This window comes from Camelus dromedarius, unplaced genomic scaffold (genome assembly GCF_036321535.1).
Source record: "Camelus dromedarius isolate mCamDro1 unplaced genomic scaffold, mCamDro1.pat HAP1_SCAFFOLD_12, whole genome shotgun sequence".
Lineage (NCBI taxonomy): Eukaryota > Metazoa > Chordata > Mammalia > Artiodactyla > Camelidae > Camelus > Camelus dromedarius.
Window position 1 is genome coordinate 1,018 of NW_026989845.1, and position 144,179 is coordinate 145,196.

General features: G+C 42.5%; 1 protein-coding gene and 1 long non-coding RNA gene across 3 annotated transcripts; both read left to right on the forward strand.

Moving 5' to 3' along the window:
* The first annotated feature begins 5,760 nt into the window (after positions 1–5,760).
* On the forward strand, positions 5,761–96,970 carry LOC135320921 (uncharacterized). Of its 2 annotated transcripts, XM_064484154.1 has the most exons (9): positions 5,761–6,417; positions 8,806–9,534; positions 42,289–42,412; positions 64,529–65,100; positions 73,351–73,471; positions 86,902–87,087; positions 88,970–89,029; positions 89,560–89,780; positions 95,843–96,970. In XM_064484154.1, the coding sequence occupies exons 1-3, from the start codon at positions 6,111–6,113 to the stop codon at positions 42,291–42,293; spliced, it is 1,041 nt and encodes a 346-aa protein (XP_064340224.1). In that variant the 5' UTR covers positions 5,761–6,110; the 3' UTR covers positions 42,294–42,412; positions 64,529–65,100; positions 73,351–73,471; positions 86,902–87,087; positions 88,970–89,029; positions 89,560–89,780; positions 95,843–96,970. The 2 variants fall into 2 exon arrangements, with proteins under 2 accessions (XP_064340224.1, XP_064340222.1); XM_064484152.1 differs by lacking the exons at positions 42,289–42,412; positions 64,529–65,100; positions 73,351–73,471 and having other exon boundaries at positions 95,843–96,969.
* On the forward strand, positions 52,015–55,870 carry LOC135320922 (uncharacterized). The gene is made up of 2 exons (XR_010380292.1): positions 52,015–53,142; positions 54,358–55,870. It is a non-coding gene; the product is annotated as an uncharacterized LOC135320922 (long non-coding RNA).
* Positions 96,971–144,179: the final 47,209 nt, after the last annotated feature.

Genomic DNA, 144,179 nt, shown 5'->3' on the forward strand with positions numbered 1-144,179 from the left:
AAGCAATACACATTCATCATCTCACTGTTCTTTTGTGCAGAAGTGCAAAGTCATTGTCAGTGGGCTTAAACCAACGTGTGGCCAAGGCTACGTTCCACACCGAGGCTCTAGGGAGGGATTCGTCTTCCTACCTTTCCCAGCTTGCAGAGGTGTTCACACTCCTTGGCCCAGGGCCCTGTGTCACTGTGACCTCTGCTGCCACTTTACATCTCTGTCTCTGACTATATAGATATAAAGGAAGAGTCTTCGACATCTGGTATGGACCCTTTTTCCTAAATGGACATTGTATCTCTATTTATGTGCAGATTAAAACCCCTTCCCTCCAGGGTGTGGTGGCATCAGCTCACAAGATTACCACTCTGGGCTTTAAGTGTCCTCTTTGTATTGACACCTGGGAACTTCTCTTTCCATAGTTAGCTCTGTGTTACATTTGTTGTTGTATTTTACCCGGCATTACTGAAAGTTTTACTTAAAATGGATCCTAATTAGCTCTGTTTACCTGTTTCCAGAGCTGAAGGCTTCAGTTCTAGATTATCTGTTTGATTTCTCTTAAAAATACATTCCAGTATATTTCTCTGGTGAAAGTCTTTACCCTGTTGTCTATTCTCCCATAATTTCCTTATTTTCTTGAATATATTAAAAGTATTTTATAGCCTTTATTGGTAACTCTGATGCCTACATCACCTGGGGGTTTGCATCCTTTGTCTAATGTTTCTTATTCTCATATTATCCGTTATATAGTCTTGACATGTTGCATGTCTTGAAATTCTTTATTACATGGCAGACATTGCAAATGAAAAATCCATATGTTATTTTCCGTGAGAGGTTTTCTACCTTCCTGTTAGGCAAACAGGGTGAGGGACTGATCATGTCGCTCCAATCAGGCGCTGAGGTGGATCAGGACTGAAGTGCCTTTTTTCTTAAAACAGCTTTGAGGTATACTTGGCAAAGTAATTTTCACACGTATAAAGTGTACAGCTAATACGTTTTGACATAAGTATATCCCCAAGAAACCATGACCACATTCAAGAGAGTGAACATACCCATCACCCACAAAGCTTCTCTCCTGCCATTTGTTGTCCCTCCCTCCCTCCCCATCTCTTCCCCTGGAAACCATTGATCTGCTTTCCATCACAACATATTGGTCTGCATTTTCAAGATCCTTGTATGAATGGATTAATGCAGTATCTACTCTATGTTGTCTGACTTCTTTCATTCAGTGTAATTATTTTGAGAGTCATCTGTGTTGCTGTATTAATAGCTTATTTTTCTTATAGCAGAGTATTGTTTAGTGCTGAGTTTTTACTGAAGAGTTTGTTGTGAGCAGTGTTTGGATAGACCATCATTTGTTTCTCCATTTACTTCTTGATGGATGCATGGGTTATTTACAACTTGAGCTATTATAAATAAAATTGCAGTGAATATTTGGTTACAAGTCTTTATATGGACATATGCTTTTCTTTTCTAAAGCACCACATGAGGAATATCTGGGTTATATGGTAGATAGGTATTTACCTTTTTTAAAGAAACTGTTAAAGACTTTTCCAAAATGGTTGTACTATTGTAAATTCCTTGTGGTGTGTATCAGCTCTGGTTGCTCTACTTCCTTACCAGCACTTGGTAAGGTCGGTCTTTCTAATCGTATTCATTCTTGTATGTATGTGTACTAGTATCTCACTGTGGTTTTTGAAAGCATTTCTCTAATGACTAATGGCATCTTTAATCAGCATCTTTTCATATGCTTATTATCCATCTGGATATCTTTACTGAAGTGTGTTTTCTGGCCTCATTCATTCATTCAGGTGTTTGCATTATTATTGAGTTTTGAGACCTCTTTATTCTGGATCAGATACAAAGAGAGACCTTTATCAGATATATGATCTGCAAATAGCTTCTGTCTAAGGCTTGTCTTTTCATTTGCTTAGCAGTGTTTAGAACAGCTTTGAAGAGTCTTCATTTTGATAAAGTTCACTCTATCAGTTTCTTTTTAAAATAGATTATACTTTTGGTGTCATAGCAAAGAAATATTTGCCAAACCCAAGGTCATAAAGCTTAAGCCTATGCTTTTTCTCCTAGCTGTTTTATAGTTTTAGATTTCCTATTAAGATCTATGATCCATTGTGACTTAATTTTTGTATATTTTGTGAGGTGTGGATCAAAGTTCATTTTTTTTTTTTTTTGCATATCACTATCTAATTCTTCCAGCACTACTTGTTGAAAAGATCCTTTCTCCACTGCATCCTTTTTGAGAATCAATTGTCTATATAAGTGTTGGTTTAGTTCTGAACATTCTATTCTGCTCCATTATTCTATTTTCCTGTTTTACACCAACACCATACTTTCTGATTACTGTAGTTTAAAAAAAAAAAAAAAAAGGCTGAAAATCAGATAGTGCAAGTCTTCCAACTTTGTTTTTCTTGTTCAAAATTGTTTTGGATATTTGGGATCCTTTGAATTTTTATATGAATTTTAGAATCAGTTTTAAAATTCCTTACATCCTGTTCTGCCAAATTTCCACCCATGTCTTTGGCCATCTCCAAAGCCACATTTTCTGAAGAAGTCTCTCTAGATCCCAGGTGAAAGGAATTTCTGTTTCATCTGTGCTCCAATCACATTTGATAATATTTGATTACATTTATTCATATTTGGCTGGATGTACTTGTGTGATCTTTCCTGCCATATAGTAAATCTCTCAAGATTTGGAATCTTGACTTGGTTCCCTCTGTCTGCTGAGAAAACTAGTTCTATGCTTTGCAGGAGTGAGCCCTGCAGTAAGAGGTATCTGCAGCACACATCTAGCTCATTGCTTGCATATCGTCAAGGAATCCTGCCGATTTAGAATTGTTTATTGATTGTTGTCTCCAAGACGGCTCAGCCTTTTTTATTTCTATTGCTACTGCTGCAGTTTCAAAGGAAAATGGGCTAATTATTTTCCAAATATCTAAACATACTGTAATTGAGCTGTGACGCAAATTATGTGCTGCTGTTTCTTAACAACCTGCTTAGTGTTCACAGGTACCTTCACTCATGGAACTTTTGGGAGAATGTCATATCCTCAGAGATAGCAATGCTGTCTTTGGCAACCTGAGCGGTAGTATCTGAACTCACTCCTGCTGTTTTTCCAGTGCCCCCTCTAGCACTCCTCCAGCCCTCCATGGGGGGCCTGCAGTTCTTCCCTCGAAAATCCTGTTGTTTCTCAGGAAGAATTCCCTATGAAACATATTCATGTCCTTCTTGTGGGGACATTCAGTCCAGAGACCTGACAGCAGGGGAAAATGTTTAGACTGCTTTTGGTAGAACGTAAATTCTTCCATACTTGTTAGAAGCAAATCCAATGAGGAAACTGTGTTGGCATCTAACAAATCAGGATAAATGTCTGATGAGGAAGATCAGCTTCCCCATCCCACTCAGGCGTCATGTTGATGTGACGCTCACCTTGGCTAACATTTTCTCCTGTGAGCAACGTGAAGTTCAAGACGTTATGAATGGCTTTTTGTTTTTCTTCCTTAGTCTTTCCACATTCACTGTGTCTGGTGAGATTATATGAATCCTGCTTATTTTCAGCCCAGCACTAAGCTTTTTAAAAGGATCACGTGTTTAAAAGGCTAGTGGACAATTTGTTAGAAGATTGAAATCCTTAGACTTTGGTCCTAGAGTTGAATCTTGGTTACTGGTGAATGAGAATTCCCGTTAAAATTTTAAATTCAGTGATATAAAGTTTTAAAAATAGTTAAATATTAGTCAATTTCATTAAACACTACAGCAGTTATTTACTTTTAAGCCTGTCTCTGGGGCAATTTTGCAATGATTCCCTCCCTTTATTAATTCCCTCTTTATCAGAATCCTTGAGAGGTCCCTGTCATCATTGTCAGTATCATCATCATCATCACCATCATCATGGAACTGATTCCTCTGGGAGATTCTAGGAAAATAAAGAGCTGGACGGGGTTATGTGCAGGTCAGTGTGTGCATATACAGTAAGAACAGTTGTCAGACATTAGATTCAAGATACCCATTCCATTTAGAGAAGAATGTGGTCATGAAATCCTGATGTGCTGAATGAAGGAAGCGATGGGAACAGGGTAGTCAATGGAAAGGAGGAGGAAGTGAGCGAAGCGGGGAGCATAGGTCCTTGGTTAGGTGATCAGCACATTGGTGAGAATGAGGGGAGTGTTATGGCAGAATCATGTCCCTCCCCGGCCACAGGGTAGCCACCTGTGACATGTTACTGTACATGGCAAAATGCATGACAGATATTTTAGGACAAAAATCTTAGAGGATTTCTGTCTTCTAAATTGTCTATCAGTTAGCATTTTAAACCCATGATACATTATTAAAGATTAGTGCAGGGGGACAAATAAAAAGGATTCATATAATCTCACCAGACATACTGAATGTAGAAAGGCTAAGGAAGAAAAACAAAAAGTCATTCATATGTGCCTTGAACCATAAAATGCCCATGAGAGGAAATGTTACACAAGGTGAGTGTCACAGCCACATTCATAATGCCTGAATGGGATGGGACAAGGGGATCCTGAGATGAGACAATAGGGCGAGTAGCCTGGATTGTCCAGGTGGGCTGAATGTAATCACAGGGGTCCTTGAAATGGAGGACATTTCCCAGCTGAGTTTAAAATCAGAGGGAGGTGTAGCCATAGAGCAATGTTCAGAAAGGCTGCTGACCATGAAAATGGAGGAAGTCGTGGGGCACAAGCTAAGGAAGGTGGGTGACCTCTGGAAACTGGAAAAAAACAACAACAACAAGGAAACATTCTCTTCTAGACCCTCTAGAAGGAAGGAACCCTGCTGCTACCTTGAATTTAGCCCAATGAGAACTGTGTTGGATCTCTGACCTCCACAGCCATAAGCTGATAAATCTGTGCTGGTTTAAGCTCTTAAGCTTATGGAAATTTCTTACATTGGTAAGAGGAAAATAACATAGTGAGCCGTAGTGTAACGGATTAAAGGTATAGGATGGGGTGTGGAGAGGATTCTGACATTTACAACTAAAAAACAACCAGGTGAAGTGGAAGGTGTTTTAAGGAAGACCTACCTGGCAGGGCTATTAAGCAGACTGGAGCGAGGGGAGCATTGGAGTTAGAGGAATCAATTAAATCTCTACCAGAAAAATAAGGAATAAAATGTAACAGGGCTTCAGTGATAGTGGATGTAGGAATGGAAATGGGCAGAGAGACATAAATATTACTTTGAAATTAGCTACAGGTTTGATGACTGCATGTTGGGGAGACTTAGCCGATGTGTGGACTGAATGTTTGCATCCCCTCAAAATCCATATGTCGAAACCCCATCTCCCAGGGTGATGGTATTGGGAGGTGGGGCCTTTGGGACGTGATTAGTAGGATAAAATGAGGTCATGAGAGTAGAGCCCTCATGAATGGGATTAGTGTTCTTATACAAGCCCCCAGAGTGCTTGCTTCTCTCTGCTCTCTGGGATATGAAGATATTGGGAAGACAGCCATCTTCGAGCTGGCAATCCTCTCAAGGATACATTGACCTTGAAAGTCTCAGCCTCCAAACCATAAGGAATATGCTGGTTGTTTAAGCCACCCGACCCACGGTAATTTGTTACAGCACCCCAGACTGACGAAGACAGTGGAGAATGCCTCTGAGTTTGGCACTGATTGCCTGGAGAATGCTGAAACCCAGGGAAGTGGGCAGCACAGACGTTTACTCATTTAATCCTGCCAACACAGTAGGAGATAGAGTCTACATATTCCTCGCTACTTAAAAGGTAAGGAAAAAGAGGCACAAATAATAACAACGACAACAAAAACAACAATAATTTGTCCAAGATTCACACAGAACCCCCTGGAGGCAGAGTGAGAATTTATACTCAGGCAGGCTGGCCCCAGAGCCCCTGCTCATAACTAATAAGTCAGATCACCTTGCTTATGTGGATCAGTTTTTTTCAACTGTGATATGAGGGTACTGTGTCCAGTAACTTATAATTTCAAAATACTTCACTGTAACGGAATCATTAGTCACAGGCCTTACAAACCACAGAAACCTACACATACAAAAATATCTCGTTAGGTCAAGATAACCAATAACGTTTTTAAATATTATACCTGCTGGGCCTTTGCAATAAAATGTCTTTTTATAATTCTGTCTGGCTACAGAATAACTTCATAATCCTGCATGTTGCTGGTAGCTCCCATGTTGGACAGCACGGGCCTAGAGATTTTAAATTACTTGCCCAGACTCGCCCAGGAAGCTCGTGGTGGGATCCGAGCTATAGTCTGGGACTTTTCCTTCCTATCCAACAAGTCCCTCATGGAAGTTTAGAAGCTTCTCCTTTGGTGCCCAGCTGTCTATCCGTACTTATAACATCTTGTCAGGTGTTCCAGCCTGCTCCTGAACATCAGCCAGAACCCACTTCTGCTCTATTTTGTCCAGGTAATACCTTCTAGCAACTTCCATTGCCTTCTTGGCATCAGTTCTTACCTGGAAGGGTAGTGGCTAGAGGTGGAAATGTGTCCACATGACAGGTTTTTCATAAACATAGCAGGAGTGGTCAAGAGAATAAAACGTCAGGAAGATGAGTAGAAGCAGGTCATTTAATATACCAAATGGGTACTTTCAATGTGTGTGTTTCCGAGTCCAGGCTTGTTCTGCTCGTGCATTACAGGCCAATAAATCAGGAGACCTGGTTTTGGGGGCAAGAAATAGCGACTTTAATTTGGAAAGCCAGCTGAGAAATGGTAGAATAATGTCCTGGGGAACCATCACCCCAAGTCAGATTTCAGGCTCTTCTTATATTAAAAATGGGAAGTGGGAATGCTTGGTTGTTGCAAACTTGGTGTATGAATTCTTTGTTGTTAGAATCCTTTGTTCTTGCAGCTCTTCACCTGGGTCACATCCGTGTAAACCTCCAACAAACAAATGTTGTTTTCTATTCTGTAACTTGTTATCTTTATGTGAATAGAAAAGTGTTAATATCCTTCAAAGTCAGAGCCTTGAGAATAGGGTCTCCTGTATATTTCAGGCTCTAGGCAACATTGTTTTACAAAAGGTGCAGAACCAACAAGACTAAGCCTAGGAAACAGGGCACAGGGTTAAAGTCAAAGGAACAGATCTAATATGGAGTCAGATTTTTTCTTTCCTATTTCAGTAGTGCCATGGAGAAGGCAGTTTGGGCAGCTTTTTGTAGGGTCCTGGAGGCTTTCTCTCTCAGCCTCTGTGTGCCTCTGTTGAAAACCCTTCATAGCTATCTGGCCTGCTGGAAAACCACTCCGCCTGTTTTGCCCTGAAGATGTGTTCTGTTTATAACTGATCTCTACTTCTTGGAAAACAACTCAATAAAAACTCAGTTGGTTTTCCACCAGCCATGGGCAGGGGTGAGGAATAGCACTTTATTATTTTATGAAAAAAAATAAAAGAAGTCTTAAAACAGCACTGGGCACATAGGAGAGAGTCAATAAATGCTTCCTGGCTGAAATCAAAAGTGATGGCTCAGTGATTCCATGGCTGCTTTATTTGCTGAGCTTGCTACTCCTTTGCTCCATTACACATTTTTTTTAACTGAAAAAGAAATACATGCATGTGGTTAAAAAATTTCAAACAGAGCACAAAAATACACAAGTGAAAGAAGTTTTCCCTCATCCTCTCTTCTTTCAGCCCTCCCTGGAGATGCCACTGTTTACAAACCTTTGTGTGTTTTCCAGATATGCTATGCACATTCCGACCTATGTATGTAAATTCCTTTAAAATATTACTTATTTTTAACTTAAAGGGATTTAAATCCTCATGTGTCTTCTGCCCTGGTAATAGAAAAGAACAAATCTGACTCCATATTAGATCTGTTCCTTTGACTAAACCCTGTGCTCTGTCTCCTAGGCTTCATCTTGCTTGTAAAACAATGTTGCCTAGAGCCTAAAATATACAGGAGAGCCTATTTTGAATGCTCTGACCTTTAAGGATATTTAACACTTTTCCATTCATATAAAGATAACAAGTTACCTAATAGAAAATAACGTTTGTTTTGTTGGAGGTTTACAGGGATCTGACCCAGGTAGATAGCTACAAGAACAAAGGATTCTAACAACAAAGAATTACTACATCAAGAAGATTGCAAAAACCAAGCTCGTAGGAAAGGAGCCTGAATTCTGACTTGGGGAGATGGTTTTCCAGGACATTAGTTTGCCATCTAGGTCTACAGAAAGTTGCTATTTCATGCCCCAACACCTGGTCTCCCAACTTACTGGCCTGTCCTGCATTAAGGAGAATGAATTTGGACTCAGTAACACTCCTATCTTCCTAGCAAGATGGGCACTGGAATTGAGGGCAGCTATCCCACACCCAGGGACATACTGTGTGCCCTTGATGGTTCCCCGAGTGTGGGGAGTGGTTTACCCAGGAAGGATGGGGACTATGCACCAAAACTCAGGCAGTATGCTCCTTTTGGGATCTGACCTTGTACCTCCCGCTCCCCGCCAGCACAACACCTGGGACAGTGGAGGTAAGGCAGATATATTGCCTGCCTGTGTCCCAGCGTGTAAAAGGGGAATATGTACTCTTTCCAAGGTAGTTCTGAGCGACAACACCTGCGGGTGCTTGGTTCCCAGAGCAAAAGGAAACCCAGCTCCGCTTGGGGGCAACGGGTGTGATCCCCGTAGGGGTCCTGCAGAGCCCTTGGGTGGAGGGCTGTGCCAGGGAGTTAAAATATGAGCTGCGGGCCTTGAAGGGTTAGAGAAGTGTGCAGAGGCAGGACTGCTGCCTCCTTCAGGATGCCCCCAGAGTTAAAACTATTTCTCTCCATCTCTGCTACTCTCCTCCACACTCCAGATCCCTGCCTTCTCTCTGCTCCTCCTGTCCATGTCTCTCCCTCCACTTTTCCCCTTCTCCCCTCCTCCTCCCATCTTCTCCGTCCCTCCCTTCCCCAACTTCTCTTGCAGAACACAGAGAGGATAGCTGGCCCTCCTGCGCATGCGCAGTCTGTGCCAGCTGGACCGAGGGTTGGAAGCTGCAACTCCGAGCCGGGGATCGGCCCCAAAGGCTTCTCAGCTCTTTCGCCCGGTAGGACTTTGGCTCCTGCCCCGGCGCCCCGGCCACAGCTGTCCAGGGCCAAGTGTGCACTTGCCGCGTCTCGCCCCAGCCGGGCTCCCCTCAGTCCGCGGCTGGCGTCCCCTTCCCCTCTCCCGCCCGCGAGTTCTCTCCTCCCGGGCTGCCTCTCCTCGGCCGCCGGCCCGTCCCCGCCCCTGGGCGGGCTGTGTCCCGGGCGGGCGGGGTCTGCGGACCCGGACGGGGGCGGGCGGCTGGGGCTGGGGCTGGGGCTGGCCTCCGAGCGGGGCTACAGCCCGCGTCCCCCCCCCCCCCCGCTTTCCCTGACCCGCGACCCCGGGGCTGCCCTCCTCTCCCTTTCCCGCTACCTGGGGACCAGCTCAGTGGTGTGGGCGCTGCTCCCCGGGCTGAGAGCCTCCGGCTGTGAACCCCAGCTTCTCCTGTTGGAGTCGGGAAAAGGGAGCGTCAGTGCTGAGCGAGCTTCCGTCTCCTCCCTCAGTGTTTCTGCCCCAGGTAAGTACCTTGAACACTTTCACGTGTTTTGATGGCGGTGCTTGATGATGTCACTGTTTTTATAGTGAGAGGGATTACAGTGTTGAAAGCAAGGCTTGGTTCAGTTAAAAATGAGCTGAAGGCATGAGGCTGTGACATCCTCCGTCCTTCCCTCTCCCAGGGTGAAACGTGTGGCCGTCTTTCTTAAAAAGATAGTTACAGTCCCTAACTAGCCCAGCCCAGCTAGGGTGTGTTAACAGGAACAGCACCACCAGAGGAGTTGGAGACTCAGGGACTTTGCAGTCCTAAAGAGCTCCTGGCAAAATTTGGTTTGTTTTGGTTTTTTTGTTCTTCTTAAATTGTGGGGCAGACTAGTAGTATAGAGGGAAAAATAATTGTCAAGAAATATTTTTTCATTTAACATCTTTATTGTGATATTGTTCACACACCATGAAGTCCACCCACTTAAATGCTACAATTCAGCAGCTTTAGCATATTCACAGTGGTGCAACCATTAATATTCCAGAACGTTTTCATCACTTCAGAAAGACCAGTGGAAATGAATGACCTATCCACCCCTTCCCAGTGCTGGTTCTAAAGAAGTTTCTTGGTTGTTCCTGACCATAAATTATCTTGTTACCCATAAAAACTCTGGTAGGAAATCTAAACAGAATTGTATTGAATCTGTCTATCAAAGCAAGAAGAATTAATGTCTTTATGGCATAAATTTCTTCTACCCATGAATATATCTCGGACCCTATATTTTCATATTTCCAGAGCCTGGCCCATGGGAAGTCCTCATTAATTGTTGGGTTTGTGAATGATGAGATTCTATACATCGTTAGTTGCAACTGAAGCCTTTCACAGAAGAGAAAATAAACTCACTGAAGCCAAGTGACTCTCTGATGGTCAGAAAGAGTGACAGCCAGTGCTGGAGTGACCCAGTGGACTTGGTGTTTGTAACCAGATTTCTCTAGCACCTACAGCTAAGGGGATCAGAGAATTCTTTTATTTTTTCTAAATGGCGTTGCTTTTATTTTTACTTATTTTTTAAAATTACTTTTTATTGAAGTGTAGTCAATTTAGAATGTTAGTTTCAGATGTACAGCAGAGATTCAGTTATAAACATATGCATATGTATCTACATATGTTTTAGATTGTTTTTAGTACAACTCATTACAAGAAATTGAATATAGTTCCCTGTGCTATATAGTAGGTCCTTGTCATTTATTTTATATTTATTAATGTGTATCTGTTAATCCCCCTTTTCCTGCCTGCTAACCACAGTTTGCTTTCTATGTCCATGAGTCTATTTCTAGCAGCACCGTATTTGCTAGTAATATATGCTGGTTGGCTGCTTTCAGTTTCAGTAATTCCACCTTATCTGTGGGCATTTTCCTTCTGGTGGGCCTGTGTGTGGTTTGCACACGTGATATAAGAGTTGTGTATTTGGGAGAACTCCAGGCCTCATGTAGTGCCTGGTACAGAGTGCCCACTGAGCTGATGCTTGAACTGGGAAAAAAAACATAGTAAACGTTGGAATTTCCACTATGGTTGAGAGTTCCAGGTTTCCATAACCTGTTTAGCCCACCTTAATGTTGGCTGCACCCATACTGGGTAATTTGGTGGAACTTCATGGTATGGTGGTGTAGAGACGGGGCCTCGTATGCTTCTTCTCTTTCCGTTTTCTAAGACTCATTCTCCTGGGCCTTCCAGATCCTCCCCCAGAAGTGCCCAAGGCTGGCTTGGTGCTGCGCTGAGGCAATATTTGTTAATAAGACCCTTTCCTCATCTCTTCTGAGCCTCCGTTTCCTTCTCTGCACAATGAAGACTTAGACTAGAAAAGTGCTTTTCAGTTTCTTTTAAGCCATGTTTCCTTTGAGAAACCGAATATACAAATCTCTCCTCCCATTCAACATACAGATTTTGACACATCCTCCAAGGAATGACATAGCTCTTTGTGGAAAATTGAAGTGATTGTGATTCCAGGTGGCACAGAAAAGACTCTTCAGACATTTATTGCAGGGAGAGGGCAGGAAAGGGGCAGTGTATCCCACTTTCTAGTGTGAGCACTGGAACAGGGGCTTGGGTTTAAATACAGTGTCTGACGTGGCCTCAGTCTAATCTTTTTTTTTTTTTTTGGCCTCTCTCTAATCTTGCACAATGTGATAAACCTCTCTCCCTCAGTTTCTTAATGCGTCAAGTTGGGGTGATAATAGTTTAAGTCTTTTGTGAAACATTATACACATAAGACATTTGTTTCTCGGTAGAAACAAAACCTGCGAGAGAATCAGGGATTTTTAAAAAAAAAAAAATCTTGTCCACAGCACTCTGTCTGTGTCTATTTTGAAGTTCCTTGAGGGTGAGTGTTGGGTCTAAAGTCCATCGTGGGACAGGTGGCCCATGGGTCTGTGTGCAGCAGATTGCCCCCTCCTCCCCAGTCCTCTTCCTCTCAGTCCAGGATGAAGTTCCCTAGTAGATTTACACAGAGATCTTGTGGAAATGGCTTTTCATTTTATTGTTTCATGAAGAAGGGCTGCCATCATGATCTCTGTAGTCTGCTTTTGGTGACCTGAAGGCTATGCAATTACGTTTTTCTATTTAATAAATAGAAAAAAATTACAAGTACAAAATTAGACCTACGGTGGTGGCAGGGGCTCTTGAAAGTGGGGACCATTAGCTTTGTTAGTTTCAGGTGCAGGGGCCTCTGGCCATGAGGACACATCATCGTGCTCTGAAGTTTGAGGGACCAGTGGGCTCAGTGGGAATGTTTACTGAGTGTATCTCATGGGCTGGGCATTGACCTATTTGTACTGTGTGTTCCTTATTTGAGACAGTGAGCTCATTTAACCTCAATAGCCTCTTTAATAAATTAGACTTTTTATTTTGAGATATAATGTAGATTCCCATGTAGTTGTAAGAGATAATATGGAGAGGGCCTACGGACTTTTTGCCCAAGTTTCTTTAAAGGTTCCATCTTGCAAAGTTGGGATACAATTCAGTAATGACTCACTAACCCTTTGAGGTTTGTGTTATTGCCCTCATTTCTATTCATGATTAAACTGGGGTTAAGAGGAGCACACAGGCCTGCCCAGGTCACACATGGTTAGTGTAGAGTCGGGTGAAACGTGGGCTTGGGATTTCCAGGCAGTACCATCATGATGCTCTGTGGCAGGGAGCAGCATTCACTTTGCTTGTTCATTCATTCAACAAGCATTTATTGAGTAAACTCTGTGGGTCAGATGCTATCATAGGTTTATCTGATTCTTCAGCAGTATGGAGAATCCGGTAATGTTTCCTTCTTTTTTTTTAATCTGAGAAAATTAGCTCTGAGATGTTATAAACCGCCCAAAGGAAATATAGCTCATAAATGAGGGATAGTAAATTTGTACAGTTCCTTCTTCTTATGCAGGTGGTACCCTAGGCATTTTACACTTGTAAACTTCCATAATCCAGATATATTCTTGTAAGGCAAGGATTTTTTTTTTAATTGAAGTATACTCATGTTTACAATGTTGTGTCAATTGCAAGGTGTTTTTTTTTTTCTTGAATTTGGAATTCAAAAAATATTTTTTGAGGGGGGTAAATAGGTTTATTTATTTGTTTCATTTTTTTTTTAAATGAGGTACTGAGGATTCAACCCAGGACCTCATACATGCTAAGCATTTGCTCTACCACTGAACTGTACCCTCCGCCCCAAAGCAAGTTTTCTTATCAAGTATTCTGCAGCTTAGGAGTTCAAATAAATTGGAGTTGAAATCCAGGACTTTTGATCCTACTGTGTTTCTTTGCATTATATCCTGCTGAGGGGTGTGGAAGCAGTTCCTTTATTCATTCCTTTATTCAGCAGTTTTGAGCACTGACTTTGCATCAGGGCCTGGCTAGGTGCTTGGAAACAGAAAACAAGAAATGACCCTTTTCTGCAGAGGGCGGAGGCCTAGACCAAAAGCTGCGTAATGTGATCTGAGCTGCGGTAGCCATGTGCAGACGCTGAGGACAAACTGTACCCCCGGCTTTGCTTGGGCTTCCCCTGCCTTCTGACTGGTACACACCAGGTCACCGCAACCCAGTGAGGCCCGCAGCCCGCAGCACAGTATGTACCTCGGTCTCCTCTTCCCTCTCGTCAGGGCCTGCAACATGAACATCCCTGACTACGTGCAGTGTGCTGAGGACCACCAGACTCTCCCCGTGGTGGTCCAACTCGTGGGGATCATCTCAGAGCAGAATTTGTTATGCATCTATAAGCGAATCTCCTTGGTGAGGCAGATCAGCCCGTGCGGCTCGCAGTGGGCACTCTGTATCCACTAAAGTCACCACTATGCGCCTGAGAATGGGTGGAGCGACTTCCAGACACACCACAAGGTCGTGGGCCTTGTCACCATTACCGACTGCCTCTTGGCCAAGACCTTCGAGAAGCTCCACGTGCAGAGGAGCTGTATGGCACCACGCTCTATGACTCTCGGCTCTTTGTCTTTGTGCTGCATGGGGAGGTGGCCGAGCAGCCGCGCATGAACGTGGCCGTCAATTTACGAGGACTGCAGGGTGGTGGAGAAGAGGATCGAGGACTTCACTGAGTCTCTCTTCATCATGCTCAAGTCCAAGTGGCTGGACGTTGCATCCGACAAGTCTGGGGACAAGATCCTCCTGCTCTACATCCTGTTTGAGAATGAGGACTTCGTGGGACTGGACACAGAGAACAGGAAAGTCTACCTGGATGCCCGGCCACCCTGGCTATGTGAAGGGTTGCTTCCCTACATCCAGAAAGGGATCAGCAAGGAGGAGGGCTGTCTTGTAGCCAAGGCGTGAGGGAGGAGCAACCCGCCGGTTTTCAGACGTTTAAAAGTGAATCCGCCTTTGTTTCGGAGAGATTCTTTTAGGGTTATTATGGACACTTACTCCCGCTTTTCAGCCAATTACCCTGGTGTGACCCCTGGAGTTGCTGTCCAATAGATTAGCCAAAGCCACTGATGCTAGGAGAGCTGGGGAGGAGGCTGCTCGGAGCTGAGATGTGCTCTAGGTCAAATGCACATCAGACGCTGAGACTTGTCTAGTAAATAGAATGTAAACTATCTTGTTACTTTCTTTATTGATTACATGTCAAAATGATAGTATTTTACATACAGTAGAATAAGTAAGATATGTTCTTAAAATCAGTTTCTAGGGGTTTTTTTGGGGGGGTTACCTCTTTAAATGTGGCAACTGGGAAACTTTCTTTACATGGCTCACATTTCATTCCTGTTGGACAGCCTCTCCTGGGACAGTCTCATCCCTGTGCTTATAGATGTCATGCTGAATCCTGAGATGCAGAATGAGGCGCTGGTTGAGCTGGGGGTGGAGCCAGTGTCTCCTGCTTCCCAGGTCCAGCACCTGCACGGCTCAGGCCCTCTCTCCCTGCCTGACAACCACCATGCCAATTGAGGACAACGGAAACACTGCCAGGGGCTTCCAAATGAACTCCTTACGCAGGGAAAGGCATGTCACGGAGTATGGGGCACAGCAGGGAAAGATTCGTCCTCACTTTGTCCCTGTGATTAGGTCAACGGACCCACTTTGTCTTGGAAGTGCAGACGAGTTCTTCTGGGCTGCCTACCCCCCCACCTTCTGCTCTGTTTCCCTGTGTATCTATTGAGATATCCCTCGAGAAGAAGAGGGTGAGATGCCTTTGCCGAGAGGTGGTCCCCATTTGCTGGGGAGATTGTGGGAATCTGTGTCCCCCCGGCCTACGGCCTCGGGCCTTGACTCTGGAGAGGGCTTATGGCGGTCCCACAGGTGACGGTCGGAGGACCTGGCACGTGCTGCCGGGCCCGAAGTGGAGGAGGTGTTCTGCGATTCTCTGTGAGTCTAAAATCAGATTCTACTTTCTGGTTGTTGGTAAGTTGGAGGAGAAGATGCCAGAGAATTGATAAAAAGATAGTCCAGACCAGTCCTGTGAGTGACAGGCACAGGGGACCCGAGTCCCACCTGCTTGTGGTGCCTGGCGGGCTCTGGATGAATTTTCACTTCCTCCCCGGACATACCTCTATGGCTTAAGGAAGGGGCGAGGCATATCGTGGCCATGACCTGTACTTGTCCTCGCAGGGCCCTGTGATCTACATGGCTTTCTCCCCTTCTGCTTCTTGTAGATGAGCTGGCAGATGTAGTGGTCTGGGCAAAGCCGAGGGCACAGATGCCAGCACCGTGCCACTCCCAGGCTGGCTCCATTCCCGTCACCTGTCACCTCCTGCTCAGTCCCCAGGCGTCAGTGAATGTAGGTGCATCGGTGCAACGTAAGCAGGGACCACATTATCCCCCTGGACAGAATGGTGGGTGAGCAGTGGAAGCCTGGAGCCCTGCCCCAGCCCCCTGGCCAGTGCCTCCTCTTTTGTCACAGGAATCACTTGTGATATGTTTGCTCAGCAACTGCTTGGCTCTGAGTCTGCAGACCCACCAGAGAATGCCAGCTTGTTTTTGCTTTTTGAAGTGTGTCCTTGGGATTTGGCGGAGTAGCTGGTTGTGTGCTTAGCCCATAGTGGTTGACACTGTCACCATTGTTTACCCAGAACCTCGTTTACCAGGCATGGCTCTCGGCATCAAAATACAGCAGCGCATTAAACCTCCCTCCTGGTGGGTCTGTCTGTTTTGGTACCGTAAGGGCTCAGCCAGCATCTGAACGTCAGTGAGATAACGCGGCCAGTGAGCTCGGGTCAAGTACGCTCTCCTCCAGTCACTTTTACTCCATTGTTGCTTTTACTATTCCTCAGTCGTTACTTTTTTTAAACAATGCTTTCGTGCAGGAACAGAGCCTAATTCTCTCCTGTTACTCTTGGTGGGAGTGAGTAAAATTGTCCAGCTTGAAATGCGACCACATTTTGTAGCTCAAAAGCTGTCTACACGCATCTAGGTGAAGTTTAGGTTTGGGGCGCTGACCACGTTGGGGTCCCCAGGCAGCGCCGCTCGCCTCAGGCCCCTGCCTTCCCTGGAACAATAGGTGAGGGTGGGTCTCACCGTCCCCTCGTCCCTGTCCTCACCAAACTCACCTAAATTCTTGTAATTGCTGTCAGTTATTTTTGTTCTCATGTGTTTCTAATTTTCGCTGTTCCTCTTTTCCTTTTTCTATTTCCCTTTCTATCTTGTACCGCCCTGTGAGCATGTTGTTGCGTCTGAAAAGTGGACTGTGCACACCCTGCATTGGAAATAGCCAGATTGTCCTCCGTGCTGTCCCCATCGCTTTAAAAAGCAAAAACCTTAACAGTTGCCTTGATCCATATATTATCCTAGTCATCTTTTTATTTTCTAGTTTTTTGGAATGTTTGCTTTGTTAGCACATCACCCACTGGTGTTTGATACCTGTTAAAATCCTTGCTTTGAGGAACCAGTTTGGTCCTCCTTATGTTTGGTGACAAATGCGCCCTTATTAAATTTGTTTGATTGTTTTGAAGAAGTGAGATGTGAATTGATTTAGGCGGCTGCTGAGGGATTTTTTTTCAAGGAGTATTTAAACTTGGAATGTCAAAATCTGCAGCATCTTCCTTGATTCTGGCTTTTAGACAAACGTGCTTGGCACGCGGTTCAGGGCTGTCGTTGTGTGACGTGCCTGACGGAGCTTCCTGGCCGGCGGTCACTGGTGAGAAAGTGGCAGTCTCGGGGGTGAGCAGCTGCAGGGGATGCTGTTGGAAGAAGCAGTCACCGGTTTTTTGTTTTTTGTTTTTTCATTCACCTTCCCGGTGCCATTTAATTTACTTTGCCTTCATAGAGAGGCAGGAGCGGGTCTAAACTCCATGCCACTCTTATTTTCCCTTTACGAGGCTGGTTTTTCTGAGTATCAGAACAACATGGCCTTCTCCTAAGTAGCTGGCTCACTTGGATCTGGTGGACACAGGGACCGCTAAAGGGGACTGTAGCTTCCTCTCTGCTCCAGCCGGTGGGCATTCAGAGCCGGGTCTGTGGTTTGCCTCAGCAGCCATGCAGTCCTCCCTGCACCAGCCTTTACTATTAACCCATTATGGCAGTAAATAGCTGACTCCGTGTCTGTTGCAGCTGACGTCCACCACTGACGGCCGTGTCGTTAGTTTGCGGTAGTGAGTCTCCAACACCCTAGTCAGCTGTGAAGTGACCTTGCATTCTCACCCACACCCTGGTTCATCTCACCCGGGGGAAGGGTTTGGCCACCACTGTCATGCTGGCCATGAGACCTTGTTTTACCTTTCATGCCCTGGTCCAATTGTGGACACTTCATCCTTCACTGACTTGGTCTCGCTTGAGACAGACCAGACATTCTGAAAGAGCCCATCACATTCTGGGGGGGAACAGAACACAAGAATCGCAAGTAGGAGTCTAGGCTCTCTGGGTTGGCAAATGCAGGCTGGGATCTGTGAAGGCTGGGCTGTGCCCTTCACAGGCCTTTCCCGTGGCTCCCGAGAGCCCAGGGGTCGGAGTGAGAACAGCCTTGCCTGGGTTCCCCCATCCTCATCTGCTCACTGGCAGGTGTGTCTGCTAACTAGGAACTCCCCCAAACCTCGGGCCCTTCAAAGTTCAGACCACAGGAGAACCTTGAGTCCCTTCTCCTGGGCCTCCTTTGTGAGAATCCAGTGCCTTCTGAGGTGACCAGAGGCAGGAGATGCCTCCCACTCCAGGGAGCTCTCTTCGGAGGACTGTGACGCACTGCACCTTGCTGTCAGCTTGTGGGGTTCCATCCGTGGTCCTTGCAGAACCAGACTTGAGATTGGCTTAGCAATAGAAATGACAAGACTGATTCCAGGGCAGGGCCGGGGGGAGGAACAGGGGAAATTGAATGTGACCTCAAACACCTAGGTGGGTTCTGGGTCTGTTACTAAAATCGGGAGCCTGGGAGGTACCTGCCAGGAATCGAAATCTAGAGTAAATGGTGGACATGAGGCATTTTTAAGATTCCATTTGTCATCCAAGTTAGGACTTCAAAGAGGCACTTGGGTCTATGGCCCCGGGGCTCAGGTGAAGGAGCCGGACTAGAGATACACGTTGGGAGTCGTCATTCTTAGCTGGTGTTCACAGCCGTGCAGGTGGATGAGTTCATCTCGAGAGGTGCAGACTGAGGCTGAGGCGGGTCAGGGCTGTGCCTGGGTTGGAGGAAAGCCCAGACCATGCAGCTTTGGCGTGTCACTCAGTGGCGTTTGGGATTTTCAGAGCAATGGCATTTATCCTTAAGGGTCTTGGGGGTGGGCAGGGCCACCCAGGAAGAAATCTGAATGGAGGGTTGTGGCCACGCGTGCGCATCTGGGGATGAAGCAGAGGCTGCATGTTCCAGGAGGGGAACCTCCTCGGAAGATGGAGTCGGAGTGGGGAGTGTTGAGAATGTAGTCACACTCACCTGTGAGGGAGGGACAGAGGCCTAATGAGTCTCCACCCTAGCGGACTCTCTTTCCCATGAACAAAAGGCCAGCAGACAGAAGATTTGAGGTGAGAAAGAGCCAAAGTGGAGAATGGTGGTTGGACAGTTCTGGAATTGTCTCCCTGCAAAATAGAGTTAAAAAAACCCAGACTCTTAAGAACATTGATAGTGACGTTGGAGGAGATAGTTCTTTTTCTGGCCTCCTAAGGGTAAGACATGTATCCGGGGATACACAGAAGAATCGGGCAGTCTGGTCCGGGGCTTGACCCTTACCAGGGGGAACAGGGCAAGTTTAAAGGGGGAGAAGGGCAGCGGAGGGAAACTAGCCAGGTCTCGTGTCAGGTAGCAGTCGGCCTCACTACTTGCGTGTTGCATTCACATCCGTGCCTCCCAGGTGGGCGGTGGCAGCCCCCTTTTGCAGATTGGGAAGCCTTCTCAGAGGGGTTAAGGAATTGGTCCATTTCGCGGCTAGTAAATGCTGTAGCAGGATTCAAGCAGGGCCTTGTCAGACTTCAAGGGCATGTTCTCTCTACTAATTCCGGTACCTCCATGTTGTACCTGGATTGGTGAATTGGGTCAGTATTGGAGCCTTTCACAAAAAGTACGATTTAAGTGCCTCAGGACTCTTTCCCAAATCTCAGTGTTCTTTAATTGTTCAGAAGCACCGCAGTGCTTTTCGCCCCACAGAGGTAAGGTCTTACTCTTTTGACGATGACGTGGTTGCAAATGACGTACAGGTGCAAAACCAGACTTAGCAGCTTCTGAAGGGAAACTCTCCAGTTCTCCCTTGATAGGCTTTCTTCCACGGGATGTAACCTGCTGCACCGTAGGTCTGAGCTTTCTGTATGGAGTGAGGGTTTGATATCCAAAGTTAGCAAATAAGGGTCAGATGGAGAAAATCGACGTTAACTATTTATTTTGGGGTTTCATTAGACAAGATGCACTATCGCTTAATGGCCCATATAACGTAAGTAATTGAGTACAGAACATTGCATTCCTTACTTTCTAATGAGAGGTGTCTTGCATCGTAATGTTGTCTGCTTTGGAACTTCAGCTCAGCCAGTAGGGCACCTGTCAGTGTGTTGGTGTGATTGCATTTACACAGTGCATGTAATCTGGGCTTCCTCTGCCCCAAACACTCCAGTGCAGAATCATAGGCTGTAGCCATCACTTAATTATACAAATACTTCTACAACTATATGATACAAAAAAAAAAAAAAAACAAAGAGAGAGAGAGCGAGAGAGATTGCCTTATCAAATTTCCTTTGATTTTAACTGCAAACTGTTGTTGAGCAGCTCTGGTTTCCTTTGGATATGAATATGTACATTTCTTTGCATGTAACTTGGATCTTAGACTAGAACACCAACCTCTTGCTTTCCATGAGCCACAAAAATCATAACCAAATGACATACGTATTAAACATTTTATTCTTTTCTTCTGAGACAGAATCCTTGAATCTGGGACTTGGGCTGTGATTTTGCTTTTTGCTCTTCCCACCCCTCTTATCGTCTCACTCCTTTTTCCCACGTGGCCTCCAAGAGTTCATGGTCTCAGAGGAGCAGGTGGACAAACACCAGTTGGTCGCCAAGCAGTCCTGCTGTAGAGGGAGCCCAGCCAAGAGCTAAAGGACTTCATCAGAGAGGGCTTCCTTGAAGAAATGGGCTCTACATTCAGTTATGAGGACAGAGTAAGAGTCAGCCAGGAGAAGGAATCAAGAGGGTGACTCAGGTTGCAGGAGCAGCCCGGGTAGAGGCCTGGAGGCTTGTGGGGTGGGGACTCGGGGAGAGTGCACTGTGTGGTCCAGGGTGGAGGGTGCCCCTGCTTGGGAGGACACTGGAGTGGGCCTAGGGATGGAGGGCTTAGGAGGAGCTTGGTTTTTTACTAGAATTGACACAGAAGAGGCAGTGAAGGGTGTCAGCAGAAAGTGACCCTCAGGAGAGGTACTCCTGGTTTTGATTCTGATGTTCTACAGAAAGAAGGGGTCGGGGTGGGCGAGAGCAGCTCTGCCCGTCCCTTTGAGACCCACCCCTTCATTCATTTATTCATAACACATGCAATTCTGAGTGTCCAGGGGAGAGAGGGTGGACTCACAGTAGTAAGCAAAATGTATTGCTTCTTGAGAGTTTAGCATTGTCAGAAGTTGTCTTAGCGTAGAATGTTCTGGGAACACAGCAGGGGCACCTAACCCAAAGTGTAGAGGTTCGAGGGAAGGAAGGCTCCCTTGACAAACCGTCAAAATGCGCCTGGAGGCAAGTGGGGAGTAGCAGCAGTTCAGGGGGCGCCTGAGGTCATTGTGGACCTGGGTACTGTGGTGAAGGTGGGCGAGCAGCGTCGGGGGTGGGGCTAGAACTCTACCAGGGAGCCTCTGAAGGGTTTGAAGTGGGGGTGATGTAATCAAATTTGTGCTTTGGGAAGGCTGTCCTGGCTCCGTGTGTGTGTGTGTGTGTGTGTGTGTGTGTGTGTGTGTGTGTGTGTTTGTGTGTGTGTGTGTGAAGCAGGGAAGAGGGGGAGAGTGCCACCAACTGGGAGGGTCATTAGAAGACCATTGACAGGCTGGGCGGCCACCAGTGGGAGAGGGGCGTCGGGGCTGCTTGGGGACGGCAGGGGCAGTGTGAATGCCGGATTTCCTCATGAGGAGAGCTTATTAACGTGGACCCCCTAGCGGCACCTTGTGGCTGGAAGAAAACGGATGCAACCAGGTGGACTTTTCTCTTCTTCCCTGCATTGTGTGATGATCTTAGCTCAGCCAACATTTGGAAGAGAATAGCTAAGTTTCAGGGTAGCACAGGATATTTTTGAGCTCGTTCGAGAGAGATCTGATAGGATTTAGTCTTGTGTTGAGATCTGCATGTTCACTTAGCTAGAAACGTCCCGTCTTTTGGATTTCCATAGGGGTATTTTTTCTTGATAAAGATTGCTTTCTTGGTGAGAGGAAATTTAATACAGCTGCTGTGTTTCTCAAAAAAAATCTTATCTTTTAAGAAATTTAATATTCAAAAGAATAGCAAAATTTTAAATTGATAAAGTAAGGCTTTGGTGTAGTTTCTTTGGTTTCTGAGTTAATGTAGAGTTAGAGCCTTTGCATTACTTAAATAGCACATCCTTGTCAGTATTTAAAGAGCTGTTAGTGAGCGCCCCAGGCCCCACTTCTCAAAGCATCATTAAATCTTGCTCTGAAATAGTGAAGTCATAAAGGTCTTGTTGGCAGAAGCCAAATAGTTGGTTTATAATTTGCAGCATAGCACCCTTTATAAAATAATAATAGGTTCAAAATTAAGAAAGTGGAAAATAATTGATTTTTTTAAAGCTGAAACATAATCTTTCTTGTGTTAATGTTGCAACTGGAAATTTCGAAAAGAAAAATCCTACTGTAATATCATCTACGTGGAATACATATATGTCTATCACGTTTGCAATGTAACTGCGCAGTGGTTTTTGAAGTCAGGACAATTCCAGCTGAGTTACTGGCAGTGATGGTGGCTGGTTTTCAATGGAAGACCCTAAATTTGCCTTCTGAGCTTTATTCTTTTCTGTTCTCTCTCTCTCTTTTTTTTTTTTTTTTTGTAGTGAGAGGGCTCAGTAGTGCTTTGCCAGCATGATTTTGGGGCAATTTGGGGGCAGATATCGTGCACAAGCAGTGAGATATTTCCATGCATTTTACTTTCCGGACATCACCATGGAACATGTGGGGGTTTGTGCCTGCAGGCCGGGATGCTGCAAGACTCCCTGGTCCATCACCTTTATGTCTTGGAGCTGCTCCAGTCAGTGAATGACTTTCTGTGTCTTAGAGGTAAGGTGATCTGATGCAGATGATCAGATGTGTAACTAAGTACTGTTACTTGAAATAGAAAACCTATCAAAAATGGCTCTAAAATACAGGATGAGGGAGGAGAATTGTCTGAGCTGCTTGCATGGGGAATATTCTCAGGTGACTCCCTCATTGTGTCTCCTGTCACTCCTCCCCCAGCCCTGCACGGCAGTCATCGTGAAGCAAGCATGCACTTTCTCAGAAACGCGCTGAATTTCCTTGTGCCTCTGTTTGTTGGCTTTCTTTTTTTGAAAGCACATCTTGCCCTTTGCTTAAATGCCATCCCTGCCTAGTCACCTCTTACACTCATTCGTCTGGAGCTCGTCCATACATAGCTGCTGAATGGATGAACAGAATGTAGTATCTCCATGTAGTGGAACATTATTCAGACGTAAAAGTGAATAAAAAAGAAAAAATAAATAAAGGGGAATATGAAAAAGGCCACCTGCTCTGGGAAGTCCACACTGACTGCTCAACCAGCCCTTTTCCCTTTGAAACCCAATCACTTATGCTCCTCTCTACTCTTTTTGATAGTACTTACCACCTTCTAATAAACTTTAACACTTTCAAAAAAAAAAAGAGAGATGCTGATACCACTTCAACCTGGACGAGCCTTGATAACAGCACGTTTAGTGAAAGGAACCAGACACAAACGGCCACATATTGTTGAATTCAGTGATCTGAAATGCCCAGAATAGGCACATGCAGAGGCAGAGGGCAGGTGATGGTTGCAAGGGGTTGGGTGGAGGGGGGTTGGGGAGTGATTGCTAGTGGCAGGGGTGTTCTTATGGGATGATGAAGTGTTCTGGAAATAGATGGTGGTGAGGGCTGCACAACCTTGAGTGTGCAGAAGACTGCTGAGCGCTGTCTCTGGGAGTGCCTGTGGTTGGGGGCGGGTTTATTTTGTTCTCATCCGTGAAGAGTCATCTTGTGCTGAGGCCATTCTACTCCTGTGAGTGGTGAGGGTCAGAGACTTTGCAGAGTCATGTGTTATTTTCCCACTTGCTGAGTGTAGGCAAAAAAGGTTTAAGCCTGAGAAAGTGCTCCATCTGCAGAAACGTCTTTTAGTTTTGCATGGTGTAAAATTCTTGAGAGCTTTTTAATAGTTGAGGACAGCCTGTGGGGGGGAAACAGCCCATGAATCCTGGGTGAGTCCCGGAAGAACTGCGCTTCCCTCCCTGACACGGGTGGGGATTTCACCCCCGTTCAGGCAGTGAAGGGCCCAGACCCGAGAGCGGAGTTGACAGTCGTGAATATTTACATGTATCCACTGCTTCATCTTGGATATTAATTTCAAGCTGAGTCAGTATGTGGCGGCAGCCTCATCCTACGTCAGGAATCTATAGTATCTGCTCTTTGAGGTGAAGACCTGACAGACTTGATTATTTAACAGTCTCCCTTGAATTGATATGTCAGATTCCTTTCTCAATAATAGAACAGCAGAATTATAGACGTCCTTTATTGCCGATGTGACCTGGAGCAGGTTTAGTCTCTGTGCCTCAGTGGCCTTATCTTCGGTTGGGGAAGATGATAACAGTGCTTCCCTCAGAGGGTCTGGTGAGGGGGGAGTGAGAAGTAGAAAGGGAGGACTTACACGTGATGCTCATGAATGACCGAATTTAGTGCTCCCAGCCTGGTGAGGCCTCAGGGGCAGAGATGGCAGAACAGACCATTCGTAGCCGGAGCTCGATCTGTGTTGGCAGCTGTTATGATCAGGATCACCCCTGTGGGTTATCAGGCAGTTTTAAGACTTGGTAATATGAATTCATGAATAATGTTAAAAGATTAGACAACTCAGATCCGGTTTACATAGTTCTCAAGATTTCCTGTGAGAAATGGATATTTTTTTCCCCATCTTAAATCTGAGTTGATTCTCTAAAAAAAATTCTGCATTCCTCCACCTTTTTGAGTTAATTCTCCATTTCTCAAAAAAAAAGTTTTTAAATGGAGTTACTGGTGTCTGAACTGAGGGCCGCATGCATGCTGAGCACATACTCTCTCAAGTGAGGTATAATCTCCCCCCTGATTTTTTTTAAACTTTACTTTCTTTGTATGCAGAGGTTAGTGACCTCTAATTCTTTTTCTGGAGACTTGTCCATGAACCTGTAAATCTATAATTAGTGGACAAAATTTGATTTATTAAAAAAATCAATGGAACATTCTGCAATCCATTCAAAAGGAAATGCTCATTGACATAAAATGTTTCTCCTTTATGGTGATTTCTAATTTTTGGTCTGCCTTAACTTATTAAAAGTAATCCTCATCATCATAATGACCAAGCTTGCTCTGAGTGGACACTTACCTAAGGCTAAAATGCTTTCCTCATGTTTTAATTCATAGCAGGTGTTTAAGGGTAGGTATCAGTGTCTCCTTTTCTGCAGCTGAGCGGTTGAGAGATGGGGCAGCTTGTCCCAAATCTCACGCAGCTGGCGCTGGCAGGCTCAGTGCTGGAACCCAGGCTGCACAGGATGCATTCTCAATGGCTCCTCTGATCAGCCCCAAGTTGAGTGGTTTCCCGAACTCCTGTGAGTCCATAAATGAACGATTTTAGCGATCTCAGCTTCATGAAGCCTTCAAAGGAGAGACACCAGTGAGAATGTTAGACAGAGTGGCATAAATTAAAATTGTACATTTTCACAAATGTTGCTTTCTCAGGCAATGAGTTAAAAACTTTATATTTTTTTATTTTAGTGCTCTGTAAACACTAAAATCAAAACATTAAAAATGATTATAGTGCAAAATTGGAGTGGGCTTTGAAAGTCCAACCATTTCTAATGATGTTGCTTGTTTTTCTCTAGTGGTGCTTATTGACAGAAAAATTTACAAAGACTGAATTGGTTCTATGTAGTCTTAGTATGGAGGAAAGTTTTGTCAGTGAATATTGTAAGTAAAATCTTTACTCTTTTCTTTCCTGATGATGAATATGTAAGTTGTTTTCATGGCTTAAGTACATTTCCTCATTTGTGAAATTTGAGTGATGCCCTTTACCTTGTTTGACTGTGAGAGGTGGACGCCTTGTATATGAAGCACCCAAGAGCTGCTTATAAAAATATGCTGTCACAAGGACAGATAGTTTAGAAGGATCAACTCTGAATACTAAAGAGGGTGGCTTGTTTCTGATGCATATTCAATATGCATATTTATGAATATATGAATATGGCTTAAAGTAACAAGGATTCAGGGTTTTGTGTGTGTGTGTGCAGTATGAAGTTTTAATGAAATCTTTATCATTCTAGTGAGACAGGGACTAGTTAAATCACCTTAAGCAGACGGCCTTGAATATTATTTACACAGAATGTGTGTTGTTACAACTCAGAATTCATGTTGCCGTGTAACCATCCACTCAGACATTTAAATTCGTAGGAATCTGACCAGAACCATTAAGTTTAGAAAAATCTACATTGATCATTTTCAGGGAATAAGCTTCTCTCTTTTGTGATTAAAGAAAATTTTGATTTATTTTTCTGCACTCTTAATAGGTTTTAAAATATCAAAACATTGATTTGACATGTCACTTTTTTTAATAGAATAAAGCTCATGCTGTTTTAATGTGCAAATAAATGTTTTTGAATTTCAATACACTTGTATGCTTTCCTGGCACTTTGAGAAGTATTTTGCAAGATACCTAGATTAATTACTGTTGGAAAAATACAGACGTGACTTTTATGAATATAGCCCTAGTACAGATCTGTTGGTTTTTGCTACAGTGCAAGACATGAGGCCTAGGAGAGATTTGCTGCTGATTGCCAGGAGGACAGATCCCAGATCTCAGTCTCCCCTCCTGTAAAATGAAGTGGCTGGACTGGATTCTTTCCTCTACTAAGAAGTTTCCATGAGCCTGTGTCTTTTGTTTATATTCAGGAGTATTAGCAATGTCAGATTAAATACTGAATACACCTCCCTTCCCCGAAGCAAAGTGCACTATGTGCTACATAAGATTTAATTATCTGATTCTTCTTTCTGATCCAACAGGCAATTTTTGTGTTGCATCTTTCCCAGCAACCTGGAAGGTGTTTTTAGCCATAGGTGGTGCTGTTGCACCTTCTAACAGTCTTAATATTCCTTTTGCAAAAGAAGGTTTAACAAATGTTATTTTGTTTTGATTCCGTTGCTTAGTGCTTCAGAATAGCACAATGTCCATTATGTCTGTCTACCTGGAAAAATTATTCTGCTTATGTCTTAGACTTATTCTGTCATCTCGCTGTGAACATTTCAGACTTGCTGTGCAAACAATGGCAAAATCGGTCTTTTCTTCCAGTGTTAGCAACCAGTGAGCCGGAATTTTATAAAGCAGCTAAGAGCGGCCTCTGGAGCACCTTAAAGCTGAAAAGTGTACTGAGTTCCCTGAGTATTGACCCAGCAGCTGTGTATCAATTGTTGGGAGGTGATTTTGTACATATAAGAAGGGGTGTAGTTTTTTGTCTTGGGTTTGCGTGCACGTGCTGCCACTGAGCCACGTGAGCCTGAGTCAGTTTGCTCTGAGTTATTCCCTCGTCTGTGAGATGGGGACGCTCGTATCTGCTTTGCAGAATTGTGAGAATTAGAAATTATGTAAAGTGTTTAGCACAGTGGGAATGTCAAAGGGCTCATAAAGTTTAGCTCCTGTTTTGTATGAAGCCATCATTTTACAGTCTTTGGCAGTTACTAAGAAACAGGAAAATAAGAAAAGCTGGTTTTATGCTGAAAGATATTTGAGGAGGTTCCATAGTTCCTATACCCATAATTTAGCATCAGCAGGGTCAGGACAGTTACACAGTCGCCTTGAACCAATGTTAAGCCACAGAATTTTTTGTTACTTCATATATATTGGGGCTTAAGGGGACCCAATACCTATACACATGTTTTCTCCAGCAGCCAACTGAGAGATGACACAGAAGAACAGGCAGGCGATAAATGTCTCCTGTATTACTGATGAAGCCACGTTCTCCATGAACTTCAGGGCTGTGGGAAAATGCGTGTCATGATACTGTGCCCCAGAACTAGAGACTCATGCAGTCCCAGTTAGCTCTGGGCCACAGTGAGCCTTCCCTTAAGAGGATCTGCCCCATCATGCACAGGGCTGCCCTGCCATGGAGCTGAGCATCCCGGGTGCTTCCCAATGGTGGCCAACACTGGAGGGAAAGGAAAGGTTTCATATGCCCTGCTTGTCGATCCGGACTCACACCTCAATCTGTTAGTGTGAGGAGGGCTAGCCGTTGTCCAGAGGTCAGGGGTGTGAAGGGAAAAACACTCTCCATGGACCAGATTGTGGAGGAGGCATCCCTTCCCTCAGTTTAAACAAGTGGTGGGATGCAACAGAAGGGTGCTCCCCAAGAGTTTATAAGAGGGGAAATAAGGATTTCCTTTGGGACTCAGACTAGCCATGAAACACAGAAGATGATTAGAAGGGAGATTTGTAAATCACTTTCTTATTAAATTCACATTTGTTGAGCACCAGAAATGTGCTACATTCTTTTCTGAGCGTTTTACAGAAATGAATCCTTCAATCTTCACAACAAGTGAGTAAGGAAGGTTTGATAGTTATCCCAGGTTTACAATGTGGAAATTGAGGCACGGAGAGAGTAAGTAAGTTGGCCAAAGTCACAGAGCTAGTAAGTGACAGAGCTGGTATTTAAACCCTGGCTGTCTGGTTTCCAGGCTCCCAGGGATGGGCTTTGGGTGTTTAGAGGTATCTGCATCCCTGGATCTCTGTACCTCTGTGCATCACTTAGCCCAGAAAGGACAGGGAAAGGAGAGATACACAGGTGCTCACAGTCGTGTCTCAGCCACAGTCCACGGACAGTGCACTGTGATTGGCGTTAAATGTCTTCTGGGCAGCAGATCTTTTCGTATAACAGAAATTTAGTCCATTGAGTTAATCTAGAAACCCTTCCTGCTCTGCTTCTGTCCACTCTTGTCATGTGACTGCCTGCCTGTGATTGGGCTGTTGAGGAGAATCTGTACTCATGGTTGAACTCTGATATTTCAGTCTGGTTTGTAGTTTCACATCTCCTGTTACATTAATAAATTAAATTTCTGGTTTTCTTGCATCGGTCTCTCATGAGTTTGGTTAATTTGAAACCAGTCCATGGGAGCCCAGGGGTGATGACGGTATAATTTCTGAGCACGTTGTGGCACTTCTACCTGTGCGGACCTGCGTGGAAGATTTCTGCACAGCAATGACCCAGGCACTCAGCTATAAACGCTGGGCGTGCTTGCTGTTAGATAGTACATTATTCCCAAAACAGGGACCTGGCTGATCTGGTGGTCTGCTTTGTAATGAAGATATCTAAAGAATTTATCTTGTTCCCCTCTCCCCATGTCTCCCCTAAAGGTAAACTAAGCCTTTTTACTCATTGCGGATTCTACAATCTCTGCCTCATCCCATCTTTCACGAAGTTCCTCCTTACTATCACACAACTGTTAAAGACTATTTCCTTTGATTATACACAATAAATATGGGAGCATTTGAGAGGTTCTTGGAGTTGGCTCCCTAATCCCTCTCGCTTTCTTTCCTTTTTCCACAGTCTTGAGTAATTCATTCCATGTTGGTAAGACTTTTGCCAGCCAGAATCCACAGTTCCAGGTGAGAAGGATGCAGACTTTATCTCTCCTACCCGAGGGAGAGAGAGGAAAGAATTGAGGTCTGCTCCCCCGTGGTCCCTTTCTGCCCCAGGGCCACTCATGTTCACCTGCAGCCTTCTGGCCTCTGCTCAGAAGGCCTCTGTCCCAGGACTGACTGCAGCCTTTTCTTCCCTTGTCTATATTTCCTGTGCCTTTCAGAAGTTGGTCTCTTCTCTGCAATTCAACCCTGGCAGATGTGATGGTGGTCAGCGAGCTGGTGGGCAGTCATTTGGTGACTCCCAGGAGCCATGATGATTCTCCTGAGTCTCTCATTCGGGGTTACAAATCTGTCGAGCACCGGAGGAAGCCCATTCACGTGAGGTCAACACAACATCACATCACTTTAATTTTGTTTTTGAATTTTCAGTGGAGAAAGTATTTGTAGGAAACTGTTCCAGATTTTCGGCCGCCTGCTTTCCTCACCATTATTTCCTTTTTGGCTCTGGCGCTTGTTTAAAGAACCAGGTTACTTCTCTGGTCATTTGTAGCAGGTGGGCTTGCCGAATCCTTGATCTGCATTTGAAGCAGAATGCTTCTTCGTGATGTCAAACTGATTTTCCTTGTCATGTCTTAATAATTTGTGTACACTCATCAACTGTTTCAAGTTAAATGCTCTTTTCCAATTTCTGTTAACTCACATTTGCTGAACTCCTGCTTTCATGCTGAGGGCAGTTTCTTCTTCCTGTAATAAAATTTAGCAATTTGCATTTACTATGGGAAGGTAACTGGCTGGAGGTGCTTTTTTTCTTACCAGTTTTAATAACAATTCACCCATTAAAATGTACGGCAGTTTTTACTCTATGCCCAGAATTGTTCATCCCAGTCAATCTTAGAAAATTTTCATACCCCCAACAGGAAGCCCCTTACGCATATGCAGACATCCCCATCTTCCCCATCCTCCCACAGCCTCAGAAAGCCACTTTTCTCTCTCTGTGGATTTGCCTGTGCTGGAAATTTCATGTAAATCTAGTTACTTCATGTAAGTGGAACCATCTATTGTGACTGACTTCTTTCACACTGAGTAACGTTTTCGATATTTGTCCAAGTTGTGGCCTGGGTCAGTACTCTATGCCTTGCTATTGCTGAATAATATTCCACTGTATGTCTGGGCCCCTCTGTTTACCCATTCATCACGTGATAGACATTTGTGTTGTTTCTGCTTTTTGGCTGTGATGAGTAATGGAGCCGTGAATATTCCTGTAGGAGTTTTTATATGAACATTTGTTTTCAGTTCTCTTACGTGTGTGCTCAGGAAGCAAAATTGCCTGGTCATTCAGAAACCAAATGTTCAACTCTCTAAGGACCTGCCAGGCGTTTTTCCAAAGTGGCCAGTCTGTGTTACATCCTCACCAGCAACGGCTGCGACCTCTGCATCTTCTGTGTCCTCATTAGTGCTTGTTACTCTTTTATTGATTATAATCTATTGTAGTGAGTGTGAAGCGGTTTCTCCTAGTGGTTTTGACTTGATTTCCCTTACAGCTAATGATATTGAACATCGTTTCTTTGTGCTTATTGGCCATTTGTATATTTTCCTTGAAAAATATTTTTCAGATCCTCTATTCATTTTTTAATTGAGTTGCCTTTTTATTGTTGAGTTGTAGGAGGTCCTTTTTTTTTTTTATACATACAAATTCCTTATCAGATAAATGATTTGAAAAAATTTTCTCCTGTGTGTTGTTTTTTCACTTTCTGTATGGTGTCATTTGAAGCAAAGTTTTTAATTTTGATGAACTCCAATTTATCTCTGTTTTCTTTGTTCCTTGTGCTTTTGTGGTAATATTTAATATCTGAGGTATTTTATTTAACCTTTTATATATAAAATAACTTAATTATTAGGACCGTTCTAGGAGACGGGTGCTGTTGTCCCCAGTCTATGGATAGGAGACTGAGATTCAGAAAATTTCACTGACTTATCAGTGTCAAAGCTACACAGTGCTGTTGGAATTCAGACCCTCATGTTTGTCCCAAGTATCTGTGATCCTCACCACCATGCTCCACTCCTTCCTGGAACCGTTAATGAAAAAGCCTTTACTTTTTTGATTTCTTGTTAGTTTTTGTTTTTCTCATTGGGGCCTCATCTCCTCATTTCCTTAAAGAGATCAGTGTAGGTTTATTTTAGGTCTCTTGTAGGCAGAAGCATTGCTATCAGTTAACTTCTTTATTACTCACTCCCCAGTGATTGCTGTTGCTAGTTGACCTAATGAAGTCTTGCTTTAGTCTTTCCTTCTCATGACACTAACAACAGTCATGACTTACAGAATGCTTAAAGAAGAATGTACTTGATTGATTTTATTTTGCTAACCAATCAAACCAATCAAATAAATACCTGGTGTTGAAACATACGGTAAGCCCTCCAGAATAGGGTCACTGTCTTCCTTGTGTTTCATTTGTTTGGTCACAGTGTCTGGATAGTGCCTTGCTGTCCAGCAGTTTTGTTAGGATATGGTGCTTGTGAATCATTCTAAGGACAGAATTTTGACAACAGACTGTGTTGTTCATTTCACGGGGGAAAAGTTAATATAGAAATACTGCTCAGATCTATTTTAAAATTAAGTTTAGAAATTTGAGAAGAGTTCAAGAAACCATACAAAGATCTTTTTCACTAATTTTAGATCTATCTTAGACAAATTATGGTTACATAGCAGAGTAACTTATCAAGTAGATTTGACAAGAGGAGTGTATTATTGATTATTTGTTTTAGTTGAAATATTCTAGCTGGGATAAAATATTCAGTGCCCATAAATGAACAAATATGTTTGTGTTTCTATGCAACATGGGAGTAGACTTCATATGTTTCTATATAATATATATGACTGTGTGTTTTAATCTGTCTGTCAGTGTTTTTATAGTTTTTCAGCAATGTTGTAACTTTGCAATTCTTCTAAGAAAATCACCTCAGATTCTAGTGCAGTTTGTACTGTGTATGCTGTCTTATGCATGGGATTCCACTGTCCCCTTAGTGAGGAATTTCCTCTTCTATTGTGTTAGTATCAGAGTTAAAGGAACTGTGATTTCTAGGCCTTTGCTTTCCATGTGTTTGCACTTGGATGTCAATCACAATTTTCCCTTTCTTGAGTTTTCATTGTTCAATTAGAATTTTTGAAAATAACTTAATTTGTTGCATCGGTCTCCCTAGAAACTTGATGTGTTTGTGCTTTTCAGTTTTCAATTAATGAAAAATGTAAATACACTCTTGTTTTTAAGTAGTCCTTTTTCACTAGATATTTGTTTACCTCTTTATAGTTAAAATATTTTTTCCCAATGAGTGAATCGGTGTGTATATTTTAAAAGAAACCTTACTTTTTATTCTTTTTATTGTAACACTTATATTCATTGTAGAGAATTTAGAAAATAAGGATAAACACAGTAATAACTTCACAATGGCCTCTAATCTCACCTGGAGATACAGTTGTAAGGATTGAAATTGAGAATTACAAGTCCTCTTAAATTGTTCTTCTTTTTCAAGTACGATTTGGTTACTGAGACCCTTGAATTCCCATATGAATTGTAGCAGCAGCTCGTCAGTTTCTGCAGAGGAGCCCGCTGGGATTGTGATCGAGACCATGTTGAATATACGGATCGCTTTGAGGAGCACTGCCATTCCAAGAGCTCTGACTTCTGATCCAGGAATATGCGTGGTGTGTCTGTCCAGTTATTTAGGTCTTCTTTAATTTTTTTTTCAAAAATGCTTTGAGTTTACAGAGTTTTATTTTACTTTTTGTTTTTTGCCTTTATACTGAGGACAAGTGTGCAAGGTACCAGAATCAGAAGTGTATCTGAGCCCCGCCACTTGCTGCCACAATGGTCGCTGCGCTCTTGCTTCACCCGCTCTACAATCTTGCACAAAATAGGACCTCAGTAACTCTCTCTCTCTCTTGAATGATTGTATGATTGTTGGATGATGCTTGAGAGTCCTTGTGATGATTTTATTTCCCCAGCCTTTCCCCAATTCTTTACTATGCCCTTTCTCTTCCTTTCCTCCAGCCTGGGTTTCAGTCTACCTGTGGCATTGATTTTTCTTGTCTGTAGACACTACCTTTCACTGGTTCACGATCATTTTACATGTGGGCTGTGGAAAATTGCTAGATGTCAAGAAAGAGCCAATCGATTGCATGCTAGTATTTTTAGAGTGTGTTACTGTTTTATCGATTGAAATTAAATCAGGTTGACCCCCTGAGCCCTCCCGTGAGCTGTTTTCGCCTTCCTACAGGTGATACTGCTCTGGTTGCTGAATGTGCCCTTTCCCCAGACTTGGTTTTGGAGTTAAGTCACCATCAGTGGAGCCCTCTCTTTAAAAGATGAAGAGAACATTTGCTCCTTCTCCCTGGTTGGGGACTTGGATGAGATGAGGTACCAGATAAAGAATGGAGCCCCACCTCATTCTAACACCCGCTCGTTCCATTCCTTTCTCCAGGGAAAAAGAGTACAATTCAACACTATAAACATTGATTGTGAGCTAATGAGATAGACAGGACAACCGATCATTTATTAAATATCCTTTCATGCCAGAAACAAATGTATTATACACACAAAAAGCACACAAAGAACGGTAGTAACGTGATTACACACGTGGGTCCGAGTTCGAGTCCTGCTCTGGAGTGACCAGTCCTGAGAGATGGAGAAATGTTAGGTCAGCTTAACTTCTCCCGGACTTGTTTGCTGTCCTGCAAAGACGGGCTTGCTAGGCGTCCCTCCCCCTTAGAGGTGCTGTGGGGTGTAAATGGCGCGTGGGCAGCCCGAGCACAGCTGCTCATTCCTCGTAAGGGCAGGATAGCACCGCTTTTGCGGTGACAGCTTTATGACCGTCCCGTGTAGACTCTTAGTGCTCCGAAGGGATGCCTTGTGGTTTGGAGATGGGATTCTCACTTCTGTAAATACCCAAGGATTGTGTTATTGGGCCGTGCTGATTTGAATCTATTCTTTAGAAAGTACATAATGTAGATATATTTTTCAAGCATGCATGCTTTTTTCTTTTATTATTTATAGTTCTACCCTCTCTCTTGGTGTGACTTTTCATGGAATCCAGGAAACAGTCCTAAGCCACCTGCCTCTTCACACTTCTCCGTGGTGGTTTTCTTCCCTGACTAGAAGAGGGTTCTGCATAGGAAATTTTCTTTGTTCCCCTTTTCTTGGAGTCACTCTGTCTGTCTGCCCATCTCTCACCTGTCCATCTGTCCATTTATCTACCCACTGAATCTTCTGACATGTTCCAAAAAGCATTTCAGGCAGCTTACAGAAGAACAGATACCAAATAAACAGGTGAGAAATTGGGGCCAAGTTCAGACAGTGAGGCTAGGAGGCAAGCCTGTGTTAGGGTTGCAGGCATGAGAGACACGCGTCTGCCCTGTGACTTATAAGATTGACAGCAACAGTGTGCCTGAGGCTCCCAGCAGACACAGGGAAACAGGGTTTGTGGGAGATGCTCACTGGCTGCGAAATAAATAAGTGGCTTAGGAGATGCCCAGCCTTTCCAGCTACTAAGGCTTAGGAGAATATTTTGAGTTTCTTCCAAAATCAGAATATTGCATCTTTTCTTTTTTCAGAGATCTATGTATAGTTTGTTACATTCTATACCTGGAAATTTCTCCAAAACTGCTTCCCACATGAGTCCCATGGCTCGGGAATGGGGTGGTTCTGCTCATTGACGGGGGTTGGCCAGAAACAGAAAATGACAGCCTCAAAGGAGCCTGGGATTTGTCAGTTATGTTTTGTCAGTACTGTAGAGTTCAAACTCTTTCACAGTATCTCTCCATCTGAGGAGGCAGCGTGCTCTCTTACCAGCATCAGGAGCTCAGGACCACAGGATGGTGCGGGCTGAATGCACTGCCGTCAAGACAGCTGTGCTAGTCACTGCAGGTGTGGTTCTTTTTCATACGGCATTTCATGTTCTTTACTAGAATGTTTCAACAGGGAGTTAATTAACTGAGTCAATTCACATTTAATAAATATGATGCTTTGTTGAAAAGACAGTTATAGGCAGAATATAAGCTGTGAAGAATTTAAAAACGGTTTCATTACTGAAATTTCTGTAGGGAAGATACACAGTTTATCTTATTTATTCCTCTCTTTTAAAGTAACAAAGAAACAAGACAGAAAAGGCAGAGGATGGTTTCTGTTCTTCCTCTCCGCTTGCAGGTGCCCTCACCTCCAGTAGCATCCATCCAGACACCAGCACTGACACTGGCCGTGCTCAGAACTGCCTCAGCCCTGAAGACACAACTGACAAATAGAAGGGGGCTACACCCTATGACAGCAGGTGCTCTCACTTTGTGGGTCCTTATGTAACTGCACGATGTTAATCAGGATCGCCCGTTCTACATTGTGTAGCGCTGCTGCGGTGTCTCCTAGTTACTTGTTTCTGTAAGTATTCATGTATTATTCCCCAATGCGTGTTACTACACGCCTAAAAATGCTTTTTTCAGATGAAAAATAATTTGCATTTAATATAATAAGTCTGAAAAAAGGGGCAAAATAGTCTATCCTGGTCCCGCTACTCAGAGATAATAATTAACAATTTAACATTTATTTTCTGTTCTTTTCGTCAGTGTGTATCAGCTCTGTCATAAAAACCAGTGAGCACTCTGTCCCTGTTTACTGTGCGGAGATCTCCATTTTCCATTCGTCTTATTACATGTTTTTCTACAATATTCTATCTCCCCTGGCATGATTTTTAATGACCAGTGTAGCATTCTGTCTTAAGGAATGCATCGTCCATTTTACTTCGGACTTAAATAAACTTTTAAATTCCAAGTATACTTAACTGAAATACTGAAAAGAGAACTGTGGTGGTACAGGAAGGCCCCTAACTCCCTTCTCATTATTTCCTGAGAGTAAAAGCTGTGGAAAATTTGGTATATATATTTCATGACCTTTATGCCTATGAGATACATATATATACACATATGAGAAATCAATGTATAGGTGTGTGTATATATGATTTATTTAAAAATGAGACCATACTATATGTTTTTCTGCAGCTCGCTTTATTCACTCAGGGGTATATCATAGACGTCCTCCCACTCCAGACTCACCCGGTCCTTTCAGATAGATTGGAGGGGTCTCCTGATGTGCGGGTGTCGTCTCTTGTCCACGGACACATTTGGTGGGAGAGTGCTGTGGACAAGGCCCTGGACCACGGCGAAACGCCGGCTCCCTCAGCGCCCACAGCTCGCCTTGAATTACCGTAACATTGTCTTGATGGTGGACAGTTAAGTTTTCTCCACTTTCCACTGTCAGAAAGAATGTTTGACTTGCATCCTTCTTGTACAGACATTCCTGTGATCTTGTATGGATATTCCTTTAGTTAAGGCTTCTGGAAATTTAGTCCCTGGATGTGACACTTACATTCATCACAGACTCCTTTCAAGTGACTCTAGAAATTCCTTCTCCATTGGGGAATGAAAAAATGCGCAATTACTTATGTAACCAATTCTCTATCGCTGGATATGATTTCACTTCAGTTTTTCTTCCCACCTTTGTAAACAGTGCTGTGTAAATGCCCTGATGGATACATCTGTTTGGACTGATTGTTTTTTTTCTAAAGGAAACGATTCCTAGAAGTGGAGTTGAGTCAGTGTGTATGTACGTTTTTCAGAGTTTACATATCCATTGATATGTCATCCTCTGAAAAAGTCGCTTATGATTTGTTCTCACACAGATGGACACTAACTAGAATATCTTAAAAATATTCGCCAATATGATAAGCAAAAGTGCTTTTTCATTGTTTTTGTTTGCATTTGATGACCAGTGAAGTTTTGAGCTTTTTTCACTCATTAGCCTTTTGAATTTTTTAAAATGAATGATTCATTTTGTCCTTTGCAAACATTTAAGTGAGGGAGCTTCTTGTTGCTTTGTGACAGCTCTTTGTATGTTATGAAAATTTACTTCGTGACTTCATCAACATGTATCACAGAGGTTTTTCTTGTCATTTCTTTCCTTTCATTTTGTTCAGAAAGTTTTTTATTCTTGTTGTGGCTCAAACTACTCTTAAGATAGTAAATGTCTTCCTTATGGGTTTTATCTTTGACATTCTTAGAAATACTTCCTTATAATGGAATAAATCTCTTCTGTAGGATTTTTTAATCTCTAAGGTGGTGATTGTAATAGTACTTGTTATAGTGAGGAGAAGTTGAGTTAATAAGAGCAAAGGGTTGTATTTGCTGTTATTAGTACTTTTTAATATTTACATCACTATGTGCAATTTATCTTGTGGTCATTATGACAGGAATAGAATTTATTCTTTCTAGGTGATTCTGATTGTCCCAGGACAATTATTGAATTCATACTTTTCTCTTTGATTTGAAATCCCACCTGTACAAAATATTTACATACACTAGAGTCTCTTTTTGAACTCATGGTTCCTTTCTGTCAATCTCCATTCCTTACTCCAGCACCATATCTTACATATTGTAAAAATTTATTTAATCACTGGCAGTCTGATTTTTTTTGATTCTTTTCTTCCATCCCAAATTTTCTTGTCTAGTATTATGACTTTATTATTCCTGAAGAGTTCCAAAATATTTTGTTCAAGTTAAAAAACATCAGATTGGAATTTTCATGGGAGTTTTTAGTAAGTTTTGAATTATTCTTAGGAGAACTTACATCTTTACAAAACTGCTTTCCTCCATGCAATATGTTTATGTCTCTACATTCATACCTCTTACTTTAACACTCAGTATAGTCCTGAAGTTTCTCCATTTAGAACATGGGCATTATTTTTGAATTTATTCCAGTTTATTGTTTATGTTTTTGTTAATTTTGTGAGAATTTTTTGCTATTATATATTTAAATGCTTAAAACTGACATTTAGAAAGGAAGATTCGGTTTGTCAATACTCAATTTGTAACTTGTCATTTAAAATTGTAAGTATTAAGCACTTGTTCCAGAATCCTTTCTTTTCTGTTTTTAAAAATTTGTTTCCAAGATTCTCAAAATGGTCATAGCTAAGTAGTAGTATAGGTGGGGAGACAGATGGAGAGAGGTAGTGTGGCTCATGTACAGACTGTGAGCAGTTTCATGGCTGCCTTTAGGCTGGAGAAGCCGCAGAAGAGCCCAGGTTAGACCGGGGGTGGCTTTGTATGCACTTGAAAGCCAGCTTTCCTGTCTGTATGGTGAAGCCTGGTGGGCGTGGCAGGTAGATGATCAAGGTCCGATGGAGGTCATTGGCTGCACAGAACGCTGTGTCTGTGAGAACTGGCTAACATTACCATGGGAAATGCTTGGCGCCAGGAACACTGCAGGGGAGCTGGGGAGCCTGTGTGTTAAGGATTTTCCAGTCCTGGGAGTGGGAAGAGCAGACTCTGCATTCAGATCTGAGTTTGAATTCATCCTCTTTAGTTTACTGGTCCTCTGACTTTTGTCAAGTTATACATCCTCTTTGAACTCCTGTTTTCTTGTCTCTCAAAACAGGAGAATTACGGCCTGCTGCTAGAGTGTTTGATCAGTGTAAATGATTTGTGTCTATAAGATGCCACGTACAGCCACAATCTCAGTGAGAAATGGGTTGTCGCCTCTTCTTCTGCAACTCAGTGCTCGATAAGACATCGGGGGAAAGCCAGTCCCTAATTTGTTGTGATGCAATGAGGAACAAAATTAACGTTTGCCTTTCCCTAGCAGTATTCTTAATTCTTTGTTTCATTTACCTCTTTCCTCCTTTACTCTCCCCTTTCACCTCCTCCACCAAAAGAGACTGAGACTGTCTGAGAACACTAGATTCAAATTACTTTAAATGTTGGCTCATCCCCATGAAATTACAGTGACATTAAAAAAAATCTGTACACATCCCAGACGATTATATTTGATTTATACACACACACACACACACACACAATCAGGATGCCTCCCGTTTGCTGAAGGAGAAGGACCACTTTTTCTGAGTTTTCATTCACTGAGCGTGAGAGGAAAGTCTCTTAAGCAGAAATTCACCTGGCTTCGTGCATGGTTTTTTAAATTGGATTTCTGCTTTGTGTCCATAGAAATATTCTCCTATTAGAAGAGGGGAAGTGGAGACATAGATATTCTGCTGAGATATTGGTGCCATCATATTTGAGTTGGAAAGGATTTATGACAGCATAGAGTTGTAACTTTTTATGGGTGAGAATCCATGATAGTGTAACTTGGACAAGAACCCGGGTCTTCTGTCTTCGTGTCCACGTGGATGAAGAGGCAACTGGGTGGGGGATGGCAGGGATCCTTCTTGCTTGAGTTCCAGGGTCTTGCTAGTTTTCATTGTTCAGCTGCCTTTAGTTTATGTCCATGTGGCCTCTCATGGGAAGGTCACTATGTCCTGATAGATTGAGTTTCTAATCAGCAAAAAGGTCTGGACCCACTAATGGTTCCCAGAGATTTTCTGCTGACCTGCTGACACTTTATATACATGAGACTTAAGAAATTGCTGGATATAAAATCCTTAATGTTATCGTTTGCCCTCGAGTTCCATAGGAATGGAGTGCTGTCTCAGGCTGTCTAAGGCTAGATCTGAACAAATATAGGGTGATAGGCTGCCCAGCTGGACCCTCCCCAATCTAATGGGATTTCCACCTTAGTTTTTAGAATCAGGCAGATTAGTTCAAATCTTGCCTTTACCATTTATTAGCTTTGTGACCTTGAGGAAGTAACTTTACTTTGTGAGGGACCAATTTTCTTTGTCTGTAAATAAGTTCAGTATTTATTTTAGGGTTTTTGTTTTAGAATTGAATGAATCAATTCCTTCATTTATTCCTAAAATACAGATCACATGGTTCTATGCTGGTGCCTTATTAGTTGATTACTAAGGGACTCAGCAGTGAGAATGTGGGTGAGGACCCCTGGATAATAGAGCTTATATTCCAGGATATGCTTGTAAAAGACTGGATTGCAGTGGATTTTTAGTAAATGTCCACTCCATTCCTAATCCCCATTGATTGTGTATATATCTTTATACTAATATATGAACAATTTTTTATTGCAATTTAAGTCTCTGTAGTATTTAAAGTATGTAGCTATAACAAAAATACGTGAAATAAAATTATCTGACTTTTATTTTCTTTTCAATAAGCAAAACAAAATAAAATAGAAAAGAAAAGAAAAAGTTTTGAAGGAGTAGAAATAATTTTATTTCCGTGGAATCAACTCCCTATGTTAGGTTTTTCGGTTGTGTTCTTAAACAGCATATAAAATTGACAGGTTTTGTGTTCAGTGTTGATAGCTGGGTGAGTAGTTTCTTTTTGTGGTTGTCTTTGATGAATTATTTGCACTAGATCATAAGTAATGTGCATGTTACATATTGGAAACGAGGAAACAGTGGAGACATACTACCTCCAATGCAGTCATTTTGTTACCGAGTCCAAACTCATTCTGCTCACCAAATGACAGGCCAATAAACCGGGAGATGAGGTGTTGGAGCAAGGAATAGTGACTTTATTTGCAAAGCTGGCAGATCCAGAAGATGGCAGACTGATGTCCTGGAGAATCATCTTCCACAAGTCAGAATTGAGTCTTATTTTATACTAAAAAGGGGCGGGGTTTTGATTGGTTGTTGGAAACTTCTTGCTGTATGAATTGCTTGTCCTTTGAATCCGCTGTTCTTGCAGCTGTCCATGCGGATCAAATCATGTTGCCCCTGTGAAAACTCCAAAAAAAAAAACAAAGGTTATTCTCTATTTTGCAACTTGCCATCTCTACATAAGTGCAGATGAATTAGCATCCTTCAAGATCACGGCCAGGAGAATAGGCTGTCCTGGATATTTCAGTCTAAAGGCAACTTTCTTTTACAAATGGTGCAGAGCTAGGAAGTCTGAGCCTAGAAAACAGGGCACAGGTTTAAAGCCAAAGGAACAGACCTAACATGGGGTCAAAATTGTTCTTTTCTATTACAATTCCCTTTTCTGCTTCATAGATAATTTTAGTAAGAAACATGAGCAATTTTGTATTTTTGCTTCTTAATAACCGATAAGTGGGCCAACTATATTTTTGTGAGCAGAGATGCTGTGCGGGCATATGGGTCACAGCACACTCTTGTTGGGGGTGGCCGACCCTGAAACATGTCTGATGCCACGTGAGTGTTGGTGAGGGTCCCCCTAGCCAGCGGCACTCTTCAGGAAGTAGCATATGTGCTTTGACTTCTTGAGACCTCATTTTCGGCTGCAGGAAATTTTTTCAGATACTGCGATTGAAAAATCACTCCAGCTGGGGATAATTAGGGAAAAAAGGAAAAGGAAAAGGGTTTGGAGTAGAGTAGAAGAGAAGGACATAAGATCACGGAGCCTGAGTGCTTGGCAGCGGGGCCTCGGGAGAGAGGGGAGCAGAGGTGGGGAGGGGCCTGACCTTGGAACCAGCTCCTGCACCTGTCCCCGTGCCCAACCACATAGCTTCCAATGGGCCTGGGCCACCTCTCTGGGCTGGATGTCACCCTGTGCAGAACCTTGAAAATCGAATGTAAGGGGTGGGCAGCACTCACCTAGGGGGTCACTGTGGATTTCAGTCAAGTCCACAGTGCCTTTTCTGGTCATGTGCCTTCACTTGTCCTTTATCTCAGGATCTGAGGAGGAGGAGAAAGGAACTCAGGTAGAGATCCAGGAAGATATCCGACTGTGTTAAGAGAGGACAGACACAGTTAAAAGGGGACCGAGGACACTTGCAGCAAAGTAAAATGACTTCACAACTATTGCTTCAGAGCTGCAGGTGTGAGAGAGCCTAAGCCTGTTTCAGAGTGCAGGGGACAAGCGGAAAGGAATGGCAAAATTTCCACTGAAATTTGAAATTTTGTTAAATAGCCTGCTACTGTTGCTTGTATCACTTGAATGAATGCAGGCATATTTCTGTGGGCATTTATATGTTCACTCAACCCCACCAGCCACTCTTGCCCCCATCGGGGATGGGCTTTCTCAAGCACAGTGCACCTCCTGCTTCGGTGGGCCACGCTTCGGGTCCTCGCCTGGGGCCGGGCTGCTGCAGGGCACTGAGTCCCTGAGGCACGGCCTGTGATACACGACAGGAACATCTCTGCTATCGACTGAGGGCCTCCTTTTCCCCCTGCAGTGTAAGAATTCCGGTGACTGAGTTAGAAGCATGCTTCCAAGCTGTGCGTGTCCTCGGCATCCAGAAGCGGAGCCTGGAAGCTTCCGAATTTCTCCAGAATGCAGTCTACATTCACCTTCGGCAAGTGAGTGTATGTCCTTACACAAGTGGAGGAATTACTGCAGTTTTCCTGGAACTTACTCACCACTAGTCCATCTGATTTTTCTGTGCTAGGATTCAGTACGGCCTGCTAAAAAATCTGGAGTCAGATCTTGAAACCCTGATGAAGAGGATTATTTATTTTATTTCACTATATGATAATCTTTTACTTTCAAAATTCAGAATTTTTGGTTCTTTCAGGCATTTTTGGGGGGGTTGGCAAAACAAATTTGCTCTTACCGTCTTTGCGACCTGTTGCTTTGTGCCTCTCACCTGTCTTCTGTCACTTGTGAGGCAGTTCCATTTGTGACCCTGTCCGGGTTGTTCATGTTATACAACATAAAGTCTGTAAAAGTACAGTCCCTTTTACTCCGAAGACATTCCACAAATAACTCCTTAAATCTGGGTGTGGTTTTAAGAAGACAGAATCATTAGAACATGTAATTGCAGGTTGCTAGTGCAAAATCCCCAAATCAATAGTCTAGCTCAACATCTAAAATCTTTCTAATCTACCTTGGATTTGTATGGATAAGTGAAGCAATTTGCTAAGAATTGAACACCAAGGTTAGAATACAGGCTGGTGTAGCTCAGCAGGTCCTCCTGAGCCAGCGCTGTGCCAGAGGGCGGGGCCGAGGGAGAGGGCGGGGCTTAGGGAAAGAGGAGGGCCAAGGAGGAGGGGGGTCCTGCCCTCCCTGAGCTGACAGTTTCATGGCAAACACCTTCACCATGTGAAGAACTTGGAGTTTCTTCTAAGAACACTAGGTTTGAAAAGAGTCATAAAAGAACGGGAGTGACAAAATCTAATTTGTCTCAAGTAGGGGAGAACAGCTGGAAGGCCACTTGGGAGACTCGTGAGTCCAGGTGGGCAGTGTTGGTGGCTTCTACCTGAGCGGTGGGACAGTCAGTGGGACAGTCACCGGGAAAAAACGAACAGATTTTAGGCATGTTTAGATGGTAAAAAGGAAAGGATGAATGATGTCTGTGAAGGTAGGATGGAGTAAGGCCCAGGTTTCTGGGTGGATTAATGAGGTAAATGATGGTCCTGCTGTGCTCTGAGCAGGGAAAGCTGCAGAGGGAGCTTTGGGGGAACCCTGATGAGTTCAGCTGTGGATAAAGTGAAAGGCTGTTAAATGTGTGGTCTGGGAGCTCAGGTGAGAGCCAGTAGCGAGTAGGGGGAGGGGAGAGAGACGTTCAAGTCATTTTGTCTTGTGAGCATACAAATACTTATGAGTAATGATACACTTACGCCTCTATATTCTGGATTTAACACCCATTAACATTTTGTTATATTGACTGCAGAGGTTCCTAATATTTTTTAATAGAAATAAAATAAATAGAAACAAAATAGTGGAGTTAATAAACATCTTAGAGTTGATGTGTGTCCTTCTATGTATTTTGATACCTCATCTGTTTATAACCATAATCTATAAAAAGTTAACTAGTTTAGCATAAGTGTTAAACAGAGGGACGTGACACACAGTTTTGGGGCTTGAAGCTGATCTTCTCGGGCAAATTATGTAGCCTCTCTGTACCTTTGTTCCATCTTCTGTTACTGCCCCCGGGCCCCTCATCACAGATGATTTCCTAGACTAGATGATGGGAGGGAGGCTGCTGAAGGGAGTAAGAAGTGGCAACTGCTAGGGACACTTAAGAGAGAGACAAAAAGAGATTAAAGTCAATAAACTCAGTACAAACAAATACTCTCAAAAGAGAAAGAATCCTGCAGTGTTTTGAGCCACTTAGCATAAGGGAAACAAAATCACGTGGACCCAAAGCTCTTGAGCATGTGAGTATTGTGGGTGGGAATGTGTCATCAGAAAAGGGTTGAGAAAAGGTCTTTTGGTTTCCATTGACGTTTCCATTAAGGATGGGGAGCAGAAGTGAAAACCCTCAGCTTCAGTGGAAGCTGCTGTTTTGTGTGAAACTGACCAAACTTTGGAGACCAGTCATCAGCGGTGCTGGCAAATGAAGAGGTTTCGGGATTGGGTGGGGCACTTGCTGTGACTTCCAGGTGACCTACTGGCTGGGGGCTGTGAGGCGGGCAGTAGGTTTGCAGGGAGACCCGGGCATAATCCCTCGCTCTGAGGCTGCTGGTCTGACTAGCCGACCTGGGCACAGGCAGTCCTAATTGGGCAGCTCGGGATGTGGCCTGGGACACCTGCCGTGCTGAGGGGGAGAAGAGCGCTTCCCTGAGGGGGTGTCCCTGCGGAGAGTGGAAACATCCTCTTGCAGGGGAGGAAGAGCCTCTGAGCAGGGTGCTGGTTGCACAGGCAAGACCACCCTGAGCACTGAGGGTTTGGGGAGCCGGAAGTCACACAGTGGCCAGAGCAGCCTTGTTCCTGAGAAACTAGAGGGAGAAGAGGCTGAAAAGTCAGGCTAGGGTCAGACACTGTGGTGGGTTATGAGTGACAGTAAAGGACTGGTCAGGCAGGCACGAGAGAACCCTGTGGGTGTCCCAGCTGGAGCGTCACGCCAGAGGGTGGAGCTGAGTTATAGACTTTGCCACTTATTAGCTGTGTGACTTTGAGCAAGATTACCCCACCTCTCTATATATACCTTCATCTGTAAAATGACACAGTGACAAGCTCGTGTCATCAGAAGGCTTAGTTTAGCTCTTATCCTCTGTGTCCAGTCCTGTCAGTGCTGCCCTGCAAGTTTCTGCAGTGGCTGCTCTTACCCTGAGATGGGAGGGCATAGAGGGACTTTGTAGCGCCCGAGGGCAGGAAGGGGTTGCTTTAAAAACAGACATGTAGCCGCCTGCAGCTGCAGGCCTGCAGGCAGTTTGGTTGATGGTCCTGGAGAGGACTTTGGACGCCTTAGCATCGTCATAAGACTTGTTTTCCCTTGGGGGCCAGAATTGCCTATGCAGATTAATGTGGAAAATTTGGGCTTCTGGCAAAGCTGTTTTCAGAGATGGTAATATATATAACATATCGTAGAAAATATAATGCTTTTATTTAATCTGTGGGACTTTGCAGCTGTTGGGAACACCTCTGTTGGCCTGGTCTCCACGGAGGACACTAGGGGTCGGCAGAGCGTGCGGGAGGGCAGGTAGCCTGCAGTGCTGCTGCGGGGTGTTCTCCCGAGTAGAGCACTCTGCTGAGTTGACTCTTCTCTGAGTTTGGTTGCCAGATGAGCAGACAGCAAATTAATGAGTTCTGGTGGGATTGTATAATGACAGAAAGAAAGAGGGACCCGTAGTTTTTCTGGACTAGAACACGCTTTTGGTTCCTGATCCAGTGTGTTCCATTACAGAATTGATGAGTTGTGTCTATTCTGGGACTTGTAGACTGAGAGAAATGTGTAGCCTGAAAGTTTAGAGTTACACTTTATTAGGCGGGAGGACTCGAGGCGGGATGACAGCCTTCAAATCTGTCTGAGGGACTGCTCCCAAGAAGTAGGGGAGGAACTAGGATTATATAGGAGCTTTACAACAAAGACCAGGGAGTTGGAACAATAAAAGATTGCTTGTTATCTAAAGAAATCCAGGCATCTCAAGTTAAAGAATTTAGTGCCTTTGTATGTATCATTTGACCTCACTGGATTCATTCTTTAGACAAGCACCTAGCTATCTAGGGCAATTATCCTGTCTTCTTATTCTCAGTCTGTTCAGAGGGCAGCATTGTGAGTGGCTGTAGAGGCTGGGCTTCAGGTCTGTCCGCACTGGGGGGTGGCGGCAGCCTTGATGACTTGGTTTCAGCATTCTTTGTTTACTGACATGGTTGTAGTATTTTAATTCACATTGTAGTATTTTCATTCACAGACTGATTGTGGATAATCTGGAAACTTGCAAAGGAAACGAGATGGAATTACTGCAGGTACCTTCTACTTTAATAAGCCGTGTGCAAACATAAACATGGAGGAAGCATACATTTGAATTTGGTGGTGTAGGGAAGGGTTTCTGCACATTACAGGAGAACGCAAGGCAGAATATCTCTTCTTTGTTGGCAGGGATGTGGGTCAACCTGTCTTTTCTGTAGCGGTTTCTGAGAGCACTTTATGGTAATTAACAAACATTGACAAACGGTGGCACACTTTGCATTTAAGAGCTGACCTGTGCAAACGTGTATTGGACAGGTGGATTTCATAGGCAAGTGGTGAGGTGGATTGGAGAGAGGTGTAGCCCAGGCCTGGGCTCAGATTCAGGTTTAAATCGCCATTTCCTCACCAAAGGACCTTGGACTAGAGTGTAACCTCCATTAAACTGTTGGTGAATCTGTGAAATATGCATTATAATATTCGTTTCTTCCTGGGTTTGTTGTAAGTTTAAACAGTATTATAACACACATGAAACACTTAACAGGCACTTAGCAGTGTTCACTGTGTCCTTCCGCCCCGCTTAGCGTGTGTTACAGCCGTAAAGGTAGCATGTGCCTGTTGAGGACGTACTGGTAGCCCCTTGAATAGGTTGTGAATTTGGTGATTTCCTTTAATCCTTGAAACTCTACGTGCCATGGGCAGTTATTTTCATGAACAGATGAGGAATCTTAGGGTAAAGAAGACGGTGTAATTTGCCCAAAGTCAGACCATAATTTTGGGTGCAGGGGCCTCTTTTCAGCATGGGCCCCTGGGCTTTCTGCCCTCTCCGTTCAGCACCAGAGCCAGACGTGGAGTCGCCTGTCTCCCAGCCCAGAATATCCGGCAGGCAGCAACACAAACCTGGACCTGTTCTGCTTAAGCAAAAACTCCGGAGGGGAGGCAGGTACTAAAGGGATAAATGTAAAAACAGACGACTGTAAACTGTTATCAGCTCAGAGAAGGAAAGGAACACGCCTCGCCGTGCAGAGCTGGGAGCTTTCCCTTCCGGGCTGCTCTGGGGGCGTTCATTTCAGCTAAACAAACTCCGCTCCTGCACCAAGGCATGAAGGCAGGGTGCATGTAACCAGGCTGACTGTGCCTCGTTGATCATATTCATTCTTAATCCAGTGTCAGCTGTCACGGGCACTTACCTAGTAAACAGATGTCGGCCATAATCATCACGCACTTTGCTTGGTAGTTTTATTGGCCCCACTTTTGAGATGAGGTAATTGAAGCTGGGGAGTTTGCTGCATGCCCGTGATTACCTTGGAAATACCCCCACTGGTCTTTCAACCTAGACTGGTGTGGCTGTTACATCCCAGCCCTGTGAATGGCATCGTGTAGCTTCTACCAAGTGGCCCAAATGACTGACATTGATTTTCTTAATCCGTAGGAAATGGTATGTAACAATAAGAGAAAAGGTGGTAAGAAATTCTTTGGAAAACTAGAACAAAATCCAATACTTCCCCAGCTGGGGTAGCGTACCCAGTGTCACTCATCCCACTCACAGCCTGGCACCTCCTCCCTCCCGACTCCGTGTTCAGAAGCCACTCTGAGCCTTCGAAGAACATTTTGCCTCGTGACACTTTTGACTAAGACCTATGACCTCTCTGTCCCTGGTTAACTCTCTCTTCAAGGCCATTTAAATTTTATGCAGGCTCCTCCACTCCGATGTAAGAAAAGACTCTTTAAACTTCTTGATGAAGCTCCTAAATGAAGATCTTGTGAAGGAAACCTAGTCAAAACCTGGGAGGTTTGCACACAGTGACTGCATGCAACCTCAGCACTTTGTGAAGTTCAGAATCAGAGGGGTGGGAGACACAGGAAAGGCTTTTTAAGGTAGAAAGGGGAAAGTGAAAGGATGCAGGCTGTGTGAGACTGAAACATCTCGGTCCCAGCCAGCAAGGCACCTGCGTTCAGGATGGTGTATGGGGAGTACAGAGTTCTCACAAAAAAGAAGTGGTGGGATGGGAGGGAGGACAGATAGATTCTTTACTAGGGAAGGAAAAAGTGGGCTGAAAATTTCCTGGTTGAATAAGAGGACTGTGAAATGATGTGCTTGCATTTTGGAGAAAAGGGTTTTGTGGGGACAGGCCTAGGAGAACGCTCTCTGGCTGGGGAGTCAGCACAACAGAGAACCACAGAGAACCGGGCTGACCTCAGGGCCCCTGCTGGGGGAGGGGCTGCCCGCCATTTTGGTCCTGGGGGCTACTTCTGTCCCTTAGCTGGGGCCTCAGAACTCCCTTCACATCCCAGTCCTGTTGATACAAGAAAACATAAGTGGGGCATGGGAAGGGCTGTGTCCCAGTCTTTGGTTGAGCCCCTGGAATGTGCCCCACCAGACGTGGGTCCTTGGCTTCATGCAGGAAAGATTTCAAGAGCAAGCCACTGTTGAGTAAAGGTAGATTTATTCACAGAGACACATTGGAAGGCAGGAGAAATGCCACGAGGTGTGGGGGTTGGGTGCTCATATTAAAAGTAGTTACACACTCCACAGACAAAGTGTGGGCCTTCTCCGAAGAGGGAGAGAGAGTGATGACCGCGAGGTGGCGCTGTGTTGCTGGTTTTCATGGGCTTGGTTGTTTTATATGCTAATAATTAGAAGGAGCAGCCTAAGGGCAAGGGGCTGGGATTCCCAGGGAGTTGGCCATTTCCCACACTGTGACCTTTTGTGGCTAGCCTTGGGATGGCCATGGTGCCTTGGGGCGTGTTATTCACCATGTTACTATTACAACGGGTGTATAATGAAGCTCAAGATCTGCTAGAAGTAAAATCTCTTCATCCTGAGCCTCAAGGCCTACTGGGGGTTGAATCCTTCACCATTTTGATGTTAATTGCTGTGGCCTGCATTGAATGGCTGTGCTCTGGCCCCTTCCATCCTGTCTCACTGTGTTGACACAGAGAGAGCAAAGGCCGGGCCCTGCCTGTGCTCCTGCATTTAACAGGGAGAGGGGTGGGGTGGGCTGAGGATGACTCTGAGTGGTGAGAAGGATGTTTCAGATTTTCCCACGTGGGACATGGGGACGTGCCAGCAGCCACCGCAGATTTATCTCACGGGCATTATCGCTTGTGTCACTCATCTTTTTCTATTTTTCTTTCTTTTTTTTTTCAAGTATTTAATCTAAATTTAACATCAGGTTTTCTTAGGAAAGAAATATCTCTTTTTCTTTTCATTGGGGCTCTTTTGGGGGGGTAGGTAATTAGGTGTATTTATCTGTTAGAGGAGGCCCTGGCGGTTGAACCCGGGACCCCGTGCACGCTAAGAACACGCTCTACCACTGAGCTCTACCACCCGCCCCATCATCTTTTACTTTTTGCTTTAGCTGCCAAGAATCTTACGGCTGAATTTCTAGTCGGCCTTTAACACTTACCCTGACTTCATGGCATTCGTTTTTATGAGTTTACTTCCCCCTGGTTTCATTTAAGTATTGAATCTCCATTTTCTTTTCACTCTAACTTTTGTCTTTTTGTTGTTATGGTTGTTAAGCTGTGTTAAAAATTGTTTAATTTCTCTTTTAGCAGGAGGCTGAAAGTAAATAAATATGTAAACAAACTTATCACACTTAAATGTTTTATACATTCTAAGCTGTTTATTAGTTACTTAAAAACCGAATTGAATACTGAAGTGATAACATTTTAAAATTATTTTTTAACATTTTATAAAAGTATAGCTGATTTACAATATGATATAAGTTTCAGGTGTACAATAGTTGCACAATTTTTATTGTTATGCTCCATTTATAGTTATTGTAAAACATTGGCTATATTCCCTGTGTCGTAAGATACATCCCTGTAGCGTGTTTATGTTACATGGAGCAGTTTGTATAAGAAAGTTGGGTAATACAAAGTCTGGGGCGTGGCTCTGTCTAACCCATGTTCCCGGTCACCCTTCCTGTCAGAGCCCAGGCCCTCACTCCTGTCTGCAGGGGAGCAATTGGAGGCAGCCCTCATCAGCACTGGCACCACCCTCTGAGTGGCAGTGACAGCAGTGACTGTGTGTGGACGTGCAAAGTGTTGTTCCAGGAGCTTTACATGCATTTCTGCATTTAATAATTAAAGCCCTCCTGTGAGGAATCATTTTAGGTTTTTAATGAATAATACATTTTATTTTGATTTTGAGAGTTCAAACTTCCAGAAAATTTACTGGAATAGTACAATAAAGGCTTAGATACAGTTCACCTAAAAGGGCACTGTTTGCCCTTTTGTGTCTGGCTTATTTTCGTATAAACTTTCAAGGTTCATCCATGTTGTAGCCTCAGTCAGTACTTTATTGTTTTGGTTTTATAATATCCTTTTTCTTTTTTTTTTCGTTTTTTCTCTATTTAAAAATATTTTCATTGAATTCTAGTCAGTTTATAATGTTGCGTCAGTTTATAATTTTGCATCAGTTTCTTGTGTACAGCACAACATTTCATTTATATAGGAACATACATGTATTCATTTTCATATTCTTTTTCAACATAAGTTACTATAAGTTATTAAATATATTCTCCTGTGCTATACAGTATAAACTTGCTGTTTACTCTATACATACTCAGTATCTGCAAATCTTGAACTACCAATTTATTTCTTCCCACACCCTCTCCCCTCTGGTAACCATAGTTTGGTTTCTATGTCTGTGTGTCTGTTTCTGTTCTGTAGATAAGTTTATCTTTTTGTTTGTTTGTTTTTTTAGATTCCACATGTGAGCGATCTCATATGGTATTTTTCTTTCTCTTTCTGGCTTACTTCACTTAGAATGACATTCTCCACGTCCATTCATGTTTCTACAAATGGCATTATTTTATTATTTTTTTATGGCTGAATAGTAGTCTATTGTACAAATATACTACAACCTCTTTATCCAGTCATCTGTCAGTGGACATTTAGGTTGTTTCCATGTCTTGCTATTGTAAATAGTGCTGCTCTGAATATTGGGGTGTAGGTATCTTTTTGAATTACGGTTCCTTCTGGATATATGCCCAGGAGTGGGATTGCTGGGTCATATGGGAGGTCAATGTTTTGTCTTTTGAGGAACCTCTGTACTGTTTTCCACAATGGCTCCACCAAACTGCAACCACAGTGTAGGAGGGTTCCCTATTCTCCACAGCCTCTCCAGCATTTATTGTTTGTGAACTTCTGAATGATGGCTATTCTGACTGGTGAGATGTGATATTTGATTGCAGTTTTGATTTGCATTTCTCTGATAATGATATTGAGCATTTTTTCATGTGCCTATTGGCCATTTGTATGTCTTCATTGGAGAAAAGCTTCTTTAGGCCTTCTGCCCATTTTTGGATTGAATTGTTTGTTTTTCTTTCTTATCAAGTGTAAAAGGTGTTATATATTCTGGGAATTAAGCCCTTGTCAGTCTCATTTATTGCAACTATTTTCTCCCATTCCATAGGTTGTCTTTTAGTTTTGCTTACTGTTTCCTTTGCTGTGCAAAACCTTGTAAGTTTAATTACATCCCACTTGTATATTTTTGCTTGTATTTCTATTGCTTGAGTAGACTGCTCTAGGAGAACATTGCTGAGATGTATGTCAGATATTTTGCCTATGTTTTCTTCTAAGAGGTTTATAGTGTCTTGTCTACATGTTTAAGTCTTTAAGCCATTTTGAATTTATTTTTGTGTATGCTGTGAGGGAGTAGTCTAACTTCATTCATTTACATGCAGCTGTCCAGTTATCCCTACACCATTTGCTGAAGAGGCTGTCTTTACTCCATTGTATGTTCTCACCTCCTTTGTCAAAGATTCAATGACCAAAAGTTTGTGGGCCTATTCTTGGTAATTTTGTTTATCCATTCATTGATGGATGGATATTGTTTGTAACCTTTGTCTACTCTGAATGATACTGCCATGAATATTGATGTGCAAGTTTTTGTGAGAATATGTTTTCATTCTGTTGGCTGTACAGTTGGCCCGCCATATCTGTAGTTTCCACTTCATGGATCCAGATGGCTGATTGTAAAGGGACTCAAACATCCTTGGATTATGGTATCCAGTGTGGGGGGTTCCTGAAACCAACCCCCCGAGGATACTGAGGGATGACTTTACATGTAGGAGTGGAATTGCTGACCCATATAACTCTAACCTTTTGAGGAAACACCAGACTTCTCCAAAGAAACTGCACCATTGTCCCTTTCCACTGGCCGCAAATGAGGTATCTCTGCCTCCTCAACGACACTTGTTATTGTCCATGTTTTGATTAAAACCGTCCTAGTGGGTGTAAAATGAGAACTCATTTTGATTTTGATTTGGCTAGTGATGCTGAGCTTCTTTTCATGTGCTTATCGGCCATTTGTGTATTTATTTAAATCCTTGGCAAATTTAAACATTGGGTCGATTTTCTTTGTATTGTTCAGTTGTAAGCATTTTTTATATATCCTGAATACTAGTCTCTTCTTAGATACATGCTTGGCAAAATTTTTCTCCTATTCTGCAGATTGTCCTTTCACTTTATTTTTTTAAGCATTAAAACAATTTCTTTACAGGGGAGGTAATTAGATGTATTGATTTATTTTATTTTTCTTGCTAAGCATGCACTCTGTCACTTGATATACCCCCTTCCCCTGTCATTTCACTTTCTTGATGATGTAATTTGTAACAAAAAGGTTTTAACTTTGATGAAGTCCAGTTTATCTGCTTTTATCTTCTATCACTTGTGCTTTTCGTATTGTATCTAGGAAACCAAAGCCTATCCTAGGACCACAAAGATTTATACTGTGTCTTCTTTTAGAAAGTTTATAGGTTTAGTTTTTACGTTTCTGTCTGTGATCAATTTTGAATTAATTTTTATTTATTTAAAATATGGGGGTCCAGATTCCAGATTCATTCTTTTGCCTGCAGATACTCAGCACTCCCTGCACCATTTGTTGAATAGACTATTCTTTCAATGGAGTGTTGTTGACACCCTTGTGGAAAACTGACTGTAAATGTAAGTTTTTCCCCCTGGGTTTTTATTATGTCTCATAGATTTATTTATCCAAACTTATGCCAGTACCATTCTGACTTAGTACTATAGCTTTTTAGTACCCTTTAAAGTGAGTCCTCCAACTTTGCTCTGCTTTTTCAAGATTGTTTTGGCTGACCTGGGCCCCTTGCACTTCCATATGAATTTTGGGATCACTTTTTCAATTTTTGCAAAGAAGTCAGCTGGAATATTGATAAGGATTCCACTGAATTTGTAACTCACTTTGGGGAGTCTTAACATTTTTAACAATATTGTCTACCATTCCATGAACATGGGATGTGTTCCATATATGTAGATCTTTTAAGTATTATTTCGGTGATACATCAAAATATTCAATGTACAAATCTTGTAAATTTTTGTTAAATTTATCTCTCATTTTATTTTTAATGCTGTTGTAAATGGAAAGGCTGAGCTTCTTGAGGGTAGGACTATATATTAATTTGTTTATTTCTAGGATTTCTACACAGCAAATACTCTAGGTTTATATTTGCTACATAAATCTATCCACAACTCTTCCCACCCCCGTGTTATAAGAAACCAAGACCCAGGTTAAGCTACCTGAACACCTATGTGGAAGTGAGAAATGAGACCCTTGGGTGGGGCTTTGTGAAGATGATACTGAGAGCTTATTTAGGATGGCTTCATCTTAAATTCCTTTAAACAACACTTCTGGTGTAGTCAGATACATTAAGATCATGCCCTTTTGATGTGCATAGGAGCTAAGACTATCATTTTCAAATAATTTCTAGTGAGAGTGTTGTACTTGAAATCAAATTTGCATCAATCTTTGAAGATATATGTTTCAGGAATTTTGACTAAAGAACACCTGTCTTTATTCATTAATGACAACTAAATTCTCAAGCAACATGTAAGAGTTTGAGCAAACTGCCCCAGCCCCGTAGTGCTGGTTGGCTGCAGCTGTAACTGGAGTCAGTGCTTACCTCTCCCAGCACGCTTGGGCTGATCTGCTCAAAGGTGTTCGTCCAAATGTTTGTCTGTAGTCTGTTGGACAAAGCCATAAAACATTGAGTTAATTTTGCTGGAATGCAATATATTCCTATTAATATTAAGTAAGCACATATTGAGTGCTTACTGTATGTTGGGAATTGTCCCTCAGCCTCACATGTATATTATTTCACTTAAAACTTCATATATTTCCTTGTTATTCTCACTTTACAGATAAGGAGACTGAGAATTAGGTCTTCTGTATTTTGGATGGAGCTCATTATCAATGACAGGAAGTTGTAAGGAAAAAGATATTGATTCATCCTGAGAAAATATTTTTCTGACCGTCAGCAGTGAAGAGGGTGAACACTGAAGAAGGTGATCATTGTTTGAGTGAGACGAGCCCCGGGTTGTACGGAGTCAGCATCCCTGTCCTGGACACGGCACGTGTAGATCTGTGTGGTGGGTGAGGCGGCGAGGCCGCGCAGGGAATGCGGATGCCGGGCCATTGGGCTGTGCTCAGGCCCGGTGGGGCTTTCTCCTAAGGGCAGTGGACCGTCATTGACAGATTTTTAGTAGGGGAGTGGGGTGCTCTCGTAGATCACTTTTGTCTTGTAGAATGCTTAGAAACATTTAGAAGGCTCTGCAGGAGGTGATGTGATGAGTCAGATTAGGGTGGCTGCCAGGTGTAGGAGTGTAGAATTTTCAAGTGGTTTTCAGTCCCAGTTTTGTGGCTGAGTAGCTGTGTCACTTTGGATGATGCACTCAAGGAAGTAAACAATTTATCTAATCAATTGAAGAAGTGATGTACCGACCTCCCAGGACTGCTGTGGTGATCCAGTGAGATAACGTGTTCACAGTGTGCAGCGTGGTCCCCAGCACACAGTCAGTGCTGAGTGAGTGCCAGTGAGTACCTGGTAGTTCAGGTGTGGGTGGTGGGACTCGGTGACTGAGGAAATCTGGGCCCTGAAGGTGGGGTCCAGTCACATCTGTGAGTGATGGGCCTGAGCTGGGAGAGGAAGGGAGACCTTGCCCCCCGACCAGGGGCCCTGGGTAGGACGGCTATGGGAGGAGCACCGTGAAGTCAGCTCTTTGCAGGTGGAGCTCGAGTTGCCTTTGAGATATCTAAGTGCATTGTCATGAGCTCAAAGAGGAGGTCTGGGCCCGGGCTGTGAATTTTCCTATAATCTTAATCCCTGAGGACGCTGAGGTATTGATCACTGAACGTGAAGACATACTTTACAGGACAAGTGAATAGTAGTATCATCTCTGTCATCAAAGCTCACATCTCTTTATTCATCACAAGTTTGCTATTGGGTACTTACAGAGCTCACTTCACCGCCATCCCCTGGGCTCAGGCTCCACAGTAAAGAGCTGGTGAGCCTCCCTCTTTTCCAGAAGAAGACACATTTAGCTGGTAGAATTCTGTACCTCGCCAGACTTAGAATTTTAGTTTGTTGTTTTAATTCTATTTTCTGTTAGCCATCTCCTGACAGGAGAGACGTTTTACCTCATGGACATATTTCAATTAGCTGTTACTGAGAATTGCTGATCTGATCCATAGTGTAAGTATTATATTAACCTTGTAGAGTATTTATCATTTTTCTGTCTTTGCCCTTTAATTTTGTATGCCCCTTCAAGTCTCTATCCTATTTGGGGCCTTATTTTTTTTAATTAAAAAATGTCTATTTGCAGTTAAGAAAACAAAAGAAAAGAAAAAATACACATGATAGCTAAACTTAGAAAATATCTAGTGTGTTTTCTGTCTCGGCAACGGAGGGTTCTAGAAACTCGTGAAAACCTTCATTACACAAGTTTCTTAAAATGCTGATTAAGAAATAAAACCTTCCTTCTTCATCTTTCAAGCTGCACAGCTAATTGTGAAGAAAGTGAGGGGAAATCCTCAGAAGCCAAGACAAACCAGAAAGCAGGGATTCTGGGTGATACGTGAGCCTTAGAAGCCCTGGGGTGCCTGTTGGCTCCTGTACTGAGTTTCAGTTGCCTTGACTGGAGGGTAGGAGGTGAGCCCGAGTCCTCTCACAATGGGAGTTGGATGACTGATCATATGTAAGGCCAAGCCCATCCCGAGAAGCATGGTTTACTAAAGGGTTAACTATGAAAAAAAATTCCTCAAGGTAAGACATTAAGGAAAGTCAATTTTTTTGGAAGAGGGGAAAAATAACAAATCCAAAGTAAGGATATAGTTTAAAGCTCTTCTGGCATGAGAGTAACCACAAACTCCTGGCAGAGAATCACAGCTACTCCTGGAATGAGAAGCTGTGGTTTGAATGAATCAGTGAGCAGCCATTCCGAAAAAGGCCTCCAGAGTCTTGAGGATCAAGATACTTGAATGCAAACACCTGTCTTCCAAGGTCTCAATCAAATAACCAGAAAGGTTTTAAAGGAAAGAAGCCATAATCATAGTTCTATTTCTTAACATTACTTTATGCTAGGAATTCAGACGTGACTATGGAGTTGTCTCCTCTTTTATGGACCTTACCTTCTCTTTGGGGAGACAAACTGACATAGTTGGGGAGCTTGGTGGAGGGAGGTGATAGTCTGTTGCAATTAGCCAGGAGAGGAGATTAAGAAAGCAGTGAAGGGTGGGTGAACTTTTTAGCTAAGGACATTCTTGTTCTGCTGGCTCTTAATTGCAGGCTCAATGAGCAGTCACTGGAGGGAATAGATCTTACGGAGGATGGACTTAGCTCAGGTCTCTTTAGAATGGACAAGTGAACCTGGAGAAAGACAGTCAAATCTGTGCAGACATTAAAGTTCACTTGAACGTGCTCCATCCCTGAGCCAAAGATAGGACAAATATGCAGCACTTCTTAAGGACAGAGGAGTGGTTTTTAAGGTTCTCCAAGAATGAAGCCCAGGGAACCGAGATGGCCAGTTGTCAAACTGTGACTTTGCTCTTTGGACGGTGTACCCACCAAGGGTATTGGCCTTTTATACATTTCCATTTCTCTTTAATACATGTCAGGTGATGAGGACGTGGGCACAAGTGTTTGACACCTTGTCGAGGCGACTTTGGGTACCTGCCTAGAAACGCGGGCACGGCTACAACTGCGTCACACATGTTGCCGCCCATCCCGCTCCCCGGCTCCGTGATCACGGCAGAGTGGTTCCTTGTTGACCTGTCCATCTCCTCTGTGACATCATAACCCATGAAAAGACCGGAGAGTATTAACTTGGCTTTTTTAAAGTCAAAGGAACAGATCTAATATGGAGTCAGATTTGTTCTTTCCTATTTCAGTATTGCCATGGAGAAGACAGTTTGGGCAGCTTTTTGTAGGGTCCTCGAGGCTTTCTCTCTCAGCCTCTGGGGGCCTCTATTGAAAACCCTTCATAGCTGTCTGGCCTGCTGGAAAACCACTCCGACTGTTTTGCCTTAAGATGTGTTCAGTTTATAACTCATCTCTACTCCTTGGAAAACAACTCAATAAAAACTCAGTTGGTTTTCCAACAGCCATGGGCAGGGGTGAGGGATACCTTGTTATTAATTCATAAAATAATAATAATAATAAAAATAGTAATAATAAAAATAGTAATAATAATAATAATATTAATAATAATAATAATAATAATAATAATAATAATAATAATAATAATAATAATAATAAAAGAAGTCTTAAAACAGCACTGGGCACATAGGTGAGTCAATAAATGCTTCCTGGCTTAAATCAAAAGTGATGACTCAGTGATTCCATGGCTGCTGTATTTGCTGAGCTAGTTACTCCTTTGCTCCATTACACATTTTTTAACTGAAAAAGAAATACATGCAAATGGTTAAAAAAATTCAAACAGAGCACAAAAATACACAATTGAAAGAAGTTTTCCCTCATCCTCTCTTCTTTCAGCCCTCCCTGGAGATGCCACTGTTTACTATCCTTTGGGTGCTTTTCCAGATATGCTATGCACATTCCCACATATGTATGTAAATTCCTTTAAAGTTTTAGTTATTTTTAACTTAAAGGGATTTAAATCCTCAAGTGGCTTCTGCCTGGGTAATAGAACAGAACAAATCTGACTCCATATTAGATCTTTTCCTTTGACTTTAACCCATGCTCTGTCTCCTAGGCTTCATCTTGCTTGTAAAACAATGTTGCTTAGAGCCTGAAATATACAGGAGAACCTATTCTGAAGGCTCTGATCTTTAAGTATATTTAACACATTTTCATTCATAAAAAGATAAGAAATTGCAGAATAGAAAATAACGTTTGTTTTGTTAGAGGTTTACAGAGATTTGACCCAGGCAGATAGCTGCAAGAACAAAGGATTCTAACAAGAAGGAATTCCTACACCAAGAAGATTGCAACAACCAAGCACGTAGGAAAGGAGCCTGAATTCTGACTTGGGGAGATGGTTTTCCAGGACATTAGTTTGCCATCTAGGTCTACAGAAACTTGCTATTCCATGCCCCAACACCTGGTCTCCCAACTTATTGGCCTGTCCTGCACTGAAGAGAATGAATTTGGATTTGGTAGCACTCCAATATACCTAGCAAGCTGGGCACTGGAACTGAGTGTTATGGAAACAACAGGCCAGCCAAGGAACAATCACCACTCGGAGTGTTGGCGTACTCAGATTTATTATGCCGGCGGGCTCAGAGGGGCTTCTGCTCCGAAGTTCTGAGCACCCACCTCCAAGACATACACATGAAGTTTTAAAGGGTTAATTACAAGTAAGGGTGTATTAGCCAATAAGGCTCAAGCAACAAAAAGGAAGGAATCAGCACACTGGTGCTTGTCAACTTGTAATAGACACTTGTTGAGCTTCGATTTACGACTTAGCTTGTTAGCCCAGTAAACTGACACTAAACTTCAGATTTACGAGTTAGCCCAGCAGAATTTAGATCAGTAAACCGACACTTATCACACTTAGATTTGTGACTTAGCTTGTTAGCCCAGCTGGGCTTTTCCTTCACATGAGGACAGCTCTCCCACACCCAGGGAACTACTGTGAGCCCTTGATGGTTCCACTAGGGTGGAGTGTGGTTTACCCAGGACGGATGGGGACTATGCACCAACACTCAGGCAGTCTGCTCTGTCTGGGGCTCTGATCTTGAACCACCCCGCTCCCTGCCAGCCCAACACCTGGGACAGTGGAGCTAAGGCAAAGATCGTGCCTGCCTGTTTCCCAGCGTGTAAAAGGGGAATATGTATTCTTCCCAAGGTAGTTCTGAGCGACAACACCTGCGGGTGCTTGGTTCCCAGACCAAAAGAAAACCCTGCTCTGCTTGGGGGCAACAGGTGTGATACCCGTAGGGGTTCTGCAGCAGCATCGGATGGAGGGCTGGATCAGGGAGGTAAAACTTGAGCTGCGGGCCTTGAAGTGTTACAGAAGGGTGCAGAGGCAGGACTGCCGCCTTCTTCAGGGTGCCACCAGAGGTAAAGCTTTTTCTCTCCATCCCCGCTAGGACCTTACCCTTTCCAGATCCCTCCCTTCTCTCTGCTCTTCCGGTCCATCTGTCTCCCTCCACTTTTTCCCTCCTCTCCTCCCCCTCCCATCTTTTCCCTCCCTCACTGCCCCACCTTCTCTCGCAGAACCCAGAGCGGATTGCTGGCCCTCCTGCGCATGGGCGGTCGGTGTCAGCTGGACCGCGGGTTGGAAGCTCCATCTCCGAGCCGGGGATTAGCCCCAAAGGCTTCTCAGCTCTGTCGCTCGGCAGGCCTTTAGCTCCTGCCAGGGGCCGGTGCCTCTGGCTGTGGAAGTGCAATGTGGGGTCTCCCGGGAAAGGGGTCAGGTGGCTGCGGGAGGGCGGTCCGCGTGTCACAGACCACGAGGGCGTGAGTCAGCCTGTGTTCAGCTGAATTGCTCTGGCCAGACCCCTCTGCCCGCGCCACCTGCCCCAGTGCCCCAGTGCCACAGCTTCCCGGGGCCAGGTGTGCACCTGCCGCCTCTCACCCAGCCGGGCTCCCCTCAGTCCGCTGCTGGCGTCCCCTTCCCCTCTCTCGCCCGCGAGTCCTCTCCTCCCGGGCTTCCTCTCCTCGGCCACCGGCCCGTCCCCACAACTGGGCGGGCTGCGTCCCAGGCGGGCGGGGTCTGCGGACCCGGACGGGGCAGCTGGGGCTGGGGCTGGGGATGGCCTCCGAGCGGGGCTGCATCCCGCGTTTCCACCCATTTCCCTGCCCCGTGACTCCGGGGCTGCCCTGGTCTTCCTTTCCCGCTCCCTGAGGAACAGCTCAGTGGCGTCTGCGCTGCTCCCTGGGCTGAGAGCCTCCGGCTGTAAAGCCCAGCTACTGGTGGAGTCGGGAAAAGGGATCCTCAGTGCCAAGCGAGCTTCTGTCTCCTCCCTCAGTGTTTCTGCCCCAGGTAAGTACCTTGAACACTTTCAGGTGTTATGATGGCGGTGCTTGTTGGTGTCATGTGTTTTTATAGTGAGAGGGATTACAGTGTTGAAAGCAGGGCTTGGTTCAGTTAAAATTGAGCTGAAGGCATAAGGCTGTGTCATCCTCCTTCCTTCCCTCTCCCAGGGTGAAACGTGTGACCATCGATTTTAAAAAGACAGTTACATTCCCTAACTAGCCCAGCCCAGCTTGGTGTGTTAACAGGAACAGCACCACCAGAGGCGTTGGAGACCCAGGGACATTGCAGTCCTAAAGAGCTCCTGGCACAGTTTGGTTTGTTTTGGTTTTTTGTTTTTCTTAAATTGTGGGGCAGACTAAGTAGTATAGAGGGAAAAATAATTGTCAAGAAATATTTTTTCATATAACAGCTTTATTGTGATATTGTTCACACACCATGAAGTCCACCCATTTAAATGGTACAATTCAGCAGCTTTTAGCATATTTACAGTTGTGCAACAATTATTATCCTAAACGTTTTCATCACATCAGAAAGACCAGTGGAAATGAATGACCAATCCACCCCTCCCCAGTGGTGGTTCTAAAGAAGTTTCTTGGCTATTCTTGACCATAAATTAACTTGTTACATTCCATGAAAAATCTGGTAGGAATTCTAATCAGAATTGCAATGAATCTGTCTATCAAAATAGGAAGAATTATTGTCTTTATGGCATAAACTTCTTCTACCCATGAATATAACTGGGACCCTATATTTTCATCTCTCCAGAGCCTGGCCCATGGGAAGTCCTCACTAATTTTTGGGCTTGTGAATGATGAGATTCTATACATCATTAGTTGCAACTGTAGCCTTTCACATAAGAGAAAATTAACCTCAGTGAAGCCAAGTGACTCTCTGATGGTCAGAAAGAGTGACAGCCAGTGCTGGAGTGATCCAGTGGACTTGGTGCTTGCAACCAAAATTCTTCAGCAGCTACAGCTAAGGGGATTAGAGTGTTCTTTTATTTTTTCTTAATGGCGTTGCTTTTATTTTTACTTATTTTTTTAAATTAATTTTTATTGAAGTGTAGTCAATTTACAATGTTAGTTTCAGGTGTACAGCAGAGATTCAGTTATGAACATATGCATATGTGTATAAATATGTTTTAGATTGTTTTTAGTACAACTCATTACAAGAAATTGAATATAGTTCCCTGTGCTATATAGTAGGTCCTTGTCATTTATTTTATATTTATTAACGTGTATCTGTTAATCCCCCCTTTCCTGCCTGCTAACCACAGTTGGCTTTCTATGTCCATGAGTCCATTTCTAGGAGCACCATTTTTCTTAGTAATATATGCTGGTTGGCTGCTTTCAGTTTCAGTAATTCCATCTGTGGGTGCTTTTCTTCTGGTGGCCTTTATGTGGTTTGTACACGTGGTAATAGAGGTCTGTATTTGGGAGAACTCCAGGCCTCGTGTAGTCCCTGGTACAGAGTTCCCACTGAGTTGATGCTTGAACTGGGAAAAAAACATAGTAAATGTTGGAATTTCCAATATGGTTGAGACTTCCAGGTTTCTATAACCTGCTTAGCCCACCTTAATATTGGCTGCACCCTTACTTGGTAATTTGGTGGAATTCCATGGTATGGTGGTGTAGAGACAGGGCCTTTTATGCTTATTCTCTTTCCTTTTTCTAACACTCATTCTCCTGGGTCTCCCAGATCCTCCCCCAGCAGTGCCCAGGGCTGGCTTGGTGCTGCGCTGAGGATATATTTATTAATAAGGACCTTTCCTCATCTCTTCTGAGCCTCCATTTTTTTCTCTGCACAATGAGGGCTTAGACTAGATATGTGCTTTTCAGTTTCCTTTAAAGCCATGTTTCCTTTGAGAAACAGAAAATGCAAATCACTCCTCCCATCCCAACCCTTTAGATTTTGATACAGCCTCCAAGGAGTGACATAGCACTTTGTGGAAAATTGATGTGATTGTGATTCCAGGTGGCACAGAAAAGACTCTTCAGAGATTTATTGCAGGGAGAGGGCAGGAAAGGTGCAGTATGTCACACTTTCTAGTGTGAGCACTGGAGCAGTGGCTTGGATTTAAATACGGTGTCTGACGTGGCCTCTCTCTAATCATGTACAATGTGATAAACTTCTCTACCTCAGTTTTTCTTGATGTGTCAAGTTGGCGTGATAATATTTTAGGGCTTTTGTGAAACATTATACACATAATCCATTTGTGTTTCGGTAGAAATAAGACCTGCTAGGGATTCAGGGATTTGTTTAAAAAAAAAAAATCTTGTCCATAGCAATCTGTCGGTGTGTATTTTGAATTTCCTGTAGGGTGAGGGTTGAGTCTAAAGTCCATCGTGGGACAGGTGGCCCATAGTTTTCTGTGCGCCTGATTGCCCCCTCCTCCCCAGTCCTCTTCCTCAGTCCAGGATTAAGTTCCCTAGTAGATTTACACAGAGGTCTTGTGGAAATGGCTTTTCATTTTATTGTTTCACCAAGAAGGGCTGCCATCATGATCTCTGTGGTCAGGTTTTGAAGGGCTGCCATCATGATATCTAGTCAGGTGAAGGCTATGCAATTGGGAGTTTCTATTTAATAAAAAGAAAAAAATTACAAATAGAAAATTAGAACAAGGGTGATGACAGGAGCTCTTGGAAGTGGGCACCATTAGTTTTGTTAGCTTCAGGTGCAGTGGCCTCTTGCCACGAGGACCCATCCTCTTGCTCTGAAGTTGGAGGGACCAATGGGTTGAGTGGGAATGTTAACTGAGTGTATCTCATGTGCTGGCATTGTCCTATTTGTGCTTTGTGTTCCTTATTTGAGACAGTGAGCTCATTTAACCTCAATAGCCTCTTTAAAAAATTAGACTTTTTATTTTGAGATATAATGTAGATTCCCATGTAGTTGTAAGAGATAATATGGAGAGGGCCTATGGACCCTTTGTATAGTTTTCCTTAATGGTTCCAACTTGCAAGTTTGGGGTACAATTCATTACTGACTCACTAACAATTTGAGGTTTGTTTTATTGCCCTAATTTTATTCACGATTAAACTGGGCTTAGAGAATCACACAGGCCTGACCAGGTCACCCACATTGTTAGTGTCGAGACGGGTGGAACGTGGGCTTGGGATTTCCATGCAGTACCATTATGATGGTCTGTGGCAGGGAGCAGCATTCACTTTGCTGGTTTATTCATTCATTCAACAAACATTATTGAGTAACCTCTGTGGGTCAGATGCTTTAATAGGGTTATCTGATTCTTCAGCAGTCCTGAGAATCAGGTAATGTTTATATTTTTTAATCTGAGAAAATTAGCTCTAAGAAGTTATAACCCCCCCAAAGGAAATATAGCTCATAAAGGAGCGATACTAAATTTGTACAGTCACCCCTTTTTATGCAGGTGGTACCCTAGGCATTTTACATTTGCAAACTTCTGTAATCCAGATATATTCATGTAAGAGAAAGATTTTTTTTTTAATTGAAGTATAGTCAAGTTTACAATGTTGTGTCAATTGCAAGGTTTTTTTTGAATTTTGAATTAAAAAATATTTTTTCAGGAGGGTAATTAGGTTTATTTATTTGTTTCATTTTTTAAAATGAGGTACTGGTGTTTGAACCCAGGACATCGTACATGCTAAGCACGTGCTCTACCACTGAATTGTACCCTCCTCCCCAAGGCAAGTTTTCTTATCCATTATTCTGAAGCTTAGGAGTTCAAATAAATTGGATAGAAAACCAGATCTTTTGATCCCACTGTAGTACTTTTCTTTATATTCTGCTGAAGGAGGATGGGGAAAGCACTTCCTTTGTTCATTTCCTTATTCAGCATTTTTCAGCAGTGACTTTGCATCAGGGCCTTGGTAGGTGCTTGGAAACAGAAAACAAGAAATGACCCTTCTCTGCAGGGCAGGAAGCCTAGACCAAAAGCTGGGTAATGTGATCCGAGCTACGGTAGCCATTTGAAGACTCTGAGGACAAACTGTACCCCCGGATTTACTTGAGATTCCCTTGCCTTCTGGTTGGTACACACCAGGTCACCGCAACCCAGATGGGCCTGCAGCCCACAGTACAGTATGTACTTCGATCTCCTCTCCCCTCTCGTCAGGGCCTGCAACATGAGCATCCCTGACTACGTGCAGTGTGCTGAGGACCACCAGACTTTCCCCGTGGTGGTCGAACACGTGGGGATCATCTCAGAGGAGAATTTCTTTTGCATCTATAAGTGAATCACCTTGGTGAGTCAGATCAGTCCGTGCAGCTCCCAGTGGGCAAACTGTATCCACTACAGTCACCACTATGCGCCCAAGAATGGGTGGAGCGACTTCCAGACCCACCGCAAGGTCTTGGGCCTTGTCATCATTACTGACTGCCTCTCGGCCAAGGCTTCGAAAAGCTCCACGTGCAGAGGAGCTGTATGGCACCACGCTCTATGACTCTCAGCTCTTTGACTTTCTGCTGCATGGGGAGGTGGCCGAGCAGCCGCGCACCGAAGTGGCCTTCAATTTACGAGGACTGCAGGGAGGTGGAGAAGAGGATCGACGACTTCACTGAGTCACTCTTCATCTTGCCCAAGTCCAAGTGGCTGGACGGTGCATCCGACAATTCTGGGGACAAGATCCTCCTTCTCTGCATCCCATTTGAGAAGGAGGACATCATGGGACTGGACACAGAAAGCAGGTAAGTTTACCTGGAGGCCAGTCCACCCTGGCTGTGTGCCGGGTTTCTTCCCTACATCCAGAAAGGGATCAGCAAGGAAGAGGACTCTCTTGTAGCCAAGGGTGGAGGGAGGTGCAGCCCGCCGGTTTACAGACATTTAAAAGTGAATCTGCCTTTGTTTCAGAGAGATCCTTTTAGGGTTATTGTGGACACTTACTCCAGCTTTTCAGCCAGGACCCTGGTGGGACCCCTGGAGTTGCTGTCCAATAGATTATCCACAGCCACTGATGCTAGGAGAGCTGGGGAGGAGGCTGCTCTGAGCTGAGATTTGCTGTAGGTCAAATGAACATCAGACGCTGAGACTTGTCTAGTAAAAAGAATGTAAACTATCTTATCACTTCCTATATTGATTACATGTCAAAATGATAGTATTTTACATACAGTAGGTTAAGATTTGTTCTTAAAATCATTTTCTAGTATTTGTTTTTTGTTTGTTGGTTTGTTTCTTTGTTTACTGTTTTAAATGTGGCAACTGGGAAACTTTCTTTACATGGCTCTCATTTCATTTATGTTGGGCAGCCTGTCTTAAGATAGTCTCATCCCTTTGCTTGTAGATGAGATGCTGAATCCCGAGAGGCAGAACGAGGCGCTGGTTGAGTTGGGGCTGGAGCCGGTGTCTCCTGCCTCCCAGGCCCAGCACCTGTTCGGCTCAGGCCCTCTCTTCCTGCCCGACAGCCAGCATGCCATGTTGGGACATCAGAATCACCGCCAGGGACCTCCGAATGAACTCCTTATGCAGGGAAAGGCATATCACGGAGTATGGGAAAGAACAGGGAAATGTTCATCCTCACTTTGTCCCTGTGATTAAGTCAACGGCCCCATTTTGTCTCGGAATTACAGACGAGCTCTTCTGGGCTGCCTACCCCCCCCACCATCTGCTCTGTTTCCCCGTGTATCTATAGTGCTGTCCTTCGTGCAGAAGAGGGTGACATGCCTTTGCCGAGAGGTGGTCCCCCTTTGCTGGGGAGAGTGAGGGAAGCTGTGTGCCCACGGCCTACGGCCTCAGGCCTTGAGTCTGGAGAGAACTCATGGCGGTCTGACAGGTGACGGTCGGAGGACCTGGCACGGCTGCCGGGCCCACTGTGGAGGCGGTGCTCTGTGATTCTTGAAATTAACTAAGATCAGATTCTACTTTCTGGTTGTTGGTAAGTTGGAGGAGAAGATGCCAGAGAATTGATAAAAAGAATGTCCAGACCAGCCCTGTGAGTGATAGGCAGAGGTGACCCGAGTCCCCCACGTGTGTGAGGTGCCTAGCGGGCTCTGGATGAATTTTCTGTTCCTCCCGGACATAACTCTATGGCTTAAGGAAGAGGCAAGGCATGTCATGGCCTGTACTTGTCCTCACAGGGCCCTGTGATCTTCATGCCCGCACTCCCCTTCTGCTCCTTGGAGATGAGGTGTCAGGTTTAGGAGCCTGGGCACTGCTGAGGGCATAGCTGCCAGCACTGTGCTACACCGAGGCTGGCTCCGTTCACCTCACATGTCACCTCCTGCTGAGCCCCCAGGCGTCAGTCAAGGTAGGTGCATAGGTGCAACATACGCAGAGACCACGTTCTCCCCCTGGACAGATTGGTTGGTGAGCAGTGGAAGCCTAGAGCCCTGCCCCAGCCCCAGGCCAGTGCCTCCTCTTTTGTCATAGGAGGCACTGGTGACATTTTTGCTCAGCAACTGCTTGGCTCTGACTCTGCAGACCCACCAGAGAATGCCAACTTGTTTTTGCCTTTTGAAGTCTGCCCTTGGGATTTGGCGGAGTAGCTGGAAGTGTGCTTAGCCCATAGTGGTTGACACTGTCACCATTGTTTACCCAGAACCTCGTGTACCAGGCATGGCTCCCGGCATCAAAATACAGCAGCGCATTAAACCTCCCTCCTGGTGGGTCTGTCTGTTTTGGTACCATAAGGGCTCAGCCAGCATCTTAACGTCAGTGAGATAACGTGGCCAGTGAGCTCGGGTCAACCACATTCTCCTCCAGTCACTTTTACTCAATTTTTGCTTTTACTATTCCACAGTCATTAATTCTTTAAAAAATGCTTTGGTACAGGAACAGTCTAATTCTCTCCTGCTACTCTTGGTGGAAGTGAGTAAAACTGTCCAGCCTGAAATGCGACCACAATTTGTAGCTCAAAAGCTGCCTAGACGCATATAGGTGGAGTTTTGGTTAGGGGCGCTGATCACGTTGGGGTCCCCCGGCAGCGCCGCTCCCCTCAGGCCCCTGCCTTCCCTGGAGCAGGAGGTGAGTGTGGGTCTCACCGTCCCAGCATCCCTGGCCTCACACACTCACATAAATTCTTGTACATGCTGTCAAAATCATTTTTGTTCTTGTGTGTTTCTAATTTTCTCTTGTTCCTCTTTTCCTTTTTCTTTATTCTTTTTCTCTTGTACTGCCCAGTGAGCATGTTGTTGCGTCTGAAAATGTGGGCTGTGCACACCCTGCATTGGAAATATCCAGATTGCCCTCCGTACTCTCTCCATCGCTTTAAAGAGCAAAAACTTAACAGTTACCTTGATCCATGTATTATCCTAGTCATTTTTTATTTTCTAATTTTTTGGAATATTTGGTTTGTTAGCACATCACCCACTGGTGTTTGATACCTGTTAAAATCCTTGCTTTGAGGAACCTGTTTGGTCCTCCTTATATTTGGTGACAAATGCGCCCTTATTCAATTTGTTTGATTGTTTTGAAGAAGTGAGATGCGAATTGATTTAGGCGGCTGCTGAGGGATTCTTTTCATGGAGTATTTAATCTTGTCAAGTCAAATTCTGCAGCATCTTGCTCGATTCCTGCTTTTACACAAACGTGCTCTTCACGCGGTTCCTGGCTGTCACAGTGTGACGTGCGTGATGGCACTTCCTGGCCAGCGGTCACTGGTGAGAAAGTGGCAGGCTCATGGGTGTGCAGCTGCAGGGGACGCTGTTGGAGGAAGCAGTCACCGTTTACTTATTTAATTTTTTTTTTTTTGCATTCAACATCCCTGTGCCATTTACTTTACTTTGCCTTCATAAAGTGGCTTAGGGGGGTCTAAAATCCATGCCACTCTTGTGTTCCCTTTACGAGGCTGGTTTTTCTGAGTATCAGGAAAACATGGCCTTCTCCTAAGTAGCTGGCTCACCTGGATCTTGTTGACACAGCGACCGCTAAAGGGGACCGTAGCTTCCTCTCTTCTCCAGCCAGTGGGCATTCAGAGCCGGGTCTGTGCTTTGCCTCAGCAGCCGTGCAGGCCTCCCTGCCCCGGCCTTTACTTTTAACCCATGTTGGCATAAATAGCTGACTCCGTGTCTGTTGCAGCTGATGTCCACCACTGACGGCCGTGTAGTTAGTTTGCGGTAGGGAGTCTGCAACACCCCAGCCAACCTTGAAGGAAGAAGTTTTGGCCGACCTAGGACCTTGGATTCTCACCCCCATCATGGTTCATCTCACTCGGTGGAAGGGTTTGGCCACCACCATCATGCTGAACATGAGGCCTTGTTTCTCCTTTCATGCTCTGGTCCAAATGTGGACACTTCATTTATCACTGAATTTGTATCGCTTGAGACAGGCCATAATATCTGAATGAGTCCATCACATTCTGGATGGGGAACAGAACAGAAGTAAGTGTCACAATTAGATGGAGTCTAGGCTGTCCGTGTTGGCTAATGCTGGCTGGGATCTGTGATGGCCGGGCTGTGCCCTGGACACAGGCCTTTCCCGTGGCTCCCGAGAGCCCAGGGGTTGGAGTGAGAACAGCCTTGCCTGGGTTCCTCCATCCTCATCTGCTCACTGGCAAGTGTGTCTGCTAATTAGGAGCTCCCCCAGACCTCGGGCCCTTCAAAGCTCAGACCACGGGAGAACCTTGAGTCCCTTCTCCTGGGCCTCCTTTGTGAGAATACAGTGCCTTCTGAGGTGACCAGTGGCAGGAGATGCCTCCCCCTCCAGGGAGCACCCTACGGAGGACTGTTAGTCAGTGTACCATGCTGTGAACTTGGGGGGTTACGGCCATGGTCCCTGTAGAACCACATTTGAGATGGGCTTAGCGACGGAAATAATAGGACTGATTCCAGGCCAGGGATTAGGGGAGGGAACATTGGAAATTGAATGTGACCTCAAACACATAGTTGGGTGCTGGGGCTGTTACTAAAATGGGGAGTCTGGGAGGTACCTGCCAGGAATCGAATTCCAGAGTAAATGGTGAACATGAGGCATTTTTAAGATGCCATTTGTCATCCAAGTTAGGACTTCAAAGAGGCACTCGTGTCTATGAGATTGTGGCTCAGGTGAAGGAGCCGGACTATAGATACACGTTGGGAGTCGTCATTCTTAGCTGGTGTTCATAGCCTTGCATGTGAATTAGATCATCTCGAGAGCTGCAGACTGAGGCTGAGGGGGGGCAGGGCCCTGCCTGGGTTGGAGGAAAGCCCAGACCATGCAGCTTTGGTGTGTCAGTCAGCGGCATTTGCGATTTTCAGCCTAATGCCATTTATCTTTAAGGGGCCGGGGGGTGTGCAGGGCCAGCCAGGAAGAAATCTGAAGGGAGGGTCGTGGCCACGTGTGTGTCTTGGGAAGATGCAGAGTCTGCAGGGTCCTGGAGGGTAGACTTCTTAGAAGCTGGAGTTGGAGTGAGGAGTGGGCAGAAGGTAGTCACACTCACCTGTGAGGGAGGGGGGAGTCCTTGGGAGTCCCCACCCTACCGGACTCGCTTTCCCATGAACAGAAGGCAATCATACAGAGTATCTGAAGTGAGAAAGGATGGGTGCTGGGAGGGGAGCCAACCTGGAGAATGGTGCTTGGAAAGTTCTGGAATAGTCTCCCTGGAAAATAGAGTTAAAAATACCCAGAATCTTAAGAACGTTGATAGTGACTGGGGAGGAAGCAGTTTTTCTGGCCTCCTAAGGGTAAGTCATGTATCCGGGGATACACAGAAAAATCGGGCATTCTGTTCCGTGGTCTTGATCCTTACCGGGGGAACAGTGCAAGTTTAAAGGGGGAGAAGGGCAGTGGAGGGAAACTAGCCAGGCCCCGTGTCAGGTACCAGTCGGCCGCCCTACTTGCGTGTTGAATTCACATCCATGCCTCCCAGGTGGGCGGTGGCAGCCCCCTTTTGCAGATCGGGAAGCCTTCTCAGAGGGTTAAGGAATTGGTCCGTTTAGTGGCTAGTAAATGCTGCAGCAGAATTCAAGCAAGGCCTTGTCAGACTTCAAGGGCATGTTTTCTCTACTAATTCCGGTACCTCCCTGTTGAACCTGGAATGATGAATTGGGTCAGTTTTGGAGCCTTTCAGAAAAAGTACGATTTAAGTGCCTCAGGACTGTTTCACAAAGCTCAGCGTTCTTTGATTTTTCTGAAGCACCGCAGTGCTTTTCGCCCCACAGTTGTTAGGTATTCTCCATTCTCGATGACGTGGTTGCAAATCACGTACAGGTGCAAAACCAGACTTAGCAGCTTCTGAAGGGAAACTCTCCAGTTCTCCCTTGATCGGCTTTCTTCCACGGGATGTAACTGTGCTGCAGTGTAGGCCTGAGTTTTACTTATGGAGTGAGGGTTTAATATCCAAAGTTAGCATAAAATGGTCAGATGAAGAAAATCGACGTTGACAATTTATTTTTGGGTTTCATTAGACAAGATATACTATCAATTAATGACCCATATAGCAAATGAAATTGACTACAGAACATTGCATTTCTTACTTTCTATTTAGAGTTCTCTTACAGAATAATGTTGCCTGTTTTGGAACATCATCTCCACCACCACGGCACCTATCAGTGTGTTGGTGTGATTGCATTTACGCAGTGAATGTAATCTGATCTTCCTCAGCCCCAAACACTCCAGTGAAGAATCACGGGCTGTAGCCATCTCTTGGTCACGCAAATACTTCTAAAATTATATGATGCCAGAAAAGAAGAAGAGAGAGAGAGAGATTGCCTTTATCAAAGTTCCTTTCAATTCTAACTGCAAACTGTTGTTGAGCAGCTCTGGTTTCCTTTGGATATGAATATATACATTTCTTTGCATGTAATCTGGGTTTTGGACTAGAACACCAAGTTCTTGCTGTCCACAAGCCACAAAAACAGTAGCCAAATTGCACACGTGTGAAATTGTTTATATTTTTCCTGAGAAAGTATCCTTGAATTTGGGACTTGGGCTGTGATTTTTGCTTTTTGCTTCCCGCACCCCTCTTGTAATCTCTCACTCCTTCCCACGTGGCCCCCAAGAGTTCGTGGTCTCAAAGGAGCGGGCAAACACCCAGTTGGTCACCATGTACTGCTGCTATAGATGAAGCCCAACCAAGACCTAAAGGACATTATCAGAGAGGACTTCCTGGAAGAAATGGACTCTACATTCATTTGTGAGGACAGAGTGTCAGCCAGGAGAAGTAGTCAAGAATGTGGCTCAGGTGGCAGGTGCAGCCCGGGCAGATGCCTGGAGGCTTTTGGCTTGGGGAAACGGGGAGAGTGCCCTGTGTGGTCCAGGGTGGAAGGTGCCCCTGCTGGTGAGGACACTGGAGAGAGTCCGGGATGGAGGGCTTTGGAAGAGCTTGGGTTTTACTAGAACTGACACAGTAGTCAGTGAAGGGTGTCATCAGAAAGTGACCCTCAGGAAAGGTAATTCTGGTTTTTCTTCTGATATTCTACAGACACAAGGGTCGGGACGTGTGAGAGTAGGTATATCTGTCTCTTTGAGACCCACCCCGTCAATCATTTATTCATAACACGTGCACTTCTGTGTGTCTAGGGGAGAGAGGGTGGAGCCACATTAGTAAGCAAAATGTATTTGCTTCTTGTGAGCTTAGCATTGTCAGAAGTTGACTTAGCCTAGAATGTTCTAGGAATAGAGGAACAAATTGTGGTAGTTGGAAGGAGGGAAGGCTTCCTTGGGAAACAGTCAAAATGAGCCTGGAGACAAGTGGGAAGTAGGAGCAAGTCAGGGGGCCCCTGAGGTCACTGGGGACCTGTGTACTGAGGTGAGGCTGGGCAAGCAGTGTCTGGGGTGGGGCTAGAATTCCACCAGGGAGCCTCTGAAGGGTTTGAAGTGGGGGTGATGTAATCAAATTTGTGATTTGGGAAGACTGCTGTGGCTCTGTGTGTGTGTGTGTGTAGCAGGGAAGAGGGGAAGGGTGCCACCAACAGGGGGTGTCATTAGAAGAACATTCACAGGCTGGGAGAGAGGCGTCGGGACTGCTTGGGGACGGCAGGGGCAGTGTGGATGCCGGATTTCCTTATGGGGAGGGCTTGTTAGCAGGGCGACCCTAGAGGCGACTTTTGGCTGGAAGAAAACAGATGGAGGCTGCCAGGTGGACTTTCCTCTTCTCTCCTTCCCTGCCTTGTGTGATGATCTTAGCTCAGCCAACTTTTGGAAAAGAAGAGCTAAGTTCCAGGGTAGCCCAGGACTTTGTTGAGCTCGTTCGAGTGAGATCTGATAGGATTTAGGTTTGTGTTCAGATCTGCATGTTCACTTAGCTAGAAACGTCCCGTCATTTCGATTTCTATAGGGGTTTTTATTCTTGATAAAGATTGCTTTCTTGGTGAGAGGAAATTTAATACAGCTGTTGGCTTTCTCAAAAAAAATCATATCTTTTAAGAACTTTAATATTCAAAACAATAGGAATATATTAAAATGTTAAAGTAAGTCTTTGGTGCAGTTTCTTTGCTTTCTGAGCTAGTGTGGAGTTAGAGCCTTTGCATTACTTAAGAGCACATACTTGTCAGTATTTAAAGAGCTGTTTGTGAGCGCCCCAGGCCCCACCTCTCAAAACATCATTAAAGTTTACTCTGAAATAGTGAGGTCATAAAGGTCTTATTTGCAGAAACCAAACAGTTGGTTTATAATATGCAGCATAGCTCCCTTTATAAAATAATAATATGTTCAAAATTAAGAAAGTGGAGGATAATTGATTTTTTTAAAGCTGAAACATAAACTTTCTTGTGCTAATGTTGCAACTGGAAATTTTGAAAAGAAAAATCCTACTGTAATATCATCTACGTGGAATACATATATGACTTTCACTTTTGAAATGTAACTGCGCGGTGGTTTTTGAAGTCAGGAGAATTCCAGCTCAGATACTGGCAGTGATGGTTGCTGGCTTTTAATGGAAGGGCCTAAATTTGCCTTCTTAGCATTTTTTTTTTTTTTTTGGAGTGAAAAGTTTGAGTAGTGCTTTGCCAGCATGATTTTGGGGCAATTTGAGGGCAGATGTCGTGTACCAGCAATGAGATATTTCCATGCATTTTATTTTCCAGACATCACCAGGGCACATGTGGGGTTTGTGCCTGCAGGCTGGAATGCTGCTGGACTCCCTGATCCATCACCGTTATGTCCTGGAGCTGCTCCGGTCAGTGAATGATTTTCTGTGGCTTCTAGGTAATGTGGTCTGAGGCAGATGATCAGATGTGTAGTTAAATTACTATTACTTGAAATAAGAGTAACCTAGAAACATGGCTCTAACAATACAGTGTGAGGGAGAATTGGCTGAGCTGCTTGCAGTGGGGAGTCTTATCAGGTGACTCCCTCACCGTGATACTTGCCAGTATCCGCCCCAGCCCTGCACGGTAGTCCTGCCGAAGCAAGCATGCTCTTTGCTCAGAAACGCACTGAATTTCCTTGTGCCTCTGTTTGTTGGCTTGTTTTTTGAAAGCACGTCTTGCCCTTTGCTTAAATGCCATCCATGGTAGTCACTACTTACACTCATTCTACTGGACTTCATTCATAAATAGCTGCTGAATGGAAGAACAGAATGTAGTATCTCCATGTAGTGGAACATTATTCACATGTAAGAGTGAATAAAAAAGAAAAAACAAATAAAGAGGAAAATGAAAAAGGCCACCTGTTCTGGGAACTCCTCCCTGACTGTTCAACCCGCACTTTTCCCTTTGAAACCCAATCACTTATGCTCCACCGTACTCTTTTTGATAGTACTTACTACCTTCTAATAAACTTTAACGTTTTCAAAAAAAAAAAAAAAAAGAGAGAGAGAGATGCTGATACCACTTCAAAATGGACAAGCCTTGAAAACAGCATTTTAAGTGAAAGGAAGCAGACACAAACGGCCACATATTGTTGATTTCAGTGATCTGAAATGCCCAGAAAAGGCACATGCAGAGGCAGAGAGCAGGTGATGGTTGAAAGGGGCTGGGTGGAGGGGGATTAGGGAATGACTGATAGTGACAGGGGGTTTCTTCTGGGGTGATGAAGTGTTCAGGAAATAGATGGTGGTGAGGGCTGCACAACTGTGAGTGTGCAGAAGACTGCTGAGCTCTGTCTCTGGGAGTGCCTGTGGTTGGGGCGGCTTTATTTTGTTCTCATCGTGCAATGAGAAGACTCATCTGCTGCTGTGGCCGTTCTACTCCCGTGAGTGGTGAGGGTCAGAGACTTTGTAGAGTCATGTTTCTTTTTTTTTTGCCCCTTGCTGAGTGTAGGCAAAAAAGGTTTAAGCCTGAGAAAGTGCTCCATCTGCAGAAATGTCTTTTAGTTTTGCATGGTGTAAAAATCTTGAGAGCTTTTTAATCATTGAGGACAGCCTGTGGGGGGAAACAGCCCGTGAATCCTGGGTGAGTCCCGGAAGAGCTGCGCGTCCCTCCCTGACACGGGTGGGGATTTCACCCCCGTTCAGGCAGTGAAGGGCCCAGACCCGAGAGCGGAGTTGACAGTCGTGAATATTTACGTGAATCCGCTGCTTCATCTTGGATATTAATTTCAAGCTGAGTCAGTTTGTGGCGGCAGCCTCATCCTACATCAGGAATTTATAGTATCTGCTCTTTGAGGTGAAGACCTGACAGACTTGACTATTTAACAGTCTCCCTTGAATTGATATCTCAGATTACTTTGTCAAAAGCAAAACAGCAGAAATACAGACGTCCTTTAATGCCAATGTGACCTGGAAAGGGTTTAGACTCTGTGCCTCAGTGGCCTTATCTGCGGGTGGGGATGATGATAACAGTGCTTCCCTCAGAGGGGCTGGTGAGGGGAGAGTTAGAAGCACACATGGAGGAATTACACGAGATGCTCATGAATGACCGAATTTAGTGCTCTCAGCCTGGTCAGGCCTCAGGAGCAGAGATGTCAGAACAGAGCAGTCCTAGCGGGAGCTCGATCCGTGTTGGCAGGTGTTACGATCAGTATCACCTCTGTGGGTTATCAGGTAGTTTTAAGACTTGGTAATATGAATTCATGAATAATGTTAGAAGACTAGACATCTCAGATCCTGTTTACATAGTTCTGAAGATTTCCTCTGAGAAATGGATGTTTTCTCCCCGTCTTAAATCTGAGATGAGTCTCTAAAAAATTCTGTATTCCTCCATCTTTTTGCTTTAATTCTCCATTTCTTAAAAAAGAAAGTTTTTAAATGGAGTTTATGGGGACTGAACTGAGGGCCTCATGCATGCTAAGCACATACTCTCCCAAATGAGGTATAATCTCCCAAATGATTTTTTTTTTAATTTACTTTCTTAGTATTCAGAGGTTAGAGGCCTCTAATTCTTTTTCTGGAGACTTGTCCATGAACCTGTAAATCTATAATTAATGGACAAAACTTGGTTTATTAAAAACATCAATAGAACATTCTGCAATCCATCCAAAAGGAAATGCTGATTGAATTAAAATGTTTCTCCTTTAAGGTGATTTCTCCCTTTTGGTCTAGCTTAATTTATTAACAGCCATCCTCATCATCATAATGACCAAACTCGCTCTGAGTGGACACCTACCTAACACTAAAATGCTTTCCTCATGTTTTACTTCATAGCAGGTGTTTGAGGGTAGGTATCAGTGTCTCCTTTTTTGCAGCTGAGGGATTGAGAGATGGAGCAGCTTGTCCCAAATCACACGCAGCTGGCGGTGGCTAGCTCGGTGCTGGAACCCAGGCTGCACAGGATGCATTCTTAATTGCTCCTCTAATCAGCCTCCCGTTGAGTGGTTACCCGAACTGCTGTGACTCCATAAATGGCCGATTTTAGTGATCTCAGCCTTATGAGGCCTTCAAAGGAGAGACACCAGTGAGAATGTGAGACAGAGTGTCATTAATTAAAATTGTACATTTTCACAAATGTTTAATTCTCAGGTAATTACTTAAAAAGTTAATTTTTTTAAATTAGTGGTCTGTTAGCACAAAAAACAAAACATTAAAAACAATTATAGTGCCAAAGAGAAGTGGGCTTTGAAAGTCCAACCACTGTTAATGATGTTACTTGTTTTTCTCTAGTGGCCCTTATTGACAGAAATACTTACAAAGACTGAATTGGTTTTATGTAGTCTTAATATGGAAGAAAACATTGTCAGTGAATATTATAAGTAAAATCTTTACTCTTTTCTTTCCTGATGGTGAATATGTAAGTTGTTTTCATGGCTTAAGTACATTTCCTCATTTGTGAAATTTGAGTAATATCGTTTAACTTGTCTGACTGTGAGAGTTAGACGTCTTGTATACAAAGAACCCAAGAGGTGCTTAATAAAAATGTGCTGTCAGAATGACAGATATTTTAGAAGGATCAACTCTGAATACTAAAGAGTGTCGCTTATTTCTGATGCAAATTCAATATTTATAATATTTATATATATGATATATTTGAATATGGTTTAAAGTAACAAGGATTCATTTTTTTTTTTAGTGTAGTATGAAGTTTTAATGAAATCTGTATCATACTAGTGAGACAGGGACTAGTTAAATTGCCTTAATCAGACGACCTTGAATATTATTTACACAGAATATTTATTGTTACAACTCAGAATTCATGTTGCCGTGTAACCATCCACACAGACATTTAAATTCGTGGGATTCTTACCAGATTCATTAAGTTTAGTAAAATCCACATTGATCATTTTCAGGGAATAAGCTTCTCTCTTTTGTGATTAAGCAAAATTTTGATTTTTTTTCCTGCACTCTTAACAGGTTTAAAATATCAAAACATTGATTTAACAAGTCACTTTTTTAATAGAATAAAGCTCATGCTGTTTTATTATGTAAATAAATGTTTTTGTATTTCATCAATCTTGTATGATATCCTGGCTCTTTGAGAATTATTTTGCAAGATACTTAGATAACCTACTGTTGGAAAAATACAAACGTGACTTTTATGAATATAGGCCTAGTACAGATCTGTTGGTTTATGCTACAGTGCAAGACATGAGGCCTGGGAGAGCTTTGCTGCCGATTGCAGGACAGAACCCATGTCTCAGTTTCCCCTCCTGTAAAATGAAGTGGCTGGACTGGATTCTTTCCTCTTCTAAGATGAGTTTCCATGAACGTATGTCTTTTGTTTATATTCAGGAGTATTAGCAATATCAGATTAAATACTGAATACCCTTCCCTTCCCCCGAAGCAAAGTGCAGTATGTGCTACATAAGCTTTTAGTTATCTGATTCTCTTTTCTGATCCTACAGGCAATTTTTGTGTTGCATCTTTCCCGGCAACCTGGAAGGTCATTTTAGCCATAGGTGGCGCTGTTGCACCTTCTAACAGTCTTAATATTCCTTTTGCAAAAGAAGGCTTAACAAATGTTATTTTGTTTTGATTCCGTTGCTTAGTGCTTCAGAATAGCACAATGTCCATTATGTCTGTCTACCTGGAAAAATTATTCTGCTTATGTCTTAGACTTATTCTGTCATCTCGCTGTGAACATTTCAGACTTGCTGTGCAAACAATGGCAAAATCGGTCTTTTCTTCCAGTGTTAGAAGTCAGTGAGCCGGGATTTTATAAAACAGCTAGAAGCGGCCTCTGGAGCACCTTAAAGCTGAAAAGCGTATTGAGTTCCTGAGTATTGACTCCGCCGCTGTGTGTTAATTGGTGGTAGGAGGTTTGGTACATATACGAAGGGGTGTAGATTTTTGAGTTGGGTTTGCGTGCACGTGCTGCCACTGAGCCACGTGAGCCTGAGTCAGTTTGCTCTGAGTTTTTCCCTCGTCTGTGAGATGGGGACATTCATATCTGCTTTGTAGAATTGTGAGAATTAGAAATTATGTAAAGTGTTTACCACAGTGGGTATGTCAAGAGGGCTCATAAACTTTAGCTGCTTTTTTGTGTGAAGCCATCATTTGAGAGTCTTTGGCAATTACTAAGAAACAGGAAAATAAGAAAAGCTGGTTTTATGCTGAAAGATATTTGAGGAGGTTCCTTAGTTCCTATACCCATAATTAAGCATCAGCAGAGTCAGAACTGTTACACAGTCTCCCTGAACCAACGTTAAGCCACAGAATTCTTTGTTACTTCATATATTTTGGGGCTTAAAGGGATCCAATACTTATACACATGTTGTCTCCAGCAGCCAACTGAGAGATGACACAAAAGAGTAGGCAGGCGATAAATGTCTTATTTGTTACTGATGAAGCCACGTTCTCCATGAACTTCAGGGCTGTGGGAAAATGCGTGTCATGATACTGTGTCCCAGAATTAGAGACTCACCCTGTCCCATGTAGCTCTGTGAGACAGCGAGCCTTCCCTTGAGAGGACCTGCCCGTTCATGCACAAGGCTGTCCTGCCATGGAGCCGAGCATCCCAAGTGCTTCCCAATGGTGATCAACACTGGAGGGAAAGGAAGGGTTTCAAATGCCCTGCTTGTCTCCCCGGACTCACACCTCACTCTGTTAGTGTGAGGAGGGCTAGCTGTTGGCCAGGGGCCAGGGGTGTGAATGGAGAAGCACTCTCCATGGCCCAGAGGAGTGGTTAGGAGGCATTCCCTCCCTCGGTTTAAACAGGTGGTGGGATGGAAGAGAAGGGTCCTCCCCAAGAGTTTATAAAAGGAGAAATAAGGATTTTCTTTGGGACTTAGACTAGCCAGGAAACACATAAGATGATTAGAATGGAGACTTGTAAATCAATTTGATATTAAGTTGACATTTGTTGAACACCCAAAATGTGCTACATTCTTTTCTGAGAGTTTTACAGAAATGAATCCTTCAATCTTCTCAACAAGCGAGTAAGGAAGGTTTGATTGTTATCCCAGTTTTACAGTGTGGAAATTGAGGCACACAGAGGGTAAGTTGGCCAAAATCACAGAAAAAGTAAGTGGCAGAGCTGGTATTTAAACCCTGGCTTACTGGTTTGAGGCTCCCAGAGATGGGCTTTGGGTGTTTAGAGTTATCTGCATCCCTGAATCTTTGTACCTCTGTGCATATGTTAGCCCAGAAAGGACAGGGAAAGGAGAGTTACACAGATGCGCATAGTCATGTCTTGGCCACTGTCCACAGAGAGTGCATCGTGATTGGCGTTATTTGTCTTCCAGGCAGTAGATCAGTTCTTATAACAGAAATTTAGTCCATTGAGTTAATCTAGAAACCCTTCCTGCTCTGTTTCTGTCCATGTTTGCCATGTGACTGCCTCCCCGTGATTAGGCCTTTGAGAAAGTGTACTCATGGTTGAACTCTGATATTTCAGTCTGGTTCATAGTTTCACGTCTTCTGTTACATTAATAAGTTAAGTTTCTGGTTTTCTTTCATCAGTGTGTCATGAGTTTGGTTAATGTGAAACAAGTCCATGGTAGCCCAGGGGTGATGACGGTATAATTTCTGAGCACGTTGTGGCACTTCTACCCTTGCAGACCTGGCGGGAGTATGTCCGCCTTCCTCACTGATTTCCCCCAACAGCAGGGTCCTCTCCCACCCCCGCATGTGAGGCTGGGAGCTCTCTGAGTAGGCCAGTCAGAGGCCAAGTCCACCAATCAGAAAATGATGAAGTACCTGGAAGTGGTTTTAATAGAAGAAAAGGGTTTCCAGGTAGTCCAATGGGCTGTTCGAGCCCGTTTGGTGAAAAGCTGTCCAGTGTCTGTGGTTGAGGTGCTTCTTTGCTGTTGAAAATCCTGGATTAGATGAAGGGATTTTAAAAAGCAGAAAAGGAGTGATTTCAGGTGAGAAGTGATGGATGACAACCTGTGTGAGGCATAGACAGGGTCTTACAAACTTCTTAAAATAACTTTAAAAGCTCTTCCATCTGAGTGCATTTCATATGGGGTCCAGTTCATCACTGGTCACCCTGAGAGGGCAAATAATTGATGATGGCAGAAAGGACACGGAGGTATCAAAAAGGTCTCAGTCATTTTCCCTTTTTAAAGGATGTGGCAAAGTGTAATATATTTGAGCTGGTTTTTCACTGAACAATTTTTAGTGTTTTCTGGGACTCCCCAATGCCCCAAGGTTCCATGCAGCTGGGTGTCCCCTCAGAGCAGGTCTGTCAGAGCTTGCCCTGGGTTGACGTGGTGTCGCGGGGAGCAGGACGGTCAGAGTCCCCGGATCTTCCGAGCTCTGTCTCCTCATCCTCAGTGCCGGGTTTCTCATCCGTGTCTACTTAGGGTTGTTGAGAATCACACGTGATGGTTCAGGTGTGATTTGTGATTGTCTCTGTGATTGGTATATAGCCAATATTTGAAAGAAACACTTTTTTTTTAGTATAATTGTAGCACATAGATTGCAGTGCTTTTTAGTCTGCTTTTTTTTATATAACTTTATTCTTATTTTTAAATATGCACTTATTTTTATTTTTTTTTTGGAGGTACTGGGGACTGAATCCAGGACATTGTTCATGCTAAGCAGGTGCTCTACAACTGAGTAATACACACCCTCCTTGTCTGCACTTGAAAATAAATATTTCAATACACAAAATAGCTCTTAAACACCATCATGGGACCTAGTCACTGTATAGAGAGTTGAACACGTATGCTTTTTCAATAAGAATAAATGTTGTTGAGACATACATTTCTGAATCTGTTAATGTGCTTAAAAACGATCATAGGTAGTGATAAACACGAATCTTTGATCCAGTACTTCTTAGGGTCTGTTTTGCCATCAAGTGAAATTACATTCTACAGAGAAAGCTAATTGGATCTCTTTGATATTTGGATGGTTTAGCAGATGATCAAGGCTTTCAAAAGCTGACAGATTTGTATTTTAAACTAACTACAAAGTTATCTTCTAGAAGTTGGAATTCCTAAACTTGTGAAGTGCCCAGTAATCCAGGGGGTATGTGTCTGTGTCTGTGTGAACGTTTGTGTGTGTGACTTCAGGAATCTAGAAATAAGTTTCATATGGACATCTGATACCTTTCTCCTACAGTTCAAGGTATAGGCATATATTTACACAAATAAATTGATATTCTTTTGTCATTTGGCATATTGATGGGAATAAGAGTTTCTCATACTTGTTTCAGAAGGGTTGGGGAGCATGAGCTCAGAAAACGGGAGGAGAAAGAGGCAGGGAGACACTTCACACTTTGTGCAGGATATGAGAAACAGTAGCTTTTTTTTCTCTTTTCTTCTAAAGCAAACTGGCACTGAATTGTAACCTACTATTACCCAGAATTGCTTTTCTGATCAGATACAAGTGCCTCAGATTTTTCAAGGCAACATGAATGATGAAATGTGTTTTAGCAGTTATCATTAAAAGTAGTTTTATTTTTCAAGTAGAAGGCTATAGCCTGTTCTTCCAGCGGTACATGAAGTCCTCATTGATCTATGTACATGATCTATGTGCTTAGTTTCTTTGTTTTTTTTTTTTTTTAAGTGCTTGTTTCATTGTGGTGTGAATGAATGTTTAAAATTTCTGGATTTTGATCTTTAGAACATGCTGATTTATCAGAGCTGTTAAAAACCTGATTGTTCTTTGGTCCTTGTTTGTTGGGGCACCCTATTGATTTCTGTTGTCTGTTAAAGCGGGAAATGCTTCCTCTAGCCTGCAGATCATTAAGTGAATGGTTTGCAGTGTGCCTTTAAAATTATTTGAATGCATTGAGCATGTTTGTCCAGTGAATTCTGAATTAACTCATTCTATTGACTTTGCTTTGGTTCTGTGGCTTTTGCTCCTCTCCACAAGAATTTGAATTCTCTGTTGCATTTTGTATACGTGTTCTTAACAGGGGAAGAAATTTTGCATTTTTTACAGAGGTGGCTTTTCCTATCCCCTCTGAATGCCTTCTATAATTGATACAATAGTAATCTGTTATTGCAGTGCATAATTCTTTCATAAACTATTTTTTGGCATAATCAGAAACAATGACAAAGTATGATAATAAAAAATATGAAAACCTTCCTTCCTTTGAAGAATAGAAATCAGGTGGTCAGGCTCACGCATGCTTTGTGCCTGACACACTTACTCTCATGTCATTGTGTATCATGATTCGGAGATGGAGTTGCTCCAGGTTTATAGATTTTTGTTTTAACATTTGTGTTGAATTCTTTCTCCAGGCTGATGTTTCCTGTTGGTTTTGTGGAAAGAGTAGAAGGGAAACAAATCCTTTGTTTTGTTTTCAGGAGGCCTGAGTTGATGAGAAAAGGGTTGAGGGTGGGCTGAGGAAAAGAGTGACACTCCCTCTCCTCCCGGCTGAAATTGATAAACAAAGAAATCAATTAAGTGTATCGGTATTTGACCAATAGAAGTTAGAGAGCCCAAAATGGCTAGATATGCCCAATGGAAATTACTGAATTCACCTGCAGAATTATGTGCTTTACCAAGTAGAAGCAACTTAGAGCAATCAGAAAAATCAGTAATATGATGAGATATAAAAGGAATATTATATCTTTTATTTCTGAAACTTTTCTACGGTAAGTTGTGTAGAGCTAAAATTAAGTTTCAAGCACCAGGAGTTAAGAGTGTGGGTAGTTCTGTAGGATCGTTATTCACGGATGTGCCTAGACCCTGCTAGAGTGGCTGAAGATGGCAGGAAAAGACCCAGAGGCAGGATTTGTCATCCTAGGGTGTCCTCCATAATGGTTCCATGTGGGACCCCATGATTGGTTTAACAAATTGTAACACACACCAGCCTCCTGTGAACTTTAAGAAGAAAAATATATGCTTAAAAACTGCTTTGCAAGCAAGTGCCTGTACATCCTCACTCCAGTCTCCTTGCCTTAAAAAGCAGAGACAATGCTTTGCTTGCATAGTTGAGCTTTTAGATAGCACTCTGCTGGTTGCAAAGCAAGGACCGAGGCCCTCAGCTATAAACGCTGAGCTTGTGTGCTGTTAGATAGTCTATGATCCACAGAACAAGGACCTGGCTGGTCTGGTGGTCTGCTTTGTAATTCACATGTCTGAAAATGTATCTTGCTCCCCTCACCCCATGACTTCCTTAAAGATACACTAATCCTTTGTACTCATTGTGTATTCTACAATCTCTGCTTCATACTGTCTTTCCCGAAGTTCCTATTACTATCACACAACTGTTAATGAATTTTTCCTTTGATTATACACAATAAATAAGGGTGCAATTGAGAGGCTCGTGGAGTTGGCTCCCTACTCCCTCTCGATTTATTGACTTTTTCCACAGAGACTTGAATAATCATTCCATGTCGGTAAGACATCTGCCAGCCAACCCACAGTTCCAGGTGAGAAGGATGCAGGTTTATCTCTCCTACCCGATGGAGAGAGAGGAGAGAATTGAGATATGCTCCCCATGGTCCCTTCCTGTCCCACGGCCACTGCAGTTCACCTGCAGCATTCTGGCCTCTGCTCAGAGGGCCTCTGTCCCAGGACTGACTGCAGCTTTTTCTTCCCTTGTCAACATTTCCTGTGCCTTTCAGAAGTTGGTCTCTTCTCTGCAATTCAACCCTGGTAGATGTGATGGTGGTCAGCGTGCTGGTGGGCAGTCCTTTGGGGACTCCCAGGAGACATGCTGATTCTCCTGAGTCTCTCAATCGGGGTTACAGAACAGTCGAGCACCGAAGGAAGCCCATTCACGTGAGGTCAACAGAGCATTTTATCACTTTCATTTTATTTTTAAATTTTCAGTGGAGAAATTATTTGTAGCAAACTGTTCCAGATAGTCGGCCGCCTGCTTTCCTCACTACCATTTCCTTGTTGGCTCTGGTGCTTGTTTTAAGAACCAGGTTTCTTCTCTGGTCATTTGTAGCAGCTGGGCTTGCCGAATCCTTGATCTGCATTTGAAGCAGAATGCTTCTTCCTGATGTGAAACAGATTTTCCTATTTCTGAATATTTCGTGTACACTCAGCAACTGTTTCAAGTGAAATGCTCTTGTCCAATTTCGGTTAACTCACATTTGCTGATCTCCTACTTTCATGCTGAGGGCAGTTTCTTCTTCCTCTAATAAAAGTTAGCAATTTGCATTTACTAGGGAAGGTACTGGCCCGAGGTGCTTTTTTTCTTACCAGTTTTAATACAATTCACCCATTTAAATATACAGTCGTTTTTACTCTATGCCCAGAATTGTGCATCCCATTTAATCTTAGAATATTTTCATTCCCCCAAGAGGGAGCCCCGTATGCATAAGCAGTCATTCCCATCTTCCCCATCCTCCCCCAGCCCCAAGGAGCCACTCTTCTCTCTCTGTGGATTTGCCTGTGCTGGACATTTCATTTAAATCGAGTCACTTCATGTAAGTGGAACCGTCTATTGTGACTGACTTATTTCACACTGAGTAACGTTATCAAAGTTTGTCCACGTTGTGGCCTGGGTCAGTACTCTATGCTTTGCTATTGCTGAATAATATTCCACTGTATGGCTGGGCCCCACTGTTTACCCATTCATCAGGTGATAGGCAATTGGGTTGTTTCTGCTTTTTGGCTGTTATGAGTAGTGTCGCCATGAATATTCCTGTAGGAGTTTTTATGTGGACATTTGTTTTCAGTTCTCTTACGTCTGTGCCCAGACAGCAGAGTTGCTGGGTCATTCAGAAACCAAATGTTCAACTCTCTGAGGACCTGCCAGGCTGTTTTCCAAAGTGGCCACGCTGTGTTACGTCCTCACCAGCAAGGGCTGCGTGCTCCGCTTCCTCTGTGTCCTTATTAGTGCTTTTTACCCTTTTTTTTTATTATAACCTATTGTTGTGAGTGTGAAGCGGTTTCTCCTAGTGATTCTGACTTGATTTCCCTTACAGCTAAAGATATTGAACATCGTTTCTTTGTGCTTATTGGCCATTTGTATATTTTCCTTGAAAAATACCATTTCAGATACTTTATTCAACTTTTAATTGAGTTGCCTTTTTATTGTTGAGTTGTAGGAGGTACTTTTTTTTTTTTTATAGATACAAATTCCTTATCAGATAAATGATTTGAAAAAAATTTCTCCTGTGTGTTGTTTTTCCACTTTCTGGATAGTGCCCTTTGAAGCAAAGTTTTAAATTTTGATGAACTCCAATTTATCTCTGTTTTCTTTGTTCCTTGTGCTTTTGGGGTATTATTTAAAATCTGAGGTATTTTATTTAAAATTTTATATATAAAATAACTTAATTCGTAGGACCGTTCTAGGAGATGGGTGCGGTTGTTGTCCCCAGTGTATGGATAGAAGACTGAGATGCAGAAAATTTCTCTGAAATATCAGTTTCACAGCTACCCAGTGCTGTGGGAGTTCAGACACTCATGTTTGTCCCAAACATCTGTGATCCTCACCACCATGCTCCACTACTGCCTGGAATCGTTAATGAAAACGTCTTTCCTTTTTTGATTCCTTGTTAGTTTGCTTTCTCATTGGGGACCTCATCTCCTCATTTTCCTTTCGGATATCAGTGTAGATTTATTTTAGGTCTCATGTAGGCAGAAGCATTTCTATCAGTTAACTTCTTTATTACTCACTCTCCAGTGATGAATGTTGCTAGTTGACCTAATCAAGTCATGCTTAATTCTTTCCTTCTCATGACACTAAAAACAGTCATGACTTACAGAATGCTAAAAGCAGAAAGTACTTGATTGATTTTATTTTGCTACCCAATCAAACCAATCAAATAAAAACCCGCTGTTGACACAGATTATAAGCCCTCCAGGATAGGGTCACTGTCTTCCTTGTGTTTCATTTATTTGGTCACAGTGTCTGGATAGTGCCTTGCTGTTCAGCAGTTTTGTTAGGAAACGGTGCTCGTGAATCATTGTAAGGACAGAATTTTGACAACAGACTGTGTTGTTCATTTCACAAGGGAAAAGATAATATAGAAATACTGCTCAGATCTATTTTAAAATTAAGCTTGGAATTTTGAGAACAATTCAAGAAACCATACAAAGATTTTTCACTAATTTTAGATCTATCTTAAACACATTATGGTTACATAGCAGAGTAACTTATCAAGTAGATTTGACAAGAGGAGTGTATTATTGATTTTTTGTTTTAGTTGAAATATTCTATCTGGGATAAAGTAATCAGTGCCTATAAATGAACAAATATGTTTGTATTTCTATGCAACATGGGAGCAGACTTCATATGTTTCTATATAATATATATGACTGTGTGTTTTAATCTGTCTGTCAGTGTTTTTATAGTTTTTCAGCAATGTTGTAACATTAGAATTCTAAGAAATTCACTCCCGATACTACTGCAGTTTGTACTGTGTATCCTGTCTTATGTATGGGATTCCACTCTCCCCTAAGTGAGGAATTTCCTCTCCTATTGAGTTAGAAGCAGATTTAAAGGAACTGTGATTTCTAGGCGTTTGCTCTCCATGTGTTTGCACTTGGGTGTCAATCACAATTTTCCCTTTCTTGAGTTTTCATTGTTCAATTAGAATTTTTGAAAATAACTATTAATATGTTTCACTAGTCTCCCTAGAAACTTGATGTTTTTGTGCTTTTCAGTTTTCAATTTATGAAAATTGTAAATGCACACTTGTTTTTAAGTAGTCCTTTTTCACTAGATATTTACCTCTTTATAGTTAAAATAATTTTTTTCCCAATGAATGAATCACTGTGCATGTTTTACAAGATACCTTACTTTTTATTTTTCTTATTCTAACAGGTATATTCATTGTAGAAAATTTTGAAAATAAGGATAAACCCAGTAATAACTTAAAAATGGCCTCTAATCTCACCTGGAGATACAGTTGTAAGGTTTGAAATTGAGAATTACAAGTCCTCTCATTTTTTTCTTTTTTTCAAGTACGTTTTGGTTACTGAGTCCCTCGAATTCCCATATGAATAGTAGCAGCAGCTAGTCAGTTACTGCAGAGGAGCCCGCTGGGATTGTGATCGAGACCACGTTGAGTATACAGATCGCTCTGGGGAGCACTGCCATCCCAAGAGCGTTGTCATGTGATCCAGGAATGTGCGTGGTGTGTCTGTACAGGTATTTAGGTCTTCTTTAATTTTTTTCAACAATGCGTAGAGTTTACATAGTATTATTTTACCTTATTTTTTTGCCTTTATACTGAGTACAAGTGTGCAAGGTACCAGGATCAGAATTGTATTATAGCCCTGCCACTTGCTGCCACCATGGACGCTGCACTCTTGCTTTGCCCTGTGTAAAATCTTGCACAAAATAGGACCTAAGTAACTCTCTCTTGAATGAATGATTATATGATAGCTGGATGATGCTGGAGAGTCCTTGTGATGATGTCTTTTTCCCAGACTTTCCCCTCTTCTTAACTATGCCTTTTCTCTTCCTTTCCTCCAGCCTGGGTTTCAGCCTGCCTGTGGCATTGATTTTCCCTGAGTGTGTACTCTTCCTTTAACTAGTTCACGATAATGTTTCATGCGGGCTATGAAAACTTGCTAGATGTCAAGAAATAGCAAATTCACTGCATGTATTTTTAGTCTGTGGTATTATATTATCCATTGAAATTAAATCAGGCTGACCCCCTGAGCCCTCCCCTGAGCTCTTTTCTCCTTCCTACGGGTGATACTTCTCTGGTTGCTGTCTGTGCCCTTCTCCCAGACTTGGTTTTGGAGTTGAGTAAGTCACCATCAGTGGAGCTCTCTCTTTAAAGATGAAGAGAACATTTGCTCCTTCTCCCTGGTTGGGGACTGGATGAGATGAGGTAACAGATAAAGAATGGAGCCCCATCTCATTCTGACCCCCGCTCTTTCCGTTCCTTTCTCCAGGGGAAAAGAGTACAATTCAAAAATATAAAGATTGTGAGCTAATGAGATAGACAAGACAACCGAACATTTGTTAAATATCCTTTCATGCCGGAAACAAATGTATTATACACACAAAAAGCACACAAATCACGGTAGTACTGCGGTTACAAACGTGGGTCCGAGTTCGAGTCCTGCTCTGGAGTGACCAGTCCTGTGAGATGGAGAACTGTTAGGTCGGCTTAGCCTCTCCCGGACTTGTTTTCTGTCCTGCAGAGATGGGGCTCGCTAGGCGGCCCTCTCCCGTAGAGGTGCTGTGGGGTGTAAATGGCGCGCGTCGGCAGCCCGAGCACAGCTGCTCATTCCTCGTAAGGGCAGGATAGCATCGCTTTTGCGGTGACAGCTTTATGACCGTCCCGTGTAGACTCTTAGTGCTCCGAAGGGATGCCTTGTGGTTTGGAGATGGGATTCTCACTTCTGTAAATACCCAAGGATTGTGTTATTGGGCCGTGCTGATTTGAATCTATTCTTTAGAAAGTACATATTGTAGATATATTTTTCAAGCATGCATGCTTTTTTCTTTTATTATTTATAGTTCTACCCTCTCATCTCTTGGTGTGACTTTTCATGGAATCCAGGAAACAGTCCTAAGCCACCTGCCTCTTCACACTTCTCCGTGGTGGTTTTCTTCCCTGACTAGAAGAGGGTTCTGCATAGGAAATTTTCTTTGTTCCCCTTTTCTTGGAGTCACTCTGTCTCCCCAACTCTCACCTGTCCATCTGTCCATTACTCTACCCACTGATTCTTCTGACTTGTTCCAAAAAGCATTTCAGGCAGCTTACAGAAGAACAGATACCAAATTAACAGGTGAGAAAATGGGGCCAAGTTCAGACAGTGATGCTAGGAGGCGAGCCTGTGTGAGAGTTGCAGGCGTGAGACACGCGCCTCAGCCCTGTGACTTATAAGATTGACAGCAACAGTGTGCCTGAGGCTCCCAGCAGACACAGGGAAACAGGGTTTGTGGGAGATGCTCACTGGCTGTGAAATAAATAAGTGGCTTAGGAGATGCCCAGCCTTTCCAGCTACTAAGGCTTAGGAGAATATGTTGAGTTTCTTCCAAAATCAGAGTATTGCATCTTTTCTTTTTTCAGAGTTCTATGTATAGTTGGTTACATTCTATACCTGGAAATTTCTCCAAAACTGCTTCCCACGTGAGTCCCATGGCTCGGGAATGGGGTGGTTCTGCTCATTGACGGGTGTAGGCCAGAAACAGAAAATGACAGCCTCAAAGGAGCCTGGGATATGTCAGTTATGTTTTGTCAGTGCTGTAGATTTCAGAAAATGCTTTCACCGTTTCTCTCCATCTGAGGTGGCAGCGTGCTCTCTTAGCAGCATCAGGAGCTCAGGGCCACGGGATGGTGGGGGCTGACTGCACTGCTATCAAGACAGCTGTGCCAGTCACTGCAGGCGTGGTGATTTTACATAGTGCATTTCATGTTCTTTAATAGGTTTCAACAGGTAGTTAATTAACTGAGTTAATTAACATTTAAGAAATATGATGCTTTGTTGAAAAGACAGTTATAGGCAGATTATAAGTTGTGAACACTTTAAAAACGGTTTCATTACTGAAATTTTAGTAGGGAAGATTTAGTTTATCTTATTTACACCTCTCTTCAAAAGTAACAAAGTAACAAGACAGAAAAAGCAGAGGATGATTTCTGTTCTTCCTCTCGGCTTGCAGGTGCCCTCACCTCCAGTGGCATCCATCCAGACACCAGCACTGACACTGGCCGTGCTCAGAACTGCCTCAGCCCTGAAGACACAACTGACAAATAGAAGGGGGCTACGCCCTATGACAGCAGGTGCTCTCACTTTGTGGGTCCTTATGTAACTGCACGATGTTAATCAGGATCGCCCGTTCTACACTGTGTGACGCTGCTGCCGTGTCTCCTAGTTATTTCTGTAAGTACTAGTGTAATTTTTTCAATGTGTGGTACTAGACATCTAAAAATGCTTTTTTCAGATGAAAAATAATGTGTATTTAATATAATAAGTCTGAAAAATGGGACAAAAGTGTCTATCCTGGTCCCACTACTCAGAGATAATAATTAACACTTTAACATCTATTTTCTGTTCTTTTCATCAGTGTGTATTACGTCTGTCATAAAAACCAGCGAGCACTCTGTGCCTGTTTACTGTGTGGAGACCTCCATTTTCCATTCGGCTTATTACATGTTTTTCTACAGTATTCTCTCTCCCCTGGCATGATTTTTAATGACCAGTATAGCATTCTGTCTTGTGGAGGCATCGTCCATTTTACTTCGGACTTAAATAAACTTTTAAATTCCAAGTATATTTAACTGAAATACTGAAAAGAGAACTGTGGTGGTACCGAAAGACCCCTACATCCCTTCCCCTTTTTTTCCTGAGAGTAAAAACTGCTGACAATGTGGTGTATATATTTCATGACCTTTATGCCTGTCATATATATATACACATACATACATGTATATGAGAAATCTATGTATATGTGTGTGTATATATGCTTTATTGAAAAATAAGGCCATACTATATGTTTTGTGCAGCTCGGTTTATTCACTGATGTGTATATCATAGACGTCCTCCCACTCCAGACTCACCCGGTCCTTTCAGATAGAGTAGAGGGGTCTCCTGATGTGCAGTAGATTTGGTCTCTTGTGTAAGGACACCTTTGGTGGGAGAGTACTGTGGACAAGGCCTTGGACCACACCAAAACGCCTGCCCCTTAGTGCCCACAGCTCGCCTTGATTTACCGCATCATTGTCTTGATGGTGGATACTTAAGTTTTCTCCATTTTCCACTGTCAGAAAGGGTGTTTGACTGGCGTCCTTCTTGTACAAATATTCCTGTGATCTTGTATGAGTATTCCTTTAGTTAAGGTTTCTGGAAATTTAGTCCCTGGATGTGACAATTACATACATCACAGGCTCCTTTCAAGTGACTCTAGAAATTCCTTCTCCTGCGGGGAATGAAAAGATGTAGAATAACTTATGTAACCAATTCTCTATCGCTGGATATGATTTCACTTCAGCTTTTCTTCCCACCATTGTAAAAAGTGCTGTGTAAATGCTCTGATGAGTACATCTTTTTGAACTGATTTTTTTTCTAAACGAAACGATTCCTAAAATGGAGTTCAGTCTGTGTGTACACACATTTTTCAGAGTTTACATATCCATTGACACGTCGTCCTCCAAAAAGATCGCTCAGTTTGTTCTCTCAAAGATGGACACTACCTAGAATATTTTTTAAAAACATTTGCCAATATGATGAGCAAAATTGCTTTTTCATTGTTTTAGTTTGCACTTGATGACTAGTGAGGTATTGAGCATTTTTCACTCATTAGCCATCTGACTTTTAAAAGGTGAATGATCTCTTTTGTCCTTTGCACACATTTAAGTGAGGGAGCTTCTTGTTGCTTTGTGACAGCTCTTTGTATGTTATGAACATTAACCCCTTGTCTTCATTAACATGTATCACAGAGCTTTTTCTTGTCATTTCTTGCCTTTCATTTTGTTCAGTAGGTTTATTTTTGTTGTGGCCAAAAATAATCTTAAGACAGTAAATGTCTTCTTTTTGGGTTTTATCCTTGATAGTATTCTTAGAAATACTTTCTTATAATGGTATATATCTCCTCTGTAGGATTTTTTAATCTCTATGATGGAGATGATAATACTACTTGTTATAGTGAGGAGAAGTTGAAGTACTATGAGCAAAGAGTTGTATTTGCTGTTATTAGTACTTTCTAATATTTACATCACTATCTGTAATTTTTCTTGTGGTCATTATGACTGGAATAGAATTTGGTTTTTCCAGGTGATTCTCTGATTGTCCCAAGACAATTATTGAATTCATACTTTGCTCTTTGATTTGAAATCCCACCTGTACAAAATATTTATGTACACTAGAGTCTCTTTTTGAGCTCATGGTTTATTTCTGTCAGTCTTACTTTCTTACTCCAGTGCTATATCTTACATATTGTAAAAATTTATTTAATATATGACAGTGCGATTTTTTTATTCTTTTTTCCATCCCCAATTTTCTTGTCTAGTATTATGACTTTATTATTCCTGAAGAGTTTCAAAATATTTTGCTCAAGTTAAAAAAAAAACAGATAAGAGCTGTCATGGGATTTTTAAGTAAGTTTTGAATTATCTTTAAGAGAACGTTCATCTTTACAAAACTGCTTTCCTCCATACAATATGTTGATGTCTCTGCATTCACACTTCTTACTTTACCCCTCAGTACAGTCCTGTGTTTCTCCATGTACAACATGGGCATTGTTTTTGAGTTTATTCCAGATTATTGTTGATGTTTTTGTTAATTTTGTAAGTGAGAATTTTTGCTATTATATATTTTAACTGTTAAAACTGACACCTAGGAAGGCAGATTCAATTTGTAAATAATCACTTTGTAACTTGTCATTTAAAATTGTAGGTATTAAGTACTTGTTACAGAATACTTTCTTTTCTGTTTTTAAAAATTTGTTTCCAAGATTCTCAAAATGGTCATAGCTAAGTAGTATAGGTGGGGAGACAGATGGAGAGAGGTAGTGTGGCTCATGTACAAACTGTGAGCACTTTCATGGCTGCCTTTATGCTGGAAAAGCCACTGAAGAGCCCAGGTAAGACCAGGGGTGGCTTTGTACGCACTTGAAAGCCAGCTTTCCTGTCTGTATGGAGAAGCCTGGTGAGTGAGGCAGGTATATGATCAAGGTCGAATGGAGGTTATTGGCTGCACAGAGCACTGTGTCTGTGAGAACAGGAGACCATCGCCATGGGAAATGCTTGGTGCCAGGAACAATGCAGGGAGCTGGGAAGCCTGTCTGTTAAGGATTTTCCAGCCCTGGGAGTGGGAAGATCAGACTCTCCATTCAGATCTGAGTTTGAATTCATCCTCTTTAGTTTACTGGTCCTCTGACTTTTCTCAAGTTATACATCCTCTTTGAACTCCTGTTTTCTTGTCTCTCAAAACAGGAGAATTACGGCCTGCTGCTAGAGTGTTTGATCAGGGTAAATAATTTGTGTCTATAAGATGCCATGTACAGTCACAATCTCAGTGAGAAATGGGCTGTCGCCTCTTCTTCTGCAACTCAGTGCTTGACGAGACATAGGGGAAAGTCAGTCCCTAATTTGTGTGTGATGCAAGTAGGAACAAAATTAAAGTCTTGCCTTTCCCTAGTAGTATTCTTACTCCTTTGCTTCATTTACTTCTTTCCTCCTTTCCTTTCCCCTTTCCCCTCCTCCATCAAAAGATCCTGGGACTCTCTCAGAACACTAGATTCAAGTTACTTTAAAGGTTGGCTCATCCTCATGAAATGACAGTAACATAAAAAAAATCTGTACACATCCCAGAATGCATTGTATTTGATTTACACACACACACACACGTGCACACAAACACACACACAATCAGGCTACCTCCCACTTGCAGAGGGAGAAGGAACACTTTTTCTGAGTTTTCATTCACTGAGCGTGAGAACAAAGTCTCTTAGGCAGACTTTCACCAGCCTTCGTGCATGTTGTTTTTAATTGGATTTCTGCTTTTTGGCCATAGATATAGTATCCTAATAGAAGAGAGAAAGTGAAGACATAGACATTCTGCTGAGATATTGGTGTCATCATATTTGAGTTGGAAATGGCTTAAGACAGCATAGAGTCATAAATTTTTATGGGTGAGAATCCATGATGGTGTAACTTGGACAAGAACCTGGGTCTTCTGCCATCTTGTCCATGTGGGTGAAGAGGCAACTGGGTGGGGGATGGCAGGGATCTTTCTTGCTTGAGTTCCATGGTCTTGCTAGTTTTCATTGCTCAGCTGCCTTTAGTTTATGTCCAGGAGGCCTCTCATGGGAAGGTCACTCTGTCCTGATAGATTGTTTCTTATCAGCAAAAAGCTCTGGACCCACTCATATTTCCCAGAGTTTTCTGCTGACCTGCTGACACTTTATATAAATGAGACCTAAGAAACTACTGAATATAAAATCCTTATTGTTATCGTTTGCCCTCGAGTTCCATAGGAATGGGGTGCTGTCTCAGGCTGTCTAAAGCTAGATCTGAACAAAGATAGGGTGATAGGCTGTGCTGCTGGACCTCCACAGTCGAAGGGGATTTCCACCTTAGTTTTTAGAATCAGGCAGATGAGTTCAAATATTGCCTTTACCAGTAATTATCTTTGTGACTTGGGGGAGAAACTACTTTTTTGTGTCCAATTTTCTTTGTAAATAAGTTCAGTATTTATTTTAAGGTTTCTGTTTTAGAATTGAAAGAGCTAATTCCCTCATTTATACCTAAAATAGTGATCGCGTGGTTCTATGCTGGTGCCTTGGAGGTTGATTACTCTGGGACTCGGCAGTGAGAATGGGGGTGGTGGACCCCTGGATAATAGAGCTTATATTCCAGAATATGCTTGTAAAAGACTGGATGTGCAGTGGATTTTTAGTAAATATCCACTCCTTTCCTACTCTGCTTTGATTGTGTATATATCTTTATACTAATATATGAACAATTTTTATTGCAATTTAAATATCTTTGTAGTATTTACAATATGTAGCTATAAAAAATAGGTGAAATAAAATGATTTGACTTTTATTTTCTTTTCAATAATCAAAACAAAATAAAATAGGAAAGAACAAAGTTTTGAAGGAGAAGAAATAATTTTATTTCCATGGAATCAATTCCGTATAATAGGTTTTTTGGTCGTGTTGTTAAACAGCATATAAAATCGATTGGTTGTGACATACTGGAAATGAGGAAACAGTGGAGACATACTACCTCTAATGCAGTCATTTATTTACCAAGTCCAAACTCGTTCTGCTTGCTGCATGACAGGCCAATAAATCGGGAGAGGAGCTTTTGGAGTAAGGAATAGTGACTTTATTTGAAAAGCTGGCAGACTCAGAAGATGGCATACTGATATCCAGGAGAACTCTCTTCCCCAAGTCAGAATTCAGTCTCCTTTTATACTAAAAAGTGGTGGGGGTGTGGTTGGTTGTTGCAAACTTCTTGCTGTACGAATTGATTTCCTTGGAATCCTTTGTTCTTGCAGCTGTCCATGTGGGTCAAATCATGGCACCCCTGTAAAACCTCAAAAAAACAAAGTTTATTCTTTATTTTGCAACTTGCCATCTCTACATAAGTGTAGAAGAGCTAACATCCTTAAAGATCAGAGCCCGCAGAATAGGCCCTCCTGGATATTTCAGGCTAAAGGCAACTTTCTTTTACAAAAGGTGCAGAGATAACAAGTCTTAGCCTAGAAAACAGGGTACAGGCTTAAAGACAAACGAACACATCTAACATGGAGTCAAATTTGTTCTTTTCTATTACAATTTCTTTTTCCACCTCATAGATAATTTTAGTAAGAAACATGAGCAATTTTTTTACTTTTGCTTCTTAATAACGGATAAGTGGCCCAACTAAAGTTTTGTGAACAGGGATGCTGTGCGGGCATAGGGGTCACAGCAAATTCTTGTTGGGGGTGGTCGACCCTGCAACATGTCTGATGCCCTGTGAGTGTTGGTGAGAGTCCCCCTAACCAGGGGCTCTCTTCAGGAACCACCATGTGGGCATTGACCTCTGGAGACTTCTTTTTCAGCTGTAGGAAATTTTTTTAGATGCTGTGATGAAAAAATCACTCCAGCTGGGGATAATCAGGGACTAAAGGAAGGGGAAAAGGGCTTGGAGTAGTGTAGAAGAGAAGGACAGAAGATCAGGGAGCCTGGGGGCTTGGGGGCGGGGCCTCGGGGGAGAGAGTAGCAGAGGTGGGGAGGGGCCCGGCTCCAGAACTAGCTCCTGCACCTTTCCCTGCACCCAAGCCTCACAGCTTTTAATTGGGCCCAAGACTCTTTCCTGTCTGGATGTCACCCTGGGCAGAAAGTTGAGAATTGAAGGTAAGGGGTGGGCAGCACTCACCTAGGGGGTCACTGAGGACTTTGGTCAAGTCCACAGTGCCTTTTCTAGTCATGTGTCTTCACCTGTTCTTTATCTCAGGATCTGAGAAGCAGGAGCAAGGAACTCAGGGAGAGATCCAGGAAGACATCTGACTCTGTTAAGAGACGACAGTCACAGCGACACGGGGAGCGAGGACACTTGCAGCAAAGTAAAATGACTTCACAACTATTGCATCAGAGCTGCAGGTGTGAGAGAGCCTTAGCCTGTCTCAGAGTGCAGGGGACAAGAGGAAAGGAATGGTAAAATTAACACTGACAATTGAAATTTTGTTAAATAGCCTGCTAATATTAATTGTATCAAATGAATGTATGCAGGTGTATTTCTATGATCATTTATAGTTACACACAACCCCACCAGCCCCTCTTTCTCCCATCGGGGATGGGCTTTCTCAAGCACAGTGCCCCTCCTGGTTGAGTGGGCCACGCTGCGGGTCCTCGCCTGGGGCCAGGCTGCTGCAGGACACTGAGTCCCCGAGGCACGGCCTGGGAGAAATGACAGGAACATCTCTGCTCATAACTGAGAGCCTCCATTTCCCCCTGCAGTGTAAGAATGCCGGTGACTCAGTTAGAAGCATGCATCCAACCCGTCCTTCCGTGTCATCACCATCTAGAATCGGTGCCTGAATCTTCTGAATTTCTCCAGAATGTGGTTTAAAATCACCTTCGACAATTGAGTGTGTGTCCTCTTACAAGTGGAGGAATTGCTGCCGTTTCCCTGGAACTTACTCACCACTAGTCCATCTGATTTTTCTGTGCTAGGATTCAGTATGGCATGCTAAAAATTCTGCAGTCAGATCTTGAAACACTGATGAAGAGGATTATTTATTTTATTTCTTTATATGATAGTGTTTTACTTTCAAAATTCAGAGTTTTCGGTTCTTTCAAAAAATTTTTGGGGGGTTGGAGAAACAACATTGCTCTTACCATCTCTGTGACCTGTTGCTTTGTGCCTCTCACCTGTCTTCTGTCACTTGTGAGGTGGTTCCATTTGTGACCCTGTCAGGGTTGTTCATGTTATAAAACATATAGTCTGTTAAAGTACAGTCCCTTTTACTCCGAAGACATTCCACAAATACTCCTTAAATCTGGGTGTGGTTTTAAGAAGACAGAATCATTAGAACATGTACTTGCAGGTTGCTAGTGCAAAATCCCCAAATCAATAGTCTAGCTCAACATCTAAAATCTTTCTAATCTACCTTGGGTTTGTATGGATAAGTGAAGCAGTTTGCTAAGAACTCAAGACCAGGGTTAGAATACAGGCTGGTGTAGCTCAGCAGGTCCTCCCAAGCTGATGCTCTGCCAGAGGGAGGGGCCGAGGGGAGAGGGCGTGTCCTGCCCTCCCTGAGCTGACAATTTGATGGCAAAGATCTTTACCAGGTGAAGAACTGGGAGTTTCTTCTAAGAAGAGTGGGTTTGAAAAGAGTCCTAAAACCGCGGGAGTGACACAATCCCTTTTGTCTCAAGTACGTGAGAGCGGCTGTGGGGACACTTGGGAGACTCGTGAGTCCAGGTGTGCAGTGTTGGTGGCTTCCACTTGAGCGGTGGGACGGTCAGTGGGTAAAAGCGAACAGATTGAAGGCATGTTTAGATGGTAAAAATGAAAGGATGAATGCTGTCTGTGAAGGTAGGATGGAGGAAGGCCCAGGTTTCTGGGTGGATTAATGAGGTAAGTGATGGTCCTGCTGTGCTCTGAGGAGGGAAAGCTGCAGAGGGAGCTCTGGGGGAAAACTGATGAATTCAGCTGTGGGTGAAGTGAAAGGCTGTTAGATGTGTGGACTGGGAGATCTGGTGAGAGCAGGTACTGAGTAGGAGGAGGGGAGAGAGACCTTCAAATCATTTTGTCTTGTGAACATACAAATAAGTATGAGTAATGACACACAACACCTCTATATTCTGGATTAAAACCCAGTAACATTTTTCTATATTGACTGCAGAGGTTCTTAATTATTTTTTAATAGAAATAAAAAAAATAGAAACAAAATAGTGAAGTTAATGAACATCTTAGAGTTGATGTGTGTCCTTGTATGTATTTTGATACCTCATCTGTTTATAACCATAATCTACAAAAAGTTAGCTTGTTTAGCATAAGAGTTAAACAGAGGGACGTGAAACACACTGTTGGGGGTTGAGGCTGATCACCTTGGGCAAACTATGTCCCCTCTCTGTCCCTTAGTTGCTTCTTCTGTGACTGCCTCCAGGCCCCTCATCACAGCTCATTTCCTAGACTAGATGTTGGGAGGGAGGCTGCTGAAGTGGCTAAGAAGTGGTAACTGCTTGGGATACTGAAGAGAGAGACAAAAACAGATTAAAGCCGAGAAACTGAGTACAAATACCCTCAAAAAAGGAAAAAAAAATCACACAGTGTGTTGAGCCACTTAGCGTAAGGGAAACAAAATCACGTGGACCCAATTTTCTTGAGCATATGAGTATAGTGGGTGGAAGGGTGTCATCAGAAAAGTGTTCAGAAAAGGCCTTTTGGTTTCCCTTGACGTTTGCAGTAAGGATGGGAGCTGAAGCGAAAACCCACTGTTCACTGTGGAAGGTGCTCTTTTTTGCAAAACTGACCAAACGTTGGAGACAAGTCATCAGCGGTGCCGGCAAATGAAGAGACTTCTGGATTGGGTGGGGCACTTGCTGTGACTTCCAGGTAGCCTGCTGGCTGGGGGCTGTGAGGTGGGCAGTAGGTTTGCAGGGTGACCCGGGCATAATTCCTGGCTCTGAGGCTGCTGGTCTGACTAGCAGACCTGAGCACCCGCAGACCTAATGGGGCAGCTCGGGATGTGGCCTGGGACACCTGCCATTCTGAGGGCAAGAAGAGGGCTCCCCTGAGGGGGTGTCCCTGCGGAGAGTGGAAAAGTCCTCCTGCAGGGGAAGAAGTGCCTCTGAGCATGGGGAAGGATGCACAGGCAAGACCAGCCTGAGCATGGAGGTTTTGGGAAGCCGGAAGTCATAAAGTGGCCCAAGCAGCCTTGTTCCTGCGAGATTGGAAGGAAAAGATGCTGAAAAGGCAGGCTAGGGTCAGACCGTGTTGTGGGTTATGAGTGACAGTAAAGGACTGGTCAGGCAGGCACGAGATAACCCTGTGGGCGTCCCAGCTGGGGCATCACGCCAGAGGGAGGAGCAGAGGTATGGACTTTGCCACTTATTAGCTGTGTGACTTTGAGCAATATCACCCCACCCCTCTCTATATATATCTTCATCTGTAAAGTGACACAGCTCGTGTCATCAGAAGGCTTAGTTTAGCTCTGATCCTTTTGTCCAGTCCTGTCAGTGCTGCCCTGCAAGGTTCTGCAGCAGCTGCTCTTACCCTGAGAAGGGAGGGCGTAGAGGGACATTGTAGTGCCCAAGGGCAGGAAGGGGTTGCTTTAAAAGCAGACATGTAGCCGCCTGCAGCTGCAGGCCTGCAGGCAGTTTGGTTGATGGTCCTGGAGAGGACTTTGGAGGCCATAGCATCATCTTAAAACTTGTTTTCCCTTGGGGACCGGATTTGCCTTTGCAGATTAATGTTGAAGATTTGGGCTTCTGGCAAAGCTGTTTTCAGAGATGAGTATATACATAACATATAGTATAAAATAAAATGCTTTTATTTAATCTGTGGGACTTTGTAGCTGTTTGGAGCAGTTCTGTTGGCCTGGTCTCCACGGAGGACACTAGGGGTCAGCAGAGCGTGCGGGAGGGCAGGCCGACCGCTGTGCTTCTGCGGGGGTTTCTCCCCAGCATGGAGCTCTGTTAAGTTGAATCTTCTCTGAGTTTGATTGCCAAGCGTGCAGACAGCAAATTAATGAGTTCTGGTGGGATTGTATAATGACAGGAAGAAAGAGGAAACCGTAGTTTTTCGGGACTAGAACATGCTTTTGGTTCCTGATTCAGTGTGTTCCATTACAGAATTGATGAGTTGTGTCTATTCTGGGACTTCATTGAAATAATCGTTCAGCCTAAAATTTAAGAGTTATGTTTTATTTGGCGGGAGGGCTCGAGCCTGGATGACAGCCTCTCAGATCTCTGAGGGACTGCTCCCAAGAGGTAGGGGAGGAGCTTGGATAAATAGGAGCTTTACAACAAAGACCAGGTACTTGGAACAATAAAAGATTGCTTGTTATCTAAAGAAAGCCAGATATCTCAAGTTCAAGTATTTAGTGCTTTTCTATGTATGGGATGAAGCAAATATATGGGTTATTGAATTCATTCCTTTGGCAAGCACCTAGCTATCTAGGGACAGTATCCTGTCCTTTCTTATTCTGAGTCTGCTCAGAGGGCACCACTGTGAGTGGCTGAAAGGCTGGGTTTCAGGCATATCCTCGCTGGGGTGTGGCAGCAGCTGCTGAGGGCTTGGTCTCAGCATTCTTTGTTTACTGACATGGTTGCAGTATTTTCACTCACATTGTAGTATTTTCATTCACAGTGCTCCCTCTTGGTCCTAAATTCGACCTATATTTTGAGAGACATTTCATGACCAATTTTGTCCCACGGTGCTAGGATGGCTCATTCCTATTTCAGGTGAAGAATTTTCTGAGCTGCCATTCAAGGTGTTAGGTTTTTTTTCAGGGCCTGTTGATACTAAAAGTTTTCTGGATCGCCTGTCTTACTAGTCTATTATGATCCAGGAAATGTTTGCCCTTCGTTGCTCATTACCATACCTAGAATCACACTATTACATTTATTTTATGCAGGGTTAAAAATTTTATCTATTTCTTCAGGATGTTTAGCCATCATCAATCTTGTAGGCCTAGTTACACGTTGGGAAATGTAACAGACAACAATTTAATAAAATAGAGATCATATAACTAATATAGCTAGTAACGTTTTAAAGTCACGAGTAAGAATTTAATAGTAGAGAAGTTGTATATTTGGGTTAAAATTTTGCTTGTATTTCTGATTGAGTTTGAGTGATCTTATGAGAAAGTTCATATTTATGGTCAGGCTCCGAGCAGGTATTAATTGGCCAGGTGAGTTCTCCCACGTTGTAAGATCAACAGTGGCCTAAACAGAACTATAAATTATTTTTAGAATAACGTTTCTGAGGGCTATCTAGTTAGAGCCTTGGAGTAGGGAAACCCACCAAGGTAACACAGAAGTACTAGACATAGGTAATTTACCATAAACTTAACACTTGGAGTAGTTCATAATCAAAGGTAGGAGAAATTGTCAAAGTAATTGGTATACAAGCCTGGTCCGTTGTCTTGGGTCAGCTGTCGAGCTCAGATGTCGTCTTCTTCTCATCCTGGCCTGGTAGCTTTTTCACCATTTTGGCATTGTTTTCAGGTGAGCAAGTGCTCTATAGGCCAGTGAACTGAAGGGGCTGTTTCTGATAGGAAATGAATCCGAAATTCCGTTTCCTTCAGCTTTTGTGTGTATGGTCTAGTTAAGAGTACTTGATAAAAGGTCTTTCCATTCAGGTTGGAGAAAGTTCTTTAAGTCATGCATGTTCCAGTATGTATAATCCCCTGGCTTAGGTCATGGAGCATTGGAAATTTACACAAGGATAGATTACTGAGCTTCGGAAACAAACCTAGAGTATCCTTTTCATAATTAAATTAAACTGTACAGCAATATGACATAAAAGCAAGGAATGATCTGGGAAGTGTCTTAGTAAATATAGACCTCAATTAACAAAACTAGAACTTAATATCCAGTAAAATATAATATTTTTTCTCTCTAAAATTACCCTCATTTTTCTCAAATAAAGCCAAATCAAGATTAATTTCTTTACAAGTCAAGTCTGATTATTTGATCATATAGGCTTTTTTAAATTGGCTGTGTTGGAACTTTTAATAAGGAGTCTCAGGGTAGAATGTTAATAAGATTTGCTAAGGCCTGGAAAGCCACGTCAATGGCTTGTCATTGATTTCTGCCTTACAGATTTAGGTAATTTCTTTTCTCTTTAAAATTCTTAAAATACCTTTAGATTCTTATATCTGTTAGGAGATGATCTTCCTCATTTGTCTGATTGAGCCATTGGGGACCTAAGAGTTTTTAGTCTCTTGAAGGATCAGATAGGGAGAAAAGATAACTGTATCAAGTCTGCTTACATAGGTATAATTTATCAAATTTCTGTGATTTATAACTAGCTTAAAAGGAAGAGTTTATGTCTGGGAAACAGGTTAAAAGCCAGTAGTAGTTCAAACAACATCAAAAATTATAACCATATTCATCAGTTTACTTAGTCCCACATAACTAATTCTTTTAATCAGAGTTTTCATTAGATATTTAAAATTTCTTACCCAGTTTAGTTCAGTGCTATAGTTTGACATTTATTAGAAATCAGTAAATCTCCTTGAAGAGAAAGCATTTTCAAAATCATTAGATGAAAACAATTAAAAGTCTATAAAAGACAAAGATTTAAAAGCATGCTTAAACACCGTTATAGTATAATCGATAAAGAAACCTGGTCACTATACCCAGAATTATCACTGGTAACATTTCAGATATACCAGAATTTTAGGGAGACCATATAATTATTAGAATATCTATATTAATAATATTTTCTCATACAATATAACCTTAGAAGATTTATTATTCATTTGACAATATCATGTTATTTAACATGCCAATTGAAACTTACTGTTTTAAAATCTCTCTTTGGGATGTTTCAGGGGCCATCTGTAACTTCCCAAACTTAACTGGAGATTAAAAGAACTTTAATTAGAAATTGATATCTGGGGATCTTTTTAAAAGATTTCAGAACACTTGGTCAGATAAACATATAGGTCACTGTAAAGCAGTACTTATTCATTAACAAGAAAATACGTCAAAGGTAAAGGCAGAACAGATCAGTTAAGTGGTATAAGAAGGTTTACAATCTGTTGCTGAAGGTGGATTAACATTTCAAAAAACATGTTTCCTCTTAACAGCGAGAAAACCAAATCTAGTCTTGTACCAACTTACTTCTAAGATTCATTTACTTTGCCCAAGTTGATTCTAAATTTAGCCAATTCCGACAACGTACGAAACTCTTTCCTTAGGGTACCTCTTCCACAAGCCTTCCACAGCTTTCTATTCTCATATTAGTGTGTCCCTTATTTTCTGTTCCATTCAGAAATAACCAGCTTCAGGACAAAGTCACCATTTTTCATTAACAAAATATAATTCCATTCTTATATCTTCCTTTACACATTTATCTTACTTTCCTAGGATACTTAGATCATTCCCTTAAAAATAGAGTCTATTTCAGGGTGGCACCAACCATTTATTAATATATCTAAACACCTTTAGTTTCTCTGTAAGAGTAAGTTAAATGTTAAGTAATTCATATTTCAATCTTATTTTATCTGAAAATGGCATAGCTATTAAATAAAATCCTATCATTTAACTTAATTTAGCACAACTCTAGAATTTAAAGATACCAAACATTTAGAGATTATGTTAAGCATACATTTTAAAAATATATTTTAAAAATTTACCCAAAGCTCTCATCTCATTTGCATTTAATTTACTTAAAATTTTACCACACCACATTACTGTTATTTTTTTCTTGACAAATCTTCACCAGATATAACAGAATCTTATTTGACTTTCATTAAACCTAGGTACAGTAAAGGTATTATACTTAATATTGATGACTTTAAAGATGTCTATATTAATTAGAACATACTTAAACTAAACAATATCAAATATTATCTTAATATTGAATTTTTCCAGTTCACGTGATGCTGAAAGTCAAATTGTTCAGTTTTTATTTTAAAAATACTTAATTTGTAAGCTCTTATTTTTTACGTCAATTAAGCAGAGCTCTTTGACTTTGATTTTTTTTTTTTAGCTGTATAAATATCTCACATCTGTAATGTGTACGCAGGTTTATAAACAGACAAAAGCTAGAGATCTCATAGCTTCACTTTAAAAGTTACTTATAAGATAGGTATAATAATAGTTCTAGTAAGCTGAATTTGCTTGCTCAAATCACTAAGGCTTACTATTTATGAAACAGATATTTAAGATTTCTTGACAAAGTCTGAAGGACCCGTCAGAGTTCTGAGTTCTAAAATGCCAAAAATTTCTTGGCCCTAAGTTTTATCTCATTGAGCTAATTAGGCTCAGTCCTAGGTCACTGTTTCTGTATTTACATTTCTGGTCTGCAAGACAAAGACACACGCTTCCAGTTCCCCAGAGAACTGCTCTGTCACCCAGAACCAATTGTATCTCCTTAATTGGCATTTTTTTATCAATCAGGAGAGCTGTAAACAAAGAATTCAATGTTTTAAAACTTTAAGGTTTACTTTATCATGTCTTCCAAAGCTTGCATAAGGTATTTAGTGATGTCTTTTTTCCTTGAGTTATAAGTTAAACCCAGGGTAAACCTCTTATTATATTTTTTTTATTAGCCACTGTATATTAGTTTTTAGTTCTACGTTATATTGGATGGCTCATGTAACTCTATTGGTTTCCTTTACTTTGTTCAATTAATATTTTCTGAGGGACAGATATGTGCCCAGCCTTATAATACCAAGAAGGGGAAGCGTTTTTCCATTGAAACAGATCTATCCCACAACATAATTAAGCAAAAGGTTTATATAAAGACCATTTAAATATACCAATTTTATAAACATTTATCTCAAATTTTTTAAATCTTATACCTTTAATTTCTATATTTATTAGGTTTAATCAATAATTTTTATTTCTAGAAGGATTGCCAGAAACTTTTTTGTTGTTGTTGTTCATTGTATCTAATTTTATAGAAAAATCTCTAGGATGCCCAAGTTTCAGCCAAAGTGCTTAGGTCCTACTCAATTTTTAATTTGATTAATTGGTCTGTTGTCCCAATCATTAATCAAGTATATCAGTCTATATATACATATATTTTAAACTGTGGCAAATAAAATGGACTTGTTTGAACTTTAATGTTGGGGGACAGTAGGTGATCTCTTTGGCCCTTTTTTTTAACTTTACTAGTGTAGTATCAAAACCTTGTATCTATTCCAAAAATGTCCATTTTATTTATCTCATTCAAAATAACCATATAAAAATATTTATCCATTTGGGATAAGCCCTTATCTTTTTTTTTCCGAAATTTTTACAATCCTTTTTCCAGTTATTCAATTTAATTACCAATAATTATTCTAAGTTTTTATTAACATCTCTAGAACCATTTATTGGAAAGGAAAAACACAAATGTAGCTTTTCAAAACAGTTTTTTTTTTTTAACTAAGTTCTTAGGTTAACAATTAGATATATTTTTCTATCTTTAAACTTGATTTTAATAGGTACCAATTAAACAGCTGTTTATAATGAGATCTCTTTCAACTTTCACAAATTTAAAAGTTTTTCCAAATTAAAGGATCCATCATATGGCCATCAATTTATATATATATATATATAGTGATTTTAAATGAATAAGATGAAGAGGCTTTTCCACATGAGAGTGGGGGTGTTGCCTAAATAAAATTCAAAGCTTTACTCTCCAAAAGCTAAAGGCCTTTGTGGTCCAGGCTGATGCAACAAAGTTTAAAATGGCAAAATATCTGAAAATTGGTACAAACAAAGAATTGCTTAGAATCCAATTTATTTACGTGGCCACCATATGTACGCAATACTTGTACCTTTTGTATGGCAGAGTCCAAGGTTTCCTTTAAAAAGAAAGTAAACATACATATACATACATAAACACACTTAAAAGACCCAGAGAAAGATAAAACGTTTACATTTCAAGGACACAGGAAGAGAAATCCAAGTTCCCCCTAAAGTGGATTTTGTTTTTATAAGTTCAGAATTCCAAAAAATGTTTCTATCAGGCCTGATTATTTACTTTCAGATTGAGATTTTCTTTTATAATTCCCAATTAATGTTGTAAGTTTTGTATGTACATAAACCTGGCTGGGGTATTAATTGGAGGCTGGCAATCTGTCATTTCTTTTTCTTTTCTTTTCTTTTTTTTATTTTTTTTGAAAGTTCTATTCCCCATTGTAAGGTCGGGTTCTCAGAATAAATTTGCTAGTAAGATTTCCCGCAGGGACAACTCTATGGCATGAAGTCTTTGTCTCTACCACTCCTGCAAGATTCTCTGTCACCCGAGAAAGCTGTTACCAGCCAGGAGGATGGTCCCATTTTTGGAGTTGAAAGGTTCCTCATAAGAGTTTTACTTTTATCCTGAAAAATTCAATGGATGTAACCAAATTGAGGAAAACATTAGACCAGCCTCTTACCTAACCACTCAGTCCTGAACCCAGTGTTTTCAACTTGGACACACTCAGGACGTCTCCACTGGGTGAGTATTTTCCTAATAGGTTTCCACCAGCCCACTTCTGACGTCTCTTCAATGTGGGTATTTCCCGTTACCTTTCAACGAGGTCCCACCCAGTATGTCTCCACTGGGTGGGTAATTCCCCCCAGTCTCCTTCAACTGGAGGGCCAGGTACCTGGAAACACCGCCAAATAAAACTCAGGATTATCAACCAATATATGAGATCCGAGAACCAGGAGAGACTCACCCAAATTCATCTGGACTCCCCGAGGAGGCGGATGGTCACAAAGGGCCACTGCTGGTACAAAGGCCCCAGTTACTCGGAGAGTTCAGGTGGAGAAAGTCTGCTCTGGGTCCCTTCATGGTGTCCAAAACAGTTGACTGAAATACATGTGCCACCTAAAATTTAAGAGTTATGTTTTATTTGCGGGAGGACTCGAGCCGGGATGACAGCCTCTCAGATCTCTCTGAGGGACTGCTCCCAAGAGGTTTGGGATGAGCTAGGATATATAGGAGCTTTACAACAAAGACAAGCTTGTTGGAACAATAAAAGATTGCTTGTTATCTAAAGAAAGCCAGGTATCTCAAGTTCAATAATTTAGTGCTTTTCTATATATGGGAGGAAGAAAATATTTTGGACTCACTGAATTCATTCTTTAGACAAGCACCTAGCTATCTAGGGCCAGTATCCTGTCCTTTCTTATACTGAGTCCCCTCAGAGGGCACCATTGTGAGTGGCTGCAGAGGCTGGGCTGCAGGCCTGTCCTCGCTGGGTGGTGGCGGCAGCCGCTGTTGACTTGGTTTCAGCATTCTTTGTTTACTGACATGGTTGCAGTATTTTCATTCAAATTGTAGTATTTTCGTTCATGGACTGATTATGGATAATCTGCAACCTTGGAAAGCAGCCGAGATGGAATTACTGCAGGTACCTTCTACTTTAATAAGCCGTGTGCAAACATAAACATGGAGGAAGCATACATTTGGATTTGGTGGTGTAGTGAAGGGTTTCTGCACATTACAGGAGAACACAATGCAGAATTCCTTAAGTCCACCATTCTTTTCTGTAGTGGTTTCTGAGAACAGTTTATGGTAATTAACCAACATTGACAAACGGTGGCACACATTGCATTTAAGAGCTGGCCGACTGCACACTTAGGTATTGGACAGGTGGAATTCATAGGCAAGTGATCAGGTGGCTGGGAGAGAGTTGGAGACAAGGCCTGGGCCCAGAATCCGGTTTAAATCGCCATTTCCTCACCATAGGGCCTTGGACTAGAATGTAAGCTCTCTTAACCTGTTGGTGAATCTGTGAAATGGGCATGATATTATTCTTTTCTTCCTGGGATTGTTGTAAGTTCTGAAGAGTATTGTAGCACCCATGAAGCACTTAACACACTGGCATTTAGCAGTGTTCACTGTGTGCGGCCGCCCCGCTTCGCGTGTGTCAGATCCGTAAAGGCAGCATTTGTCTGTTGAGGACGCACTGGTAGCCCCTTGGCTAGGTTATGAATTTGGTGATTTCCTTTAATCCTTGTAACTCTGTGTGCCATGGGCATTTATTTTCATGGACAGATGAGGAATCTCAGGGTAAAGAAGACTGTAATTTGCCCAAAGTCAGATCATAATTCTGGGTGCAGTGGCCTCGGTTCAGCATGTGCCCCAGGGCCTTCTGCCCTCTCCGTTCAGCACCAGAGCCAGATGTGGGGTCAGCTGTTTCCCAGCCCAGAATATCTGGCAGGCCGCAAGACACACTGGCCCTGCGCTGCTTGAGCAAAAACTCCGGGGGGAGGCTGTTATAAAAGGGATAAACATAAAAACAGATGACAGCAAACTGTGATCAGCTCTGAGAAGGAAAGGAACACACCTCGCAGTGCAGAGCTGCGAGCTTTCCCATCAGTGCTGCTCTGGGGGCGTTCATATCGGCTAAACAAACTCTGCTGCTGCACCAAGGCAGGAAGGCAGGGAGCGTGTGGCCAGGTAGACAGGGCCTTGTTATCATACTCATTCCCCATTAAGCTGCAGCTGTCACGGGCAATTACCTAGTAAACAGTTGTCGGCAATAATCATCACGCACTTTTCTTGGTAGTTTTATTGGCCCCACCTTTGAGATGAGGTCATTGAAGCTGGGGAGTTTGCTGCATGCCCGTGATCACCTTGGAAATACCCCCACTGGTCTATCAACCTAGACTGGTGTGGCTGTCATGTCCCAGCCCTGTGAATGGCATCGTGTTGCTTCTCCCAAGTGGCCCAAATGACTGACATTGATATTCTTAATTCGTAGGAAATGGTATGTGACAATAGGTGAAAAAGGTAGTAAGAAATTGTTTGGAAAACTAGAACAAAATCCAATTCTTCCCCAGCTGGGGAAGCGCACCCAGTGTCACCCACCCTACTCACTGCCTGTCACCTCCTCCTTGCTGACTCCACGTTCAGAAGCCACTCTGAGCCTTTGAAGAACATTTTGCCTCATGACACTGTTGAATAGGACCTGCTAACCCTCTGTCCCTGGTTAACCCTCTCTTCAAAGCCATTTAAATTTTTTGCAGGCTCCTCCGCTCAGATGTAAGAAAAGACTCTTTAAACTTCTTGATGCAGCTCCTTAATGAAGATCTTGTGAAGGAAACCTAGTCAAAACCTGGGAGGTATGCACACAGTGACTGCAAACTCAGCACTTTGTGATGTTCAGTATCAGATTTGTGGGTGACTCAGGAAAGGCTTTTTTAAGGTAACAAGGGGAAAGTGAATGGGTGCAGGATGTGTGAGACTGAAACATCTCGGTCCCAGCCAGCAAGGCACCTGCGTTCAGGATGGTGGGTGGGGAGTGCAGAGTTGTCACAAAGAAAGAAGTGGTGGGATGGGAGGGAGGACAGTTAGGTACTTTACTGGGGAGGGAAACAGTGGGTTGAACATTTCCTGGTTGAACAAGAGGACTGTGACATGATGTGCTTGTATTTTGGAGAGAAGGGTTTTGTGGGGACAGGCCTAGGGAGAACGCTGTCAGGCTGGGGAGTCAGCACAACAGGGAAACACAGAGAACTGGGCAGACCCCAGGGCCCTTGCTGGGGAAGAGGCTGCCCGCCAATTCGAGCCCTGGGGGCTGCTTCTGTCCCTTAGCTGGGGCCTCAGAGCTCCGTTCACAACCCAGTCCTGTTGATACAAGAAAAAAAAACGTGACGCATGAGAAGGGCTGTGTCTCAGGCTTTGGATGAGCCCCTGGGATGTGCCTCACCAGATTTTGTTCCTTGGCTTCATGCAGTAAAGAATTCAAGAGCAAGCCAGTGTTGAGTAAAGGTATATTTATTCAGAGAGATACATTGAAAGGCAAGAGAAACTTCACGAGTTGTGGGGGTTTGATGCTCAGATTAAAAGTAGGTACACACTCCACATAGTGTGGGCCTTCTCTGAAGAGGGAGAGAGAGTGGTGACCCCGAGGTGGTGTTGTGTTGCTCTTTTTTCTTGGGCTTGGTGGTTTCATATGCTAATAAGTAGAAGGATCAGCCTTAGGGCAAGGGGCTTGTATTCCCAGAGAGTTGACCATTTCCCACCCTTTGACATTTTGTGGCTAGCCTTGGGACTGCCATGGTGCCTGGGGCATGTTATTCACCATGTTACTATTACAGTGGGTGCATAATGAAGCTCAAGATCTGCTAGAAGTTAAATCTCTTCATCCTGTGCCTCAAGGCCTATTGGGGGTTGAATCCTTCACCATTATGATGTTAATTGTTGTGGCCTTCCTTGAATGAATGTGCTCTGCCCCCTTCCATCCTATCTCACTGTGATGACACAGAGAGAACAAAGGCCGGGCCCTGCCTGTGCTCCTGCATTTAACAGAGGGAGGTGAGGTGTGGGCTTATGATGACTCTGAGTGGTGAGAAGGATGTTTCAGATTTTCCCACGTGAGACATGGGGACCTGCCAGCAGCCACTGCAGAACTATCTCACGGGCATCGTCGCTTGTGTTGTTATGGAAACAACAGGCCAGCCAAGAAACAAGCACCACACAGAGGGTTGGAGTACTGAGATTTATTACCCCGGCGGGCTCAGAGGGGCTTCTGTTCCGAAGCTCTGAGCACCTCCAAGACCTGCACGTGAGGTTTTATAGGTTTAATTACAAGTATGGGGCTATTAGCCAATAAGGCTCCAACAACAAAAAGCAAGGAATCAGTACACTGAAGCTTATCAATTTGGAACAGATCACATTACTGACAATTGTTGACATCGGATTTACGAGTTAGCCCAGCAAAACTTAGATCAGTAAACGGACACTTATCACACTTAGATTTGTGACTTAGCTTGTTAGCCCAGCTGGGCTTTTCCTTCACAGTGTCACTCATCTTTTCTGTTTTTCTTTTTTTTTTTTTAAGTATTTAATCCAAATTTAATATCAGGATTCTTTGGGAAAGAAATTTCTCTTTTTCTTTTCTTTGGGGCTCTTTGTGGGGGTAGGTAATTAGGTGTATTTATCTGTTAGTGGAGGCCCTGGTGTTCGAACCCAGGACCCTGTGCACGCTAAGCACACGCTGTACCGCCCTCCCCATCATCTTTTTCTTTTTGCTTTATCTGTCAAGAATCTTACACCTGAATTTCTAGTCGGCCTTTAACACTTGCCCTGACTTCATGGAATCCATTTTTATGACTTTACCTCCCACTGGTTTCATTTAAGTATTGAATCTCCATTTTCTCTTCACTCTCAGTTTTGCCTTTTTGTTGTTATGGTTGTTAAGCTGTGTTTAAAAAAATTGTTTAATTTCTCTTTTAGCAGGAGGCTAAAAGTAAATAAATATGTAAACAAACAGCACACTTAAATGCTTTTATACATTCTAAGCTGTTTAGTAGTTACTTAAAAACTGAATTGAATATTAAAGTGATAACATTTTTAAATTATTTTTTAATTTTTTACAAAGATATAGCTGATTTAAAATATGATATATTTCAGGTGTACAATAGATGCTCCATTTATAGTTACTGTAAAACATTGGCTGTATTCCCTGCGTTGTAAGATACATCCCTGTAGCATGTTTACATTATATGTTGCAGTTTGTATAAGAAAGTTGGGTAATGCAGAGTCTGGAATGTGGCTGTGTCTGACCCAGGTTCACGCTCACCCTGCCTGTCAGAGCTCAGGCCCTCACTCCTGTATGCAGGAGAGCGAGTGGAGGTAGCTCTCATCAGCGCTGGTACCAACGTCTGAGTGGCAGTGAAAGCAGTGACTGTGTGTGGACGTGCAAAGTGTTGTTTCAAGAGCTTTACATGCATTTTTGCATTTAATAATTAAAGCCCTCCTGTGAGGAAGCGTTTTATGATTTTAATGAATAAAACTTTTTTTTGATATTGATAGACTTCAAGCCTCCGGAAAATTTACAGAAATAGTACAATAAACACTCAGATACAGTTCACCTTAAAGGGCACTATTTGGCCTTTTGTGTCTGGCTTATTTTAGCATAAAGTTTGAAGGTTAATCCATGTTGTAGCCTGAATCAGTACTTTATTCTTTTAGTTTGATAATATCCTTTTTCTTTTTTTTCGTTTTTGGTCTATTTAAAAACATTTTCATTGAAGTCTAGTCAGTTTATAATGTGTCAGTTTCTTTTGCACAGCACAACACTTCAGTTAAAGAAGAACATACCTGTATTCATTTTCATATTCTTTTTAAACATAAGTTACTATAAGATAATAAATATATTCTCCTGTGCTATACAGTATAAACTTGCTGTTTATTCTATACATACTCTGTATCTGCAAATCTTGAACTCCCAATATATTCCTTCACACACCCTCTCCTCTCTGGTAACCATAGTTTGGTTTCTATGTCTCTGTGTCTGTTTCTGTTCTGTAGATAAGTTTATCTTTTTGTTTCTTTGCTTTATTTTTTGTTTTTTGTTTTTTTGTTTGTTTGTTTGTTTTAGATTCCACATGTGAGCGATCTCATATGGTATTTTTCTTTCTCTTTCGGGCTTACTTCACTTAGAATGACATTCTCCAGGTCCATTCATGTTGCTGCAAATGGCATTATTTTATTTTTTTTTTATGGGTGAATAGTAATCTATTGTACAAATACACTACAAACTCTTTATCCAGTCATCTGTCAGTGGACATTTAGGTTGTTTCCATGTCTTGCTATTGTAAATAGTGCTGCTCTGAATGTTGGGGTGTAGGTGTCTTTTTGAATTACGGATCCTTCTGGATATACGCCCAGGAGTGGGATTGCTGGGTCATATGAGAGGTCAATTTTTAGTCTTTTGAGGAACCTCTATACTGTTTTCCACAATGGCTCCACCAAACTTCATTCCCACCACAGTGTAGGAGGGTTCCCAATTCCCCGCAGCCTCTCCAGCATTTACTGTCTGTGAACTTCTGAATGATGGCTATTCTGACTGGTGAGAGTTGATACTTGATTGCAGTTTTGATTTGCATTTCTCTGATAATGATATTGAGCATTTTTTCATGTGCCTATTGGTCAATTGTATGTCTTCATTGGAGAAATGTTTCTTTAGGACTTCTGACCATTTTTGGATTGAATTGTTTGTTTTTCTTTCTTATGAAGTGTAAAAGCTGTTTACATATTCTGGGAATTAAGCCCTTGTCAGTCTCATTTATTGCAACTATTTTCTCCCATTCCATAGATTGTCTTTTTGTTTTGCTTATTGTTTCCTTTTCTTTGCTAAAGCTTGCAAGTTTAATTAAATCCCACTTGTATATTTTTGCTTGTATTTCTATTGCTTGAGTAGACTGCTCTAGGAAAACATTGTTGAGATGGATGTCAGATGTTTTGCCTATGTTTTCTTCTAAGAGGTTTATAGTGTCTTGACTACATGTTTAAGTCTTTAAGCCATTTTGAATTCATTTTTGTGTATGCTGTGAGGGAGTAGTCTAACTTCATTCATTTACATGCAGCTGTCCAGTTTTCCCTACATCATTTGCTGAAGAGGCTGTCTTTACTCCATTGTATGTTCTCACCTCCTTTGTCAAAGATTCAATGACCAAAAATTTGTGGGCCTATTCTTGGTAATTTTGTTTATCCATTCATTGATGGATGGATATTGTTTGTAACCTTTGGCTACTCTGAATGAGACTGCCATGAATATTGATGTGCAAGTTTTTGTGAGAATATGTTTTCATTCTGTTGGCTGTAGAGTTGGCCCTCCATATCTGTAGTTTCCACTTCAAGGATCCAGATGGCTGGTTGTAAAGGGACTTGAACATCCTTGGATTATGGTATCCAGGGTGGGGGGTTCCTGAAACGAACCCCCCGAGGATACTGAGGGATGACTCTATATGTAGGAGTGGAATTGCTGAGCCATATATTTCTAACCTTTTGAGGAAACACCAGGCTTTTCCAAAGAAGCTGCACCATTGCTCCTTTCCAACCGCTGCATATTGAGGGTTCCCATTTCTCTGCCTCCTGACCGACACTTGTTATTGTCCATGTTTTGATTATAACCATCCTAGTGAGTGTAAAATCAGATATCATTTTGATTTTGATTTCGCAAGTGATGCTGAGCATCTTTTCATATGCTTATTGGCCAATTGTTTATCTATTTAAATACTTGGCATATTTAAAAATTGGGTCGATTTTCTTTGTATTGGTCAGTTGTAAGCATTTGTTTTATATCCTGGATACTAGTCTCTTATTAGATATATGCTTTGCAAAATTTTTCTCCTATTCAGCAGATTGTCGTTTCACTTTACTTTTTTTAAACATTAAAACAATTTCTTTCTAGGGGAGGTAATTAGATTTATTCATTTTATTTTTCTTGCTAAGCACGCACTCTATCACTTGAGCTACCCCCTTCCCCTTTCATTTCACTTTCTTGATGATGTCCTTTGTAACAAATGGTTTTAATTTTGATGAAGTCCATTTTATCTTTCTTGTTTTTCACTTGTGCTCTTGGTATTGTATCTAGGAAGCCATAGCCTATCCTAGGACCACAAAGATTTAAACTATGTCTTCTTTTAGAAAATTTATACATTTAGTTTTTACGTTTCTGTCTGTGATCCATTTTGAATTAATATTTTATTTGTTATATAAAATACGGGGGTCCAGATTCCAGATTCATTCTTTTGCCTTCAGATACCCAGGTGTCTCTGCACCATTTGTTGAATAGACTATTCTTTCAATGGAGTTTTGTTGGCACATTTCTGGAAAAATGACTGTAAATGTAAGTTTCCCCCCTGGATTTTTTATTGTTTCTCATAGATTTATGCATCCAAACTTATGCCAGTACCATAATGACTTGAGTACTATAGATTTGTAGTAACCATTGAGTGAGTCCTCCAACTTTGCTCTTCTTTTTCAAGATTGTTTTGGCTGACCTGGGTCCCTTGCACTTCCATATGAATTTTGGCATCAGTTCTTCAATTTTTGCAAAGAAGTCAGCTGGAATTTTGATAGGGATTCCATTAAATTTGTAGATCACTTTCGGGAGTCTTAACATTTTTAATAATATTGTCTACCATTCCATGAACATGGGATGCCTTCCATATATGTAGATGTTTTAATTTTTTTTTGGTGATACTTCAAAATGTTCAATGTGCAAATCTTGTAAAATTTTCTTAAATGTATCTCTCATTTTATTTTTAATGCTGTTGTAGTTGGAAAGGCTGAGCTTCCTAAGGGTGGGACTATATATCAATTTATTTATTTCTAGGATTCCTACACAGCAAATACCCTAGATTTATATTTGCTACATAAATCTATCCACAATTCTTCCCACCCCCGTGTCATAAGAAACCAAGACCCAGGTTAAGCTACCTGAACACTTATGTGGAAGTGAGAAGTGAGACCCTTGGGTGGGGCTTTGTGCAGATTATACTGAAAGCTTATTCATTATGGCTTCATCTTAATTTCTTTTAAACAATCCTTTCAGTGTATATAGTCAGATACATTAAGAAAATGCCCTTTCGATGTGTGGAGGAGCTAAGACTATAATTTTCAAATAATTTCTAGTGAGAGTGTTGTACTTGAAACTAATTTGCATCAATTTGAAGATTTATGTTTCAGGAGCTTTGACTATATAATACCTGTCTTTATTCAATAACTACAACTAAATGCTCAAACAACATGTAAGAGTTTGAGCAAACTGCCCCCGCCCCATACTGCTGGTTGGCTGCAGCTGTAACTGGAGTCAAGTCTTACCTATCCCAGTACGCTTGGGTGGATCTGCTCAAAGGGGTTCGTCCAATAGTTTGTCGGTAGTCTTTTGGACAAAGCCATAAAGCATTGATTTAAGGTTGCTGGAATGGAATCTATTTTATTAATATTAAGTAAGCACATATTGAGTGCTTACTGTATGTTGGGAATTGTCCCTCAGCCTAACATGAATATTATTCCGCTTAAAACCTCTCATATTTCCTTGTTATTCACACTTTACAGATAAGGAGTCTGAGTATTAGGTTTTCTCTCTTTTGGGGGGAGCTCATTATCAATGATGGGAAGTTGTAAGGAAAAAGATACTGATTCATCCAGAGAAAACATTTTTCTGAGAGTCAGCACTGAAGAGGTTGATCATTGTTTGAGTAAGACGAGCCCCGGGTTGTACGGAGTCAGCATCCCTGTCCTGGACACGGCACGTGTAGCACTGCGTGGTGGGTGAGGCGGCGCGGCCGGGCAGGGAACGCGGATGCCGGGCCGTTGGGCTGTGCTCAGGCCCGGTGGGGCTTTCTCCTAAGGGAAGTGGAACGTCATTGTCAGAATTTAAGTAGGGGAGAGGGGTGCTCTCGTAGATCACTTTTGTCTTGTAGAATGCTTAGAAACATTTAGAAGGCTCGGCAGGAGGTGATTGTGATAAGTCAGAGTAGGGTGGCTATGAGGTGTAGCAGTGTTCAATTTTCAAATGGTTTTCAGTCCCAGGTTTGTGGCTCAGTAGCCGTGTCACTTTGGATGACGCACTCAAGGAAGTGAAACAATTTATCTTATTACTTGAAGCAGTGATATACCGACTTCCCAGGACTTCTGTGGAGATCCAGTGAGATAACGTGTGCACAATGTGCAGCATGGTCCCCAGCACACAGTCAGTGCTGAGGGAGTGCCAGTGAGAACTTTGTAGGTGAGGTGTGGGTGGTGTGACTCATTGACTGAGGAAATTGGGCCCTGAAGGAGGGGTCCAGTCACATCTGTGAGTGATGGGACTGAGCTGGGAGAGGCAGAGGGTGGAGTTGGTGGTGCCCTTGAAACATCTAAGTGCAGTGCCACAATCACAGAGGAGGTCTAGGCCCGGGCTGTGCATTTTCCTATAATCTCAATCCCTGAGGACGCCGAGGTATTGATCATTGAACGTGAAGACATACTTACAGGACAAGTGAATAGTAGTATCATCTCTGTCATCAAAGCTCACGTCTCTTTATTCATCACTCACTTTGCTAATTGGGTACTTACAGAGCTCAATTCACCATCCTCACCTGGGCTCAGGCTCCACAGAAAAGATCTTGTGAGTCTCCCTCTTTTCCAGAAGAAAACACATTTAGCTGGTAGACTTCTCTACTTCGCCAGACTTAGAATTTTAGTTTGTTGATTTAATTCTGTTTTCTGTTGACCGTCTCCTGACAGGAGAGACATTTTACCTCATGGTCAGGTTTCAATTAGCTGTTACTGAGAACTGCTGATCTGATCCATAGTGTATTTTTTCTATTAACTTTGTAGAGTACTTATCATTTTTCTGTCTTTGCCCTTTAATTTTGTTTCCTCTTCAATGTTCTATCCTATTTGGGGCCTTATTTTATTTTTTAATTCAAAAATGTCTGTTAGCAGTTAAGAAAACAAAAGCAAATAAAAAATGCACATGATAGCTAGATTTAGAATATATCTAGTGTGTTTTCTGTCTCGGCAATGGAGGGTTCTAGAAACTCTTGAAAACCTTCATTACATAAGTTCCTTAAAATGCTGATTAAGAAATAAGACCTTCCTTCCTCATCTTTCAAGCTGCACAGCTAATTGTCAAGAAAGTGAGGGGAAATCCTCAGAAGCCAAGTCAACCAGAAAGCAGGGATTCTGGGAGATACACGAGCCTTAGAAGCCCTGGGGGCCAGTTGGCTCCTGAACTGAGTTTCAGTTGCCTTGACAGGAGGGCAGGAGGTGAGCCCCAGGCCTCTCACACTGGGAGTTGGATGGCTGTTCTTATGTAAGGCCAAGCACATCCTGAGAATCCTGCTTTATAAAAGGGTGAATTAGAAAGAAAAGTAAAAAAGCATTCCTCAAGGCAAGGAAGTAAGGAAAGTCAATTTTTTTGGAAGCGGGGAAAAATAACATATCCAATGTAAGTATTTAGTTTAAATCTGTTCTGGCATGAGACTGACAACAAACTCCTGGCAGAAAATCACAGCTCCTCCTGGAAAGAGAAGTTGTGTTTTGAATGAATCAGTGGGCAGCCATTTAGAAAAATGTCTCCAGAGTCTTCTGGATCAAGATACTGGACCCAAACACCTCCCTTCCATGGTCTCATTTAAATAACCAGAAAGGTTTTAAAGGAAAGAAGCCATAATCATAGTTCTATTTATTGACATTAATATATGCTAGGAATTCAGATGTGACTATGGAGTTGTCACCTCTTTTATGGACCTTACTTTCTATTTGACATAGTTGGGGAACTTGGTGGAGGGTGGTGTTAGACTGTTGCAATTAGCCAGGACAGGAGATTAAGAAAGCAGTGAAGGGCGGGTGACATTTTTAGCTGAGGACAGTCCTGTTCAGTTGGTTTGTAATTGCAGGCTCGTTGAGTTGTCACTGGAGGGAATTGATCTTATGGAGTTTGGACTTAACTCAGGCCTCTTCAGAATGGACAAGTGAACCTGGAGAAAGACAGTCAAATCTGTGCAGACATTAAAGTCCACGTGAACGTGCTGTATCCCTGAGCCAAAGATAGGACAAGTAGGCAGCACTTCTTGAGGTCAGAGGAGTGGTTTTTAAGGTTCTCCAAGAATGAAGCCCAGGGAACCGGGATGGCCAGTTGTCAAACTGTGACGTTGCTCTTTGGACGGTGTACCCACCGAGGTTATTGGCCGTTAATAGGTTTCCATTTCCCTTTAATGCATGACAGGTGATGAGGACGTGGGCATACACTTTTGACACCTTGTCAAAGTGACTGGGTACCTGCCTAGAAGGGCGGGCACAGCTACGGCTGCGCCATACATCTTGCCGCCCATCCCGTTCCCCGGCTCCGTGATCACGGCAGAGTGGTTCCTTGTTGAGCTGTCCGTCTCCTCTGTGACATCGTAACCCAACAAATTACCGGAGCGTATTAGCTAGGCTTTGTTCTTTTCCATCCTTCCCTTCAAATGATGATGACTGATAATGGACCCAGTTACGTTTGCAGATGATTTACACGTAGTGCTGTCAATACAAACCTTGTAATCCCCACTGTGTGATCTAGAGAAGAAAGTTACATTCTTTCCAAATTGTTTTGATGCACTTATGTGGGAAAATGATGTACGTTTGAATATGTATTTCCTCTCTGAATAACCATGGCTACAGATGAATATTTGTAGACATGGAATGAGTTTACTGTATTTGAACTGTATGGTCCCCTAAATTCTCCCCAGCTTTTTAAAGTCATCACTGGAGTGCTACCTCCACAGTGTCCCAAAGCATCCACCACTGCCTGTTCTTCAGACACTGTGAGTTTCCAAGTTGGAGAAGGCTGCTGGCTGTTGAGGCATTCTCTGGCACATCTCTGGCTGGCTGATGTGAGCTTAGCACACAAGACTTGGCAGACAGTACCTAACCATGGTCACGTCCATTTCTGGAACACTCATGGAGGATTTTACACCTATGCTAGTGGCATACGTTATTTCTTTTAGTTTTCAAAACAATCATAATTAGATTTTATCACCTGTATTAATAAGGAAACTGTCAAAGCGAGTGATGTGCAGACTTTGGACTGGAACACGGGTCTTTCTGATCCCTATCTCTGTTCCCTCCCCAGCCTATCCTTCCAAATGTCCAGGAGACTCTTCCTCAGTCTTGAGTTTCCCGCTGATGTTACCACTGTCTTTGTTTCTGGAGAGGAAAACAAGTCTAAACTTACTTTCCAGTTGGAAATGGAATGGAGAGTTAACGTTGGAAGCCGGGAGAGTCTGTCCTGTGATGAAGCGGTCTCTGAGCCACTTCCATGGGGACGTCACGTCACTGTCTGGGCCCCTTGCACAGCCTGTGCACAGGTGATAAGCCAGATGTGCTGAGCAGTCCTACCGGACAGGGAAGTGCTTGGAAATGAGTTTGGGTATTTGGTTTCATTACATATGTTCCTGAGGGCCTTGGCCTGGCACTTCAAATGGGACCACTCCCTGTCCCACAGACTCGTGCTCTGGGCCGGTGCAGACCTAACGTGGCCTCAGCCTGAGGCTCAGGGCCCGTGGTGATGAGGAGCATTTTAGTCCAGGGTCTGCCGGAGGCTCTGACACTTCTGGGCCATGGGAATTTGTCCAGGATGATAATAAATCCTCCCCGAGATTCAGATTTCCTTGCCTGTGAGCTGGGGTAGTAATAGTTTCTGAAATGATTGTAATGATTCAGTAACGGGCACAGCGTGTGCTGGCAGGTTGCTTGTGTTTAAGGAGCAGAAGTCGCAGTCACTCTGTCAGCCTCTCACTGTGTGCTCTGTGCTTTGAGAGGTTGTGTGTTTGGTGAAAGTCCCGCCCAAACCCTAGGGTGTAGATGAATTGTTGTTCCTTTACTTTCCCGTCCTTTTCCTCTTTCCCTTCTCTGTGTCCCATGTTTAGGTAGCAGATTCCTCTGTTTCAGGGAATACGGAACTTTCAAGTAAAAGGAGAGGCGGAACGCGGAAAGGTGGGGCCCAGAGGGGGTCTGGAGCATCCGCACAGCGCTGCTTCCCTGCATTTCTGCATCCGGTCCCATCAGTGCATGAAGTCAGCCTTCCTCTTCCTTCCTGTGTCGTTCGGTCTCTGTTTTAAGGGAAAATTTTTTACGGGTCTTTTTTCCATTACATGTTTCGTTCAGATGCTTGTTGCTTTTCTCCCTGTGCTTCAGCATTCCTAGGAGAGAATTCAGCAGTGCAGCATCCTCTCCGAGCTCTATGAGTTGATCGGCTTCCACCGCAAGTCCGCCTTCTTCAAGCGGGTGGCCCCCGTGCAGCGCGCGGCCCCCGGCATCCCGGAGCCTGGCGGGAAGGTCTTCTCCCGACTCCTTCTGCAGACGCTTCCTGGCTACAGTCTGTCGCGGGATCTGCAGGACTTCAGCAAAGGTGTTGGAACTAAAACATTGCTTCAGTCCCATTAACCATGCCTGGTTTGGGCCCTGCTGTCCTGTCTCATCAGGGTGAATTCTGATTCGTTTAGAATAGGGCTCAGCAGACTTTTTCTGTCAAGAGCTTGGGAGTAAATATTTCAGGGTCTGCAAACCTCCTGATCTCTGGTGCAGCTGCTCAGCTCTGCTGTTCAGACGCCAGAGCATCCGGACATTCCACACACCCACAGAGCTTTATTAACAGCGGTGTCTGGGGCTGGATTCAGTGTATGAACTGCAGTTTGTCCCCACAGCCTCCTCACTATTGACGCCTGCACCAGAGCATGCATTTGCGACAATGGGTGAACCTGCACTGACACGTCATCATCACCCAGAGCCCAGACTTAACACTAGGATTTACACTTGGTGGTGTGCACTCTGTGGGTTTGGACATATGTGCAATGACATGTATCCACCGTCACAGCATCATACAGAGTAGTCTGTCTTAGTGACCTTAAAATGCTCTGTGCTGCACCTCATTCATTGCTCCTTCCCCTCTAGCCTCTGACAGCCACTGATCTTTTAGTCTCTGTGGTTTTCCCTTTCCCAGAACACCATACAGTTGGAATCAGACAGTTGCGGAACCTTCCCAGATTGGCTTCTTTCACTTAGTAATATGCATTTAAGGTTCCTCCATGTCTTTTCCATGCCTTGATAACTCATTTCATTTTAGCACCAAATAATAGTCCATTTTCTGGCTGGACCACAGTTTATCCATTCACCTACTGAAGAAGAGCTTATTTGTTTCTGAGTTCTGGTGATTATGAATAAAGCTGCTATTAACATCTGTATGCAGATTTCTTTGTGGACATAAGTTTCCATTTCGTCGAGTAAACACCAAGGAGCACAGTTGCCGGATCATATGTTAGGAGTACGTTTAGTTTTGTAAAAAATTGCCAGACCGTCTTCCAAAATATCTGGGCCATTTTACATTCCCACCAGCAATGCATGAGAATTCCTGACGCTCCACATCCTCACCAGCATTCGGTGCTGTCAGTGTTCTGCGTTTTGGCAGTTCTGACAGGTGTGCAGTGATACCTCGCTGTTTCAGTCTGCATCCCCTTGATGACAGATGCTGTGGAGCATCTTTCCATAGACTTCTTTGGCATCTAGATTTCTTCTTTGATGAGGTGTGTGTTCAGGCATTTTGCTCATTTTTTAATCAGGTTGTTCATCCTTCTTGTTGAGTTTAAAGAGATTTTGGTATATTCTGGATATCAGCCCTTTATCAATGTGTCCCTGCCCTTCACCTGCAGCACCGGAGTTGCCCTTGGGGTCTCAGTGGAGTGTCAGCCCTTCAAAGAGGTTCCCTGTCTTCCCTCAGCCTAAATACTGTCCTTGTATTTTTCACTTTCATTGACTCATTTTGTTGTTTTTAAATAGCATTTCCCATAATTTGTAAGTACATTAAAAAAAAGGGCAATGATTGAACACCACCTCCCCCACCAGGCTGTGTGCGCTGTGAGAGCAGAGGCCCTGTCCCCACTCACCGTTTCCCATGACAGCACATGGCACATGTCCATGTAAAAGTGTGTAACGTGGGGCCAAACCTGATGAGCAGCTATGATGACATGTGTTGGCTACCATTTATTGAGTAGACTTTGTTTCTGATCTTAATTATTAAATCACATGAATGAAACTTGTTTGTTTTGAAAAATAAACAACAAAGCACACCTCCATTTGATTGGTACTTTCCACTTAGCCTTCTGACCCAGGAGGGGATGTTCACCATCATTTTGTGGAGGAGGTTGGGGAGGTAAAGTAAGAGAGTGAGATCAAATAAAGTAAAAATGATAACTATCAGTTGGCTTTATTTTCACTAAGACATAAAAGTTACTTTAAACCCTATCTCAGCTGTTGTTCTGTTGTTTTAAACATTTCTCATAGAATTAAATGGAAGCCCACTAAACCCTGAAAGGGAAATTGTGTGCTTAGGTCCTGAAAATTGTTTATGTCTATTTCTTGAAATGCACATTTTCCCTGCTGGTTAAAGAAATTCGAGGCGGGAACACAGCCGTGCGCTGTATGTCTGCCGGCTTCACGGGCTGCTCACTGTCATTTTCATTTTCTTGTGTTGCAGTTTATGAAGGTTTTCCCATGAGATATATTGCTCAGCCTTTTCCTGAATGAAGGATTGAATTTTCCACAGGAAATCTTATGAAAGAGAATGACAAGGCACATGGGTTTCCCAAAAAGGAATACTTGATGTAATAAACTCTCACTATGGTGAACCTTTTTTAATACAAGCCAGTTGAAAATTTTATCACTAGGTCATAGGCCACAAATCTGTCTTAAGAATAAAAAGATTCAAATTTTATAGAAGAAGCAGTTTGAATCAAGTAGAAATTATGATTTGTACACTAGTTGGTGTTAGAAATTATACTCAGTCTTATCATAATTGCCTGTGGTAGGAACTGGATTATTATTTATTTATTAAAAAAAAATCCACTAGGTGCTATTTGCCCCATTCTTGATGCAGCAGTGCTGAGGTTAGTTAAGTTGGGCCATTTAGGATTGTTAGCTAGGTTTTCCGGACATTGATTTCAGCCTCTTTATCTTTTTTACAATCTCTTCTTTTGTATCGGCCTTTGGTCTTTTGACAACGTGGAAATACTGCACGGATCTGCCTTTCCCTTTTTTCCTGTCTTTGTGGGAAAAGATTTCTGAAAGACAAACTACTAGGATATTAAGGATTTTGTGTGGGGTAAGTTTGTTCAGTTCTAAGGATTTCAATTAATACGCATTAATACTTGCTATTCAGCTAATGACAGTAAAATTATAAACTAACTTAAGTATACATGAGTAAGTATAGTACAATAAGCCAATCACCCAGATTAAGGAATTCACAAACTTTTCCATATTTCCTTTATTCAGACCTTTGTTCTTTTATTTGTCCTTTGTTGAAGTATTTGACAGCAAATCCAAGAAGACATGTCATTTTACCCTATGTGCTCAAGTAGGCATGTCTGAAAAATGAGGGCCTTTTTTTGATCAGGTTTTTCCATTTGACCCATGTGCTCATTAAGTACCAGCTTTATCATGCATCTCACTAGGCATTAGGGATCCTTGGGGCAATGAGACAGTCCTGGCTCCCAAGGAAGTAAGGACTGATGGAAGAAACCAACACAGGAGCTTGGGTGCCTCACTTAAGGTCCATACTGGATGACACCAATTGGACAAAATTTGTGCACAATACAGTAGGATTCACAGAAGGGACTGGTCAGACTTGTAGGGCAGGCCGTGAGAGAGGCGGTCAGCAGGGCTACAAGAGGAGGACTCATTTGATCAGAATCTGAAATCCTTTCTGCCAACCTTTCTACCAAGCCCCCAAGGCCATCACAAACAACCCTGTGCTGTAACTGTTTTTGATTCCAGTTACCACATCTCCTTCAGGAAGGATTTTAAGGTGGAAAATATTTAAAATCCGTAATTGTTGCCAGAAGGGACATAGAACAAGGAACATGTAAACAACACAAATGTCCATCAGCACATGACTGGATAAAGACGAGGTGATACATATATACAATGGAATACTACTCAGCCATAAAAGATGCCATTTGCAGCAACATGGATGGACCTGAAGACTGTCATTTTAAGTGAAGTGGGGTGGAAAGAGAAAGAAAAATGCCATATGACTTCATTTATGGGGAATCTAAAATTAATAGCAATAATAATAAGACCACAAATGAACTAAATATTGTTTTGATTTCTTGAATATATGCAAGCACATCTGACCGTCCTTTGTGATTGGATTACCATATTCTGTTTATTCTTTTGTAGATGTCCTTATTCCTCTGGTAACTAATTTTAAAAATCTAAAGCTCTAATCTGTTCTTATGAAACAATAATTAGTACATATATGTAAACTAAAAAATGCAGTATGCTCTATACATGTATTTACATGCAATATGTGTATGTGAAGTTGAACTGTAAAAATTCTACCTGATAAAACTGAAAAAGGAAAAAAATAAAAAATTTATTTTAAAAAAACACCCCTCTTTAGATATTAAAACGTTCATTTCTGAGATTCTGTGAAAGACAGCATGGAAGTAGGTTTTTAAGATTTTCTCCTTGTTCCTCGGTGAGCAGCCTGGGCTGCACAGCTTGGCCGCCACAGGCCCCCAGGACTTGCCGGCTTGCTCCTCACTTGTTGGGAGGAAGATTAGCTGCTTCAGGAATATTTATGTTCTTAGAAGTTGCTGAAAACCCCACAGAGCTTCTGTTTAAATGGAGTGTATCTGTCAATATACCCCATTATAGAAATTAGAACAGAAAATTTAAACCCAAGAACTGACAAGCACACGCTGCCCCAGCACGTGTTCAAAGTAGTGCTGCCACGGTGGCGTGTGTTGGTTCTAGAAAAAATGCACCATACAGTCAAGAATGAGGGTGAACCCACAGATCTCATCTCAGCAATGCTATGAAGAGGTGGGACCCAAAGCCCCTAAAACAGTGCTGAAGTCCCCAGAAGTCCCAGAACACACAGAGCCATGGGACCAAGAATCCAGTGTCTCATGGATCATCAGCTGTGGAGACCGCGTCCTGGGTCAGGAGGAGTAGAATTAGGGATAGAAGGCACACAGTCCTATTGACAGCAAAGCTTTAAAGGTTTTGAATTGACTGAAAGTTTGGCAAAGATTTGCATTTAGACTACTACATTTCCTCTCCTGGAGACGTTAGAAGGAAAACACTGATTAATAGAGGATGATTGTAATGGATTAATTATGATACTGATGACATGGGCTGTGAACACTAACCCTGCACTCAGTGTAGACTAAGCCTTTTATGTACACAATTCATTAGGTCTCCACACCCCTGCAACGTGGCATTAAGCACTCATACAACCATGAAACCAGTGACTATAAAACAGTCACAAGCCTTCCTCTCCAGCATGAGGTAGCAAAACCAGTAAGGGTTTCCAATGACAAAAGCCAAAATCATATATTTTTGGGAAAGAAAGCAAATGAAACACTGAAGAACAATAAACCAAAAGAGCAGATGGAATGGAAAATTTTATTGAAGAAAGCAATGATTGATTCAATTAAAACAGCTAATGTCCCTGGTATAATTGAACCATCAATCCAAATTTTTGGAAAAGTGGGTTGTGAAATTACTGTTTCATTTAATATTGGAATTCTTATTTGGACCAATTTGATATGCACCACTGGTGTGAGGTTAGATATTTAGGTAAAAAACAATATTCCTATTTTTTAAGTTAACAGGAAACATAACACAGGACTCCAGATTTAGGGAGAGAATGCAAAAAACTACTATCATATTCCATCCAGTAAGGACAAGTGTCCCTGCGTCACCAAAGCAATGAGAATTTGCACAAAGAAAACACAGTTCCAATTGTGACAAATACGAGACCGTGAGCCATGAGTTACGAGAACAAGCAACTGTTTAAATGCCATGGGCAAATTTTTTTTATCATCTTGAAAACATCACTGATGTTCTAGGTAAGAAAAAGAATTGTTTTACTAGCAAATCCAACTGACACGGGAGTTTTTCCAAGTGAGAAGGTGATTCCAAAAAGTGCAGTAAAATGAGTAAAGATGATCTGCGCAGTGACGGAAATGGTCTTAGACTAACCAGCACCACGGTTCCCGGTTTTACACTTGCTCTCTGCTCATCACCTCTGACACAAGAACTCATCAAATGATTGTTTTTTCTTTAGGGAAAAAAAGATAAATAAAATCTAAATACAAGATGTGGTATGTAAAGCGGTAATGAAGTTTTCTAACCTTATAATGCAGCCAGTGTAATGTAGCACTTATTCGGGCACTAGAATTTTTTAATTTATTTCTTTTATACCCTATTTCTATCCTAAAGGAGACACTTAAAGTTTTCTACTTTATTCAACGTATCTTGTGAGGGTTGTGATATACACTGGTATGGCAGTTTTAAGAGATTCAAAATCGCCTCTTTGGTTGTGGTCAGGAAAGACAGGCTCCCTCACAGCTGCGACGGAGAAGGAATCCCCGGAGTCAGCCTCCGGGCAGCTTCCGAACCGCATCTGCTTGCACTTGGCACAGGACACCATAAGCAAGTGTAACTCTGACAAGGAGATTTCCCCAGGGACTTGGGAGGTGCTCTAACATTCTGAAGCCACTTGTTTCCCAGTTAGGTAAGGGTTGGAAAAATAGTTTATTAGAAGTGACTCCCTTTGTATGTGCCTTTTGTCCTGAGTGGTCACTAATTAGCATAGAATATAAAATACCCCATAATATAAGAATTTAGGCAAAACATCTTTCCATCTACCTGTCTATTTGTTTATCATATTTATAGTTAGGTTACATTTTCTATGACGTTCACTTCCGGGCACCAGAAAAGAAAGGTTACAAAATATTTATTGTCAATAGGGGGGACTGGGTCTAAGGATTAAAAACCACTCCTGCTAACAATAAAAACCATATAATAATTTTAATCTCAGTTGCATCAGACCTTCCAGAATTACTCCTTCAATTTCACTGTTAAAACAGTAATGGAATCTCTGTTCTTCCAAGACTTGGGCCTGATCGCCACCCATCCAGACATCTGTCTGTGGGTCCCTACTTGTCCTCGAGGCCCCCGAACACACCTTATGGGGTGAACTTTCTTCAGTGTCCCTACTGTAGGGGAAACCAGGAAGTCCCAGGCACTATCCAGGATTCACACCTACCTGCAAAAATCAAAGTCATGTGACTGAAACGGGACAACCCAGGTGGAGTTATAGGACTGAAAGCTCACCAAAAAACAGGTTTGGGGGCCTAACACAAGCCCTCCAGCTCCTAAAATGAAGAAGGACAGGGAGTCCCAATTAGCCACGAGACTGGGGGGCTTCATTACTCCATGAATAAATGATTTGTTCCAGTGCCACCTTTAGACAGGGAACCCCAGAACCCAAACTTGGAAGCACCCCGTCCCCTCCCCTCTGAACAAATATTCTCTAAAGTCACGTAGTGAGAGATGGGAGCCCCGATGAGCTCTGGAATAAGATGCAATCTGAAAGACTGCTGGTAACAAATGGTGTGGAGCTCGGGCAGCCCCCAGGGCCACCAGCCCTTCTGGTACCCACACTTCCATCCACAACAGTTTCTTCAGGACCCTTATGCACACATAACCATCAAACAAAAATGATTGCTTAGACATATTTTAAGAGAAATAACATGAGAATGCCAAATTCAAGACAAGTCAGAATCAAGACCCCAGAGTATTTACTGAATGAGATCTCACGTGTTCTCCACAGTGAGCTTTAAACCCTTAGGACACAGTCATGGAACAGTAGGCATTTTCTTTCTTTCCTCCAAGTTGGCTTTACTGCAAAACTCAAACACAGGAAGACTCTGGATCCCACCTCTACTACTTACACAAAGGGCTCATCTCACCATTTGGAGTGGGATCAGCGATGGTGCGGCCGGCTTCAATGTGCGCACTGCCGTGCCCAGCTCCCCGAGGAGCAGAGCTCCCCCCACGGGCACTGCAGTGCCTGCAAGAATCAGGTGTCTGATGAGTGAGCCTGGGGCGGGCAAGACAGGAAGCAAGCACCGCTTCCTCACACTCTGCAGGTGATCTCTGTGTCATCTTGAATAAATACAGTCAGCATTAAAGATGTTTGGCAAGAGGGTAAAAGTTAAGGCCTCCCCAAATCTCCTCGCATTCCTTTAGTGGGAGTCCTGTTAGAACACATGGTGACAAGAGACGCTGGCTTTACATGCGCACGTTGCCCTCAGGGCTGCAGGTGAGGCCACGGTGCTGCCTCCGCCCCACCTCCTGCCCTCATCCCCCAGACCTCACAGGGGCCGCTGACTCATTTCTCTGACTTTCTCTCCTTGGTATTGCTGCTCTTCCAGCTTTTAAGAGCTCATAAGAACCTCACCAGAAAATCTTTAACAATGAAAGCAAATCAAATGAAATCAACCACAGAAACACACTGCCTTCATCATTACTTTACATTTTAGTCTTGAAGACGACTCCCTGACCTGAAGGGATGAATGGAGGAGAAAAGAAAAGAAGACAAGCATTTTTGGCCCACAAAAAATGAAAGGTAACCAGATGGTGGCTAGTTTTCATTGCACCTCTCTGCCCGCCCCAATTTCACATGCCCCTCCCAACTCAACTCATCAGAAATCGACTGAAGGAGACGGCTTTGCAAATTTATTGGAAGCCAAAGAAATCGCTCCAGAAACAGTCTCCCAAACCCAGCGAGAACACTGTAAACTGACCAGTGCCAGGATCTGAATACTAAAACACACAGATTCAAACTCCGACACCCTCCCTGGTGGGTGTACTTACCGTGAAGGTGTTGCCGTGAAATTTGTCAGCATCCAACATATAAAAATGAATGGGACACCAGTTTTCAACATCACAGTCCCTCTGAAACAACTGGTAGTCAATTAGCGTTTGTCGGCAGCAAAAGTCGATTTTCTCCCCTGCACGTGGAGATCAACACACAGAAGAGACTGATGATCCCCGCTGCGAGTGTAGCTAAGTGTGTCTAAGCAAACTGGCTCCATCAGCCTCCTGATGAGCAGGGGAGTGTGTGAGCCGCGGGGCTCTGCAGACTAATGGCCAGGCATTGAGGGCGCTTCCTTACTTTGGGGAGAAAAATGCGGAAGCAGCACTCGCTGTAAATAAATTCTAATTAAAATTTCAGGTGCAGTTACTGCAGCATAACCCAGGCCAATAGATGAGGCTCCCTCCGTGCTGTCCAGTCATGTGAGCCAGGCTCATTATTGTACCTGTGTGTTTGGTTTAGCAAGTGAATCATGTCTGTTTTCTGGAAATTACATTAGGGTGGAAAACCTTCCAAACATGTTCATTTATTTGCTGTGGAATTTGTTTAATACTCTTAAGAACATTTACAATGACAACCTTCTTAAATAAGCATCTTTGCCCGAGAGACATTTCCAGGCACATGTGCCAAAACCTAGGACAACCCAGAAGCAAAATCAAATCCGTTTCAGCTGCACAGCACCACAGAATGCGTCCAGTTTGCGAGTCAACGATTTTTTTCTCCACACCCTTTTACACTTCTGCCCAAATTAATCAGCCTCTGCTTCTCTTGTATAGTGAGTATCGTATGACTCATCTTCTCTGCCTGTAAAATGGAAATGGGAGATAGTTCTACCCAATAAAATGTCTTAGAACTAACCACCAAAATTATATATATTAAAAAAAAAAAGCCAGTGCTTTATGCTGTCCAGGGATATGAATCATTTATTTAATGTGTCAATTGTTACAAGAATAAACTTTTCTAAATGTAAAACCTCCTCAGAAATCTTCAAGTACTTTTCAAGAAAAATATCACAGAAAATTTCTGAAAAGTATTTAAAGGAAAACCATTTTTAACTGAATCATATTCTAGGCACACTGAATAAATTCTCTTTAGAGAACTCCTACTTTTTTTTTAAATAAATGAACTATAAAAATACACCCAGCATTAATCAGTAAATCTTCATTCCTTATTTTTAAAATTCTTAAGGCATGCTATTTTTCTTAAATCAAATGAGGAGGTATTCTCAAGCCAATGGACAACGGAATTACCTAAGAGGACATTATAAACCAGCAAGAGCAACTAGCACTTTGCCAAGCATTCTGCCTGAGAGTCACTCGTACCATCTCATTTTGACCTGACCACTTGGAGGTGAGCTCCATCAGCCCATTTAACACATGAAGAAACTGAGGCTGTAGGTGGTCATGTTTCCAGTACTTGATGGAACCAGGATCCAAACCCGGATCTTTGTCTATAGAGCCTGCGCCTTTACCAGATCACACTTAACATTTCTCACACTTCAAATGCACTCAGTCCCCGAAGTAACACACCTTCCTTGCGTTTCTGAGAATTTTAGGAAGTACTGAATTACAAGGACTAAGAAGTCATTTGTGTGGGCTAATTTTTTATTTTCTGATTTTCCTGAATCAGCTCAGGCTGAATTCATACTACTTACGAGGAGAAGTCCTGAGGCAGAGGAGAGAGGGGAAGATAAGACAGACATAAACAATTTCAAGAGATCCAATTCATCAAGGAAGCAAAGTATTAAATAAACCACTTCAGCTACACGCTTGTCAATAAACCTTGGTGTCTCTGTCTCAGCCTGAAGGAGGGTAAGCCCTCCAACCCATCTGCCTTCCAGCCACTTACCCTGGATGATCTTGGTTCCCTCACCTGTGACACGTGTGTTCTCCAGGGAATCTTTGTAGAGATTAAATGATAAAAATATATGCAAAGGGGATACTTATTTGTTAGACAGTAGGCACTAAACAAATAATAAAATTATTTTATTTCATGAAAATGGGAGGTAGGTCTCCCAATTAAACATTCCTGATAGAATCCCAACAAGGACTTTAATTTATCTGCCAGAAATTGTAAAATAACTTTTCTTTTTTAAAGGCTGTATCCATTCTCCCTACTTTTTACCAATCCTGGCTGTTATCCTGAAAATCTATTCCCAGAACTTGGCATCCATCTACCATATTTAAATCCTTAAAGTTTGAAATTATGATGAAGCTTGGGCACATAAAGATTCACACCATAATTCACAGAATAAACAATGACCACAGGAACAGGGCCACTTCCAGACCCCATGTGCTCAGGACAGTCTCCAAACTTCATAAAATCAGATGCATGCTGTTTGAACAGAAAGAAAATTGAATGTGATGAAGGAGGCTGACATAGAGCACTGGCCGGCTCACGAGACGACTCCTTCACCCCTCATCTGACTTAAGTCATCTAACAGTTATCAGTTGACCTCTAACTAAAAGTAAAACAGGGGTAGGGTTGGAAAGTAACATTTTTTCCTACAATATATACATATTGTCAACTAAAAATTGGCACTTGTCATCTGCCTCTGATTTGATTAAGTCATGAGCCGCTGCAGCTGCTGACCTTGAACACCCTCTGAAAGTAGTTCAGGGTGGAGATCAGGAATGGGGCGCTCTGTGCTCTGGGAAAATGGGCAGAAAATCTTTCAGATAGTTAGACATTTTCAGGAAATTTTATGAGCCCAAATTCTTGCATCTCCTCCTATCTAGAAAAGCACTAAAATCATTAACAGAGACACCTGTTCCTCGAATAGCAGCAGCCTCTGACTTAACGTATACTTGACTGCACGTCAGCATTCAATGAAATCTCATATAATGCTGAACTCCCCCTCAAATTCAGAGCAGTTCCTCCGAGCTCTCTGAGATGCTGACACCTGGGCTCTGGTCCTCATTTTGCCCCAGATAAAACTTAACCCACAACTCTCACGTTGTGTGTTTTAACGACAGTACCACAAAAATTAAGCTTACATACTTGGACTCATATTAAACTTTCAGTATCAAACATTTCTTGACTTAAATTACTTTTTAAAAGTAAATAATTATTCCATTTTTTAAATATAGCATCTTTAAATATAAAGTAACAAATATTTGTGAATCTTAGGAAAATATATTCTGGAAAAATTTTTAGCTAATTAATAAAAAAGCTATTGTGTGGAGTTATAGAAATTCAGAAGTGGAAAAGAATAGTATTGTAACTCAACTTCTTGTTTTAATTGCAGAGATCCCGAGGCCTCAATAGACACAAAGATTTGCCTGATTTTATACACTGTCCTTTAACAGAAAACCTAGAACTAAGATCCTGGTCTTTGAGAAACCAAGACTTGCTCTGCTTGTGCAGGGCTGAATCTGATGAAATTGGGTGGTGAGAAATAACCAGAATGCTGGGGGCAGGGCGAGGCAGTGGAGGAAAGGAGGGTCTCACCTGGTCGTGGGTGAGAAATAGGCTCCCACAGTGCTGGTGTGATGGGCATCCCCCAAGTGCCTGAAAACTACTATTTAGCACACCTGCCACCGAAACGCACACAAGCTGTTTAACTAAAAGGCTGACCAGGAGGCTTTCTCAGTGACACAACAAGCTATTTTCATGTAACTCTACAACTACAGGAAGAGAAAGAATAGAAAGCTGATATTAATTATTAATAATTTACACCAATAGCCAAGGAATTTCCAGGAGAAATATAAAGACTTGTTGGAAGTTTCATTATGTGAACTTACTGCCAATTCAATTGTCTTAAAAGTTGTTCTATAAATTATATTGTCCTTTGCTGTTAAAAATCACATTTGAAAGAAATAATGTTTCTTAACGGTGTTTCTGGAATTTTCTTCTATTTCCTAACACCAAATCTCAGAGCTTTAAAGAAATGGAGGGTTGGAATTTTGTCCACTCTTCTCTAGGCAATTTGTTTTTCCTTCAAAGAACAAGGGGGGAATCACACAGAAAAGCATTTGAGCATCAGGCTGCTTACATTTCCTCTGGAAGTCTTGGAAAATAACGTGGAAATGAACAGCAGGACAGCAACCTGGCGGGAGGGTCACTGGCTAGAAGGTGAGAACAAATGTGTTCTCCAACGTGCTCTGGTAGCCACTAGTTTAAATGAACCGAGCAATTGTTCAAGCATACACGCACCTCTACGTGAAAATCTCAACCGTTACCAACCGCTCAGTGCAGCCCAAAGCAATGGGCGGACTGCAGAGGCCCCCGGCGGCTCATCGTGGTGTCTTACACCATGTGCAGGATGATCGGTTCCTCCCCGCGCACTCCCTCCCCTCCCCTCGAGGGAGAAGGCTGGTCCTGAGTTGAGCTTACCTCATAGCAAGCTGTCTCTCAGCCCTCTGTCTAAAGCAAGATAAAAGCAGGAAAGCTACCTGGGACTTTACAGAACCATCCCAAAAGGGAACTGAAGCACCTTTCTTCCCTCCTCTCTGCTGCCTGGAATGTGGACCTGATGGTTGACCCTCAGGCAGCCACTTTGGGCCATCAGGTTGATGGGCTGAAGATAACAGGCATCTTGTTCTCTGACCCAGGGGCCATCATGCAAACCAGCCCTGGGCTACCGATTGCTTGACTTCTTTATGTAAGAGGGAAATACAATTTTAGCATGTTTAAGCCACTGCTGTTATCTGGGGAACTAGGTGTTGTGCATTGCCATGGTAAGACCTAATAATAAAGTTCAATATTCACCAAAAACTCTTTACCAAATAGTTAATAAATGATAAAGAGATCTTGATTTTTGTTTTAAAGCTATGAAATTTAAATCAAGTTACAGCATATGCCAGTAAAACAAGACACTGTGGAGATAAACAAAACAGAGTTTGTAGAACACAGTCCCAAAGCATCCTCCTCTCCAAGGCACAGAAAGACAGCAGTGACTCTATGTGCCAAGGCTGGAGTCACATGGGATCCTTGTTTTCCTTGTCTTGGGTTATGTTTTGTTTCCAGCCTTGGGAAAAATGGATAAGACTGCTGGTCAAATCATTTCAGGAGCAGCTTCCATCATGTAGAACCCCAGTCTCTTCCTTTCCTCTGCCTCATGGAATGTTCTGACACAATATCAGTCCAGCCTTCTAAATTGAGCAAATGGGGCTCAATCTGCTTTTAGACAGAGTTAAAAATAGACATTAAAAAGCATAACTAGGAAATCTTATCTTCCAGAGGTCATTGCACAGATGAAATAGGAGAATATCTGTGAATCACTCTGTAAACACTAAGTACAATACAAACAATATTAGTACTGATTCTATGTTACATTCATCAATAAAGGAATACAGAACCCTTTCTTACCAGAAGGAAAAGGTGCTTTGTAATTTTCTGTCACTTTAATTCTTCAAAAGTTTCTATAAAATTGATGTCTTTAAAAAAATCAATGCACATTAGGGACTAATTTTAAATCCTTCACATCCCCCGGTTTAACACATATCAAGAATGTTACCATTTCTAGATATTTTATTTAGGAAAGCCTTTGGTATACATGTGGCACAGAGCACGGCAAATTGTCAGTATCACTCAGGATAGGAAAACCATGTTGGATACCCGAAATTGAGGACATGAAGAAGATGCCTGACATGTCCCACTGACCTTTCAAGCTATTCTTTTTCAAACGCTTGTTTCTTCTTGGTCCAGAACAGACACGCATTTGTTGATGTGAGACCCTTTAAGTGAAAAGGTCAACCCATCATTGACACTTTAGAGAATGAAATCTTACCCTCCTCATCCATGTGGACATAGCATCCTTACTGATTCCGAACATAAAAAATGACAATTGATGACATCTCAGGATGCTCCAATGCAGAGGTCCTCTGCTGCAGTGAGGAGGAAAGAGTCGTGTGCTTCAAGATGTACTTACTGTATTTAGCTCACTTGGCAAGACACGGCAACTTGTCTAAGCTAAATCTTAAAAGTGGAGAATAGAGACAACATCCATGGCAAAGGGCATTCGGAGGCTAATTCCTTGGCCTCACTTCATCGCTTCTCAAGAGCCGTCGGCAATACCTTGAGAAAGGCAGCAACGTGGTACCCAAGACTTCAAAAAGCTGCACCTCCACTAGTTGACAGTAAAGCAAGTGTCATCTGGCTCAACAGATCTCCCTGTGTCTCTACAGTGTATGGCTACATTTTCTTAATTTTCTCGGTTGGGGGACACTCCATTTTTGAAAATCCCCCTCCCTGCAGTAGAAGTTCTTAGTTTCCCAATCAAAATGCAGGCTTGAAGGGGGGATAACAGAGCTGATAAAACATATATCACTATTTATTCCTTGATATATTATTGGCACATGGACTAAAAATCTTTGGGTCAGTTGGACATCAAGATCATATCTAATTTACACAATTGTCAACTGTCATTTTACTACCAGCTCCTGAAACAGTCACGTGGTCACTAGGTTTTTTTTTTCCTTCCCTTGACACTGGATTTGATGATTTCTAACAAGACACAATAGATTTTTGAAAAGAAATCTGGTTCACCTTTTGTTTTTAAACTAATTTTGTGTACCTGACCCTGACTTCACTCTAACATTCACAAAAAGCTATCCAAGGACACCCACTTTTGACATCATCTCTAGATGTCTCGAATAGACTGCTGAGCTGATTCTTCCAGATCATTAAAATATATATGCACATTATGCTGTGGTCCTCTTCAATTTGTGGTGTTTTCAGTAATCATTACCTCTTTGGATGCTTTATTACACATTTAACATTTCTTTATCCAATTCAGTTACATTAGTATATAAGATTTCAAAAGTACTGGTTTCTCAAAATGATGATATGTAAAATCTATGGCCTTTTCTTAATCAAGTAATTCTATAAGGCTATCAAGGACAGCAGTGGAAGTTGTGTGTGGTGATTGCTGCTTCAGAGTCTCCGGTCCTGCCCCATGATCTTGCAGGTGTTTACGCATCCTTGTGAATGTCAACACATCAGTCTATTAGGAGCTGAAATTAAACTACCTGGATGTTAATTTTTCTTTTAAAAACAATAAACTCAATTTCCCCTACTAATTCTTTATTGTTTCTCATACTGAGGCTCACCACTTTTCCTAATATATATGTTTGGTGGGGAGGGGGCACAGCCCTGAAAGCCTGCAGACAGCACCCACTCTATAAGATTAACCAGAGGTGGCCGTGGATGTTGTGTGACTTCAGCCACTGAGCACGAGCACCTGCTGTCCCTCCAACTGTTCTGCCTCCATTGCTGACAGTCCTGAAGGTCACTGCCTCTTGTAAAATTCTACAACATTACAGTTCATATATTTTTAAAAGGTATCAAATTGTGAAAGTCGTCTATTGATTGTGTAAAATGGGGGGTACTTGCCTTTGCTCATTTCAGGCTAAACTAAGTCCAGAAGGACACACACACACACACAAACACACACACACACACACACACACACACACACACACACACTCAGTTCTGAGTGCCCCCAAAGAAAAGTTTGAAAGTCTTCGGGACAGAGGTGACACGCAAACCTTTGGAATTTTGAGCTCTGTGAAAGTATCACTTATTCAGAAATTAAGCATTATAGTTCTAGACCAACAGAATCACGGTCCTCCGCAAGTTACTTACCAGAGATTTTTTAAAGAAACTATCTTCCCTAAAATCCAATGATAAATCAAATATCCATGGAAAGAATATAGATCAGTAATATCAAGCAACAATTTCTACACTAATGCTGATTAGCCATCAGCCCAAACCAAAGGACATAGAAATAAGACACCTGGAGATAAAGAGATGGAAGAGAGGTATTAAAAAGCAAGAATATAAAAGAAGTAATGGCCATATGGAAACCTGCTCATTTTTTTGAAATAATTACTTGGTTAAAGGAACTCACTCTTGAGGATTGGTAATGCACCAAGAGGAAATCTAGCAGGGAAAAGAAGCAGAAGCAGGTCTCAGTTTTCTCCGAGGCTGATCCTAAATGAAAAAAAATTTCCTTGGCTTCCACAATACACAACCTGCATTGATGTCTAAGCAGAAGAATGAGGATGAGAGAAAACTGAATATGTGTGGAAGCCACCCTTCACCAACACTGCTGGAAAACAGAATTGTGGTGTTGGGGCACTGCCCGAACCGATATATATAACAGCAGGAATAAGCTCTAACTAGGTATCTGAGCGAAAAATGCTTTTAGCTTTAAATCTACTCAAGTAAACATGCAGAGAAATCATGGTAAGTGCTTGAGATTTAGCCTTGCTGTTTAGGTGAGACAAAGGAATTCTTCTACACTTGTTCCATTTTGGAAACATATGTGAGTGGAAGCCAACTTTCACCTAGGTTTTTGAGAACCCAGTTTCTGGTCTCGGGGAATTACGGTACTTACTTATATAAGGTGAGGCACAAGCTCCAGTTGGCTTTTCCATTCCAAAGAGCTTTTACTTGAAACCAGCTTTCAGAATCATGCTGAGAAATCAGAGTTAGTGTTTCTATATGTCACTCCACCTTTTATGCTGTATGAAAGAACTCCACAACACATGCTCAATTTTTAGATAATGTATGAGTTTGGAAGCTGTCCTTCAACTAGCTAATTGGGAACCCACAGTTTCTGGGGTAGGGAAACTACGCTACATACATATCTATGGGGATGCATTAGTACCAAAACGGTTTTTCACTGCAAACCATGTTTACTTGCAACCGGCTCTGAAAAAAACACTGAGAAATCAGAGTAAGTGTTTCTGTATGTCACTTAACCGTCAATGCTGGACGAAAGAACGCCTCTCCACATGATAACTTCTGACATTTGAATGTGTGTTGGAGGTGTCCTTCACCTTACTTGTTGGAAGCCCAGAGTTTCTGGTCTAGGGGAACTAAGCTACTTACAAATGTAACCGGAGGCAGTCGCTCCAACGCGGTTTTCCTAAGCAAACCACTTTTACTTTGAAACCAGCGTTAGTAAACACGCTGAGAAATCAGAGAATGTGTTTCTACATGTCACTCTGCCTTTTATGATGGATGAAAGAACGCCACTCCAAATGCTCTATTTTCAAATCTGTATATGTATGGAAGCCTTCTTTCACCTATTTGTTGGGAACCATAATTTCAGGACTAGGGGAACTACGCTGCTTTCTTATATTTGGGGACGTCCTAGCACCAACCCTCATTTCCACTGCAAACCGCTTTACTTGAAACCGGCTTTGAGAAACATGCTGAGAAATCAGAGATAGTGTTTCAGTATGTCACTTAACCTTCAATGCAGGATGAAAGAACGCCTCTCCACATGCTCACTTATGACAGCTGGATGAGTGTTGGAGACGTCCTTCACTTAAAATGTTGGAAAACAAGATTTTCTGGTCTAGGGGTACTACGCTGCTTACATATCTAAGGGGAGGCACTCTCTCCAATGCAGTTTTCCACACAAACAGCTTTTACTTTTAAATCGGCGTTAGTAAACATGCTGAGAAATCAGAGAATGTGTTTCTGCATGTCACTCTGCCTTTTATGCTGGATGAAAGAACATCACTCCACATGCTCTATTTTCAGATCTGTATAAGTGTGGAGGCCGTCCTTCACCAAGCTTGTTGGGAACACAGAATTTCTGGACTAGGGAAACTACGCAGCTTTCATATATATGGCAATGTACTAACACCAACTCGGTTTTCCTATGCAAACTGCTTTTACTTGAAACCGGCTTTGCGAAACATTCTGAGAAATCAGAGTAAATGTTTCTGTATGTCACTTTACCTTCAATGCTGGATGAAAGAACGCATCTCCACATGCTCACGTATGACAGCTGAATGTGTGTTGGAACTGTCCTTCACCTAACTTGCAGTAAACCCATTGTTTCTGGTCTAGGGGAACTACGCTACTAACATGTCTAAGGGGAGGCACTCGCTTCAACGTGGATTTCCACAGCTAACTACTTTTACTTTGAAATCGGCGTTAGTAAACATGCTGAGAAATCAGAGAATGTGTTTCTATATGTCACTCTGCCTTTTATGCTGGGTGAAATAAGGCCTCTACACATGCTCTATTTTCAAACCTGTATATGTATGGAAGCCGTCCTTCACCTAGCTCGTTGGGAACCAACAGTTTCTGGACTAGGGAAACAACGCTGCTTTCATATATATGCGAACGAACTAGCACCAACTCTCATTTCCACTGCAAGACGTTTTTACTTGAAACGGATTTCAGAAACATGCTAAGAAATCAGAGTGAGTGTTTCAGTATGTCACTTAACCTTCAATGGTGGAAGAAGGAACGCCTCCCAACATGCTCACTTCTGACATCTAAATGTGAGTTGGAGCCATTCACATAACTTCTTCGAAAACAAGGGTTTCTGGTCTAGGGGAACTACGCTGCTTACATATCTAAGCAGAGGCTCTCGCTCCAAAGTGGTTTTCCACAGCAAACCACTCTTCCTTAGAAACTGGCATTAGGAAACATGCTGAGAATTCAGAGTAAGTATTTCTGTATGTCACTTAACCTTCAATGCTGGATGAAAGAACACCTTTCCACAAGATCACTTCTGACACTTGAATTTGTGTTGGAGACGTCCTTCTCCTAACCTGTTGGAAAACCAGAGCTTCTGGAAAACGGGAACTACCCAATTTACATATCAAAGCGGAGGAACTCGATTCAAAGCAGTTTACCAAAGCAAAGTGATTTTTCTTTCAAACCACCGTTTCACAGTAAACATAAAAGGCAGAGTGAGATGTACAAACACGTTCTCTGATTTCTCAGTATATTTCTTAAACCCGGTTTCAAGTAAAAGCGGTTTGCAGTGAAAAACTGAGTTCGTGCTAGTACGTCCCCATATATATGAAAGCAGCGAAGTTTACCTTGGACTGAAAATCTGGGTTTCCAACAATCTAGGTGAAAGGTGGCTTCCACACTCCTATATTCCTGAAAATTGAGCATGTGGAGAGGCGTTCCTTCATTCAGCATAAAAGGCAGAGGGACTTCTAGACACACATTCTCTGATTTCTGACCGTGTTTCTTATGCCGGTTTCAATGTAAAAGCGGTTTGATCTGGAAAACGAAGTTGGAGCGAAAGCCCCCCCTTACAAATGTAAGTAGCGTAGTTACCCTATACAAGAAACTCTGGGGTTCCAACAAGTTAGGTGAAGGACGGCTCCAAGAGAAATTCAGATGTCAAAAGTGAGCTTGTGGAGAGGCTTCTTTCATCCAGCCTTGAAGGTTAAGTTACATACAGAAACAAGTACTCTGATTTCTCAGCATGTTTCTCAAAGCCGGTTTCAAGTAAAAGCCGATTGCAGTGAAAAATCGAGTTCATGCTAGTACATCCCCATATATTGGAAAGCAGAGTAGTTTACCTTGGACTGAAACACTGGTTTTCCAAAAACTTAGGTGAAGAACGGCTTTCACACTCGTACAGATCTGATAATTGAGCATGTTGAGAGGCGTTCCTTCATGCAGCATAAAAGGCAGAGGTATTCTAGACACAAATTCTCTGATTTGTAAGCATGTTTCCTAACGCCTTTTTCAATGTAAAAGCGATTTAGTGTGGAAAACCACGTTGGAGCGAGTGTCTCCCCTTAGATATGTAAGTAGCGTAGTTCCCCTGTACCAGAAACTATGGATTTCCAACAAGTTAGCTGAAGGACGGCTCCAACGCAAACTCAGATATCAGAATTGAGCTTGTGGAGAGACGTTCTTTCATCCAGCATTGAAGGTTAAGTGACATACAGAAATAATTACTCTGATTTCTCAGCATGTTTCTCAAAGCCGATTTCAAGTAAAGGCGATTTGCAGTTTAAAATTGAGTTAGTACTATTACGTCCCGATATATATGGAAGCAGCTTAGTTTGCCTTGGACTGAAACTCTGGGTTTCCAACAAGCTAGGTGAATTAAAGCTTCCAAACTCATAGAGTTATGAAAATTGAGCATGTTGAGAGGAGTTCCTTCATGCAGAATAAAATGCAGAGGTATTACAGACACACATTCTCTAAAATTTCAGCATGTTTCCTAACGCCGTTTTCAATGTAAAAGCGATTTAGTGTGGAAAACCACGTTGGAGTGAGCGCCTGCCCTTAGATACGTAAGTAGCTTAGTTCCCCTACAACAGAACCTCTGGTTTTCAAACAAGTTAAGTGAAGGTCGTCTCCAAAACAAATTCAGATGTCAGAAGTAAGCCTGTGGAGAGGAGTTTTTTCATCCAGCATTGAAGGTTAAGTGATATACAGAAACAGATTCTATGAGTTGTCAGCATGTTTCTCAAAGCCGGTTTCAAATAAAAGAAGTTTACAGTATAAAACCGAGTCCATGCTAGAAAGTTCCTATATATATGAAAGAAAAGTAATTTCCATTGGACTGAAACTCTGGGTTATCAACAAGGTAGATGAAGGATGGCTTCAACACTCATTCAGTTTTGAATATTGAGAATGTGGAGAGATATTCATTTGTCTAGCATAAAGGGAATGGTGTGCAGGAGAAACACCTACACTGGATTCTGACTATGCTTCCTAGTGCTGGTTTGAAGTTCATGCAGTTTTCATTGTAAATACGAGTTGTAACTAGTATCTCCACATTTATACAAATGTAGTGAATTATAACACTCATAAGAAACTGTGTGTTCCCAAGAAATTTAATTGAAGACTTTCACACACACTTAACACTCAGAATTGTGCAAGTGGAGAGAAGTTCGTTCATATATAAAAAGGAAAAGGGTTGAAATAGAATCACAAACCCTGGACTCACAGTATGATTCAGAGTGACACTTTGAAGTTCACGCAGTTTTCACTGTAAAATTGACTTGGAGCTAGTACTTTCCCATATATATGCATGTAGTGTATTTACCCACTGAAAAGAAACGGTTTTTCCAACAATTAAGCTTTCTGATGCCATGCACAAATATTTATCTGTCAGAATTGAGAATGAGAAGAGAAGTTCTATTATCCAGTATAAATGGAATGGACTGTAGTAGAAAAAATTACTCTGGTTTATCAGTATCTTATCCTAGATCCGGGCAAATATCATGAAGTTTTTCTGTAAAGCTGAGTTGGAGCTAGTAATCACCATATATATGTATGTAGTGCAGATTACAACAGAAAAAAAATGTGTTCTAAACAATTTAGAACATTGAAGACTTACCAAAAACTTAACACTCAATATTCAACATATAGAGAGACATTTGTTCAACTAACAAAAGGGAGTGGGATCAGTAGAAAGACTTATAATGGATTCTTATTCGGTTTCCTAGTGCTGGTTTGAAGTTCTTGCAGTTTTCACTGTAAAACCGAGTTGGAGATAGTAGATCCCCACATATATGTATGGAGTGGAGTTACAACTGAAAAGAAACTTTGTGTTCCCAACAAGCTAGGTGAAGGACGGCTTTCACACACACTTATCTCTCAGAACTGAGCAAGTGGAGAGACGTTCGTTCATCTAGCACCAAGGGAACGGGAGGCAGGAGACACTTTTTCTCTGCTTTCTCAGTCTGTTTCCTAGTGCCGGTTTGAAGTTCCTGCAGTTTTCACTGTAAAACCGAGTTGGAGCTAGTACCTCCCCTTATATATGTATGGAATGCAGTTTGCAACTGAAAAGAAACTTTGTGTTCCCAACAAGCTAGGTGAAGGACGGCTTTCACACACACTTATCTCTCGGAACTCAGCAAGTGGAGAGACGTTCGTTCATCTAGCACCAAGTGAACGGGTTGCAGGAGACACTTTTTCTCTGCTTTCTCAGTCTGTTTCCTAGTGCCAGTTTGAAGTTCCTTCAGTTTTCAATGTAAAACCGAGTTGGAGCTAGTACCTCCCCATATATATGTATGGAATGGAGTTTGCAACTGAAAAGAAACTTTGCTTTCCCAAGAAGCTAGGTGAAGGACGGCTTTCACACACACTTATCTCTCGGAACTGAGCAAGTGGAGAGACGTTAGTTCATCTAGCACCAATGGAACGGGTTGCAGGAGACAATTTTTCTCTGCTTTCTCAGTCTGTTTCCTAGTGCCGGTTGGAAGTTCCTGCAGTTTTCACTGTAAAACCGAGTTGGAGATAGTACCTCCCCATATATATGTATGGAATGGTGTTTGCAACTGAAAAGAAACTTTGTGTTCCCAACAAGCTAGGTGAAGGTCGGCTTTCACACACACTTATCTCTCAGAACTGAGCAAGTGGAGAGACGTTCGTTCATCTAGCACCAAGGGAACGGGTTGCAGGGGAAACTTTTTCTCTGCTTTCTCAGTCTGTTTCCTAGTGCCGGTTTGAAGTTCCTTCAGGTTTAACTGTAAAACCGAGTTGGAGCTAGTACCTCCCCATATATATGTATGGAATGGAGTTTGCAACTGAAAAGAAACTTTGTGTTCCCAACAAGCTAGGTGAAGGACGGCTTTCACACACACTTATCTCTCGGAACTGAGCAAGAGGAGAGACGTTCGTTCATCTAGCACCAAGGGAACGGGTTGCAGGAGACACTTTTTCTCTGCTTTCTCAGTCTGTTTCCTAGTGCCGGTTTGAAGTTCCTGCAGTTTTCACTGTAAAATGGAGTTGGAGCTAGTACCTCCCCATATATATGTATGGAATGGAGTTTGCAACTGAAAAGAAACTTTGTGTTCCCAACAAGCTAGGTGAAGGACGGCTTTCACACACACTTATCTCTCAGAACTGAGCAAGTGGAGAGACGTTCGTTCATCTAGCACCAAGGGAACGGGTTGCAGGAGACACTTTTTCTCTGCTTTCTCAGTCTTTTTCCTAGTGCCGGTTTGAAGTTCCTGCAGTTTTCACTGTAAAACCGAGTTGGAGCTTCTACCTCCCCATATATATGTATGGAATGGAGTTTGCAACTGAAAAGAAACTTTGTGTTCCCAACAAGCTAGGTGAAGGACGGCTTTCACACACAATTATCTCTCAGAACAGAGCAAGTGGAGAGACGTTCGTTCATCTAGCACCAAGGGAACGGGTTGCAGGAGACACTTTTTCTCTGCTTTCTCAGTCTGTTTCCTAGTGCCGGTTTGAATTTCCTGCAGTTTTCACTGTCAAACCGAGTTGGAGCTAGTACCTCCCCATATATATGTATGGAATGGAGTTTGCAACTGAAAAGAAACTTTGTGTTCCCAACAAGCTAGGTTAAGGAAGGCTTTCACACACACTTATCTCTCAGAACTGAGCAAGTGGAGAGACGTTCGTTCATCTAGCACCAAGGAAACGGGTTGCAGGAGACACTTTTTCTCTGCTTCCTCAGTCTCTTTCCTAGTGCCGGTTTGAAGTTCCTGCAGTTTTCACTGTAAAACCGAGTTGGAGCTTGTACCTCCCCATATATATGTATGGAATGGGGTTTGCAACTGAAAAGAAACTTTGTGTTCCCAACAAGCTAGTTGAAGGACGGCTTTCACACACACTTATCTCTCAGAACTGAGCAAGTGGAGAGACGTTCGTTCATCTAGCACCAAGGGAACGGGTTGCAGGGGACACTTTTTCTCTGATTTCTCAGTCTGTTTCCTAGTGCCGGTTTGAAGTTCCTGCAGTTTTCACTGTAAAACCGAGTTGGAGATACTACCTCCCCATATATATGTATGGAATGGAGTTTGCAACTGAAAAGAAACTTTGTGTTCCCAACAAGCTAGGTGAAGGACGGCTTTCACATACACTTATCTCTCAGAACTGAGCAAGTGGAGAGACGTTCGTTCATCTAGCACCAACGGAACGGGTTGCAGGAGACACTTTTTCTCTGCTTTCTCAGTCTGTTTCCTAGTACCGGTTTGAAGTTCCTGCAGTTTT

Coding starts and splice junctions, on each gene's coding strand:
- LOC135320921 (XM_064484152.1), top strand. CDS start 6,111: ATGTCTTTTTATAATTCTGTCTGGCTACAGAATAACTTCATAATCCTG. Junction 6,418..8,805: donor TTCTGCTCTATTTTGTCCAG/GTAATACCTTCT, acceptor TCCACACTCCAG/ATCCCTGCCTTCTCTCTGCT.